Raw genomic sequence first — 140,026 nt, forward strand, 5'->3', positions numbered from 1 at the left:
AAAAGATACCACAAACACCGGCTACTAAGGCAGCAATCCTGTCGTAGAAACTGTACTGCCGCTTGATTGCTCTGGCCTCTTCTAGTTTTCTGGGCTTCCCTTGTGGCTCAGCTGGTAAAGAATCTGCCTGCAATGTGGGAGACCTGGGTTCGATCCCTGGTTTGTGAAGATCCCCTGGAGAAGGGAAAGGCTACCCACTTCAGTATTCTGGCCTGGAGAATCCCATGGACTGTACAGTCCATGGGGTCGCAAAGAGTTGGACACAACTGAGGGATTTTCAGCTTCACTTTCACATAGGTTGACACTAGTGGTGAAGAACCTGCCTGCCAATCCAAGACATGAGGCACGGGTTCGAGCCCTGGGTCAAGAAGATCCCCTGGAGAAGGACATGGCAATCCACTCCAGTATTCTTGCCTGGAGAATCCCATGGACAGAAGAGCCTGATGTGTTATAGTCCACAGAGTTACAAAGAGTTGGACCTGCAGTTTTCTGCCAATATAACTAAAGCTCACGATGGACTTAAATTGTGGCTACATGATCCAAGAGTGGTTCCTTCCTCTCTTCCATCTTTACAATAAAGATAATAAACTAAGATGAAAAGTGAACGTCAAATAAAATCATGGATCGGACAATTTTTTGAAAATTGCCTGGTTGCAGCCTTCTTCATAGTATTTCCAAACAGTTCCACAAACTCTGCCTCTCTGATCATGCTTCCAGGATTCAGCAAAGGATGGTTTTCATCTCTATAAAATTTTAAATGACATAAACAACAATACAAAAAGACACACGAGGGAAGAAGTCATTCATGGTTATCTGTTTTTATGTAGGGCTGTGGGTAGAATTTATGTTAAAAATGGATTCTCTCTACTGCTAAGAAAGTTACAAAGTTCCCCTGCTTTTGACAGAAGTAAAAATAGGCCTGGACAGGAGAGAGGTACCTTACTATTTTACTTGAAATAGGATTCTTCATAACCTAAACCACGTGGAAACTTAGTGCTCCACTGTTAGTTTTTGCTCTCAGTATATTCATTAAAGAAAAAAAAAAACTTCAAGTTAAAAATCGTCTTGAAACAATAAGTTATCACAACTAGGCTCCATTCTCGTCTTCAAACATCACAGCTTTTAAAAAATGAAGGTGTCACTGTAAGAGTGAACACACCCTCTGCATCACTACAGGAATTAGTAACAGATTATGCAAATTAACGCTGCCTGGGGGTAAACGCCTCAAAGACCGTACAGAGGAAATCCTTCCTCTCCATAGGCTCAGGCCTGGAGTGAGTGAGGGGAGTAGCGGCGAGCCAGATCTCCGCACAGGCCTCGCCCGGGGCACATATTGCCTAAAACTCAGGAAGCACCTGCGGGATGGACGAAAAAACCGGCCGCATCACCCGCAGGCGCGCTGGGCAGTCATCGGCTCCAGCATCGCCTCGGGTACCAAGCGCCGCAGGGAAATCAGCCCAGTAGCCCTGCAGCATCTCGCGAGATCTCGCCTTCGGCGCCCCGTACTGCGAGCTCAGAACTTAAAAAAAAAAAAAAAAAAAAGGCGAGCGGGCGACAGCCCCCGGAGCCGCCGCCGTGGTGGCAGCTGGCGCCTGAGCAGCAGCGATCGGCGTGCGCCGAGGCAGGGCCCGCGCGCCCCTTCTCCAGGCGGCTCGGGCTGGGCGCCGTCCGCAGCTGGTCCGCCGTGACCTGGGTGCCGGCCCACTGACGCGCGGCCCCAGGGGCGGGGAGAAAGGGAGGAGGCCGGGGGCCAGCTCCTCTCCACCGCAGAGTGGGGCGGGGGAAGGAGGTGGAGGGGTGGGAGGAGGGCGACGGAAGAGGAGGTAGCCGCGCAGAGATCTTCCCGGCGACGACGGCGGGCGGCCGCTCCCCGATCGCGCTGCTCGTGCTGCTGGGGGCCCGGCTCGGACTGGCCGGACGCGATTCCTGCGTGGAGCCGCGCAGAAGCCGGGACCCGCCGGGAACCGAGGGAGCCTCCGCCGCGCGCCGCTGCCGGTCCGCGGGTGGGCGGGCTGAGGGGCGGAGGAGCCGGGGGCCCCGCCTCCCGCGTGCTGCAGCCGGAGCCGCCACCGCCGCTGCCCCGCCGAGGCTTTAAACAGCGGGGCCCGCCCCGCGCCCGCCACACTCGCGCGCAGACTCGGCCGCCGGAGGCATTCGTGCCGGCTCGGGCTAGCGGCGGCGAGCGCGCGGCTGGGAGTGCGACTCCCCCACCTGGCGTTGCGGCCGCTACCGCCGCCGGCCGGGGGCGCGGAGGGCGTGCAGCCCGCGAAGTCCGCCAGGTTCTCCGGGTCCGCCGGGGGTCGGGCGGCGATGGAACCGGGGCCCACGGCGCCCTCCTCCGGCGCCCCGAGGCTGGCCGGGGTTGGGGAGACGCCTCCAGCCGCCCCGCTGGCCGGGATAGACCTGCCCGGCACAGCCGTGCCCTCAGTGCCGGAGGATGCTGCGGCTGTGAGCCGTGGCGGCGGTGGGGTCCGCGGGGAGGGCGCCGCGGCGGCTGGCGACGGGCTGGGCAGACCCCTGGGGCCCACCCCGAGTCAGAGCCGCTTCCAGGTGGATCTGGTTTCCGAGAATGCCGGGCGGGCGGCGGCGGCGGCGGCTAGCGCTGGAGCGGGAGGCAAGGAGACCCCGGCGGATGCGAAAGCCAGCGTCGAAGGCGGGCAGGCTAAGGCCAGCGAGGAAGCCAAGGGCCGCTTCCGCGTGAACTTCGTGGACCCGGCTGCCTCTTCGTCGGCGGACGAGAGCGTGTCGGATGCGGCAGGGATCGGAGGCGACGGGCCCAACGTGAGCTTCCAGAACGGCGGGGACACGGTGCTGAGCGAGGGGAGCAGCCTGCACTCGGGCGGCGGCGGCGGCGGCAGTGGGCACCACCAGCACTACTACTATGACACCCACACCAACACCTACTACCTGCGCACCTTCGGCCACAACACTATGGACGCCGTGCCCAGGATCGACCACTATCGGCACACGGCAGCGCAGCTAGGCGAGAAGCTGCTCCGGCCCAGCCTGGCGGAGCTACACGATGAGTTGGAAAAGGTGAGCTCTCCTGGCCCTCTCCCTGCAGCCCTCCCCTCCTCCCCAGCCTCTGGTTCGCGCTGACCGCGGGACACAGCCGCCGGCTCTCCACGGGTAAGGCGGCGGGAATGGACATGCAGGACTCGCTGGCATCTCTGGATTCAGCTGTCAAGGGTGGAATTGCATAGGAATGTAACTTAATATCTTGAAAGTTTGCAACGGGTTAGGCTAGTTACGTGATACAGGAGAGGCTGCTTTTAACAATCTTCCCCATCCAGTTGTATATCTAGTTATGCTTTTTTTTTTTTCCTTACCCACGCTTAACAATTACCATCCCTCTGAATGACAGTTGTGCTTTTAGGTCCGGACAAGGGAATGTGAGGGAGGTTTAGTTGAGGACATTTCTCAGGAGAGAGTGGAGAGAACCTGCCATCCGTGTCTTTTTTTAAAGGTTGTATTGTATGGCTTCTGTATACCCATTAGGGCTCCCAAGAGTGGGAACGTTAGTGTTAGAAGGGAAAGCCTTAGCAGCGTGTGTTTGTGGTCTATGAATTATTAAAGCTCTGTTCCTGCAATCTTGAATGTGCAAAGATCATAGAAATCTTAAATCTTGGGACAAGCTGTTCTTGATAATAGCATAAATCCACCTTTTATAATGTAAACCTTTTGGAAGAGGGGTCACATCAAAAGGGGGGTGGAGTGGGCAGAGTCTAAAAGAGGGAGAGGGAGAGAAAAACAGGAGACTTGTGGAGGATGTCTATCTAGAAAAGACCTTTTGGGGTCTTGCGTAAGTAGTTATACTTCGTGAACAGAAAGCCATCCCTATAAAACTATTGATTTTTGTAGTTCTGTTTTTTATGACCGCATAAGACTTTTTATTTCTTCAGGGTACAAAATCGTTCTTTTGAGATAACACTGATGCTTTTGAGATTTGATTAATAATTAACTTTTTTTAATAACTTGGATTACTTGAAGTCTGCCTTTACAAGTGTACAATGACTACATTGATGGAATTTGTGAATGCTGAGTTAGTAGTACCATGTAGATTGATGTGATCATAGTGTCGAAAAGTTGAAATAGAAATACATAAAGTATGTAATTTCTTTTGGATATGATTATTTGATGTCATACAGTCATTTTATACACACCTGTCCCAGTGTTTGAAAATGTGACATATTCATTGAGATAATTACTGAGGTCCCAACCCTTATAGTGTATCGATTGTTTAAAAGCCTGGCATCATTTAACTTTGGGTAATACTATTCCTTTCCTTCCGTTATGGTATTTTGTCATTTCAGAAGAAAACATTTTTTAAAAAACATTTTATTCGTATTTCTGTTGTTTCTCTTAAATCTATTCTTTTTTTCAAAATTCCTTATATAGTCCTTATAAAATAGATTATGTAGCTGGTTTATGTAGCTGGTAATTCCCCTTTTGTTAGAGCATTTTTATTATTGAAAATACTATATAGATATTTTCAGATTTATTTCATCAAAGCCCTTAGTTGAGTAGTAAAACAGTCTATATTTATGCATAAGTCTTAAAGGCTTTTTTTATTGAAGGATATTATTATATACCTTGATCTTGTATGCTTCCTGGGAAAGTGTTTGTTATTTTAAATTAAATTCTCTAAATAGCAAATCACTTCTAGTTCTCCCAAAATTTCAGGGTTTTGTTTGGTGTTTCTGGTCGGCTTACAATGTATGAGCAAGAACACCTGCGTTGTTTAGAGGTGCAGTAGTTAAAGAAGTCACCTAGGCTATTAACCTCAGCTTCCTCATCTTTCAGAGTTATTTCGCAGATTAGAGGAAAAAATGTACACAAAGGCCCTTGTTCAGTACCAGCAAAATAATGGCCAGTATGGTATATAGTCTTATATTGGCCCTTCATAAAGTAAATAGTTAGGAACTTCCTTGGTGGTCCAGTGATTAGGACTCTGGACTTCCAATGCAGGGGGCAGGACTTCAATCCCTGGTCAGGGACCTAAGATCTCGTATGTTGTGTGCTGCAGCCAAAAAAAATAAATAAATAAATAAATTGAAAGTACATAGTTAAGCTTTAGGACTTCACTTTTAAGATTCTTTTAATCTCTACAATTTTCAATGAATTGTAGTAACTAAGATGTTACCTTCAGAGTTTCATTTGTGCAGCATGTGGTGTAATAAGTTCTTTGTAGTTTTTTACCTTTTACTATTCAGGTCCTTTATGGGCAGTGAAAAGGTTTATTAGGTTAAGTACAGAACCTCATCTTGAAGATAATTTTGTTTAGAAATTAGCAAACAGATTAAAGAGACGTGTCGTGTTAAGGAGTACCAATCTGGCCATAGATAAACCGCTATTGAAGGAGGGCAGGGTGAGGCTGATAGTACAGGTTGGCAAGATTCCCAAATGTTGTTCATCACTTTTTAGATTGACTTTTACTCATTAAAATCTTTTCTACTGCTTGTAGCCTTAGATGAAATCATAGTGCTCAGAATTCTATAGCATTTAATCCTAGCTCTTGATTGACTGTCATGGAGTCTAGTCAGGTCACTGAGTTCTTCATTATCTACCATGGATCTAAGTCTGTGCTGGGAACTATGGAAGAATAAAAAAAGTAAAAGAAAAGCACTCCAGGAACTTGTTGGTGGAAAGGACTACACTGTCTTCTGATACTTGAGTTCCTTTCTTTGCCTAGCACTGTGACTTTTTAAGCATTTTGCCTAAAAATCCAGCTGAAGAGGAATAGTTAAATAATCAAGGTGCATCTTGCTGTATTACACAGCCATTCCAGGGCCAGGACTCATGAGTCCCCCATTTACCAGATATTTATTAGGGAGAAGAGTTTCTGAGGTGTAGGTCACGTGACTGTGGCACTAGGGAACGATGCAGTGATTAGCAAAATAGATACTGACTAAATGGCACCCCACTCTGGTACTCTTGCCTGGAACATCCCAAGGACGGAGGAGCCCAGTAGGCTATATAGTCCATGGGGTTGCAAAGAGTCGGACACGACTGAACAACTTCACTTCACTTCACTTCTGTCACACTCTAGTAGGCATACATTAATCAAACAAATAATGTAATTAAATCCAACCCCCTTTGGTGCTGTGAAAGAGGAGTATAGAATGTTGATGAAGATATAATTTTAGTTAGGTTTGGGGAGGCCTTTTTCACAAAGTGTGACACTGAAGCTGAAACTTAAAGGCTAAGCTGATGATAGAGCAGAACAACGTGCTGGGTCAAAGGAACAAAATCTGTGAAGATAGTGAGAGTGGTGTGTTCAAAGAACTATAAGGAGGCCAATATAAGATTTATTTATAAAGGTAGTGAAAAGTGATTGATTTTGTGCGACACAGAAGCAGCTTTTGCTGTGGTCTCATTATACATGATAAGGGTTGGGGGCAGAATGAGTGGGATGTACGTGGATTGGATATGGGCATGAAAGAGAAGCTGACTCCTAGATTTTGGGCCTGAGCAGCTGAGTACGTAGTACTTTGCTTAAGATGGAAAAGACTGGAGAAGAAACATTGATTTGGGGAGGAAAGAGAGAATGCTTTTTGAGTAGCTTGTAAGACATCTTAGTCTAAGAGTCATTTTGAAGGAGAAGGAGCAGAATACATATGTATATGAAATACATGTGTGTATGTGTATATACTTATGTATGTGTATATGTATTGATGGTCTAAAGTCATGCGTGAAGTTACTTGGGAAAGTGGGTAGATAAGAGAACGAAACATGGTCTGGGCTTCGACTTGGGGAATGCCTAGAGGTCTACTGGAGATTGTGGAGACACTGGCAAAGGAAATAAAGAAGGAGCTCTTAGGCTGGTGAGAAATAGCCAGGAGGGCAGTGTCAGGGAAGCTGAGAGAAAATAATTTTAAAGAGGACAGAAAGTCTTCAAAGCTGATGCCAGTAATTGACTTTTTTTTTTAAAAGAATAAAACTGACGTAGTGATTTCTGCCCCTACAAAAAGCAATTAAAAAGCAGATGATAAATAAATAAGTATTTGATAGACAGTTTCAACGTGTATGATAGAAAATATCAGATGTGGAAAAATGTCTCATGTTTCACTAAGCATGTTGGTTTTTTCATTTAATTCCTAAGAAATAAGTCTTAGACACATTTTACTTATGATAAAATGGGCTCATAGAACCTGAAGAAATTCCTTAATACCACTGTCATAGAAAGTGGTACAGATGAAATTCACACCCAGGTTTTTTGTTTTTTTTTTTACTGTTGCCAGGACATAGCTCCTCTTTCTTATTGTTTCTTCGTCCTCTGTATTCCCTGGGCCTGCTCTGAGATGGCAGGGATGTTGAGGGGGACATGTTGGGGATTGCCAACATCACTCTTCTATCTTGCCCTGAGAGTGGAATGGTTACATAACTGAAAGAAGAGAGAAGGAATTATTGACTAACGTGATTGTCTCTTTCACTAGGATTTGAGCTGGTATCTCATTCATCTCTGGACAGAGAATAGGTAGTTAATAAAGATTTGTTTGTTGAGTATATCAGAGTGATCAGTTCCTCCCACTTAACAAGGACTTTAAACAAGTGTAGCTACTGCTCTAAGTGGGTTGTGTTGTCTTGGACAAGAAATTCCACACACTGCTAATCATATCAGTACAGAGCTTGAGTTTTGGAAGATCACCCAGGAAGAAGAATGGGTCAAATCCCTGGGGATAGGGAGTAGAGTAGGTCCAGGTTGAGTAGAGGTGGGACTTTGATCAGAAATATTTGTGTGTGGCACAAACTTGGACTGTTTCACGATTTTGCCGGGGGCCCCACCCTCTAAGGGCTTCCCTTGTGGCTCAGCTGGTAAAGAATCCGCCTGCAGTGTGGGAGACCGGGGTTAGATCCCTGGGTTGGGAAGATCCCCTGAAGAAGGAAAAGTCTACCCACTCCAGTATTCTGGCCTAGAGAATTCAACTGAGCGACTTTTCAGTTCAGTTCAGTTCAGTTGCTCAGTCGTGTCCAACTCTTTGCAACCCCATGAATTGCAGCACGCCAGGCCTCCCTGTCCATCACCAACTCCCAGAGTTTACCCAAACTCATGTCCATCAAGTCGGTGATGCCATCCAGCCATCTCATCCTCTGTTGTCCCCTTCTCCTGCCCCCAATCCCTCCCAGCATCAGGGTCTTTTCCAATGAGTCAACTCTTTGCATAAGGTGGCCAAAGTATTGGAATTTCAGCTTCTGCATCAATCATTCCAATGAACACCCAGGGCTGATCTCCTTTAGCATGGACTTTTACCACCCTCTAAACCAGAGCCATCAGAGCTGAAGTCTGGTTTGCCCATAAGACTGTACATATTCTCCAAGTATACACCAACTGACTACCTGGAAAGAAGGAAAGATAAATTTGAGGTTTAAAATGTGGCAAAAAATCTGTGTACTGCTTTTGTAGTCAGTGTCTTCATGTGTTTGTGTTCACACTTACATTCCCAATCTTGTTAGACCAGAGTTTAAAGGACCAAAAGATAGTTTCTTGGTTCTTAGGTATTGAGTGTGTTCAGTTTCACTAATTTTTTTTATTACATGTTTCATATGTGTTTGTAAAGTCTGTGATACTAATCAGATTGGCTCCATGCTGAAGTGAAATGAATATGAATTTTTTAGTTATTCAAAAAGTCTTGATTGAGCACCAGTAATAGCCCTGTTCTGAGTGCTGAGGATACAGCAGCGAGCACAAAAGAATTGTAGAGCTTTTATCTCAGTGGTAGGAGAAGTAAGCCAGTAAGTCTGATATAACTGCTGTGAAGAAAATGAAAGGTAGGTAGATGCTAATGGCTGGGGTGGTGCTGTTTTAGGCGAGTTAGAGAAGCCTGCTCTGACTCAAGCAGTCACTGCTGCTGCTTGTAAGTCGCTTCAGTCGTGTCGGACTCTGTGCGACCCTATAGACGGCAGCCCACCAGGCTCCCCCGTCCCTGGGATTCTCCAGGGACACTGGAGTGGGTTGCCATTTCCTTCTCCAATGCATGAAAGTGAAAAGTGAAAGTAAAGTCGTTCAGTCGTGTCCGACTCTTAGTGACCCCATGGACTGCAGCCTACCAGGCTCCTCTGTCCATGGGATTTTCCAGGCAAGAGTACTGGAGTGGGTTGCCATTGCCTTCTCCACGAGCAGTCACTAGACAGGAGCTAAAGATCAGCCCCTACAAATACCTTGGGAGAAGAATCAGCAGAGGACTGCAAACACCAGGACCTTGAGATAGGAGTGTGCCTGGGGTGTGCTTGACGTGACTGAGAAACAAGGGGACCAACAAGACTGGGGTGACTAGTAGGAGTGTGATAGGGGAGACTGGAACAGTAGTGAAGAGCAACAGTGTGAAACCTGGTAGATCATGATGAAGACTTAGGATTTTACCCTGAGTGATGTAGGGAGTCATGGGAAGCTCTGAGCGCAGACTTGACATGATCTGACTTACAGTTGTAAAACATCACTCTCATTGCTGTGTGGGGAGTATCCCATCAGCACTTAGAGTGGAAGCTGGGAAACCAGTTAGCGGTGTTTTAGTTATGATGATGATGACAATTATGAAGGTGATAGTGTTTGATATGATGACAGGTGTTTACATGCTGATTACATTTAAAAGGTGAAATTCTTGAGATTAGCAACTGTTTGAGTGAGGAGTTTTCCCTTGTTGAGAATAGAATCAATGTTTATGAAGAGGTGAGAGACTGGGAAGAGCAAGTTTGGTAAGTGGACTCAAGAGTTGGGTTTCATCCTACAAGTTAATTCTATAATGGGGCAAACAGTTATAAAATTGCAGCTACTCGTTTGTGAAGTAATAGAACCTAAGAAAATGGGTTTTAATTTCTAGCATAAAAATGTGTTTTTATGAGAACTGGTAGTTTTTCAAAGAGGATATGGGAGTGGGGAACTAGTGAGTTGACTCCACAAAGTGAAGGAGTGAGAATGGACAAGCAAATCTACTTAACTTCCGAAGTTAAAAACATATCAATGGTTTCCCATTAAATAGTAAATTTATCATCTGCCATTGGCTTTATTATTCTTCCATTTTTCACTAGAACCTGTAATAGTGCTTTCCTAAAGCTATTAAGAAAGATCCGTATAGTCAAAGCTATGGTTTTTCCAGTAGACATGTATGGATGTGAGAGTTGGACCATAAAGAAGGGTGAACCCAAAGAATTGATTCTTTTTGACCCTTGGTGTTGGAGAAGGCTCTTGAGAGTCCCTTGAACTGCAAGGAGATCAAACCAGTCAATCCTAAAGGAAATCAGTCTTGAATATTCATTGGAAGGACTGATGCTGAAGCTCCAGTACTTTGGCCACCTGATGCAAAGAGCTGACTCATTAGAAAAGACGCTGATGCTGGGAAAGATTGAAGGCAGGAGGAGAAGAGGATAACCGACAGAGGATGAAATGGTTGGATGGCATCACTGACTCAATGGACCTGAGTTTGAGCAAGCTTCAGGAGATGGTGAAGGACAGTGAAGCCTGGGGTACTGCTGTCCATGAGGTGGCAAAGAGTCAGACACAACTGAGCAACTGAACAACAACAACAAAGCTATTATGGTAAAGAACCTGCCTGCCAGGGCAGGAGACATGAAACATGGGTTCGATCCCTGGGTCAGGGAGATCCTCTGGAGAAGGGCATGGACAGAGGAAATGACAAAATCCCATGGACAGAGGAGCCTGGCGGGCTATAGTCCATACTATAGTACAGAGTCAGACATGATTGAAGCAACTTAGCACAAAGCTGTTATGAAAAACTTAAAGCCCACAGAGAGCTTGGGGACTTCTGATTAGAAGAAGAGGGAAGTCTGAAAAGCAAACATCGCTGGTGTAATCTCATCTCTGTACAAGCTGGTTGTGGCTGGTGTAGTCATAGTACCCTTGGACTCAGAAATTTCTCTGTCTGAAATTTTCGCTATGCAGTTCCTGAACACTGACAAACTAGGTATTTATCTAGAGTAAGCATACTAGAAACCTCTGGGTGGTTCTTTGTTGGGTCGGTGTGAATTGGTTCCTTCAGTGACATAGCTTCTAACAGTTTAGTGTGTGAGTCATTTCGGAGCTGTATTGCAGGTAGGTGGCTTGGAAGACAGGCTTGACTATGCTCCATTAGAGCGAGACTTAAAGGAACTATGAGGATCCTGGCCATCTGCTGTACCGTGACTTTTACCCCATCATTTCACCTAAATAGTTCTTGGAACACAGGTATACCTGTGGCGGATTCATTTCGATATTTGGCGAAACTAATACAATATTGTAAAGTTTAAAAATAAAATTAAAAAAAAAAAAAAGTCACCGGTGACCTCCTTCATCCTTATCATTAATTCCAGCAAACCCTTTTTCTCAGTAGCATTCAGCCTTCCAGCAGCATTTGATATTCTTTTGAAGTCTTCTTGACACTTCCTTGGGTTCTATAGCAGCACTCTCTTAATTTTCCTTCTCCCTCTCCGGCTTTTTCAACCCAGAGTTTTCTGCAGTCTCCTTTGTCTCTAAACTGGCCATCCTCTAGGCTTGCCTCTGGCTTTCTTTCTTCGTTTGTCATCTTCTCTCTGTATATCACCTTTCAGTATTACCTGAAAGCTAATTACTTCCCGGATTTTGTCTCTTACTGATTAATATGCACTTTCTGAGTCCTGGGCATCCAGTGCCTGCTAGACATTTTTGCTTCATGTCTAAAGACACCCCACACTCACAAACTTATTTCTCCCCCTCTGCCTCCCAAAACAAAACCACCCAGGCCCTCTTCCAATGTGTCCTGTGTTTCTGAATGGTACTACCATTCATCACATTGCACAAGTGAGAAGACTGAGTCATCCCTGACACTTTCCCTTCTCTCTCTGTATATCCAGGTCATCACCAAGTTCTTTGCATCATCTCTATTTTCTAAATATGATTTTCATCCTCGCTGCTGCCATCCTAGACAACTGCAGCATGTCTCTCTCCAGCAAGCTTTTATAGTTTCCTCTTATTCACTGTGCCGTATCATTACTGTGCCCAGACTGTTCCTTTTAAAACAAAATTGACCATGTTATTCCTTGGCTTAAAACTAGCCCTGCATTGTCTAGCTCTGGGCTACATCCTCTTAAATGTTTCTGTTCTTAACAGCACAGTATTTTCTTTGGCCATTGGGCCTTTGTAGTATGTAATACGATCCAGGAAATCTTCCTCCTTTCTCCCCCACGCCACACTGATAAAACTTTTCAGTCTTCAAGTTTCACTTCAGTCCTTATTTCCTGGGAGAGGAAGCCTTTAACCTCCAGTCTAGGACAAATCTCTTTTCTCTTGGAGCACTTACTTCAATTAGAGGGAGTGTGTGTGTGTGAAGATGGTTATTGGAGTCAACTTGAGTTGACTTCAAGCTCCATGAGAAGCAGACTATGTCTGTGGCTGTTTATCATTATGTCCCCACTACATAGCAGATCTCAGTCAATACATGTTGAATAATAGAACTGTTTTATTTATAAATTAATGTTGCAGAAGAATCTTAAACTTTTATGTTCCTTATATTGTCATGTAGAATTTCTAAAGGACATTTGACAGCCATGTGGCCCCAGTTGGCACATGAAAGAGCTAAGTGACCTACCTGTCCAAAATCATAAGACCCATAACTGGCAGAGACAAGGCTGGAACTTGCAACAACCATTTTAATTCCCCGTTAATTCCAGTGTCCCAGAGTTTAATCCTGTACAAGTTCTTGCTGTTTGGTGGATTGTTTCTTTTTAAAATACCCATGGCAGTTGTTTTTTAGTTCATTGAAAATAAAGTAGAAAAGGTTTGGACTCCTCAGTTTCACAGTGTGGATAGATCTTTTCCTGACAGAAAATTCTTTTCAAAAAATTCTAAGAAAGTTTCTTATAAAAGGACTCAGTAAGTTTTTGTTTTTTGTTTTTGTTTTTCTTCCCCATTTCTTCTGCCTTTCTTATCTGTATCTCCCAAAAGTGGGATGTAATTTTTATGATCTGGGCTTTCACATTTCAATACTATAACCACTAGTCACATATGGCTGTTAAACTGAGTTTAAACTAAAGTTAAAAATACATTTACTTGAGCCATATTTTGAGTGCTCAGTACCCACATGTTGGCTGGTGGCTACCATACTGGACAGTGAAGATATAGAGCGTTTTCCTCATCACAGAGAACCTATTAGCCTGTGCTTCCATTTAAATAGTCACCACTAGTTTAAAATTGTTAAAACAGTCACTTTCCCCCCCTAATTTTGCATGAGATCCTTCCTTAAATAAAGTTGTCTAAACATATCAGGCCCTCAGTGAAGTATTTGTTGAGTCAGTGGACTTTATCTCTTTCCTCATCTTTAATATTGGAAAGTCTGTGAAGAATCTGTTAATATTGTATAAAGTGTTAAATTTCCAAAGCACTCTTAACTCACATGTCTGCATTTGGTCTTCTAGTCTGTCTTTGGAGGAGGTGGGTTTTCAGAAGGTCATGGAGTAGCAGTTATATTTTGCAAGGTTGTGGTTTTCCTAAGCACTTAACTAACACTTGGTGAGGCTGCATCTCTTTGAAACTAGCTTTCCGTCTTCCTTTCCTTTTGTTTGGACCAATGATTCCCAAATTTTAAAAGACTTACCTGGAAAAAAAGTACTCCTCCCTCCCAAAGAATATGTCTTAGACAGATTTTGGTTATCATTATGACAGAAGTACATTGTTGTGGGGTTTTTTTTTCTTTATTGATATGCTGAGTGTCAATTTTGAAACATCCTAATATAGGAATCTAACTATCAAAGGTCTGGATTTAACTCTTAGGTATATTGTTGTTTTTCAGTTGCTTAGTTGTGTCCTTCTCTTTGCGACCCCATAGATTGCAGCACTCCAGGCTTCCCTGTCCTTCCCATCTCCTGGAACTTACTCAAAGTCATGTGCATTGAGTTGGTGATGCCATCCAACCATTTCATCCTCTGTTGCCCCTTTTCCTCCTGCCCTCAATCTTTTCTAGCATCAGGGTCTTTCCAGTGAGTCAGCCCTTTGCATCAGGTGGCCAAAGTACTGGAGCTTCAGCATCAGTCCTGCAATGAATATTCAGGATTGATTTCCTTTAGGATTGACTGGTTTGATATCCTTGCTGTCCAAGGGACTCTCAAGAATCTTTTCCAGCACCACAGTTCATAAGCATCAGTTCATCAGTGCTCAGCCTTCTTTATGGTCCCAACTCTCACATCCGTACATGACTACTGGAAAAACTGTAGCTTTGACTGTACGGACCTTTGTAGGCAAAGTGATGTCTCTGCTTTTTAATACGCTATCTAGGTTTGTCATGGCTTTTCTTCCAAGGAGCAAGCATCTTTTAATTCCATGGCTGCAGTCACCATCTGCAGTGACTTTGGAGTCCAAGGAAGTAAAGCTTGTCACTGTTTCCATTTTTCCCCCCATCTGTTTGCCATGAAATGATGGGACCGGATGCCATGATCTTAGTTTTTTGAATGTTGAGTTTTAAGCCAGCTTTTTCACTCTCCCCTTTCACCTTCATCAAGATGCTCTTTAGTTCCTCTTCTCTTTCTGTCATCTGATCTTGTTTTCAATTTCTCCTAGTTTTTTTTTTTTTTTCATACGTAGTTAGTTGACTGTCAATCAGGGGTTTAAATCTTGCCCTTTCCACTTAATACTTGGATGATCTTTAGAAAGAGTACTTGCCACCCCAGATCCTCAATTTTCTTCTGTAGAAAATGGGAAAGACGTTAATTCATAGTGAGAAATAGCATATATTCATGTAAGAAATATGTGAACTACTAAGCGCATCAGTTCAGTTCAGTTCAGTCGCTCAGTTGTGTCCGACTCTTTGCGACACCATGAATCGCAGCACGCCAGGCCTCCCTGTCCATCACCAATACTGTGTCCCAAATGAAGTTTTTGTTATCACGTGTTTCTCCATATTTATTGCTTTTCTAATACTACATATTTAGGATGCCACTAAGTCGCATGTTTATATCCTTGACAACTTCTGGTTCTTCTTATTTTAAAAATAAAACAATTTGAAATGTAAATGATACAGTTATATCTTCCAGTATCACTTAATAAGTTTTCTGGTACCTTGAATTAAAATGTTCTTTTAAGCTATAGTTTGTTGACATTAGCAGGTTGTATGGAATTTGAGATGATATATAAATTAAAGTATTCTTAATGCATTTTGTTGTAACTCAGTCTTGAACAAGATGGGCTAGGTAGAGGACTGAATTCTTTGACTGTAATCAGCAGTTCTGACTTGGTTCATTGTAAAGTCACATGGTCACAGCATCCACTTTTATCTGTGGCACTTGAGTTTTGAGCTCTGCATTAATGCCGCTGGATATTAATAGACCATTGTTAGCCAGAGCAGATTGGATTCCTATAAAACAATACTTTGTTTTGAGAGCATAGTCTGTATGGGGGGCATTACACTGAATACACCAATCACCGACAGCACGGATAGGAAATGCTGGTAGCTTTGGGATGATATAATTGGCTAGAGCTTGATGAAAAAACGGTTAGAATAAGCCCAGCCACTCTGACATCTATATTTGCATATGTATGCATTCATTTGTAGATACTGATTTGGCTTTGCTTCATGATATTAATTTTAACACTTTAGCTTACTTTAGTATTAAGTAGATGCTATTGAAGTATATGAGAAATTTTTATCTAAAGTATCTTTATGAATGCCTTAGTTCAAAAGTTTGTTTTTACAATTTAAATAGCATTCTTTTTGTGAATTTTAACTTTCTTGAAGTATAATTTTTTTTAATCAATAATAAGCTGCTTTTAAAGAAAGTAGTGAAGTCTCTTACACTAACCGTACCCTGAAATGAAGATTTCCCACTCCTCTTTCTGTCATTAACAATGATTTAATTTGCCTTAATAAAGCTGGGCCCAGAAGTTTTGTTTCAGTTCTCTTATTGTGCAGTGTAATATTAACCCTTGCTAGCCCTGCTCTAAAGTGCTTATCAGTTGCCACTAAAGCAAACAACACAGGGAGGAAGCGCTCATTTATTAAAGACATTTTAAACACCAGAGACAGTACACAGCATTTCTAGTAGAGGGATCACTTCAGAGCCAGGTTCTTCACGCTGAATCCTGTTGACGTGCTGATGGTAGAGGGTATAATCCTTCAGCACAATTCAGCATGGAGATGCCATATTTGTACATATAGGTCATGTTTTTGTTTATTCTTCCAAAGGTAATCTTAAACTGTCAATATTATAAGAAGCAATGTAGTGGAGTCTAGATTAATAATGTTTTGCAGTATTTATTTTTATGTATTTGTTCAACATCTAGTTACTTGAACTCACCCATGGGCAGTTGCAATAATACAGCACTTGTTTGTTGTCCATAATAATAGCCAAAATTCATCAACCACTTACTTTTAATGTCAGACAGTGTACCAAGTAATTAATACATTTTCTTTTTTAACCTTTTAAAGGTCTTTTTAAAATTGTGAAATATAGCAAAGAAAAAACACAAAGCCTGTGTGTAATTTAATCAAAGAACAGACCATTGCTAGCACCCCAGAAACCCTCTGTGTACCCCTCTCTAATCTTCCTGTGCCAAAAGTAACCACTGTCCTAACTTAATGGTGATTATTTCTTTGGGTCTGGGTCTTGGTCTTTTTTTTTTTTTTAATGTCTTTGGTCACCTTTATGTATTCCTGAAGACCATTAGTCTAGCTTTGCCTGCTTTAAAACTCTACATGGAATCCTATGGTTCTTTTTTATCTGTCATCTTTTGCTCTCTGTGTGTATTTATGATTCATTCATTTGTATTCCTGATTCTCCTCCATTATATGAAATGCTACTGTTCTGTAGTTGTGGATGTTTGAGATTGTTTCTGGTCCTTGGCACTTGTTACAGTGCTGACATGAACATTTTAATATGTGTCCTGCTTCATTTAAGTGTTGTTTATCTATAGGGATATTTCTAGGAGTAGATTTGCTGGATGAAAAGGTGTGCATTTTTTTCAGCTCACAAAGATAATGCCCAAACTGTTTTTCCAAAGTTGTGTGCCACTTTATATTCCCACTAGCAGTATGGGAGAGGTTTTTTGTGTTCTGTACAGTCATGTTTTCTCACTTTATCTTCTTAAACATTGTGGGATCGGTAATACAATCTCCATTTTACACATGTGGAAACTGAGAGCCAGAGGTGTTAACTTACCGGAGTTTCACATAGCTAGTGAATAGCAGAGCTGGGTTTTGAACCTGGATCTGACTCAGGACATAAAATTTTACTTGTTACTATTTCAGGACGTTATTTGGAAAACAGGGATTGCTCATAAAGGCCCATAGAGGCTCAATATTCATTCTCTGTGTCTTTGATTAAAAATGTCAGGAAAGGCCATTTTAATTTATTTTGAAGGAGTAGAGGTAGATGCTTAGATAACAAGAGCTGAATAAATCAATTACCGAGTGTGATATATGTTATGAAGACAGTAAAAGGGGCACTGCTGAGAAGAAACTATATGTTAGGTGATCTGGGAAGGAGGCTACATTTGAGCGAAGACCTAAAGGTTGAGAAGGAGCCAGCCATTTTCAAAGTGTGTTAAAAACAGAGGGAATAGCAAGCAAAAAATTCCCCAGGAGGAAATACTTTAAAACCAACATTTCAGCAACAAAGCAGTGTTATATTAAATTAAATATTTTAGTTAGAAGTCTTTCAGTAACTTCCTAACTTTAAAGGATAGGATTTTGAGGATATACAAAAAACTTAAAGAAAAATTATTAGGAATAGTAAAGTCTATAATTGTAAAAATACAGAAACTTTACTTCTATTTTTTTAATAAATTTATTTATTTTAATTGGAGGCTAATTACTTTAAAATATTGTATTGGTTTTGCCATACGTGAACATGAATACGCCATGGGTGTACACGTGTTCCCCATCCTGAACCCCCCTCCCACCTCCCTCCCCAGAAACTTTACTTCTAAAACAGACTAATATTTACTTTTTATTCAATTATGTCAAATCTTGCTATGTGTGGACACAAACCACTAATGATAAACTTCAAGAATTCTGTGTGGGTAATTTTATTTTTCAAGCCTTCCAAAAAGGGCATGGATGTGTAGGTGGATTCCCAGGGGTCAAGAGGTTACAATGATAAATCATATATGGGAGGAAAGAACCTAGAATGCCCTTAGTTCAGTTCAGTCGCTCAGTCATGTCTGATTCTTTGCGACCCCATGGACTTCAGCACACCAGGCTTCCCTGTCCATCACCAACTCCCCGGGCCTACTCAAACTCATGTCCATCATGTCGGTGATGCCATCCAACCATCTCATCCTCTGTCGTTCCCTTCTCCTCCCGGCTTCAGTCTTTCCCAGCATCAGGGTCTTTACCAGTGAGTCAGTTCTTTGCATCTTGTGGCCAAATAATTGGAGTTTCAGCTTTAGCATCAGTCCTTCCAGTGAATATTCAGGACTGATTTCCTCTGGGACTGACAGGTTGGATCTCCTTGCAGTCCAAGGGACTCTCAAGAGTCTTCTCCAACACCACGGTTCAAAAGCATCAGTTCTTTGGCACTCAGCTTTCTTTATAGTCCAACTCTCACATCCATACATGAGCACTGGAAAAACCATAGCTTTGACTAGAGGGACCTTTGTTGGTAAAGTAATGTCTCTGCTTTTTAATATGTTGTCTAGGTTGGTCATAACTTTTCTTCCAAGGAGTAAGCGTCTTTCAATTTCATAGCTGCAGTCACCATCTGCAGTGATTTTGGAGCCCCCAAAAATGAAGTCTGTCACCGTTTCCATTGCTTCCCCATCTATTTGCCATGAAGTGATGGGACCAGATGCCATAATCTTAGTTTTCTAAATGTTGAGTTTTAAGCCAACTTTTTCACTCTCCTCTTTCACATTCATAAAGAGGCTCTTCAGTTCTTCTTTGCTTTCTGCCATGAGGGTGGTGTCATCTGCATATCTGAAGTTATTGATATTTCTCCTGGCAATCTCGATTCCAGTTTGTGCTTCATCCAGCCTGGCATTTTGCATGATGAACTCTGCATAGAAGTTAAATAAGCAGGGTGACAGTATACGGCCTTGACGAACTCCTTTCCCGATTTGGAACCAGTGTGTTGTTCCATGTTGAGTTCTAACTGTTGCTTCCTGACCTGCATGCAGATTTCTCAGGAGGCACGTCAGGTGATCTGGTATTCCCATCTCTTGAAGAATTTTTCACAGTTTGTTGTGATCCACACAGTCAAAGGTTTTGGCATAGTCAATAAAGCAAAAGTAGATGTTTTTCTGGAACTCTCTTGCTTTTTCGGTGATCCAGTGGATGTTGGCAGTTTGATCTCTGGTTCCTCTGCCTTTTCTAAATAGCATTTAAAAAAATATTTTGTAATTTTATTTATTTATTTTTGGCTGCTTTGGGTCTTTATTGCTGTGTGCAGGGTTTTCTGTAGTTGCGGTGAGTGGGGCTACTCTCTGTACTAGTAGTGCTCGAGCTACTCACTGCAGTGGCTTCTGTAGTTGTGGAGAACGGGCTCTAGGGTAAGTGGGCTTCAGTAGTTGTGGCTCCCAAGCTCTAGAGCACAGGCTTAACAGTTGTGGTGCACAGGCTTAGCTGTTCAGAGGCAAGTAGGATCTTCCTGGATCAGGGGTTGAACCCATGTCTTCTGCATTGGCGGGTGGATTCTTTATCACTGAGCCTCCAGGGAAGCCCTGACCTAGAGCATTTGATCAAAAGAGATTGCTAACTTGAGCAGCTAACATGGTTTGTAATTGGAAAAAGAATATCCTAGGTAACATAGAAACCAAATGATTGATTGGTCTGTCTTAACTACCCTACCACCACAGCATCCAGAAAAGCTTCCAAAGTTAAATAACTAATGTAACTGTCTTGGACAATTTCATATTTAAACATTTTACATGCCTTTCAGGTGGGTTCTGTCTGTACACTAGCAATTCTTTCTCATAGGTGGTCTCATGCAGCTGTCTGTAGCAGTCTCATCTACACTGTAGACCCTGGGGGAATTTCTGCAAAGCGCAAAGAGATTTTTAAAAAATCCCTTCCGCTGTCATGGCGTGCAGAACTACTTCTGTCATTTTTTATGAGGATTATAACAGAGACCCTTAGCTTCTCTAGATTGGGAAGCAGAGGAAGGAAGGATGAAGCAAGGTAAGAGTGAAAATAGCTGAGGAATTGGGAAGTATAAGCAGGACAGTTTCTTAAGTTGGGCAATTTGTCTATTGTCCTCCTACCCAAAATAGACAGCTTAAAATAATTCACTTTGGCTCACTCACTGTAATATGTGGAATTCTCCCATTTAGAAGATTCTCTGCATTGCCACATTAACAGCTGCATGGCTTGGGTAAGTTAACCTATCAAAAGACTGTTTCCACCTTTGTTAGGTGGAGATTATATCTATTTCTCAGAGATGTTCCAGTTCAGGGAAAGAGGATGTGTACACATTTAGGGAAGTGTCTGGCACACAGTAGGCTTTCAGTAAATGCTGGCTGTTATGAAAGGAAGCCAGACAGATAATAGGAGTCCAAATATACAAAACCAAATTATTGCCTAACCTACAAATCAATTCATATCTAGAGTCAAACTCTTTAAAAGTCATGGGGGGAAAAAATCATCCTTTTCTCTGTGATATTTTCCATGTGTGTATGTAGTTATAGGAAATAATAAGAGAATTGCTCAAAAACAGATGAAAATACAGTGTATTTAACAACTCAGGCAGACTGTTGCACTGTTAAATAGGCTTTTCCTACTTGTTTTTCATTTAGTACAAATATTAATTTGGAAGAATTTGAAACTTCTGGAATGGATTAATGTTTCAGTTCTACTTATATGTGATCACCCTTCATGCTGGACTTCTGAGCTTTTTGGTGGTTGTAGTTAACAGAAATTTTTAGCATTGTTTGCCACAACCACTGGAGAAGGCAATGGCACCCCACTCCAGTACTCTTGCCTGGTAAATCCCAGGGATGGAGGAGCCTGGTAGGCTGCAGTCCATGGGGTCGCTAAGAGTTGGACACGACTGAGCGACTTCACTTTCACTTTTCACTTTCATGCACTGGAGAAGGAAATGGCAATCCACTCCAGTGTTCTTGCCTGGAGAATTCCAGGGACAGGGGAGCCTGGTGGGCTGCCGTCTATGGAGTCGCACAGAGTCGGACACGACTGAAACGACATAGCAGCAGCAGCAGCAGCCACAGCCACATCAATGAATAGATAACTTGATAACCTGAATAAGGACAAGCATTTTTGTATATTTAAAAATTTCTCTGTTCTTTGGTAGAGAGCAGCTACCACCCTATGCATAGCATCTTCTAAATAGTGTTAGTCGCTCAGTCGTGTCCGACTCTTTGTGACAGCCATGGACTGTGGCTCGCCAGGCTTCTCTGTCCATGGAATTCTCCAGATAAGAATATTGGAGTGGGTTACCATTTCCTTCTTCAGTCTTCTAAATAAGTAGTTGTTAAATGCATTTGAACTTTTATAGCTTTTTATCTGCCCCCAACATTGTATTCCTGTTCATGTTTTTTTTTTCCCCCTGTGGCTTAAGATGATTTGGTAAGGTTGATTTACTGTCTAAAAAGTCACATCAGTTGTGTTTAGAATCCAAATGTTACTTCATAGTTCAAAATGCTGTAATGCAGTATAGTTCCCTAGTCTTTATTTGGCAGGGTAAATGATTCATTAGCCTATATTTTGTGGCAGCCAGAAAGCAATTAGCCAGTACATATAATTTTGTCATGTTGAAAAACTAAAGCTATCTAATATTATTTCCTATTTTTCTTCTTTTTGCAATTTTCATCTTCAATAATTTTAACTTTGTGTTTCTATGTAAAAGAATACTCTATCTTATACAACCCTCACATTAACTCTGTAAGTTGGTGTATTCGTTTAATAACTACTTTCTAGTTGTTGAGGTAACACTAATAGAAAATTCTTTTCCTCTAAATAAGTGGACCTTTACACAGAAAGGTAAATGCATGCACTGAAGCGTGCATTCAGTTCAGTTCAGTCGCTCAGTCGTGTCTGACTCTTTGTGACCCCATAAACCGCAGCACGCCAGGCCTCCCTGTCCATCACCAGCTCCCAGAGTCCACCCAAACCCATGTCCATTGAGTTGGTGATGCCATCCAACCATCTTGTCCTCTGTCGTCCCTTTGCATTCATGAGACCATAAAGCATGATTGAGGTTTAATGCCACATATATATCAGAGATACAGTGTGGGGACAGAAGGAGAAGGATCCCTAATTGTAAGAGGAGTTAAGGAATGCTCACTGGCATGCGCTTTGGTCCTCCACGTAACATGGTGGGTTTGAGCTTCCCAGCAGGTGCCATGAGAGCAGCATTGTGTGGGCGCTGAGACGTGCAGCCCCAGGGAAACTGCTGCCTTTACTCTGATGGAGTTAACTGAGTGTGTAATCTTGTCCTTGTTGAGAAGTGGCCAGGCATTGAAAAGCCAGGCCACCTAGGAATAAGTTTTCTGCTAATCCTTTTGAAATGTATTAACTGTGAGTCACACTCTCACATTTCTCACATGGCACTCAGAGTTAAATTGCTGGACTACAGTCAAGTCATATCAGCTGACTTGATAGTCAAGCTCTAAGAAGGCCCAATTGCTATATGTGGCTGTAACACATTGATCTTTATTTATAGTTTTGAGACTCCAAGGAGATGGTACATGTAGGCAGGGATTATTATCCCATTTTACAGATTAGGAAACAAACTTTGATAAAGAGGCTGTGACTTGAAAAGAAGCACCCAACCGTTTCTTTGACTGCTTGAGACTTATTGGTATAGCAGAAAATGCCCTGGGTAAAAGATAGAAAACCTACCTTTCATTTTTAGTCTCTACTATAAAAATATGAATTCTAGGAGGGCTGAAAAGTCCCTAGCATGGTTCTTAATAAAATCAATTAGTAAATATTTGTTTAATGAATGAATGGAAGGATGTGGGTGTAGTTTAAGTCCAGAAACTGCTTTTTGCAACTGTAGAATCTTCAAATAAAAGAATATCAGGAGTTATTTTAAGGGATTGGAACATTTCCCTCTTCAAAGGGTGTCCATATTTCAGCAGCCTTAAGTCTGTCTGGAAACAATATTTTAGTAGCCATAGATCTCAAGAGAGAGTTCAGCAGCCTTAAGTCTGTCTGGAAACTATTTTAGTAGCCATAGATCTCAAGAGAGAGTTTGATACAGCTTTGCTCAGTTCTTTAAAACATCAGTAAAGGAATAAAAACCTGAACATTTTCCCCTCCTCCCAAATTTAAAAAAAAGTGTGTAGCTTACTGTCTTTTGCCTACTATGATCTAAAATTGCTGAGCTGAGATACTTTTTACCAAGCCTTTACCAGTTTAATTGTAAAAACAGAATGAATTTGTATAAAAATGAATAGATAGGGAATAGGCTTTGCCCAAATGTGTTATTAGTATTTTTTAACTGTATTCAGAAGTTATACTGTCTAGACAGTCTTGATTTTCCTTTACACAATAATAAGCCCCTTTATTTAACTTTGGAGAAAGCATGTGATCATAAATCATTCTGATCCCTGCACGATCATCTTTCGTGGGTATTCACATCCTTGTCTAGTGATATCACAAACACCATCTATACTACTTTGTACACTTGAGATGAAAATTTTGTGGACTTAAATAACTGGCATGTCCAAAGAAAGAGAACAACTGTGACATTTTAATGTAATAATATACTTAAAGCATCTGTCAATGCAAAGTGCATTGTCGTGCCCATGGTGAGGATGTATACAGATTACTGCACTCTAGGTTACAGAGCCAGTGAGACGTTTTTAACTGTAATTAAAAAATCCTTGGAGAAGTATTTTTTCCTAAAGCTTTGTTTTTGTCCATTATTGTAAAAAGAAATCTGGCTTCATCCTAGGTTGTCCCTAAAATACTCAGGAAAATTCTTATGTTAGGGAAGGAACAACAGGTCAATTTGGCAAGAAATTTTTTTTTTTTACTGAGGAATCATCATTAAACCAACCCCTCGTATTGAAGTAGTATTTTCTCTTAGGTCACACAGAATATGAACTATGACTTGTGATATGTAAAAGATAATTTAAACAAGTGAATTAAAAGACAAGTTAACTTTTGGATATTAGAAACTGAAAAACTGTAAATTCTTAAAGACATGCATTACAGAATAAATCTAAATTAATTTATATTATAAACAATGTTAATTATTAAGAACTTACTGTCTTTCTGATCAAATACCTTTTTTGATATTTAAGTGTTCACTGAAACCTTTAAGAATTAAAAACTAATCCAAAACAGAGAAACTACTTCCCTCTCCTTTTCATTTAGAAAAAAGTTATTGTTTGTGATACATTGACAATTTCTTTTTTTCTTATATGGTAAGAGCTAGAGTAGTAAACTTTCCACTTTCATGCATTGGAGAAGGAAATGGCAACCCACTCCAGTATTCTTGCCTGGAGAATCCCAGGGATGGGGGAGCCTGATGGGCTGCCGTCTATGGGGTCGCACAGAGTTGGACACGACTGAAGTGACTTAGCAGCAGCAGCAGCAGGGTAGTAAACATAATGAACTGTTCAAGTGACAGCATCAGTGTTTACATAGCGGGCTGAAATTCAGAGGGGAGATCTGATCTGGAAATATATGGGAGCCATCACTTACTACTCGTCCATATAGATGGTGGTTAAAGCTACAGGTCTGGTGAGATGACCATAGGGAAGAAATAGGGTGAAAAAAAAAGATGGGTCTAAGACCAAGTGTTGAACTGACTCCTGCCATTTAAATGCTGGGGGAAAGAGGCTGAGAGAGTATGGTATTTCAAAAAATGTTTGAAGAAAGAGGGGTTTGTCAACAGTATCATGAGCTACTTCAAAAGACCTTTGAGAGAGAGACTAAAAAATGTACATTAGACATTATATTTGGCAGCAGAGAAGACTTTGAATGTCTTGAAACATTTCAGTGTTATAGCACGGTGAAGCCAGATCAGTGAGCATTGATAAATAGACTGTATAGTATTTCAGCAAGTTTGGCTGGGCATTTGGAGGTGGGATGTGCAGTGTATAGCAAAAAGATAACCATGATTAGAGGAGAAAGAATGATCAAGTTGAGGTAGAAATTTGAATATACAAGGGAGAGTATCCATAGTGTAAAAATTCTACTTTTATCTACTCCCTGCAAAGAAATGATGACCATGGAAATCAGTTCCTTTTCATTCTTATATTTTTTGTAGTCTCAGAAAAATGGTCAATTACTCAGGTTTTCTCTCCCGAAGTTTCTCTTTTCATTTTTTTCCCATACCTTCTCCCACTAGCTCTTTATCCCTGGCCCGTCTCCTAAGTTCCAGTCATGAATTTTTTAATAGCCTGATAGAACTCTTTGTTTCATGGCTCCTCAAATTCAGTATGTCCAATTGAATTAATCATTTTCTTTTCAGACTGACATAATTGATCAGTATCTCTCTCTGTTCCATTGAGAAATCCTTCCAGTCACTGAGGGCCTACCTCTCTGGGTCTTCCATTGTTTCCCTTGCCTCTTCCTCTCTTCCCCACCCCGTTCTTGCTCCCAGTCTCAATCCCTGCTTTGTAGGTTCAGGTTCACAGTGCTACACTTTGAAAGATTATTTCCCCAAATATATTTGAATTAATTTGGTCCATCTCATTCAATATGGTATTATCCAAAAAATCATTTCTTTTTGACATTGTATTCATTATATGAAAAACAGTAAAAAAAAAAAAATTGTCTAAAAATGGTAGATAAAAGATTTTATTTATGTACCTTCTGTCAGTATAATATATAGTCCATAATTGTACATGTGAAATTCTTCTGGTAATAAGATTTGTATATAATAGTGTGTGTGTGTGTGTGTGTGTGTAGATAAAATGCCATACTCAACAGTTTCCATATTTCTCTGAAACTAATGTATTAATAGAAACAAAATGTGTATTCTACGTTGGTTTCCTATTATTTTGGAAATTAATATAATTATAAACCCAATTTCATTAACTTAAATTTATTGATTTAAATATAAATGACATAACTGATTTTAACTTTTGAATTGTATTTTAAAGATTAATAACACTTTTTAAAATAGAGCTATTGTAACATGATAAGGAAGTTAAAAGTTTATTTGGACTCATCTTTGTTTTAAAATACATTATTCATGCAGAAAAACCTTATTTTGTGTTTTAAATATAGTTCATAGTATAGTGGAAAGTAGTATAATTATTGCTAGATCTTCAACTTTGAGGTGGAATTCTAATAAACACCCACAGCAAAAATTTTGAGATGCCATCTTGCTTCTGAATTACTAAAGACACCCACATTAGTACTTAGCCTTAGAGAAAGTAGCCTGTTAGGTACACACATCTTTAGTTTTCTTTTAATAGAAATGGGAATAGAAAGTCTCTCTTTATTATTATAGGTATTGAATTTTCTTGTAATACTTGTAGGTTATATAATAATTTAAACTGTTATTTTATAACTATGCTATGCTATGCTAAGTCACTTCAGTCATGTCCGACTCTGTGTGACCCCATAGACGGTAGCCCACCAGGCTCCCCTGTCCCTGGGATTCTCCAGGCAAGAACACTGGAGTGGGTTGTGATTTCCTTCTCCAATGCATGAAAGTGAAAAGTGAAAGTGAAGTCGCTCAGTCATATTTGACTCTTAGCAACCCCATGGACTGCAGCCTACCAGGCTCCTCCGTCCATAGCATTTTCCAGGCAAGAGTACTGGAGTGGGGTGCCATTGCCTTCTCTGTATTTTATAACTGAAGAGCATTAAGTATCCTAGAGTGAAATCTAAGGAACTTCTGGCTATTTTAAAGGTAATTGAGTTAAAAGGCAGACATTTTTGTTCTTGTTTTATTTGGATAATGGAACAGTTGAGTCATCAGTTCTCTTTTGGGGGCAAGGCTTGGGGAACTCATCAGTGATGTCCTACTGTCTAGAATATAAACGGCAGTGGAGGTAAAGCCAAAGTAGGGTGCTGAGCTACCAGGCCCCTGATTACATTTTTCCTGTTTGTACATGTTTCTAACATGTTTAGCTGTTACTGGTTTATGTCAAATTCTGCGTGAGAAAGAGGGCTAAAAATAGGCAGATACATTGACTGAAATGAGGAGTAACAGTCTGCAGTCTGATAGAGAAGAAGAGGTGAGAAAGATGAAAAGATGTAGTCATTGCAACAAGTACTGCATGGTCTAGCAATTCTATATGTATACCCAGGATAAATGAAAAACACATGTAGCTCAGTAGTTAAGAATCTGCCTGCCAATGTAAGAGACTCAGGTTCAATCCCTGGGTTGGGAAGATCCCCTGGAGAAGGAAATGGCAACCCACTCCAGTATCTTTGCCTGGGAAATCCCATGCACAGAGAAGCCTGGCAGGCTGTAGTCCATGGGGTCGCAAAAGAGTTGGACAGAACTTAGCGACTAAACAACAGCAGAACTTAGCGACTAAACAACAGCAGGTCTTGGTTGACAGCACTTTGAAAAACCATCAGCAACAATGCATTTGAATCTACTTGGCTAGCAGAAGTCAAAGAAAAAAAGGAAGTTTGTATTATTACATACATTTCACTCTGTTGTAACACAAAACTTGCTTCAGCTCATTTTTGTGAGAAAAATTATATTCAGAATTCAGTAGAGTGTGTAACCACTGAAAATGATTCTTTAAAAGGAACTATGGACAGGGAAAGAGAATGTAAAGAACAGAAACTAAGAATTATAGAATCAGACGTGAAACATAAAAGCCTTAGAGGGAAACACTTGTGAAAATGCACTGTGTCAACCAGTTCATGTCTGAATCTGAGAAAAGTTAGGCAAGAGTGAAGAGCACTGAATGAAGTACTGAGTAAAGACAGCAGTTAGGAGTGAACCTTGGGGTCAACAGAGTCCCACTATCAGCAACTGTACAGAGAAAACTGTTCATTGGTTCCAAAGAGGAGTTTGACAGTGTTAACACTGAAACGTCAGATATGGGTTGGATGCATCCAGGCAATATGAAGTTGTGGCTAGAGAGACAAGGTCTGAATTGACCCACCTGGCTAGCCTATACTTAGCAAATAGTATTCTTTGTGTTCTCTAGATACCACCAAAATGTAATTAAAATTTGAAATTATTAAAATGGATTTGATGTCACAATAAGATTTACAGATTTAAAACTCAATGATTAAGGTTTTCTTCCACTTTATTGATTTACATTTTTGATCCCTGGATTGGGAAGATCCCCTGGAGAAGGGAAAGGCTACCCACTCCAGTATTTTGGCCTGGAGAATTCATGGACCGTATAGTCCATGGGGTCGCAAAGAGTCGGACACAACTGAGTGACTTTCACTTTCAGGTAAAATATTTAGAAACTCTTAGTTCTTGGAATTCTGTACTGTGCCCTCCTTAAACATGGTTAAGTGTGTTTAGTGATGATTGTTTTATCAAGTGGTTTTAAATGTTAAATAATTCTTAAGCATAATTCACATTTCCTCTTATGACCAGGAACCTTTTGAGGATGGCTTTGCAAATGGAGAAGAAAGCACGCCAACCAGAGAGGCTGTGGTCACATACACTGCGGAAAGTAAAGGAGTCGTGAAGTTTGGCTGGATTAAGGGTGTACTAGTATGTACCTATAGACTTAATTTTAGAGCCACATATTTCTGTTTATTAGAAAGTCTTCCTAATATTATCATTAATTCTCAAATAATGTTTCTCTTCCTAAAACCATTTTATCTGGTTTTTAAGGAGAACCAAATTAATAGCTTATACCTCCTTTTCTTCTGGGTATTAAATTGGGTAAAGGAAATACACTTATTCATTTAATTGAATTATACTTGGTTACCTCTGAATTATATTTTATAACCTCTTATGAATCTCACATATTGTCACTTCTCAGAAATTAAGTATGAAGCTGTTCCATTGATGGGAGCAGCAGGATCAAGGAAGCCGAGCAGGCAGCATAGCTGAAATGTGCCTGCTTCCTTTCCTGCTACCAGATTGTCTTTTGAAGAGAAATGTGTAGAAGTTAAGCAGCAGAATATAGGAGAAATATTTATGTTGAGATCACATCAGTAGACAGGTTTAGGTAACTAAGGTTCAGATTTACTTTTTTTCCCCCCTGTGTTTGAATAGGCTCTAAGGATCTAACTAGAGTAGACAGTCTGATAGACACTTTGGAAGTGCTAAATTAGAGTTGTATTGACATTTAGGGGAGTAGAGGGAAAGTTCCAGTTGTAGTCATAGTTTTATTGTCTAATTGGTAGAATGCATTTTATGCTCTGGGTTGTATTGTTTGCCTAGGTCTTAGATTTTAGCATTTCAGAAGACTATATACTATGTATGAACATAATAAATAAAAGTAAAAATAAGTTGGGGATACTGTCTTACGAAGAGTTTTGGTTTCTGAAACGTGTGAATAGTTAGCATTTGAGTTGACATATATTACAGAATATTTAAGGCTACTTAGAAATTATGAAATGAGGATGTTATTAAGGAGTAAGTTAAAAATTAAACTTACTTGGATTGAAAAGGGGGAACATACACCGCTCTTCTTTAGGGCTGAAGTCTTAAAATATTCCTTGTATCTTTCTTGTTCATTTGCTTCTGCTGCTTCAGATAATTTGTGTGTGTGTGTGTGTGTGTGTGTAAAATATATACACACTCATATATTACATCATACTTACACTTTAGTTAGCTCACATTGAAGCTCTCACTAAAGCTCTTTTTAAAAATATCTGTTAAAGAAAATCTTCGGATAAGAGATTTGAGATGACTTCCTGTAGTTTTGAAGTATGTTATCCAGCTATTGGCTAGTTGAGCATTTACTGTGTATTGTATTTAATTACTTTTCATCTGTGACTTGGCTCTTCCTCTTCTAGGTACGTTGTATGTTAAACATTTGGGGAGTGATGCTCTTTATTAGATTGTCATGGATTGTGGGTCAAGCTGGAATAGGTGAGTGAAATTACATACTGTTGATTCATTTGAGAATGAGTAGGGGAAGTAACTGAGTTCGTAAAATTCAATAAAGTTCATAAAATTCAACTGAGTTCATAAAATTCTAAAGTTCATAAAATTCAATCAGTTGGAATCATTCTAAGCTACATTCTCCTTTGTGTCAGACAGTTGTCTTAATGTCCCTTTTTCTAATTCTGGATTTGATCTAAAATGGGTTAAAAGTAAGATAATTTGTAAGTTATAATGTTAATTCAGTGTACTTAGACTCGTCAGTTCTAGAAGTGGCAGATTTAAATGAGACTGAAAGTATTCTCAAGTTCTCTTTTCTTTTTCCCTGAAGGCCTGTCAGTCCTTGTAATAGCAATGGCCACTGTCGTGACAACTATCACAGGATTGTCGACGTCAGCAATAGCTACTAATGGGTTTGTACGAGGAGGTAAATTCAGTCTTTTCACATCATCATCATTGGATTACTGACACTTAAACAGATTTAAAAATATTTCTATTTTTTACCTTACAAACAACATTTTGGGTTCTATATAGGCAAGAAAATTGCTGTTGAGCACTTCTGAAGTAGATTTTGAATATAAAATTTTAAATTGATCCATACACAAACATGTATGCTTCAAATTGTTCAGGTGTTCAGGTGTCTGATAGCAAGAATGGAGCTTCTAACTGGGTTTCTTCTGCACCGAGGCAGCCTCTGTTACCCCCTCCCAGGATTTCGCCCTTGGATTAGTGTTGTGCAGCCTGCATTTGGTCAGGGTTATACAGGTGTCACCTCGTTCCTCCCCACTGAAGGGAATACACGCAGAGTTATTTCCTCATGGTCTTAACAGCTTGTGTAAGTTAAACCTGAATCCATACCCTCAGCTCCAGCTCACTTCTGAGGGTACCCTGAGGCCTGTTGTATTGGAGCCCACAAGATCTGCCTTGTAAGGTTTTACTCTTGCCAGGAAGAATACCCAAGACAGCAGGAGAATGGTTTTGGGACCCTTGAGAACAAGAAGAAAAGAAATCCATTTTCCAAAGCAGAACTCATCATTCAGCTGGAAGGGAAGATGCTGAGAGAAAGAAGAGAAGATGTGTACCAGCTCCTATAAATTCATCATAGCAGATCAACTGAGGAGGGCATCTGCCTGTTCCATCTGCCTCAACTATTTTGCAGATCTGTATTTAACGTTACATGCATACAACCTCTGCTTTATCTGTATTAGTACTTGGAGAAAGAACCAGATCCAACTTTTCATTTTTCCCCAGTCTCTTCATATATCTTATGTACCAGAGGATTCAGATCACTGTGGCCCTAGCGGAAGCTGGTAGCTCATATCAGTACAGTTATGACTGTGTGTTGGCTGTTTTATGTGTACATGAAGTTGGGGTCTAAGATGTGGGTATGCCCGAGAGTTAATCAGGCAATGCTGAGAGGTTCTTGGTTGCTTGTGATTAGGTGCACCATGCTTCATTTCATTCTGCTACTATTAGGGAATGGAAGTAGGAGGAGAAATGGATGCAGTATTAGTTATTTGAGAGGATCAGCAAATCGTCGTCGACTTTCTCCTTGTCTTCAGCCCTTCAAATCTAGGTTGTGAGCCTCGAGGGGATTGGGGCATGGACCCACTGTCAGCACGAACCCCAGACTGTTCTCTCTGTGAGTTCAAACTTCTGCAAAGTATAGATTCTCCTGCATTGTGACTAAAAAACCACTTCATGCAGCACTACCAGTAGTTTTCATATATTTTGACAAATACTTCAGAGACTTGTATCTAATCTTCTGTCCTGGGACATGGACAAAGTATGAGAATGTGGAATGCATGAAGCTGTGTCCCAAAAAAGTACCATGTTGCAGTTTTGTCTGACTTCCCTCAAAATGATAAGTCAGTTTACAGAGTAAACTAAAACTATAGGGAAAAACACACACACACACACATATATAAATACATATATATATAAACATAATATATATATATATATAAAACATATATATATGGAATTATATAATTTGAAATTCTTATGTTACCACTTATTCTTAAATGACAAAGTAAATAAGTTTGCTGAGATAATGAAACCTATAGGAAAAGAGAAGCCATTAATTTAAAGAAATGACCAAATACTTTAAAGCTTTACTAGAAGGCATTCACTTTTCATTTAGATCAGTCAATGATGTTAGAAACCTAGCTGATCTTTTATTGAATATAAGTGAGCTGCATTATCTGCAGTTAAAGTTCCTGTAGATTCTTGCAATGAGTGTAAACTCCTGTCTCTATATATGCTTCATAGACTTTGAGATCCCTAACATAATTTATTTTGGTTTCTTGGTAAAACAGTATTACCACATGGGAAAAAGTAGATATAGGTATAAAACTGGTGAGATTACATTTTATTCTGTATTCATGATTGTAAATTAAAAATACCAGTATAAGTCATACAGTTTATCCCAAAAGAAGGTATTTCTTAGCTCTCACCACAAAAATCACCTGTCACAGATAGTCAGCCCAGTACCAGTGAGCACCCCTAGTGCCCACATTGTGTATTTTCATTCCAAGGAACCAGGGGACCTTGGAAAAATTACTTATTCCATATCCGGGTAGGAAATGTACTAGACAAGTCTAGACATCTTTTCTCATTCTTTTTTTTTTTTTTTTTTAATTTTATTTTATTTTTAAACTTTACATAATTGTATTAGTTTTGCCAAATATCAAAATCTTATCTCATCAGTAAGTAAAGAAGATAACAAAGGCTATTGTTTCATGTTAAAAGGACTGAGGAGTCAACTTGAAAAAGCTAATACTTTGGATAGTTTGAACAGGAGTCCTACTAATTATAACAGATTTAAATGAAAGCATAATATAAGATAAAATCCCTAGCTTCACAGACATCACACAAACATACAAAATCTCATTTTTACCTTTGTAGAATTCTAGAGAACTAATTTATTTTGAAAATTGATAAAGAATCTAGTGTGAATCAGGTTTTCTGAATGAAAATTTCCTTACCTCAACTCAGTATAAGAAAGAAATGAATAAGAGATTTATCCTTTAGGTAATTATTCTACAAAATAAGTGAAGAAGAAAAAGAAATTGGAGTATCCCAATTCTGTAAACGCTTTACTTAATAAGAGCACCTGTGGAGTACTGAATGTGATGTGCCTATAGCTCCAGGAAGCATAGAATAGGCAGGGAAAAGAGGACTTACAAATGAGACTATAGGATGACAGCAGCAAATGCCAGACTGGGAATCTCTCTGGAACAAGGAATCCTTGTTCAATAAAATTTTGCAGGGAGCAAAAAGATAGAGAGGGGGTTATGGTTTAAAACAAACTTTCAGACTTGGTTCATGTATAGATGGAGTTATCTTTCAGTATTGTGGGACCATTGGTGTCTACACTGAATGCCCTCTATCCCAGTCACTGAGGACTTAATTTTGACTTCTTCCTTGAAAGGGCTGCATAATGGGAGATCAGGGGAGCTGGAACTATCTAGAAGGTCAGGGTGCAAAGAGTTAGGTAGAGATGCAATGGGAATAGCAATATCTGCATTGGATGCCCTCTAGCCCAATCACTGAGGATTGAAAGTTGACTATTAAGGGAATTAACAAGAAAATATTTTACTCAAAATATTGCTGATTGAGGTTGCTCTGTTTAATAATTTCATTTTCAAGAGCCCTCTTTTAAACTTGAGCATGTAGTAATTAATATAAACTACTTTGAGGTAGTGTTTGACAGTTTAATTTGTTTTATCTTGGTTCTTAACTGAATTATAATATGTATTTTTCTATATTAATACTGAATAATATTTTATTCTCATTTTATAAGGTGTGTGCTTCCAACTCCATGGAAGTGTGTGAGATGTGTTTTGTTCTTTATGCCATAGGAGAGATTTAATGTTACTAAGTAAGATCATGGCATCTAGTCCCATCACTTCATGGCAAATAGACAGGGCAACAGTGGAAACAGTGTCAGACTTGATTTTTTGGGGGCTCCAAAATCACTGCAGATGGTGACTGCAACCATGAAATTAAAAGATGCTTACTCCTTGGAAGGAAAGTTATGACCAACCTAGACAGCATATTGAAAAGCAGAGACATTACTTTGTTAGCAAAGGTCCGTCTAGTCAAGGCTATGGTTTTTCCAGTGGTCATGTGTGGATGTGAGAGTTGGACGTGAAGAAAGCTGAGAGTGCCGAAGAATTGATGCTTTTGAACTGTGGTGTTGGAGAAGACTCTTGAGAGTCCCTTGGACTGCAAGGAGATCCAACCAGTCCATTCTGAAGGAGATCAGCCCTGGGATTTCTTTGGAACGAATGATGCTGAAGCTGAAACTCCAGTACTTTGGCCACCTCATGTGAAGAGTTGACTCATTGGAAAAGACTCTGATGCTGGGAGGGATTGGGGGCAGAAGGAGAAGGGGACGGCAGAGGTTGAGATGGCTGGATGGCATCACTGACTCGATGGATGGGAGTCTGAGTGAACTCCGGGAGTTGGTGATGGACAGGGAGGCCTGGCGCTCTGCAGTTCACAGGGTCGCAAAGAGTCAGACACAACTGAGTGACTGAACTGAACTGAAGTAGCCTTTACATTGACTTTAACAGTACCTTTTAGAGATTTAAACAGGTAGAATCTAGAGAAGTGTAGTTTTTAAAAAAATAGAAATTAACTGTCAACTTGTAAAGAAATGTGCTGTTCTGTACTTAGTCGCTCAGTCGTGTTCAACTCTTTGTGACCCCATGGACTGCAGATAGCCAGCCTCCTCTTGTCCATGGGAATTCTCCAGGCAAGAATACTGGAGTGGGTTGCCATGCCCTCCACCAGGGGATCTTCTCAACCCAGGGATCGAACCCAGGTCTCCTGCATTGCAGGCAGATTCTTTACCGAGTGAGCCACCAGGGAAGCCCAAGGATACTGGAGTGGGTAGCCTATCCCTTCTCTAGGGGATCGTCTCGATCCAGGAATTGAACTGGGGTCTCCTGCATTGCAGGTGGATTCTTTACCAGCTGAGCTACCGGGGAAGCCCTGTAAAGAAGTATAATGGTGTCCGATTATGAAGTCTAGGATAAAAATAATACGGAAACATTCAGGGGAAGAAAAAGAGTTAAAACTTAGAAAATGCAAGGTTTTTAGTTTCAGTCTTGATTGGATTATAGTAATAATGGGAGGAGGGTACTATTTGAAGCTATTAGTGGGAAGTTAGAGAACCATCTCCTCAGTCCTCTATTTCCACGGAGTAGAACTAGTACCGCCAGCTAGCTGATGGAGTCCCCTCTTTCCTTCTCCTCTGGCATACTCCCTGCCCTAGCCATATACACGTGCAGTCCAGAACTCTTTCCCATCCTGCAAATCCTGCTAGTGTTCTTGAAAGCTCCTGTTTTACAGAATTTGCAGGTTCTGCAACTCAGATGGTGCTGGCCAGCTTCTACTGTCACTCATATCTGCGTTTCCTAGATTTCACAGGCCAGAGTTTCTTCTGTCCACAGACAATCAATCTCTGAATATCAACTCATTATGAAATAGAGGACAGCCACAGGCAGCCTTTTATAATATGGAGATGTGAATTCTGGATTTTGATTTATAGTGTACTATATGAACTGAGCAATAGAATGGAATAGTTCTTCAACCACTGTATGGTTTGGAGCATTGAAAACAGAGGTCAGTACACTTTCAAATAAAAGCCCAGACTACATCAAATATCTGGGAGGTAGTTCTGAGAATCTAAAATCAGTAGAAACCTACCTTTGTGACTAAGATCAAATTTTTATATTCCTTGTATTTCAGTTCATCAACAGATAATTGTTGAGTATGGGTTTTAGATTTTTAACTATGAACAGGCTCACATTATGTGAGACAGAGATGATGTTTCTCCCCGCTGCTGTCCCTCCCCTCCACCCCCGCTTAGATAGCCACTTGTCTAGCACCATTTGTCAGCAAACTATCTACTCCATACTGAATTAGTTTTGGTGCTGTTGTTGAAAACCGAATTTTCTGTGTATTGTCTTTACTGTATCCTGTTCCATTGATTCGTTTATTCTTATACCAGTTATTCCAAGACTACCCTGTTTTGATTGCTTAGCTTTATAAGTTCTAAGTCTTAAAACTTTGTTCTTTTTCAAAATTGTTTTGACTCTTCTAGGTTCTTTGTATTGCCATATAAAATTTTTGAATTGGCAGTATCAATTTCTCTGAAGACAGAAAACCTTGCTGGGACTTTGAGATTTCACTCTTAAAATTTTTGCGGAGGAAGAATGATCATGTTAACAATATTGAATCTTCCAGTCTCTAAACATGGTGTATCTTTCTATTTTTTTAGATCTTTGTTTCTGTCAGCAGTGTTGTATATTTTTCAGTATAGAGATGTTGCATGTTTTGTTCAGTTTATCCCTCAGTCATGTTTTTCATCTGGTAAATGGTAATTGTAAATTTCATTTTCCAAATTTTTTAATGACTGTGTGTAGAAACGCAGTAGACTTATGTGTCTTGGTTCTGTGACTTTGCTAAACATAAAGTCGTCATCTGTGAACAGACATGGTTTATACTCTTTCTTTTCAATCTTTAGTGTTTTCTTCTCTCCCTCTCTTTTTCCCTCTCCTTCTATTTTGTCAGTCTGTTGAAATAGATAGGACCTTCAGTACCATGGTGAAGAAGCAGTGAGGATAAACATCCTTGTGGTGTTGCCAGTTTTAGGGGGACTGAGTTGAATATATCACTATTAAGATGTTAACTGTGGAGTTCTAGAAGATGTAATTTGTCAGATTGAGACAGTTCTATTTCTAGATTGCTGGTAGTATTTATCATGAGTGAATGTTGGATTTTGTTACAATTTTTCTACATCTGTTGAAATGGTTATGTGGTTTTTTTCTCTTATTCTGTTATTATCAAAATTATATGGTATTTTGAATCTCAGTAACCTAGCATTCGTGGCATAAACTCCACAAAGATCAAAGATATATTTGGTCAAAAGAATATTATGGTTTCTGCTACTTTTTACTAGCTAACATTTTGTTAACGACTTTTGAATCTATGATCATGAGAAATATTTGTCTAAAATTTTCTTTTTTTGTAATAATCTGTGTCAGGTTTTGGTATTAGGATTAAGTTCAACTCATAAGGGGTATTGGCTAGTATTGGTTCTTCCTCAATTTTCTGAAAGAGTTTTTGTAAAATTGATCTTATTTCTTGCTCACTGCTGAAGCTACCTGGGCCTGTGGTTCTGTGTATATGTGTGTGTGTGTGTGTGTGTGTGTGTGTGTGTGTGTGTGTGTATTACAAATTTAATTTCTTAGGAGTATTTTAATTTACTATTCTTGTCATAGTTCTGACAACTTTTTCAAAGAATTTGTCCATTTTCACCTTAATTGATTTTTCTTTATAGTTTTCTGCAACTGTGGTCTTAACTTTTTTTTTTCCTACATTGGGCTTTCCTTTTTTTCTATTTTCTTAAGGTAGAAGCTTAGATAATTGATTTCATATTATTTATTTACTTTTAATAGAAGTGTCTTTTTTTTTAATATTAGCACTTAAAGCTGTAATTCCTGCTTTAGGTTTATCCCACTAATTTTGATAGGTTCTCTTTTCATTATTGTTCAGTTCAAAATACTTTTTAATTTCCCTTGTGATTTGTTCTTTTACTAGTGGGTTACTTAAAAATATGTTGCATAATTTAAAACATATTCAGGGGAAGTCCATACATTTAATTCAGCACTATTATCAGTAATGCTATGTCATTTCAGTTCTTTGAAATATATAGTGACTTGTGTTATGGCCAGTAATCATATAGCTGTTGATTAACCTAGTCAGAGTTTTGGTTATTGATTTGAAATCTACTGAGAGCTGCAGGAACATGTATCCCCAAATCAATATGTAGTAATAATGGAACACAGCGTATAGTATTGTATTACTTAGCATCTCTGGTGTCTGCTTCATTGGTGTCTTCTACACTCAGAAGACAGGGCATTTTACGGCCAAATTTTGAGAGTTCATGAGGATATCTTTTCCATATCGACTTTTTGTGTTTGCTTGAACAACAGATTTTTTTTGTAAATAAAATAGTTATTTTTTCTATTGTTGCCTTTTAATTCATCATAATTTTTTTATACGCTTCAGCTTATTCAATGATAATAAAATGTCTTATTTAATTTTACATACTGTACTGAATAAGCACTCAGAGAGACTTGAGTTTAAGCCCATTTCTTCCCTTACTGTATGTGTGACTGTGGTCAAGTTATTTAACCTCTGTAAGCCTGAATTTTCACATATGTAAAATGGGAATGATAATCGTACAGTTGTCCCTTGAATAACACATAGGTTAGAGATGCCGATGACCCCTACACAGTTGAAAATCCTTGTATAACTTTTGAGTTCCCCAAAACTTAACTATAGATTACTGTTGACCAGAAGCCTTGTAGGTAACATAAACCATTTATTAACAGATATTTTGTGTATATGTATTATATACTGTATTCTTACAGTAAAGTAAGCCAGAGAGAATAAAATGTTATTAAGAAAATTCTAGTGAGGAAAAAGTACATTTACAGTACTATACTATACTGATGCCATATGTTTTACATCATCTTTTTACAAGATGAATCATTTGTTAATACGTGCATTAATATTGTCTTATATGATACAAAACACTATTTATGTTACATGTATTACTAACACTAGAGATAAAATGAAAAGATTCACTTTGCTGTACACCTGAAAGTAAGACATCATGCAAATCAACTATATTCCAACAGAAGTTTTTTTAAAATGTGAGAAATTAAACATTTAACAAATGAAAAGATAATGTGAAAAGTGGAATTTATATTTATTTACTGGTATACCAATTCACACATTGAAAACAAAGAGGCAGCAATATGATTGCTTTATTGTAGTCTAGTATAATGATTGTATCATGGTAGCCTAGCCTCTGCACTAAAGAGTGAATCCTTGTACAATTTTTATGGCATACAGTATTATAGTCATATTCATAGTATAGTATTATAAACACTGTTACATTTTTAAAAAACCACTTACTGCGATGATGCGCAGTTTCTCTAATTACCAGAGAGGGAGGGACAGAGCACAGCTTGTTTTGTATGTCAATTCTCTGAGCAGTGAATGTATTAGAAAGAAAATTAACATATTAATTTCATATTAGGTATCATTTACCTTAAACCTATGTAAAGATAGACTAGTGTCCACATACATTTTATGTATTAATGACATACCTAACTTGTTCTTAATTTTTTCTGTATTTCTATGCCATGTGATTCATCTGTGAGTTTTTTCAAATTGTCACAGATCTCCAAAAAAATTTTCAGTGTATTTATTGAAAAAAATCCACATATAAGTGGACCTGCGCATTTCACACCTGTGTTGTTCAAGAGTCAATTATACTCACTAGAATTAGGTAAAATGTGTAATTTTACTTAATTACAAAATAAACATTTTATTTTAAGGTGTTTATCACCCTGTGTTGATTAATAAAGAGACCAGCCTTTCAGAGCAGTAGATCTTTTACACTATTTTGTTGCTAAGGAAAAAAAGGGAGGGGGAGAAAGTTCTTAAAACGGGTCGCCTCAAGGACACAGGGATAAATGAGGATAGGGCAAGAACCGTTGCTTTTCATCAGGAATTTATAGGAAGATGAGCAGATGCTTTTAAAGTATTCTTCATGTGTAACTTTTTATTTTCATTAAAAAAAAAATATTTTAAAAAGTAATGAAACTAGGTCCTAGGTTTTAAGTTTAGGTATCCCAATTAGTAGAAGATTTTTAAATAGTTCTGAAATGTCAGAATTTGTTACTTATATTCATTATTTCCCTTCCAGTTATCTTTACCAATGTTAAATACATCTGAAGATACACATTTTTTCTTATTAGTAATAGACTTGAAATTTCAGAAAATCAAAACTTTAAACACAAAACAACTGAATTCTGTGTTTTTATAGGTTCTCTTGGTGTATTTCTCCGTCTAAAGAATATTATCAACTATTGAAATACATGAGTGGCTGACTGATTTCAGTTAACCTTTTATTGTGACTTAATTGTCCTATCAATTAAGTCAGGATAAATAATACTTGTCTTAATTCATTATTGATATTGAGATTAAATGACATGTTCATTAACTATAGGCTGTGATAATTATGATATTCTAGGGATTTTCTGTGTGATTAATTATGTGATTTAATATCTTTAACTTTAGCTCTTTGACGTAAAAATTGTCATTATATGTAAGTCCATTAGAATTTTTAGTGTTCAAAAGTATTTGGGGAAATTTTTTTTCATTTTATCTCATTTTAAAAAATGAGACTAATACTAAATGAATCTTCAGAATTTTAAAGAGGATAAAAATTATTAATTGGTAAAGTGAATTACTAAGAAAGTTTTTTTTAATTGGCCTATAGTTATTTTACAGTGTTGTTGTATCTGTGCCTGCTGTACTGTAATGAGGAAGTTTTTGTGGATAGGTTTAAAGTATAGAATATTTTGAGAAACTTGATCAAATTAACCCCAAAACCTATTACAGGTATTTTCAAAATAAAGTTTGCATATTTAGCAATTTATTAAATTGTAGAATCTGTTGTTGCATTTGTCTTCATTATATGGTTTTAAGACTTTCTTAAGGCAGAAAGTGAAGAGAAACTAAAGAGCCTCTTTATTGAAAGTGAGAGAGTGAAAAAGCTGACTTAAACTCAACATTCAGAAAACTAAGATCATGGCATCCGGTCCCATCACTTCATGGCAAATAGATGGGGAAACAATGGAAACAATGACAGACTTTATTTTCTTGGGTTCCAAAATCACTGCAGATGGTGACTGCAGCCATGAAATTAAAAGACGCTTGCTCCTTGGAAGAAAAGCTATGACAAAGCTAGACAGCATATTAAAGAGCAGAGACTTTACTTTGCCAACAAAGGTCCATCTAGTCAAAGCTGTGGTTTTTCCAGTAGTCATGTATGGATGTGAGAGTTGGACCATAAAGAAGGCTAAGCACCAAAGAATTGATGCTTTTGAACTGTGGCATTGGAGAAGACTCTTGAGAGTCCCTTGGAGAGCAAGGAGATCAAACCAGTCAATCCTAAAGGAAGTCGATCTTGAACATTCATTGGAAGGACTATGCTGAAGCTCCAGTACTTTGACCACCTGATGTGAAGAACTGACTCATTAGAAAAGACCCTAATGCTGGGAAAGGTTGAAGGCAGGAGGAGAAGGGGACAACAGAGAATGAGATGGGTGGATGGCCTCACCGACTCAGTGGACATGAGTTTGAGCAAGCTCCGGGAGATGATAAAGGACAGGGAAGCCTGATGTGCTGCAGTCCATGGGGTCGCAAAGAGTCAGACACAACTGAGCGACTGATCAATAAAAATAATAGAATGTTTCATCAGTGTCTAGAAAAATGTACATAACTTAATGTAACTTCAGTACTATCAAAACTAAGTTTTGATTATGACCTAGAAACCAAAAATAAATTAGAAATTTAGGGGAGCTTTTAGAGACTTTAGATAAGTATTACACTGACTCAGAATCAAAATACTGATTTAAGTTAGAAAAATACTTGCTTCATGATGATAGCTTGTTTAATGGCTTTGTCTACTCTGCCATTTAGGCAGGATTTATAATATAAATTAATATAAATATATAATATGAATTATATTAAATGTAATATGAATTTATTAATAAATTAATATAAATTGTTTTATTACAATAAAACTGGGCCTCCCTTGAGGCTCAGCTGGTACACAATCCACTTGCAATGTGGGAGACCTGGGTTCAATTCCTGGGTTGGGAAGATCCCTTGAAGAAGGGAAAGGCTACCCACTCCAGTATTCTGGCCTGGAGAATCCCATGGACTGTATAGTACATGGGGTTGCAAAGAGTCGGACACAACTGAGTGACTTTCACTCATTCACGTAATAAAACTTCATCTTCAGGATGTCAGTATGTGCTGTTCATTAAATTTCTTGTGATACCTTCATTTTTCTTTAGTATTCACATTCAGCAAATTACCACACTAAGTAACTGAAATCATGTCAATTATCATTTTAAATGTTATTTAAGATTAAAATATTACTTAGAAAATCATTGGGAAATGATGTCTCTGAATATGAGGAGGAGGCTGTTGCCATTTTAATCTAAGCTTTAGAAAAGAAAGTAGGGATTTAAATAGCAGGATGATTTTTATATTTAATGTGAGGAAAATTTTCTGGATGTTCGGAACTGTTATGAATGAAGTGGGTTGTAAAGAATTCTTTCTGGGTGTTTCTTCCTAAAAATATGCTCACCCACTTGCCTGTTACTTTAACTGCTATGTTCACTGGTGGCACGTGTTTGTGAACTCTTGTGTAATTGAAAGGATTCTTTGACATTTAAAATTCTAACATTAGTACTTGTGTTGGTTTCTTTTCTTTAGGAGGAGCGTATTATTTAATATCTAGAAGTCTAGGGCCAGAATTTGGTGGTGCAATTGGCCTGATCTTCGCTTTTGCCAATGCCGTCGCAGTTGCTATGTACGTGGTTGGATTTGCAGAAACTGTGGTGGAGTTGCTTAAGGTAATTCACCTTTTTCCAGTCCTTCGTTTCCTGGATCTTTACTGAGGATTTACGTGCCATTCACCATGTAAGATGCCAGGAAAGCAGCAAGGAACATAAAACTCGTCCTTCAGGAAGTTTAATGTGGGAGATAGACCAACAAATGTCAGAAATGGGTAACTGCAGGAGGTCTTGACAAACTAGGAGGATCACTTAATTTACCATCCAGGAGTAGGGTGGCAGAGAAGTGTCAAGACAGCATTTTCAAAGGAAGGGAGTCAAGACATTAGCACCCAGATAGGAGAGGTGAGATATGGTATGAGGGAAATAGGAAAGAAAAGAAAAGAAAGACCTAGAAGGGGTAGAGTATGGTGTGTTATTAAAAAAACAACAACACAAAACCGGAAATATTTCAGTATGGCTGAAGCACAAAGTGGCACGAGGTTTAAGATAAGAGGGAAGAAAGAAAGGATCAAGTCAGGAAGGGTCTTGTTTGCTGTTAAACCTGGATTGTATCTTAACTGGAGTTGAGATCCATGATGATCAGATTAGGTGCCTCAATACATGATTACAGTGTAGAGAATTGTGAGGGGTCACAATTGGACATGGAGACAATTTAAAAGTTTGTAGCTATCCTGGGAGAAGAGATGTTGGTGAATATTAAATCAGTGACGAGTGGAGCTGGAGAGATGTATTTGAGTGGTTTTTAATCAGTTGAGTAAGTAGACTTGATTGATGGGATGTGGGAAATTAGAGAACAAGAAAGGAGGACTGATCTGATCTGATCTGATCTGAATGCCATTTACCATGAGATAGAGAACACAGAACATTTCAGTTTGGGATGTCTGATTTGGTATATGTAAGTCCAGCTGGCCAGGAAGTGGTTGATGATACTACCCTGGAGTTGAGAAGAGAACTTAGTTGAAAAGAGTAATTAGTATGTGTGTAGTTAAAGCAGTAGATAGGATTCAGTTTTATTAACTGAGAAGAATCTTGAATGACGCCTGTAGTTGTTCATGTTAGGTTGTAGTGTATGGTATATTAGGAAGTGTAACATCTGAAAAGGACTGATACTTGCATTGGCATGGACCTTAGCTGCCTAGGCCAAAGGGACAGAGAAAAGGAAGTAAGCAAACAGTATAATCATTAAGAATTCATAGTCTTTCATTGTTTAATTTAGTATATGTTTTTAATGTCATTATTTTAGCCACAAATAATTTTGTTCTTAGAATGGAACAGTGTGACTTTGGACAGCTGCATGAAAGTGTGTTCATCTCTTTTCCTTATGCAATGGAAGAGACTGTTGAAAGCTGAATTCACTAACCACAATGAATACAAAATATATTTCTGCTTTGTAACTTAAAAAAAAATCCTATTAATACTACTTAGTCATATTATTATTATAGGACTTCCCTGTAGCTCAAACGGTAAAGAATCTGCCTGCCATGCAGGAAACCAGGGTTCGATTCCTGGGTTGGGAAGTTCCTCTGGAGAAGGGAATGGCAATCCACTCCAGTATTCTTGCCTGGAGAATTCCATGGACAAAGAAGCCTGGTGGACTACAGTCCGTGGGGTCGCAAAGAGTCGGACATAACTGAGCGACTAACATACATACACATAGTCATGTTATAATTTTTTTTGCTTGTTAGCAATCCATTTTTAAAATTTGAGTCTTTATAAATATAGCAGTATTAATATTGGATCATATTTTTGATGTCTTCAGATGTTTGCGTGACATCTTAATAGTAAACAGTAATTCATTCTTTTTTGCTAGATCTCCCTATTCATTCCTTAAATAGGAATTTATTCAACTTCTATCTGTGAAGAACTGTGGTATCTCTAAAATGTTTCAAAAAGAATGGAAGAATTTAGCTGAAGTAAATAATACTTTTCATTCTATTATTTTCTTTTTGTAGGAACATTCCATACTTATGATAGATGAAATCAATGATATCCGAATTATTGGAGCCATTACAGTGGTGATCCTTTTGGGTATCTCAGTAGCTGGAATGGAGTGGGAGGCAAAAGTAAGTAATGGTATCATTGGGACCTCTGTAAATGTTGAATGTACAAACTTTTAGAGCTTATGTTTTAGGTATGTTCTAAGGTATGGTAATACCTTTAGATTTTGAAGGTTCCTAAGTGGCCATTTTCAAAGACAAATAAGGTCATTTCTATTTGGCAAGGTGGGGAGTACTTGGAAATAATAGTCATTTAAAGAGGTAGTCAAAGAGTATGTAAGAAAAAATGAATTATGGGGTATGTCAGAGGGCGTTACTAAAAGTAATATCAGTACTATAATTTTTTTCTGTATTTTAACATTTGTGGTGTTAGTGCATCTAACATGCACATCTTTAACTCACTTTGGAAATAGTTGGCATGACCCTACTTTTGCTCTCCATTTTCCCCCAGTGTATTGAGTATTCTGAGATTGTTCCTTTAACAAAAATTTATTAAGCGCCTGCTTTGTGCTTAGCACTGTGTGAGGCTCTGGGACAACAAGACAGAAATCTTTTCCCTTAACGGGAGTTATATTCCAGTGGCACTGAATTGGTGTATCGACACAGTATGTTTGATTTTGATTTTTAACATTTAAAATTTCAGGCTCAGATTGTTCTTTTGGTGATTCTACTACTTGCTATAGCTGATTTCGTCATAGGAACATTTATCCCATTGGAGAGCAAGAAGCCCAAAGGTTTCTTTGGTTATAAGTGTAAGTAAGAAAGAATGTTTTTTGTTGTTGTTGTTGTTTTTTTAAGGTGCACATTATAGCATTCTAGTGTTAAATAAATTTAGTAAATTTTTCATATTTTGTAATGTAATTGAGTTTGGTGTAGTGACTAACACTAATTGACAGTCCAGTTTAGTTTGGTTTCTTTATGTTTATTGTATAATTGGAGTAAAAAAAAATCACTTTTATTTGTATCTTTCATTTTTCATCATTAGCAAAATGAAAGGTGATAAAACATAGAGAAATCAGTGCTACTGAGGAAAAGTGCTTTTGTTCTCATTTGGGGAATTTGTTACTGAAATTGTAGCTTCTGTTCTAATGTTGCTTTTCCATTCTTTCAGTTGTGTTTAAACACAATAGTCTAAAAGTGCCTGAGACTGTGAAAGCAACTAGAAATAGTTTCTTGATGTAATTCTACAGTTTACATTATTAATTGTGTGAGAATTTTCCAGTTTTCATCTTCCATAACCCTTTTCATTCTGCCTCTTAACTTTCACTACAGGTGTAATTTACGTGTCATTTATTATTTTATAAAGTGTCTTTCTGTATCTCCGCCCCACTCCCTCCACTGAGCTGCCGTTCTGAACCTGTCTCTTCAAGGCAGAATGAAAGCCAGAAAGAAGAGTTGCAATAGCATCAGAGTTGCTTTTCCCTTAGGGTAAAGGGTCCGCTTGTGTTAAATTGACAAAAACTCCTTGTTTTTTTAGTCTCCTGACTCTCAGCAACATTCTGTTTAGCTGTCCCATTCTCCTTTGATGTCAGACACTATTTTCTAGTGAGTTCTTTCCTACCTAATTCTCTGGTCGCTATGTCTTTTACTCCTGTTACCCCTTCTCTTCTTTCTTTCTCTAAATGTCGAGTCGTACAGTGTTGTCCTGGGCCTTCTAACTGTATTCTTTACTTTGGCAATATCTATTCTCATGGCTCAAAATGCTGTCAAGAGACTGACATGTTTCTATTCCTGGGTCTCTCCTTTAAACTCCAGATATAAGTGTATATTCAACTGCTTATTTGATGTCCCTCCTAACTAACCCTTCTTGGACTTCTCCATCCTGATACATGAAAGAAATCAGGATCTCAGCGTTCTCTACTTGCTGTCTTTCTAATCCTTCTCTCGTCAGTACATTATTCTCCTATCACTAGATTGAACCACTACAGTAACCTTCTAATTGGTTCCCTGCATTAGATGCTGATCCTTCAGTCCATTGTCTCTGCAGCATCCACATAAGCATTGATCATAGCATGTCATTTCCATGACTCTCTGCCCACCTTGGCTTTTCACTATATTGAGGACAAAATCTAAACTCTTATAAAATAAAATTTTGCATGATCTCACCCCTGCTGATATCTTCCATTTCATTTCATCTCCCCCGTACTGTGAGAGCTTTGCCTTCTTTCAGTTCTTCAAAAGAGCTAAACCTTCTTCCTGCTTCAGGGCCTTTCTATATGTTGCTGGTTATTCCTGGTGTACTCTTTCCCTGGAATATCACATGGCTGATTCCTGCTCTGTAAAGTCTCAACTTGTGTTAACTCCTTAGTTGCATCACTTTAGCTTTGTGTAATAAACACATTGAATTAGATTCTCTCTCTCTGATTATTTGTCCCAACACCCTGTTTCCATTGAGTACTTTTACTGCTGTTTGCAGTGGCCTTTTGTTTTTTTTTTTTACTTATTTGGTAGCTCCCTATTGATACTATGAGGGCTTCCCTTGTAGCTCAGTTGGTAAAGAATCTACCTGTGATGCAGGAGACTTGGGTTCGATTCCTGGGTGAGGAAGATCCCCTGGAGAAGGAAATGGCAACCCACTCCAGTATTCTTGCTTGGAGAATCCCATGGACAGATTCACGGCAGGCTATGGGGTCACAAGAGTTGGACACAACTTAGTGACTAAACTACAACTACTACTACTATTGATACTTTTAAGTTCCATGAAGGTAGCTTGTTGCTATTGGACTCCCTCAGTACCTTGAGATACCACATGGCTCCAGTATTGGCACGTGGTGTATACTCAGATACGGGATGGATGGATGAATGGATGGATGAATGAGTTTATTGTTTGTTTCAATTTGAGGACCTATTAGAATAGATGGAAATAGTAGAAACTAATTTACACTTTCATTATTATTGAAATGGAAAGGACCTTCACCCAGTTTGTCTTAGCTAAAAATTACCTAGATGCCTGGTGGATAGCCTCAAAATTCAAACAGTTCACCCCTAGGAAATAGAGAAGACAGTACAGATAAGTTGTATGTAAGGGAAAAAAACGGTTCCAGGTTAGTGTGATGTCCTTTTTGTTCTTCTACCTGCTTTCTTGTTTCTTTGATCTCTTGGCCTGTCTTAAGAAATTAGAGGTATTTCAAACATAATTAGTAAGGTATACAAAATAATAGTGCATGAACCAGATCAAACCACCATTTTGGCTGTAACTGTTTTCCTCATACAAGAACAGAGGAACACCAATACTTGAATTTGAAAATATTCAAGAATTTACCAGTTCCTGGAACTGAAGAAAAGTCAGGGATCATAGATCACCACTTACTCTTAACTTAAAATTTTATGGCCTAATCTGCTATCCATTAATTGCCAAAAATATTTTATTCTCTATAGCTGAAATATTTAGTGAGAACTTTGGGCCAGATTTTCGAGAAGAAGAGACCTTTTTTTCTGTATTTGCCATCTTTTTTCCTGCTGCAACTGGCATTCTGGCTGGAGCAAATATCTCAGGTGATCTTGCAGTAAGTATTATAAAGTACTTTACTGATTTCATATAAAAATGATACACATATATTTATTTTTAAAGGTAGACTTTAAAAACTATTTTTGTCTTCTAGGATCCTCAGTCAGCCATACCCAAAGGAACACTCTTAGCCATTTTAATCACTACGCTGGTTTACATAGGAATTGCAGTATCTGTAGGTAAGTAACCTTACATTTCTCTATGTGTCTCAGTCATTTAATGATGTATATACTATAAGTATTCATTTTCATGATATTATATTTCTAACTTTTAAATTAAGAACTATTTCAATAAAAAGACATGGAGTTTTGTATTTTACTTCAAAAGTACTTAAGTAAGCTAGTGGTGACTTAATACATGTTGTCTAAGCCACCAAATACTCTATTGTTTCTTGTCTGGGATTTTTATTTAATTATATAGTAAGTTAGAAAGTTATGTAAAGTCTCATCTGCAGATTCTTAAATTTCACTGAGACATATTTACAGAAAATATAATTCATGTGTAGAAGTAAATGAATTTTACTTTCTGATCTTCACAAATTTTAGCATATTTTTGTTTATGATGATTATTTTTTATATTTTTATATAATCTTACTCTATTAAGATTGTTTCAAGGCCATTATGCAGAACCTGACATTTTTTACCATAAAAATTGATTTCAATTAATAGGAGATACTACATTGAATGAAAAGTATTACTAAATTAATGAAAATGACTTTAAGCTATTTTAATACATTGATGGAATCATATTATAGTACTTGAAGAAAGGACTTAAGAGGTCAGTCAGTCTCTAAATCTTTTATGTGTGAGGAAGCCAGTTTTGCTGGCAAAAATAAGATAATGGCACTGCCTTTAAAAATTATTTTCATGACAAAGAGGGTTTTGGTGTTTTTATTTATAAGTAAGTAAGTAAATAATTTTGAAAGACTAATTTAAGATAGGTTCTTTAACTGAAACATTCTAGTCTAGAAAAAAATTTAATAACTACTGATTGCACATATAATTTGCAAACACTGACTATAGATGCTGTCTTGTCTTGAATTTATTGTACATTCATCAAATTAAATACTTTATCCAGAAATCATATTCCTAAAGTATAAGCACTGTGTTTAATGTCTAAATTCTAAAATTCAGGTTTTACAGTTAAAAATTTTAAGCATACTAGAAGAATAAATCATAGTCTAGTACTAATCAAAAGAATCACAAACTCCAAATTAATTAACTATAGAATATGTATTTTTCATAGTATTTGATTATTCAGTCTGCTGCAAATCTCAGATACTATATGTTTTCTTTTTTTAATTTTTTCATTTATTTTTTATCACAGTAGAGTTGATTTACAATGTCGTGTTAATTCCTACTTTATAGCAAAGTGACTCAGTTATATGTGGATATACATATACATATACATAGTCTTTTCCATTATAGTTCTACTAGGATATTGAATATAGTTCCCTGTGCTATCTAGTAGAGCTTTGTTTTTTATTCATTCTATGTGTAATAGCTTACATCTGCTTACCCCAGAGTCCCAGACTATCCCTCCCCGACTCCTCCCACCTTATATTTTCATATTATCAGGGTGGACTTACTTGATACAAAGGTTTAAATAGAATTATATAATTCATTCATGTTTAAATTACTTTTCCTCACAGAAGATTGATGTTACCTCAAGTCTGATCTTTGGCACATTTTAAATATAAAGTATTTAGAGTATGTGAAACTGTTTCTGCCATTTGGAACTCTTTCAACATAGTGTTTCTGTATTTGCTTTAGGACATTTTAATCAAGTAGTACAGGAAATGATTTTGCTAATATATCATTTTCACAGTGATGATTACAAGATTTTAAGTATATACATATACATACTTTATAAGGTTTCATTTCCCTGACTCAATACTGGGGACCATGATGCTTTCCAGATTCTGTTCCAGGTAAAGCTTCCTTAACTGTAATATACTGTATTCGATTACTATTATAAGCAAACATACCGTCAGTACCATAAATTTCTTTATAGGTGTATATAATTTTGAAATGAAGGTAAATGTTAGCTTGATGATTTGTTCTCATTGTCACTCGTGCTTCAGGTTCGTGTGTTGTTCGGGACGCTACTGGGAACGTTAATGACACCATTGTTACAGAGCTGACAAACTGCACTTCTGCAGCCTGCAAATTAAACTTTGATTTTTCATCTTGTGAAACCAATCCTTGTTCCTATGGCCTAATGAACAACTTCCAGGTGAGCATCAAATTTGTATTATACAAGCGTTCTGTGTTCTTCTAGAGGTCAAACTGCTGTCAATTCTACCATTCAGAGTATAGCAGAAAGTTTTTGCTATTGCTCTATACTCAGTGAAGATGGCATGCAGCTCGTAGTGCACGCTCAGTCGCTCAGGCATGTCCAACTCTACACAACCCCAGGGATTTCAGCCCGCCACACTCGCCTGTCCATGGCATTTTCCAGGCAAGAAATACTTGAGTGGGTTGCCATTTCCTCCTCCAGGACACCTTCCCCACCCAGGGATTGAACCACTGTCTGCTGCATTGATAGGTGGATTCTTTACTACTGTGCCATCTGGGAAGCCCCATGTAAATAATTGGGCAAACAGAAAAATATAAAAGAATGAAACCTGAGCCTGTTCAGGGGCAAAAGGGCCCCAGAGGGTAACACTTCTATAATAAGGTATAATAAATAGTAATTGTATATAGTATACTGTTTGAGAAAGTAAGAAAGCATCTCACACATAGTCATATGTGCTGGGCCCATTTCTGGCTTCTCTGTTGTGTCCCATTGATCTTTGTGTCTATCCTCCCAACAATGCCATTCTTTCTTGAGTACTGTAATTAGATTGTAAGTCTTAAAATCGGGTAGCTTGATTCCTCCCGCTTTATTCTTTTTTCAAAATTATTTTAGCTATTTTAGTTCTTTTGCTTTTTTAGATACATTTTAGAATAATCTATGTTTATCTACAAAAAAGTCTTGCTGGAATTTTGGTAGGAAATGCATTAAACTTGTACATCAATTTGGGGAGAACTGATAGCTTTACACTGTTCCAGTCCATGAACACATATATTCTGCCCTTTATTTAGATCTTCTTTGACTTCCTTCATCATTATTATGTAGTTTTCAGAATATCAGTCCTGTATATTTTTTTGTTAGATTTACACCTAAGTATTTTGTTTTTATTTTTGAGCAACTTAAATCCATACTAACTGAAATGAATTCAGCTTTCTGATTTGAGATTTCTCCCTAATTCCTCTATATATAAATGCCCTTTTAAGTATTGATCAGTATCAGCAGTCTTATTTAATTAAATATGGCTAATACAGTGATGCTGTGTTAAACCACCATTGAACCTCAGAATTAAATTATTAATGCTTTAAAGTTTGTGAACTAGTAAACATATGAACTCTGGAAAGAGTAGTAGTAGTAGTAGTTTAGTTGCTAAGTCATGTCCGACTCTTGTGACCCCATAGACTGTAGCCTGCTAGGCTTCTCTGTCCATGGGATTCTCCAGGCAAGAATACTGGAGTGGGGTAGCCATTTCCTTCTCCAGGGGATCTTGCTGACCCAGGAATCGAACCTGCGTTTCCTGCATTCAGGCAGATTCTTTACCAACTGATCTACAAAGGAAGCCCCGATAAAGATTAGTACTACTGCTCAAGTATTTGCAGACTATCAGTCCTGCTTTTTATTTATTCTATGTTTGTAAAATTTATGAGTTTTAGATAAGATTTATAAGATGAAAAGGAACTACTAAAATTTGGAGGATATTTTGAGAGTGGCTTCATAATTCTCAGGATGCTAGAAAGAAAAAACTCAAAGGTATAGATAGATTCAGGAGATTAAAACAAGATATTTTGTGGTAAAGTTGTAGAATAGATCTACAAATTCAAAGTGGAAAATAAAAATTCTGCTTCCTCATGTTTTTCTAGTAATACTTAAACCTAATAAACAGAATAGTTGTGGATTTAATGTATTTCAGAACATTATGTAGAAATGTTATGTAGACATTTTATGTAGAATCTGTGTGGTTTACATGAAAATTTTTAATGGCATTATGTATATTTTCTTTTGTATAGTTTCAAACAATGGGCTGCACTTTCAGTGGTTAAAAATATTGAATCAATTATGTAATGATGTTTGTTTTTTTCTAGTCACAAGACTAGGCAAAATCGTAGAATGAAAGAAAGTATTCATGTCCAGCTAATTATTCAGGCCAATTCTGACATTGATATTGTGTATGAAAGACACAAATGTTGGTCTCTGCCCAGTGACTGAAAACGCCAATCAGATTTCTGTGTTGTTGCCTTAAACTACAAAAGTAGTCTTTATTAAGTCTAAGTATGGAAAGTATGGACTTAATCAAAGTATAGGAGTTTGGTATATGTAAATCTGCTTTTCTAATTTAAGTAAATTTTTTAAAAGTACTTTGTGAAGTGATAAGAGAATGGAAAGAAAATTCTGTCAAATTATTAATTGCTTGTCACTTGGAGAATGAAGAATGGTGAATAGAACATTACTGAGGAGCATATAAATGGAGACTCCATCATGAAATCTATGCAAAGGCACACTATATAATGCTATTTTGCATATAATCGATAAATATATGTACATATAATTGGGTCACCTTATCTTAAATGTTCAATTTTATTTAGTTTTATGTTTCTTATTATATTTCTATATTTTAATGTCCTCAGAAACCTTTGACTCACCATTGTTTAATAAACAAAGTGTGATGATCGTTCACTACTAGTAACATTTATAATGGGTAGATCAAATTAACAGTACCTAAATCCATTAAACAGTTCTTGCAAATCGACTTTATATTTTGACAGATTTTAAAGGCACACAAGGAGCAGTGCTATGAAAACCTACCCTACCTACTTCTCTTCATTTGTATTTATTAGTTGTTTTTCTTTATAGGCATAGTATTTTTCTCAAACCAGTGAGAATAAATTATAGACATCACAACATGACAGGCAGATTGAAGTATTTAGAACATTCTTTACAAGTATGGTTGAATTATCCCACCCAAGTAATCCCAGTGTTGATGAAATACTGTTGTCTAAATATAGATTCCACATTCATAGTTCCTCACTTATTCCAGTAACGCCCCAGATCGTTTTTTCCTGATCCAGGATTCAGTCTTTTGTAACACGTGGTCTTTAGTTGTGTTATTTTAAAATGCTTTAACCTAGAGGAGTTCACCACTTGCTTGTTTTTAACCTTTCAAGATGCTGACATTTTGAAAGGTTCAGGCAAATTACTTGGCATTATGCTCCTCAGTTTGGGGTTTATTTTATTGCCTTCTCATCATCTAAGTTAGTGATCTATTTTTTCAAGTTTAACTTCCTTATAGGGAAATATTTGAACATGTTCAAAGAGAGAAAAAGCAATCTAATGTACCTGACATACCCATTTTCTAGCTTCATCAGTTACTAAAGCATGGCTAGTGGTGTTTTGTTTATGACCCCCAATTCACAGATTACTTAGAGGCAATTCCTAGACGTAAATCTTTTTGACTGGATATTTCAACTTTTAGCTTAAAAAAAATAAGGATTCTTTAAAAACAAACAAAAGACGTAACCATGATACCAATCTACTATCTTAACGTCAAAAAAAAAAAAAAAGAAAGAAACAACCTTCCTGACAGAAGTGTCTCATACCAGTTTGGAGTATTATTGTGCACCTTAGTCTGATTAACTGTCTACATCTGCCTACCAGTTGACTAGAAATAGAGGTGAGAGGAACAAATTAAACAAGGCAATGTGTCAGCAAAATCCAGAGATAGGGTTTCTCTAGGAGAAATAACATAAAAATAATAAAATTTAAAGAAAGGATGACTCTATGGATTGAAAAAGACTTAAGACAAAACCACCAAATATAAAGTGTAATCCTTTTGTGGATCCTTATTTGAACGTGGGAATTGTGGATGCGGTTGAGTATTTGATGCTGTTAAAGAATTAAGCAGTTTTTAAGATGTGACAGTGACTGTAGTTACATTTTTTTAAAGTTCTTACCCATTAGAGGTACGCACTGAAACATTTATGCATGAAATAACATCTGGAACATTTATGTGTGAAATGATTTATAATAACGCAAAGATTGGCCTGTTGAAACTGATGCCTATTTTATAGTTTGGCATGCTCTTCTCGTTGCCATTGTGTTTGCCTTGGATGTTGTACGAAATAAAAGGTTTTTTTCTGCATTAATTAAGGGATGGTGATACATCATTTTCAGAAGTTTGTAATGCATGTAAGAACCATTATTACTGTGGACTATTGCTTTTGTTATCATATTCTCCCCAGTATTACTATCAGTGTTCTTCATAGGAATAGTAAAGATGTATAGTGTTGTGGATTTTTTTGAATTGTATATGACTTACTTTTCCATTGTCACTTTTTAAGGTAATGAGCATGGTGTCAGGCTTTGCACCATTAATTTCTGCAGGTATCTTCTCAGCCACTCTTTCTTCTGCATTAGCATCTCTTGTGAGTGCACCCAAAATATTTCAGGTGAGTATTTCATATTGCAAATTTTATTATAGAGGTAGGCAAGATAATATATTTCAAATGGGATTTTTAATATTTTTAAATGATTTATTTACTTCTGTCAACCCTGTGTATTTATATGATACATGCCAACACATATATCAAGAGTGGCATATTTAATTTTAGGCACAGGAATGTGGATATGTATATTTATATAAACAGTTATGCATTTATCCACTGACAGGGTATAGTTTTTGAGTTGTCTTTCTGGAAGTGGTAATGAAATTTTGCTTTTTTGACATGTTCTGTTAGCATAAATTTTCATGTCTTACCAAGGATAAAAAGTACCATAAATCAAAAGAAGATACTTTATCTTGTTCCTGTTAGCATAATGCCAAAATAAGTGTTTTATTTTTATGAATATTTGAATGTCTAGTATGTGCCATACATTATGTTAGGTGCTCAGGATATAATAATAAATAAAACATTATCTCCCTTTAGTGAGCATCAAATAAATAAACAACTGATACTGCATAGAAAGTACTTTTTATTACTAAAACAAATGAAGTATTGATTCTGCAGCTTTGTTCTTAATTTCTTGTTATAATTAATACAGTAGAGGTGTAGAATATATCCTAAAACTATTTTCAGTATTGTTTTAAGAAAAGTGATTAAGTTTTATAATTAGGATTTTTATTTGCTTTAAGTCTTAGATTTTGACTTGGTTTTCTTAAAATAGGTCACACATCTATCATACTTCTCAAGCTTCCACACTTCTACATATATGCCTGCTTCTTTGACTCTTTATTCGTGTAAGACTGTCAACCTGGTGTGGGGTAAAATAGATAAACACTACAGTGTATTCTAAATCTCCTGCCTTTCTGATACTGGAAATGTTTAACTCTTCTTTACAATTTGTTGATAAAGCAGTATGAGAGGAAAAAAAAGAGGACCAAGAATTAGAAACTTGGGTTCGTTTCCTGATTAACCTGTTGTAACTGTAAGCAGATCTGTATGTCTTATTTTGATGTATTCCATTTTAATGTTTACATTTCTTTATTAGGCTCTATGTAAGGACAACATCTACCCAGCTTTCCAGATGTTTGCTAAAGGTTATGGGAAAAATAATGAACCTCTTCGTGGCTACATCTTAACATTCTTAATTGCACTTGGATTCATCTTAATTGGTTAGTCTATACATGTGTGCTGATGTAGATTTTGGTGCATTTATAGTATTAACTGTCAACATTGAGTCATTAAATCATAAAATGTTACTTTGCCTGCTATACTAAGTTTCTTTTTGATCAAAGGAAAAGAGTTTAGAAAATACTGCAGATAATAGCATTCATTAAATATTTGCTCAAACTCATACCCTCACTAACTCCCTATTAGGCTAAAGGGAGCTCCTAGGTTCTTACCCTAAAACAAGTATGATAGTAGCATAGGGTAAAGGATGACGGTGTCTTCCATGAAGGTAGAACCTCTGCTGATCTTTTTGGTTCCTTTGCTTCTGATTGGGTCTTAAAGAATGTTTGGACTTTTGATTATACCATGGAAACTAACTTTCTCATCTGATACTTAAAAATGTATCTGGTATAGCTACTTTTTGAGAACAGGTTGGTGATATTTAATAAAGTTTCCTATGATCCACCAGTTCTTAGAGCTTTGTACCCTGCAGAAACTTGCATATATAAGAATATTTTTAGTGTCATTAATTATAATAGTGAAAAATGGAAAAACCTGAGTGAAGCAGCAGAATAATATTCAGCAGTAAAAATGTGAATAAACTTGGTTTTCATATGTTAATATGGATGAATCTCAAAAATAATGAATGTAAAAAAATCAAATTACTGAATGATAATATTGTATGATGTAATTTATGTAACTTTTGAAACATCCAGAACAGTGCTCCATAATCCTTGTGAACCATATATGTATGTAGGAAAACAGTATAACGTCACTGGAAAGAATATTTCAGTTTTGAGAGAGAGAGTCATAAAGGAGGTTTCTACTGTGTACATAGGATATGATTTAAAGTATATGAAGTATGTATAGCAGAGTTCACTAAATCTGGGTTATGAATTTAGGAGTATTATGTATTATCTAAAGGTTTGAAATGATTCATAGTTTTGAAAAGTTAAATGTCTAATATGTCGTATTTCTTTTGCAGCTGAATTGAATGTTATTGCTCCAATTATCTCTAACTTCTTCCTTGCATCATATGCACTGATCAATTTTTCAGTATTTCATGCATCACTTGCAAAATCTCCAGGTGATTTTACATTTTATTTAAAAGTTTCATAAATGTGGCAATGTTTGATTTTAGAGAAAATAAAACTTCAATACATTTCAAAAGATGGCATGTGTGGAATTAGTTCACTAATGCTTCATTCTGCCTTTATAGTTGAGTCAAATTGAGTCTTCAGAGATCTGCTGTCATGCAGTTTATTGGTAAACAATGTCTGTTTCTTGCTTCAAATAATTTAAAATAGCATTAATCTCAAATTCTGGCTAACTGTGAAAGAATTATTTTGTTTTTTTCTGTATTTATCAGTTCTAAGAACATTGTTATGATATAGTACCCTATCCAGGAATATTTTTAACACAATGAGTTCTGTGGAATTCTAATATAAGGGGTCTTTATCAACTGAAAAATTACTCCATATACAGTTTTTATGGGTATTTTGTTATAAACCATGACAACAGTTGGGCATCAGAGAAGGAAATGAAGTAACAAAAACACTATTGCTTCTATGGGCCTAGAAGTTTCTCAGAACAAGAAAGATAAACATGGGAACTTAGGACACAAACATCTTAGCTTCAGTTTTTAAGAATATAAAGTTTAGAGATGGATGTGGGTGTAGCTCTAAAAGGGCAACACAAGGGATTCTTGTGTTGAATTTTTCTTTATCTTGACTATTTTAATACCAAAATTTTAGCTGTGATACTTTGGTATCTTTTGCAAGATGTTATCACTGGGAGAAATTAGGTAAAGCACCCCCAGAATCTCTATATTATTTCTTAAAATTTTGTGTGACTCTGCAGTTATCTCAAAATTAAAAGCTTAATTTTTAAAAAAGAATATAAATTTTATTGAGATGAAATACTTCCCCAAATGATGATAAGTTTTTCTAGCAAGTAGGTGAGGTTTTTTAACAGTTCCAAAGAACAATTTATTTGAATTGTTTTCTATATTCATTAACATATGGATGTGTCTTATGCTCAAAACCAGAAAATAAAATCTCACTATTAAGGACACAATTTGAAACCTAATTTTTTCATCTTCTCTTATTTTTAGCATTCACTGAGTTTAGGTTGATTTGTATTTTTTTAGTAAGGACTTTTTGAATAGGGAACTAGTAAGATACGATAATGTTGATATAAATAGATGTGCCCACTTCATGGCTCTCAAGAATCATGACATTATGATCAGTAATGGTCTATGACTTTACTGTTTAATTAGCTTTACAGTTCACATTTAAAGACTTCTCCGTGTAGCAGCCACAGAGAAATTTATTTTGTGCATGCATATGTACCACTGTCTAAAGCAGATGAGGTAGCTGAGTGACTTATTTATCTATATTATTTGTTTCTGTTAGGGTGGCGTCCTGCATTCAAATACTACAATATGTGGATATCACTTCTTGGAGCAATTCTCTGTTGCATAGTGATGTTTGTCATTAACTGGTGGGCTGCATTGCTAACATATGTGATAGTTCTTGGACTTTACATTTATGTTACCTACAAAAAACCAGGTTAGTAGTCTTCTCTCTTAATATTTAGTATTTCAAGCTAAAAAATGTTTAGATGTTCTTTGTACCTTTTCATATCTAAACATCCATCTTTTGTATTTTGGAAAGGCCTTTTGCATAAAACCTAAAATGCTTTATTTCTAAATATATGTAGTTTTAGTGAAAAAGTTACTGTAAGGCTTTTTATTCTGTGGAATTTCATTCTTACCCATGAGTTAAATTTAATTAATCCTATTTGTAGAAAAATAACAAATTCATGTAATAAACATTCTGTTTCACTCAATATGTTTTAAAATTAATCTTTGAAAGGATTTTATTATAGTACAGAAGTTTCTATTAGCCTGATAAGCATTATATGTATTACCTAATGTGGTTTAGTACCTACTATAATTTGTACTACAGAATCACAAAATATTAGAACACATAGTATCTTCCCACTAGCTTACTGTATAGCAAGGAAAATTAGACCGATATACTTAACTGGGAATAAAGAGGGAAATAGTTAAAGATTATCTAGAATGTGTAGCATTGATAACTGCTGCGTCTATCTCCACATAAGCAGATGCTGGGATAGGTTAGGATTAGTCCAGTTATTTAGTGTGATAACATGTAACAAGAAAATCTATTGAAAAAACTTGAAAAGTTGTGGCCCAATAGAGTAGATTAGAAAGAGACGACAAAGTAGTTGCAGTGTAGTTATTTTACACAGTGAAGAAACATTTTGTAATCCAAGTATGAGAGAATGAGGTTTTGGATTAGAACAGTGGCTTTAGAAATGAAATGGACAAAGAAGATATTGTTTTAAATATCTTAGAAACAATTATTTCTCTAATATGCCTGTTAAGTCTCTAAAGTAACAAATGTCTAAAATCATCATTTGTGTTTAGACTGTTTATTCAATAAGAAGTAAAATTTGCCTTGATGTTCAAATAACTTAAACAATGAAGTACTATAAATAGTACTTTATAACAATCATAGATCTGCCTTTTTCCTTTTTGACCTTTGGCTGTATAAGCAATAATTTTTAAATGTTTTTTTTTCTTTGTTTGCAAGACTCATTTTGAGTTGAATGCACAGCATGTCTGCAGCCCTTTCATCTCAGTCTTTTCCAAGTTGTACACTTTCTTTAAATGTTAATAATAGCTCAGATTAGCATTGCCTTGATTTCATACTGTAGATGTAAACTATTGAAATTCCTGATGAGTACAACAGTTTATTTTAGCAGCTGACTTTTTAAATGTGCAAGCATTGGTTATTGATGATTTGTGATCACCAGTATTATGGTGCATGAACACTGTCCTCTTACAGATGTGAACTGGGGATCCTCCACACAAGCTCTGACCTACCTGAATGCACTGCAGCATTCGATTCGTCTTTCTGGAGTGGAAGACCACGTGAAAAACTTCAGGTAAGTGATCAGGTAACACAGAAACATTTTGTCTTAGATGGCAATCAGGACTTCATTTATTGTTTAGTAATATTTTCACTTCGTGATATTTCATGAAAAATTATCTAAAAGCATAGAATATTGTTTCTTGTTTGGTTTGATTTGAGCAGTTTATTCAAAAACAAGGTTGAGGCTTCTTGTTCTCAAAAATTTACAAAGAGAAAAATTATCATCTACCTTATAAAAATGTTACAGAAGTTCTGGAGGTTTCTCTTTGAAGGCTTTTAGATAGGTATCGTTAAAGTAAACTTTCTTCCCCCCTCTGTGGCCATTCAAGTTTATAACTATTAAGGATGAAATTCATAAAAATACTTGTTTTATAATTTTACTCAGGCGGTAAATATTTTCATGTTAGTGGCTTTGTTCTCACTGTGGAACTGGCGATCAGTTTTTGTGATAAAGAATCAATGTCAGAGTAAAGAACATTTCTTACTATTTCCTTCCTTTTTATTTTATCTTAAAATAGTTTATCAGTCATCAATTTAAACGCTATTCCTTAATTTAACGTTTCTAATAGTCGATGAGATTCAGTTATTAAAGCACTGTTGGGAATCAAAAGTATTAATTTATTTATATAGATTCTTAGAAATTATAGATTATTGTTAAGTGTAGCTAAAAGTAGGCTTGTCATTTTTTTAAAAATAGACCATTAGACAGTCATTCTCATACTGTTCATGTAAGCCTGGCACTGAACAGGCAACTCTTCAGTCATGAGTAATTGCTTCTCATTGGCTTCTAAACAGTAATCACAGGAATAAATTCCTGTTTTCAGTAAAACAAAAGACAGAATCTTTTTAAAAGAAAATTTCAAGATGGATAAGTGCTCTACCAAATTTCTCTCAAGAAGAAACACCTTTGTATTAATATATTCTTTTTGTCACTCTTTGAATATCCTCCCTACCCCCCTGCACCAACCACCACTACCACCAATTTGTTTTGTCAAATGAAAGATTCCCATAGACCACAGATCTTCAGTTTTGGAGTAGAAAGAAATAGGGAAAAGAAGTGAGAGCCCTGGGAGGAAAACTTTAATTTCAGCACATTTTTAATGTTTTAATAGTTAATGCAAAGTATGGCAGAAAATAGAAATCCTTGCTTTGTGCAAAAAGCTGTGTCCCGGAACTGAGAGTATGATCAAGAATCAGAATTAACTTGCCGTCAATAAAAAACTGTTCTTTGGCTTATTAATAGAAATGGGAATTTTTTAAAACCTTTAAAAACTTAAAAAAAAAAAGCTTACTCTAACAAGTGTTTTAAAATTCTTATCAGAATTATACATGAACATATTTAAAAGAGGAAAAGCTTACATTTGTTGTGAAAATTAGTAGTTGTCCTACTTCTCAAATCCCTATTTCTTTTATGCCACTGGCAACCAATTTCAACTCTTAGCTGAATTGTGTAGTATTTACTTAATAGTCCCCAAAGGCATGTTTGTCTTATTGTATTGTTTGATTTTAAATTTTAGGCATTCTCTCCTGATTTCTTTCATCCATGCATGCCCATTACACACACACACACCCTTCTCTTTACCCTATCCTCCCAGTATATTTTTATGTCATTATTTTGATTAGGTTAGACTTGATGTTTATATTTTTATGACTTTTAAAGCATAATTCAGAGCTTAGCCTTGTAAATTATGATTGCTTTCTTTTCCTGTACAGGTTTTATGTTTTCTATGTAGCCAATAAATTGTTTTTCCTATTTCAGTTTCTATTTATCTCTATATCAGCCTTCACCAAATTTGCCAAAAGATTTTGTTTCCTTCACTTTATAGTTTCTGTTTCCTTGGAGTGTCTTTCTCATCATTTCCTGCCTCTTTAATTTGGGTTCACAGATTTAGCCTTGTCTGAAATGTCTGTGATCTGGGGCTAGGGAAGTTCTGCATGAGGGGTGGGGCTCTCAGTCAAGCCCTTAATGGAGATTAATGTGACCATGATAGTTCTTTGAGGTTTGTCATCTTAAAAGTTTTCTTTTTTAATTTGATTAGATTTTTCAGAAAATCTTTTAATCTTTGCTTACTGATAAAGTTCTGGCTGCCACAGTTCTGAGAGCTAAGTAAGAAGGCAGCTTGGAGATTTCAGTTTCCACCATATAGCAAATGTTCTCCTAACTCCCTGCTTAAAGTAGCTGCTTATGTCCTCAGCTATTGCTCCCAGACCACAGGCCTCTCTAGCAAATAAGCTCTAGCCTAATAGGGTTGGAGAAAGGCAAGGACAGTTGCCCATCATAGTGATGGAAATGACTTGGGTTCATCTAGATGCTTCTTATGCAAACTTTAACTTAGTTCTCCTTATTTTTGTTTTTTTAACACATTGCCCCTGCCACTTCCAGAGGCATCTACTGCCTGTCAGTCCTAGGCATTTTGATGATTCTTAGGTGTAAAATCCGGAGAAGACGATGGCACCCCACTCCAGTACTCTTGCCTGGAAAATCCCAGGGGCGGAGGAGCCTGGTAGGCTGCAGTCCATGGGGTTGCTAAGAGTCGGACACGACTGAGCGACTTCACTTTCACTTTTCACTTTCATGCATTGGAGAAGGAAATGGCAACCCACTCCAGTGTTCTTGCCTGGAGAATCCCAGAGACGGGGGAGCCTGGTGGGCTGCCATCTATGGGGTCGCACAGAGTCGGACACGACTGAAGCGACTTAGCAGTAGTAGCAGCAGGTGTAAAATCAGGTGGCTTCAGTGTTCTCTTAATGCTCATTTATAATTTAGCCTTTTCCTGATTTGTCAAATCCTTTATTGTTCTTGCATCTGCTTTCTGGCTTTCAAAATTTCAGTGCAATTGTGTCCTATCCTCTTCTCTATATTTTGGTGCCTTAAAAAAAATCCTATCATACTATGGAGATTTTAAAAGAGGGAGTAAAGATGAAGGCAGATATTCACACTCTCGTTACTAGAAGACATCCCTAATATATTTTGTTCTATACCTTTTTTTGGTATACTATTATACCCAAGTTATACCTTTGTGGTATGTTTACTAACATGTTTACTATTTAGTAAAGATGGGGACTACAGGTTCATTTCCCACAGTACTAGGTTATATTAGTAATAGGTTAAACTACCATAACAAAAAGCTGAAAAAACAAAGTGGCTAAACAAGATAGATATCAGCGTTCTGTGATAGTCCAAAGGTAGATGGACAGTTTATGGCTGCTACATAGATTGGCTGCACTTGGTCACTCAAGTCCCCCATTTCTTCCTTTTACCTCATCAGCCTGCCATTCCCTAGGATATGTTTTTATGTCCATGTGGCCAAAGACATCCCCAACTCCACAGTCTAGATTAAAGAAAAGGTAAAGAAAGTATGGAGGGTGACCCAGGTTCCTTTTAAAGGGTAGGATGAGGAATTAGGAACATCATATGGGCTGGAAATCAGTCTTAGGGCCACTTTGAGGAAGGCTAAGAAAGGCAGTGTTTAGCTGGGGAGCCATGTAACCTGCTAACACTCAGATGGAGAGACGGGACTACTAGCAGTCTCTGGGCTGCTAAAGATGACTTCATGTTTGGTTGCCTCAAATCTATTCCTCCAGACAGAACTGGATTTTCAGATGGCTTGCTAAAATTCTGAGTCAGTTTGTAGTCTTTATTCAGCTTTTCCTGCTTATTTTATGAGTACAGTTAGGAGCTACTAATTTAGTAGGTAAGTCAGAATTCTCATCCTGTTTGCTTTTTGTTAAAGTTTAACTATACACATTGTTGTTTTAATGAGTTTTTGTGAATCTGTTTGAATTTATGAAATGGATATGTGAATATTTTTTCCTCAAACAATATTGACTTTTATTTCTAGTCAGTGAAAATCAAGAGTTAAAAATACATGAAAAATCATGTGAGTGTCTTATTTTTTGAAAGGCAGTTGAATTAATTTTGGCTTTCATTTTAATGAATTAGAATTAAAACTTTTAGTTCAAATAGAAACCTTTTCTTCACCATAGGTGATTTTACTCATAGAGCAACATTCACTAAAATTAAGCTAGATTAGGGAAGACTGATATTACTAAGCAGAAATGAGTATGATTTGATGAGGCTAAGAAGGAAAGGGACCTGTTCTTTACATGAAGACATGGCCATGTTCTCATGAAGTTTTGTGAACTCTGTTGAAAGAATTGTAATGTTTATTACTTTTAGAAGAAGAAAAGTTGTTACATGTTTTTAATTGGTTATGGTCATTTCTTTCTGTAGTATCTCCCAGAATCTTGATGTATATTACCTATTAATTTAGGATATTTGTTATGATGTTTGCTCAAAGAAGATTTTGTTTCTGCATTTCTCATGTACCAAGGAACCCTGATTATGTCATCTTCTATGAGAATTGTGTAGCCTGTGTCTTGAGGACAGTTGTGTAAAGGAGAGTCTAGTGTAACAATGTAGTGTTAGAGAAGCAACTTGAAATCATGTCCATGTTATCAAAACCTTAAATTTCTCTAATTACATTTCTCCTTTTAATCTTAAATTAGGCCTCAGTGTCTTGTTATGACAGGTGCGCCAAACTCACGCCCAGCTTTACTTCATCTTGTTCACGATTTCACAAAAAATGTTGGCTTGATGATCTGTGGTCATGTGCATATGGTAAGTCCTAGTTTTGTCTTCCATATTAAAACATTTTACACTCTGTGTATATCATTTGTAATTTGTGAATCTTTCTAGATTTGAAATAATTTGAGTAGCTTTTAGGAAGCAATATTGCTTTAGCTAAGAAAAATAGCCTACTAAGGAGCTAAAAAAAACTAAGGAAGCTGAATGGAATTCGGTATGTGTTTTTTTCTTACTGATAAATCTAATAAAGTCCTGAGAACGCCAGGAACATTTACTTGTCAGATATGGTACTGATAAATATTTAGTATCTGGTATGTAAAGAGTAGGGTGAAAGCTGAATTCTTGCCCATTCATTTTAGTTTTATTCATGAGTAAGGAAATTACTAAAAATAGGGGTAAATGTTCATCTAAAAGTAGTTTTATTTTTGGCCTCTTGGCTAAAATCACTAGATGATGGATCTTTTCTGCACAAGAAATTGGAGTGTTTATTTACCAGATTAACTTACCTCCCAGGCTCTATTGCTTATTTTATTTTGGTGCTAGAAATGCATGTTATATGCCCTATGTCCCAGCTGCTGCTAGAGTTAATCTTCTACTTGTAGAGTAGTAAAATGTGTGTGTAGGGTGGTGGAAGAACACACTGAGACACTGACTCCACTTGGGACCTGCAGAGTTTCAGTTTGTCTCCAAGTAGATCAGTTCAGGTTGGAGTCTTGAGCATAAGAAATTGCACAGAGGCAATTTTTCTACTAATAATGGTAAGTTGTACCATTCCTTGTCTTGTTTAGTTGCTAAGTCATGTCTGACTCTATACGACCCCGTGGACTGTAGCCCACCAGGCTCCTCTGTCCATGGGATTTTCTAGGCAAAAATAGTGGAGTGGGTTGCCAGTTCCTTCTCCAGTTCCTTATTCATGTATAATTAAGGTGAACTTTTAATCTTATTTTTAGTTTTTTTTTTCTTAATACACTTTAGGTAAAACATATAATATATTTTATGTGTTGCTTACAAGGATCAAAATAGAATTGCAAGTTGAAAAAACTCATTTCCTTTCATATGTTATGTCATTGTTCAACAGAAGGACAAAGGAAAAAATGAATTTATATAGCTAACTTTGACTTTTAATGATATTTCTAGGTTTCTGAGAATTAATAACTCAGACATTTGAGACAAATGAAAAACAAGATGGGAAACTTTCCATAGAAAAACAGAAGGCTCTTATTTTTCTCTGTGTAAAATCGTCTCCATTTTCAGTAATTTATAATTTCTCTCATTTACTACTACCAATACTTATTTATTTTTCAAAGTCTGTTTCCTTTTCTCTTCTTTCTGTGCCTCTGTTCCATCAACACTGTCTTTTCATAGTCTTTATTGGATATAATTCACCGATTTGAGAGTAAAATGCTAGCATTATATTGTACTTCCCTTCTCCCCCCACTGCTATGTTCAGATGCCTTGTTTAAGCCAAGATAACTGGAAGCTTTTTTATGAAAATGGAATAGATTGCCTTTCAGTTAAAGACTTATTAATGTTTTTACCTTAAAGGGCCCTCGAAGACAAGCTATGAAAGAGATGTCCATTGATCAAGCCAAATATCAGCGGTGGCTTATTAAAAACAAAATGAAGGCTTTTTATGCTCCAGTACATGCAGATGATTTGAGAGAGGGTGCACAATATTTGATGCAGGTAAATTTCTTACCTCTTTTAAATGATAACATTTTAATTCTGTGTAAGTGTTCAAAATGTTTTTTATTCCAGGTTTCATTATTCACATTAATAAAAATTGTAAACTTTCAACATATGTTTATTACTGTATACCACTACAGTTTGTGTAATTTGGGAGTTAAAAGGACTATAGAAATACTGTGCTGTTAGCTGACAGCAAAGAACCTCTTTGTGAATTATCTTAGCCTATTTCTGTCCTTTTCCTAAGGTATTTCCCATTCACTCCCAGCTGCGAGTCACTGGGTTTTATGGAGAGAGTGTTAAGTAATGGCAGTCCTTATTTAATTTTTTAAGAAATTTTAATTCCTTATTTTTTTTCTATTATTGTACTAGTTCTAAACTTAGACTTATCGTGGGTTTTGTGTTTGGCATAGTAACCAGAATATGGGATTTGGAATCAATCCTAGGTTTAAATGCTAGCTAGCATTGCTACTAGCTTTGCTTCCTTATTATAGATTTTGGACCAAACAAAAAAATTATTTAACTTCTCTGAAACTCAGTTTCCTCAACTCTTATGGTTGTAGGAAGACAGTGTTGGCCAACTTATTTTTATAGGAACCTCTTTCTTCAAAAGAAAACTTCAGGCAAAAGCCCCTTGTTTTGCTTTGCTTTGTTTGAACTGCTTTGTAGAGTGGGAGATTGAGAGTACTGTCACTGGCCTTTTTCTATTTTGTGTCTTTTAAAACTTGACAAGCATATGGTTAAGAATACCCTAGGCAGTCCTCTGGAATAATAAGAGGTGGAAGTAGGATTGCTTTGACAGACATAAAGCCTTATCATAAAACTATAGTGATTAAGAAATCGTGGTGTTGAAGTAGGGACAGACATTTCAACTGAGTAGAAACTGAGTCTTTGATATAGGAAATTAAATGCATGACAGAGGTGACATTGAAAGGATGAACTGGGAAGACTGATTATGTGAAAAAAATAACAGGTCTTTTTAAAGATGAACAAAAAATATTTCCAGGTTGAGTTGAAAGATCTACACAAGAACAGAAAAATTTTTAAGCTTTTAAAAGAAAACAGAAAATAAATTTTTGATCTTGGACTAGGGAAGAAGTTTTTAAATGAGACACAAAAAGTTGAACTGTGAAGAAGAAACCAATTTTTTTTTAGTTAACATATAAAACTGCTTGTTAAAGAAAGCATGAAAATGAAGCCACAGACCTAAAGGAGAAAACATGTTATCAGCAAAAGAATATGGTCCACAATATATAAAGAAATACTATAAATCAATAAGAGATTTTTTTTTTTAAAGGAGTAAAAGACATGAAAAGAAGAGGAAACCTAAATGACAGAAGTTAAAACTAAAACCATAGTACAGTCTGTAGCGCCTTTTCTAGTGGCGGTAGATTTGAAACGCTTTAACGGACCAGACCCTGGGAAGAGGAAACTGGACTGGTGCAAAGAATTTAAGAAGGCCTGCACAAGTTATTTAGAAGATAAAAGATAATCAGGAGCAAAATGATTGGATTAGTTTGTCCTTGATTTTTCCCTATTTAAAGTGTGTTCACCTGAAACTGTATTTTACTCAGAGATCGAAGTATTGACACCATGGGAATAAAGGTTCAGCATCCTAGATGTTTCTTTGACATCGCCACTAATAATCAACCTGCTGGAAGAGTTGTCTTTGAATTATTTTCTGGTATGTTGCCCCAAAACATGCAAGAACTTTCGTTGTCTTTGTACAGGTGAAAAGGGGACTGGGAAATCAACTCAGAAGCCATTATATTATAAAAGTTGTCTCTTTCACTGAGTTGTCAAAGATTTTATGGTTCAAGGTGGTGACTTCAGTGAAGGAAGGAAATGGACAAGGAGGGGGTATCCATTTAAGGAGCATTTTTTGAAGATGAGTGTTTTGCTGTTAGACACAATAAAGAATTTCCCTTCAGAAAAAGAATTTGTATCCACGGGAAGGATACAAATGTCTCACAGTTCTTCATAACAACAAAATAAACTCCTCATTTAGATGGGTCTCATGTTGTTTTTAGGCAATTGATGGATGGTCAAAAAGTTGTGAGAGAGATAGAAAACCAGAGAACAGATGCAGCTAGCAAACTGTTTGCTGAAATGCAGATACATAGTTGTGGGAAGCTAGTTCCCAACTCTAAAGAAAACAGAAGGACTTCTAAAGAAATCTGACTGTCTGGGCCTATCTGTATGTGGTCGTGCTCAGTTCAGTTCAGTTGCTCAGTCGTGTCCAACTCTTTGCGACCCCATGGACTGCAGCACACCAGGCCTCCCTGTCCATCACCATCTCCCAGAGTTTACTCAAACTCATGTACATTGAGTTGGTGATGCCATCCAACCATCTCATCCTCTGTAATCACCTCCTCCCACCTTCAATCTTTTCCCACCATCAGGGTCTTTTCAAATGAGTCAGTTCTTCTCCTCAGGTGGCCAAAGTATTGGAGTTTCAGCTTCAGCATCAGTCCTTCCAGTGAATATTCAGGACTGTTTTCCTTTAGGATGGACTGGTTGGATCTCCTTGCAGTCCAAGGGACTCTCAAGAATCTTCTCCAACACCACAGTTCAAAAGCATCAATTCTTCTGTGTTCAGCTTTCTTCATAGTCCGACTATCACATCCATACATGACCACTGGAAAAACCATAGCCTTGACTAGAGAGATCTTTGTTGGCAAAGTAATGTCTCTGCTTTTTAATATGCTGTTTAGGTTGGTCATAACTTTTCTTCCAAAGAGTAAGCATCTTTTAATTTCATGGCTGCAGTCACCATCTGAAGTGATTTTGGGGCACAAGAAAATAAAGTCTGCCACTGTTTCCACTGTTTCCCCATCTGTTTGCCATGAAGTGATGGGACTGGCTGCCATGATCTTAGTTTTCTGATTACTGAGCTTTAAGCCAACTTGTTCACTATCCTCTGTCACTTTCATCAAGAGGCTCTTTAGTTCTTCTTTGCTTTCTGCCATAAGGGTGGTGTCATATATGTATCTGAGGTTATTGATATTTCTCCCAGCAATCTTGATTCCAGCTTGTGCTTCCTCCAGCCCAGCATTTCTCATGATGTACTCTGCATAGAAGTTAAATAAGCAGGGTGACAATATACAGCCTTGATGTACTCCTTTCGCAATTTGGAACCAGTCTGTTGTTCCATGTCCAGTTCTAACTGTTGCTTCTTGACCTGCCTACAGATTTCTTAAGACGCAGGTCAGGTGGTCTGGTATTCCCATCTCTTTCAGAATTTTCCACAAGGCTTTGGCATAGTCAATAAAGCAGAAGTAGATGTTTTTTCTGGAACTCTCTTATTCCGTGATCCATCAGATGTTGACAATTTTATCTCTGGTTCCTCTTCCTTTTTCAAATCCAGCTTGAACATCTGGAAGTTCATGGTTCACATACTGTTGAAGCCTGGCTTGGAGAATTTTGAGCATTACTTTACTAGCGTGTGAGATGAGTGCAATTGTACAGTAGTTTGAGCATTCTTTGGCATTGCCTTTCTTTGGGATTGGAATGAAAACTGACCTTTTCCAGTCCTGTGGCCACTGCTGAGTTTTCCAAATTTGCTGGCATATTGAGTGCAGCACTTTCACAGCATCATCTTTTAGTATTTAAAATAGCTCAACTGGAATCCAAAGAGTCAGCTCTTTGCATGAGGTGGCCAAAGTACTGGAGTTTCAGCTTTAGCATCATTCCTTCCAAAGAAATCCCAGGGCTGATCTTCAGAATGGACTGGTTGGATCTCCTTGCAGTCCAAGGGACTCTCAAGAGTCTTCTCCAACACCACAGTTCAAAAGCATCAATTCTTTGGCACTCAGCCTTCTTCACAGTCCAACTCTCACATCCATACATGACCACAGGAAAAACCATAGCCTTGACTAGATGGACCTTTGTTGGCAAAGTAATGTCTTTGCTTTTGAATAGGCTATCTAGGTTGGTCATAACTTTCTTCCAAGGAGTAAGCGTCTTTTAATTTCATGGCTGCAGTCACCATCTGAAGTGATTTTGGAGCCCCAAAAGATTAAGTCTGACACTGTTTCCACTGTTTCCCCATCTATTTCCCATGAAGTGATGGGACCAGATGCCATGATCTTCGTTTTCTGAATGTTGAGCTTTAAGCCAACTTTTTCACTCTCCTCTTTCATTTTCATCAATAGGCTTTTTAGTTACTCTTCACATTCTGCCATAAGGGTGGTGTCATCTGCATATCTGAGGTTATTGATATTTCTCCCGGCAAGCTTGATTCCACCTTGTGCTTCTTCCAGCCCAGCGTTTCTCATGATGTACTCTACATATAAGTTAAATAAGCAGGGTGACAATATACAGCCTTGACGTACTCCTTTTCCTATTTGGAACCAGTCTGTTGTTCCATGTCCAGTTCTAACTGTTGCTTCCTGACCTGCATATAGGTTTCTCAAGAGGCAGGTCAGGTGGTCTGGAATTCCCATCTCTTTCAGAATTTTCCACAGTTTATTGTGATCCACACAGTCAAAGGCTTTGGCATAGTCAATAAAGCAAAAATAGATGTTTTTCTGGAACTTTCTTACTTTTTCCATGAAAAGAAATGCAAAAAAGCAAAATGGCTGTCTGGGGACGCCTTATAAATAACTGTGAAAAGAAGAGAAGCGAAAAGCAAAGGAGAAAAGGAAAGATATAAGCATCTGAATGCAGAGTTCCAAAGAATAGCAAGAAGAGATAAGAAAGCCCTCCTCAGCGATCAGTGCAAAGAAATAGAGGAAAACAACAGAATGGGAAAGACTAGAGATCTCTTCAAGAAAATTAGATACCAAGGGAACATTTCATGCAAAGATGGGCTCGATAAAGGACAAAAATGGTATGGACCTAACAGAAGCAGAAGATACTAAGAAGAGGTGGCAAGAATACACAGAATAACTGTACAAAAAAGATCTTCACGACCAAGATAATCACAATGGTATGATCACTCACCTAGAGCCAGACGTCCTGGAATGTGAAGTCAAGTGGGCCTTAGAAAGCATCACTACGAACAAAGCTAGTGGAGGTGATGGAATTCCAGTTGAGCTATTCCAAATCCTGAAAGATGATGCTGTGAAAGTGCTGCACTCAATATGCCAGCAAATTTGGAAAACTCAGCAGTGGCCACAGGACTGGAAAAGGTCAGTTTTCATTCCGATCCCAAAGAAAGGCAATGCCAAAGAATGCTCAAACTACTGCACAATTGCACTGATCTCACACACTAGTAAAGTAATGCTCAAAATTCTCCAAGCCAGGCTTCAGCAATACGTGAACCATGAACTTCCAGATGTTCAAGCTAGTTTTAGAAAAGGCAGAGGACCCAGCGATCAAATTGCCAACATCCGCTGGATCATTTTAAGAGATAGTCTTGCCAATAGCTTGCTTATGGAGCCCTTTGGCAGTAAGACATTAACACTGCTAACTTCTTTATTTCCCACCCCCCCCCCACTTTTTTTTTAAAGGCAGGAGCCACTTGATTGTGAACTGAATTTTAAACAGTCATTTTAAATTAGTAGAAAATTCTTGTTTTTACTGAAAATTCATATTACATCATGATGATCCTTAAACCACATGGATCTCATCCAGTCTTAGTGTAGCTATAATTACCTTTTTTCCTGGGCAAAACTAGCCTAGAATTATCCTATAATATATACTGAGTGTTTCTGAAACCTTTTCTCTTCTTCATCAGCTACATTTTGAGGTAAGAAGCAATTTTTAAAAAAATTTTCTAAAATAAGGTCAAAATCACTTAATATTGCCAATAAGAATATTTAAAACTAAATTATACCCATGTCCTGTAGCTCCTTTCCATATATATAAAATGCCATAATATTAAATTAATTAAATAATAATTTAAAACCATCACTATTAATTAAACCTTTTAAAAACAAACCATCCAAAACATGAAGCCAAAACTATAATTTTTATCAGTGATTCTTAAAGTAATACAAATCTCACGATAGTATTTAACTGGATAACCATGATATTTGGAAATGTTTTCACTTAATAGCCAAAGACATACTATTGAAGAAACAGCTATTCTTTCTGCCACACTAAAAACAGTTACCAAAAAATAAATAAACAAATAAAAAGTTACAATGATACAAAGAAAATTATTATAAAAAACTAAATGCATTTCTTGTCAGCAAATTCTGGTGGAAGATATGCAAAAAACATTGCTAACAATTCAAAGAAATGACAGAGGGAAAATGTCTTGATTGAAACTAAAGATATTTGTAATAATCTTCAGATGATTGCACTTTGCTAAATCAGTTTCAGTTATGGAAGTTCACAAAGAACTTATTTTCTCTGAGCCAAAAGAAATATGTTCTAGAGAAGACATATTTTCAGTAATGGTATTTCTTTAAAATACTGCATATTTTATAGAAACATAAAATATTACTCCTAACTAAATAGCTACTTTGATTATAATTTACAAAGGATTTAGGATGACTGATGTGAAATTTCTTTACCCAGTCATTCAAGAGAAAGTTATTACGATAATGAAGTTGTAAGCAGAAGTGCACAGAATACCTCAGGATGTTTAATGTTATACAAATAAAACCTTTTAATTATAATAAGATTGTACAAAAGTTTGTGATGAGAAAAGGAATAACTCTGACAGTATTTTGTATTATGAAGAAGTTACCAGTCGTCTTGTAGCTTAGTTCTTTAAAAAAATATATATATATGTAAAACTTGAAGATATTTCTTGGTTTTCGCTTACCAGAAAAGGGAAACAAAATTATGCTCTGTAGTTAGTAGCCACCTTGCTACCTAACACTTAGTTTTAAAAAACAAAAATAGGTATTTTTTATCTGTTTCCTAAAGGTAAATGGTTGTTTATAATTCTGAGTTTAAAAAAATCTTTTTTGAAATTTGTGCATGAATAGAACATTTTGGAAATGACTGTGAACTTGACATGGGTAGGCTTATTGCTTTTGTTCCCAAGTTATCCAGTCTTTAGGACAGTGGCACATGGTCAGCTCTTGAAAAGTACTTGAATTAATCTTTAACCAAAAATGATTTAGGTATATCATGTATAAAAACTTAAGTGCGACCTCAGAGCACATAAAAACTTAATTCAAAATGGATCTAAGATCCACAGATAAGGGTAAAACCATAAAGCTCTCTGAAGAAAACATAGAGGTAAATCTTCATGATCTTGAATTTGACAACATATTCTTAGATATGGCACCAAACGCACAAGCAGCAAAACCAAAGAGTAGACAAGTTTGACCTCATCACAGCTAAAAACTTTTGTACATCCAAGGACATTATCAAGAAAGTAGAAAGACAACCTACAGGATGGAAGAAAACCTTTTCACATTATATATGTGATAGTCCTAATATCCAAAATGTATATGAAATTCCAAAGAAACAAAAAGACAACTCTATTTAAAAAGGGGCAAAGTACTTGAATAAACATTTCTCCAAAGAAGATATAAAGATAACTAATGAGCACATTAAAAAATGCTCAGTATCATTAGTCATTCAGTTCAGTTCAGTCACTTAGTTGTGTCCAACTCTTTGTGACCCCATGGACTGCAGCACACCAGGCCTCCCTGTCCATCACCAACTCCTAGAGTTTACCTAAACTCATGTTCATTGAGTTGGTGATGCCATCTGACCATCTCATCCTCTGTCATCCCCTTCTCCTCCTGCCCTCAATCTTTCCCAGCATCAGGATCTTTTCAAATCAGTCAGTTCTTCGCATCAGGTAGCCAAAATATTGAAGTTTCAGCTTCAACATCAGTCCTTCCAATGAACACTCAGGACTGATCTCCTTTAGGATGGACTGGTTGGATCTCCTTGCAGTCCAAGGGACTCTCAAGAGTCTTCTCCAACACCACAGTTCAAAAGCATCAATTTTTCAGCACTCAGTTTTCTTTATAGTCCAACTCTCACATCCATACATGATTACTGGAAAAACCATAACCTTGACTAGACAGAGCTTTGTTGGCAAAGTAATGTCTCTGCTTTTTAATATGCTGTCTAGGTTGGTCATAACTTTTCTTCCAAGGAGTAAGCGTCTTTTAATTTCATGGCTGCAGTCACCATCCGCAGTGATTTTGGAGCCCAGGAAAATAAAGTCTGCCACTGTTTCCATTGTTTCCCTATGTATTTGCCATGAAGTGATGGACTGGATGCCATGATCTTAGTTTTCTGAATGTTGAGCTTTAAGCCAACTTTTTCACTCTCCTCTTTCACTTTCATCAAGAGGCTCTTTAGTTCTTCTTCACTTGGGCAATGCAAAATCAAAGCTATAGTGTGAGATACCATTTTATACTACTAGCTTATATGTAATTAGGTAAACAAACAAAAAATAACAAGTGTTGCTGAGGATGTAGAGAAACTGGATCGTTTGCATTGCTGGTGAGAGTGTGAAATGATACAGCTGCTGTGGGAAACAGTTTGGTGGTTACTCAAAAGTTTAAACAAGGAATTACTGTATATCCAACAATTTATTACTCCTAGTCATATACCCAAAGAAATTAAAAGCCGGGAGTCAAAGAGATGTTTTTAGGCCAGTGTTTGTTTCAGCATTACAGTAGCCAAAAGGTAGAAACCACCTAATTATGTATCAACAGATGAATGGATAAACAAAATACTGTAAATACATAGAATGGAATATTATTCAGCCATAAAAAGGAGAGTAGTTCTAATAGATGCTGTAACGTGGATGAACCTAGAAGACAGTATGCTAAATGAAATAAGCCAGGGCCTGGAGGGAGGAAAGAATTAGTGTTTAGAGAATTTCTGTTTAGGGTGATGGTAAAGTGTTTTGGAAATAGATAGCAGGGTTGGTTGTACAACACTGTGAATGTGATTAATGCCATTGAATTGTGCATTTTAAAATGGCTAAAATGGCAAACTATTTTATCTTTTATGTGTACTCAGCCTTGAGAATAGGATTTTCAATGTGTTTTAAAAATATTATAAAAGAAATTAATTGGATTTGGGGGCATATTTGTTAAGCACATCGAATTGCAACTCTGCACAAAGTTGCGAGAACAGTTGATGGAATTCTAAACTGTAGCCAGCAATGCATGTCTTCAATTTGGACTTCTGATCAGGTTTAAATGGCTGTTATCAAAATACATATAATTGAGAGTATCACTGTATTGTTATGATTTTTATGAAGGGTTAAGTATATTCTATCATCTTTCTCTTACTAAAATAAAAAAATTTGATGTCATGAAAGTACAAAAATTTAGAACTTTTCATCTGTTTAATTTTATCTTCTATTTTTATATGTTTAACCGTAAGTAATATGATTTATATAGTATATGTAATTTATTATAAGTATGCACGTATTGCTCAAGAATTTTTACTGATAAGAGTACACAATTTTGAAATGTTTGGAGTCTGTCCATTAGGATCTTGTCATTTAAAAACCATTTTGTGAATAGCATATCTTTAAAGTTGTATTTTTTCTGTGTTTTAGGCTGCTGGTCTTGGGCGTATGAAACCAAATACACTTGTCCTTGGATTTAAGAAAGACTGGTTGCAAGCAGATATGAGGGATGTAGATATGTATATAAACTTATTTCAGTAAGTATCCTTTTAATTCAGTAATTTAGTTGATTGAGAAAGTACTGATTTTGAAAGCTTGCACTGGTTTTTGAAGTCTGTTCTTACATAGTCTTTTATAGTAAAAGGATAAGAATGAAAATAATCACTTGGAAATTATTTCCATTTCCTTTTTAAAATGCACTTAATATGTTTGCTTTTCCCCACCTTTGAGTTTACTGTTCACTTTTCTGTGGTATTGTCAATGAAGTTTATAAGATAGCTTAGTTTTGATTTATATCAATTTACAGGTTGTCTAATGAGTTCTTATCCTTTTGTTACTTTGTCTTTCTGATATTACTATATCCATGTTGTTATTAATTTTTGCATATGTATCTGTTTACTATATTACAAATATGTTTTGGAACTGAATTTTTTAATAAAAAATAAAATTTCTTTTTATTTTGTCAGATTTTGTTTTTAAGTTTGAAAAGTACTTTCTTTTTCTATTATAGTATTCCTGGTATTTATTTAGCAAATCTCTTTGTCTCGTCCACATGAACATAGGATTCCCTCTCCCTACATCATAGTTGATTGAAGAGTAGCTTCTTCTTGTCATAGCTGCTGATGAAATAGAACAGTTCACTCTTTATAAAGTAATTTCTTAATAAAAATTTTCATTTTAAAGCAAAATTTTTATCTAGCAAAATAACTCTTAAGACCAGATTCACATCCTATTTCTCTGTGAATTTTTGTCTGTTTATCCTTAACTAACTGGAGCTGCTTCCCTTCCTAGAGCTCCTATTGTGTCTATTGATAGAACCATATAATTATTTGCCTGTGTCACATATAATATTTTTGTTTTTGTAGCTGCCTTGAAACATTTTTGTGGAAGTACTCAGATTTTATACTTTATTTTTATAAATCTCCTTGTATTGATTAGTAAAACGTGCCGTAGATAAGATTTCCCAAGGAATTGTTAAGTGGTTTTAGTAAAATTCAAGCTCTGCTGGTTTGTCAGAGGTTGTGACTGCTCTTTGGGCTTGTTACTTGTTTATAAACAGCATTTCATTCTCCCTTTCTTATTCTGTGGTCTGTACTTTGTATACATGGGGATTAGGGAAAGAAGGACAGTATGAAAGAAAGAATCCATCATGTGGGCCTTGAACCAGGGAGTATGCTTTTTTCCTTTGCAGATGTAAGAGCAGTGAGATGGAATAGTTATCCTAGAAGACATAAAAAGGGACATTTTTGCAAATAATCATTCATTTTTTGCTGTGTCTGTAATAATGGGAGCACTGAAAGAAGGGAGTCTTATCTGACACTGATCTTGCAGGAACTGAAGTGAATGTTTGCTCTGAAAGTCCGGTATTATGTGTCAGGCAGCAGTTTAAAAATAGTCAAATATTGCTCTCTTGTTTCTTAAACTATAAGAGTTGGTGGCTGTTTGAAAGCAGTGATACTGCTTACTCTTTTAGCTTGTGACACTTATGTTTTGGCTGTGATTTGAAATACCTGGAACAGTTGAGGTATACTTTATTTACTATGTATGTATTAACAGTATTGAGGGTCTGAAACTGCAAATCAATTTCTATAGCTTAACGAAATTATATAGATGATAGGAATTTCTATATGTTATAGCAAAAACATTTAGCTTAGAGCTATATTCCCTGAATTTTCTTAAAGGAAATTGATTTTGGTTCAGTTACTTTATTAACTATTTAAAAAAATACTTGTAGTTATTTCTTTTCTAATAATTAATTAGACTTCTGACAGTAGAGCTGAGAATGCCTATTCATTTTTTGTCCAGTGAATCTCTTTTGACCATGTTTAAAATTCAACCAAGGAGAAATGAGGTTGAAATTGTCTCCCTGTGATTTAAAACAACGACAAGAGACCTTTTACAATGACATATTTATCAATAGGAGCAAAAGTTTGATCATTTTACTAGTTTTCTTTTTGTTATGTCTAGCTATAGGTTACCATATCATTTTTATATGCATATTATAAACATTGATTACTTGTGTAATTAAAGATAATAACTAGAGAAAAGCCTGCTGCCATTGGGCTTCCCTCATAGTTCAGTTGGTAAATCGACCCCGGTTCGATTCCTGGGTTGGGAAGATGACCTGGAGAATGGATAGGATACCCACTCCAGTATTCTGGCCTGGAGAATTCCATGGACTGTATAGTCCATGGGGTCGCAAAGAGTCGGACACGACTGAGTGACTTTCACTTTCACTCCAGGGAACAATAAGTTTTTTCAGTGCCTTTAACAGCATAGGTCTACATGATTTCTGATGTTAACAAAGTTTTCAGAATTTAAGTCTGGTTTTAGAGTTGTCTTTGAGGTTTTAATGTATTTTACCTATATATAAGATGCTCCTGTTTTTATTTTTAAAATAATTAAAAGGGCATCTCAATACATGTCTGCAAATGCATATATAATCTTAGGACCACTTTTTAAACCAGTTTTGTAAAATTACTTGAAAAATACCCTTCTCCTTTCATAAGTGATAAGGGATCCCTTCATACTATACAACCTGGTCTCATTCTCAGAACCTGTCTTCTTGGCCTTCACATATTTCTCTTGGCTTTAAATGTATAAGCCTAAATTATATATGATGGGATTACTGAAAGTTTTGTTTTTTCCTGTAATTTTAGTTTGTTTCTGATAGATAAAACTATAGTTACTGCTTTAAACCACTACTGTAGGTAAAATGTCAATACTATAAAGAACTATACTTAAGTAGATTTTAGAGGTATTACAGAAAAAGGGGATGGGAAATGGTATAGGTTTTGAAAGTAACATATGATATCACCATAATTTTCAAAGCATATTTGAAAAAATCAGATATTTAAACCTGAAAGTAATTTTAGAGATTGTCAACTATTGCCTTTATAGAGAAGGAGACTGAAATTTTTGTGATTTAAAAAATTGCTGTTTTTTTCATGTTACAGTGATGCTTTTGATATACAATATGGAGTAGTAGTTATCCGCCTACAAGAAGGTCTGGATATATCTCATCTTCAAGGACAAGGTAAATCTTGTTTGAGATAAGATATATGTATATCTTAATATATTCTTAAGTATATCTTAAGAATAGTAATTACTTTGTTAGAAAAATGTCCTTCAATACTTTTAATATTTACCATCTAATCTGTGTCACATACTTGTTGTATGTCATTTAAAGATCTGTTTGGCACCACCAGAGTTTGTATTTTCTGTTTGTACCAATCTGGATAAAAGCTACTAATTACTAATATAATACAATTCAAATTGCAAGTTTAAGAGAAACAAGTGTTAGCTATGATTGTACTTTGGCCAGATTTATAAAAATACATGACAAATAAAATAATCAGAGGAAAACATTTTAGACATTTTCATGTTTATGAAAAGTGTACTTTGTACATAGAGGCATATTATTAATGAAAGATTCTTTCTTCAGAGAAGACCCTATAAATATTTTTTAAATTTTATCATTTTGAAATAATTATAGATTCACAAAAATGTGTGTACCCTTCATCCACTTTCCCCTAATGGTAACATCTTCTATTCCATTTTATCTTCAGTTCAACATCAAAACCAGGATATTGACATTGGGACAATTTGCATACCTTACTCAGATTTCACCACTTTTATATACACGCGTGTGCACACAAGCACATGTGTAGTTCTGGTTTCACTTGTCACATTTGTTTCATGTAAGATACAGAGCTGTTCCATCACCACAAAGATCTCTCTTGTACAACTGTTTCATACCTTCTATCATATTCTTTCCCTAGTCTTTAACCCCTGACACCCTAATCTCCTCTCAAGCTGTATAATTTTTCAAGCATTAAAATTTTTTTTCCTTAAACTTAAAACCTGTTAAAGTATACTTAGCATTTTTACCAACTTTATAAAAACTATGGAAAATTCCATACCCTCTAATGCTTTCCTGGGTAGTTTAAAAAATACTATAAGCTTAAGAAAATTTGCATACCTAATATTTACCCTTATCAATTAATTAACAAGGTCATCAAAATTAGCTAAGCCTAAATAGCTGAGAGCCACGTAATGAACTTGTGTCATCTGTTTATGTATTTAAACTGTTTTAATCCTCCCATTCCCCCCACCATTTTAAGGGTATTGTGCAGTTCTGAAAGGAATGCTTTGAGGTCTTTATCCATGTAACACAAAAGTATGGCCTGCTGAAAATGCATTTTCTTACTCTGGAGTAGGCCTTGCAAAATACTATTTTCATTCTCTCTTGCTCTCACAGTAATTTTGGTTTAGGATACCTGTTAACTCTGCATAATTATTACTAGTGTTCCCTTTCACTCTCAAAAATATCAGTTTGGCTAATAAATTATATATTCAAGTGTTAATCATTATGAAGATTGTTTTGAAACTCTTGTTATTCATCATTAAGATCTGGAAACAGGAATTTGCTTTAGCACATGGCTTAAGAGCACAAGCTGTGGAGTCAGATATGCTTTAATAATTTCCAGTCTTTTCTCTTAGTAGTTTTGTAGCCAGGCCAAATTTGCTGCCTTCTGAGCCTCAGTTTTCTCATCTTTATTCAGAGGATTATTGTGAACATTTAATAGGGGATACTGACTGACACCGTCTTAGCACAGTGCTGGCACCTAGGCTTATATACTTCCTATTTTTATTTCTCCTAATGCACGCATCTCAGTGATGAGGACTATGGATAGAGCATCAATTTCATATCATGTTTTTCTTTATGATAAATACTTTTATCGTGGAAGCTAAATGTTTGCTAACCCCTTCCTACAAAGCAGAAAATGAAGAACGTACTTTAAAAATAAAGAGATAACACGTTTACCATGAGCTAAGGAAAAAACTCTATCCCTTAGTTTTAGTTCTACAGTCATGGGTATAATTTTTCACTGTTGTCTATCATCTTATATGTATATCAACATTTGTCACATTCTACATTTTTTTACATGTGTAAATGACTTTGAAATTAGAGTTGATTCACATTTTATACATCATTCTTTTGTCTACCATATTATGTTCTGTAAAACTCACTCATTACTGATTTCTCTCTCATCACCTAATTAAAATGTCTGACAGTTGTGGATGAATATAATTTAGTTGAATGGTCATTTCAAAATGGATTATCACATTCCTTTATATAAGAAAGTTTATTATGAACTATTATCTCATAATAAACTGTGCTTAAAATTGTCATTAAATTGATGTTACACCATGATGCCCTCTTTGATTGAGAGATTTAGAAAACATTTTGAATACTTTTATGTCTACAGAAGAATTACTGTCATCGCAAGAGAAATCTCCTGGTGTAAAGGATGTGGTACTAAGTGTGGAATATAGTAAAAAATCAGATTTAGATACTTCTAAACCATCCAGTGAGAAATCCATTACACATAAAGGTAATTTTTATTAAACAAGAAATTTTATTAATGGTTATAGAAGAAATGGTTTTTATTATATGGCATGTCTCACAAAGTAACTAGTTTTCAAATATGTACTCTTCATTTCTACTTGCTCAGGTGAAAGTTATGCCTTTCAAAAATGGCTCCAAATAATTAATTATTTTTAAGGTATTGAATAGCTCATAGAATAGAAACCATGCTAGTTAATTAAATACTAATATGCTCTTGTATGTTTTTGTTTATACTTAATTTTAATTTGAAGCATAGGTTAAAGCTGAGTTTGCAAAGAAACTTGGTAGTTTTGGAGTAATGTGTATATAGCATATGATAACACTGAAAGGAATGAGGCTTATAAGATTAGTTTATCTGATTTTTTTGGTTAATCAAGATATTTTAATACCAGAGGTTTTGTTTATGTACTGAAATACCCTGAATATTTATATATCTACTGTACCTAGTATTGTTCAGGTAGAACAGTGTAATACAAAATCAGTTTAATCTCCTCCCAAGAAACGAGCTCTTTATGTTTAGCTGCTGAACTCTTTGAGTCATAACTATAGACATAAATACCCCTGGTGGCTAAGTCAGGGTTTAAGCCACCAAAAAACCTTCCAAGTCTCCTGAGACTTCAGGATAATTTCATCCATAAATCTCTGTCATGTCTATGAGAAGGAAAAAGGAATGACTTCCAAATCTTACTCTCCCACCCTCACTCTCCTACCTCTGTTCAGTCTAGTATCTCCATCTGTCCTACTCCCAGCTGACATGCAACAAGAAAAATCTGCACTGTAAATCATCAAACCATATCATACTTTTGATTCCTATAAAATAATTACCATTCTTTTTCTGAAATTGATTACCATGGAAATTTGATAACCTAACTCTGAACTCTCTTCTAGATCGTTTAGAAGCATTAATGCTGCTTTTTCTTTCCTCCTTATTTGTTTGCTTAGAGTAGTGATAGTTGAAAGTTCAGTTGTGACCCATTTTCTGTATCAGTTCTTTGCTGGCCTTTTTTTTTTTTTTTTCTATTTCACCTCAAAATTCTATAAACTGATTCTGCTAACTCTTAAACGTTCCTGCATTTATTTTTAGTTTATGGTATACATTCTTTCATTTTATCTTACTTTTTTTGTTGTTGTTTCCCTTTTCTCTTGCCTCAAAACAGATCTTTTCTTTATGGGAATATGTTAGGAATTAATAGGTAAAGCTATGACAGGAGAAGTAATATTTATCAGTCATCTACTGTTCCTCTCACACTGTAGTAGATGTTATCCTTACATGAGCTTATTAATGTTTGTCACAATCTTATGAAGTCATTATTTTTAAAGAGTAGGGGACTAGGTCAGTACATTTCTGCTCATCTTTTTCTTTTAAAAATGTAAATGCCTTTAAAATTAGTTTAAATCACTTTTAAGTGTATTTTCTTCACATTTCTGAGCTCTTTGAAATGAAAACAGAATGTCCATAGTTATGTCTTTTATTACTGTTAAAGATAGATAATATCAAACATCTGCTTTATAAGAACAGTTTATTTAATACTATAAAATTAGATTTAATAATGGAAATGTTTCTTATTCCATAACATGCATAAAAATTAGCATTCAAAAATAGCATACATTTTATTTTGTTAGCTTTATATTTAGCTATTTTCAGAATTACATGGAAAATGTAGAAAAGTTTATATAAAAAGCCTGCAGAATTATAAATGTTCTGTTACTGTTTTTATATTTCGTATGTCTATCTTATTGAGGCCTGCAGTATGCAGAGGGACAAAAAGAGTACCCTTTGAATACATGTTTTATGATAGGCACTGAGCTCAGTGCATTAATGCTTGCAACATAAAAACCTTAAGAGGTAGGTATGGTTCAAACTTTTAACAAATGAGGAAAGTGAGGCCTTAAGTAATTAGCTCAAGGTCACACCACTAGGAAAAGATTTAGAGGTACTCTTGAAATGCTGGGAGTCTGACTCAAGAGCCCGTCACTGTAGTGTACTCTTTCCTGTCCAAGTTGGGAGTTTTATGTGCCTTAAACAAATAGTATAGCTTATTTTAAGAAAAAAAATTTAAGTTAAGAGAAATATTAATTCTGGGAAATATTTATAGATATATAAATATAAATGGACTGGTATATGCTACATATATGCATATACTCACACACACATACACATATATATATATGTATATACAAATTTATGTATTTGAAAAATCACTCCTGTATAACCTGGCATTTTATATAAACCATAAGACTCTTGTCTTTGATCAAATGCCTTAATATTTCAAGTGGTAATTAATTTTTACAAAAACCAAGTATCTGTGCTTCTAAAATTACTTGGCAGCCATTTGCAAATGATACAGTGGCATGTTTGACTGCAACATCAATTTTTTGATATCATGTTTCTACTCTGTAAGCCATAGCAACTGATTTCAAGTTTGCCAGTTTAAAAGTTTAAAAAAATTCTAGTTTTTGCCAGTTTTACAGGAATAAAGTTTAGGGGCGGGTGTTACTCAGTAGCCCTGTTGGAGGAATCTAACATGTTTGCTTTTTCAATCCTGAACACTCAGTCTAGAAAATATCTTCAGTCTTAATTATTTTTCACACTGTTTCTTCATACTATGTTTGCTTATAAATGTGTTCTAGTTACATTTTCATTATTTTATTAATAAAAAGGCAATTAACTTCTATTTTGTGTTTCTTAAACATAATCTAGATGAGGAAGAGGATGGCAAGACTCCAACTCAACCACTGTTGAAAAAAGGCAGGCATTTTTCATCATTTTATTTTAATCTCTTTTCTCATACTGTTAATTCTTTAACTCCAATTTTATTATTTTCTTTCTTTACCTTGGTTTTTATTTTCATGGTGAGGTGATGTTACAGTTATTTATTAAATGCAGATTAGAAAAATAATGACTGGTCCAAATAAAGCATTAAATCATCCCAGGAAAAGGTGATATATCAAAAACAAATTCTTTTAAATCATAGTAGCATTTCAGGAATATTCAAATCCTGAAAGTCAGTATTTTAATTTTATAATTTAAACTGCATGGTTTAGATGATAAGTAGAGACACTGAAATAGGTTTATTTACAGTGTCACTTGCATTCTTTACCATCAGTTGTACCCAGCCAAGTCCTTAATTTTGATACTAATATATTTCTCATTTCAAAAATTACAATATTTCTCACAGTCCTGCTGCGTTTGGGAGATACAGTCATGTCAACGTACATGAATTTTATGAGAAGGAGATAGAGGTGAGAGTTATGGAGCAGTGTGGTTTGGTAGCCATATTATTTCATCATGCAAAGTCATTCGTCATGTTTGCATACATCATGGCAGCATGAAACGTGAATGATAAGACATTCTTCAGAAGTGATCAGATTTCTTTCTGTGGATTTATGCTTTTAAAATTTGGTATAGGGATTTCATTATAGTCATTTGCTTGCTCACAGTCAGTGCTGATTTTTTTCTTCCTTTTTAATTCCTAGCGATGTAAATGAGAATTCCCATGACAAATTGTTCTTTAGACCTGCAGCAAATGGGTGCTCTTCCTGGGAGTTCCCACATTCTTTTTGTGGTTCACAGAAAGATTTGGTGCTTATATGGCTTTAGAATTGGGCCTCACGTATTGAGGGGACAGAGTTAGGTAAAGATGAGGGAGTTTTCCCTTCTTCAGTGAAAGAGTGAGAGGTTTTACTGTGATAACTGCATGATTGTATTGATATGTCTCCCACTTCCTTCTGTCTTTTATATTACAGATAAAAACATTTATTTTAAATATTTTTGAACTTTAAATTATTGAGAAACCAAATTACAAAAGAAATATCTTCATGGAACAGGCATAAACTTACTTTGCCCAGTCAGCCTAAAACAGCTTTTCAAAAGTCAAAATCTAGCAGTTATAATTTTATTTACTGGTTTTTGTGATTCTCTTTCATTCAGAATGCTTCAAAATATTAGAAATTAGGCAAGGTAGTTTGGATGAGTATAGATATATGTATCTATAACCATTTAAAAGTATGTTCAGATTACAAGCAATTGTGTTGTGAAGAATGCCATGTATATAATTGTCTTACATTATAAACATCTGAATATACACAAGTTAGGGAACTATAGGAATTTAGCAAGCTATAATTTAAGATTTACCTCTCTTATATCTTATTTTTCTGCTTAATCCTTCAGAATCCAAAGGCCCTGTTGTGCCTTTAAACGTAGCTGACCAAAAGCTTCTTGAAGCTAGTACACAATTTCAGAAAAAACAGGGAAAGAATACTATTGACGTCTGGTGGCTTTTTGATGATGGAGGTAAGGTTGCTAACCTATTTTTTTTTAACAAGTTTAAATTTTTTGAAGTTGTGGGGGTGGTATTAGGAAATAGCATGTACTCTTTACTCACTGACCCATTCCCATTAGGCCAACATTCCCCAAAGCATTAGGATAAGTTCCAGAATCAGGCATCACACTTAGTTGTCATCTCTCGTCAGTATCCTTTGGTTTGAAAGTTGCTCAGCCCTTCCTTGAGCTTCATGACTTTAAAATTTTTTAAAAAAAACATTAGACCATTTTGTAGATGTCACTTGATTTGAGGTGCTGTTTAATGATTCATAATAATTAGTTTCAAGTTATGTATTTTGGGTAGAAATATCACAAGAGTGATGCTATGCCTTCTGTCTGCATCTCATCAGGTGGCTCTTGATGTTGATTTGTCTCATCACTGGTGAAAGTAGCTTTGACCTTTGAGTAAGGTGGCTTTCACTATGTTTATATACTGAAAAGCTATTATTGCCACCTTTTATAATTACAGGTATTTGGGGCATGGGCAATTTCTTTGAGACCATGTAAATATTCTATTGTTGCTGTGATTTTTGCCACCATCTTGAGCATACATTGATATTTCCACCTGAATTTATTTTTGCTGTTATTGTTATGGTGTATATGTGGTTTCCAAATGATGATTTTTCCAATCCCATCATTTCTTCCTTATTTATTAGTTTTATCTGGTGTTTAACTGTAAAGAAGAGCTTTCTCTTCACTTCTATTTGTATGGACTTACCAGTCTCCAATTATATTCAATGGGTTAGCATTTTTCATTTTTATAATTCATTTTGATGTCCCAGATTTGACCAGCAGTATCCTCTTTCAGCTGACTTCTGTGTCCATTTGTCATGTCCCGATCATTCTTTATTTTATGATAAAATATGATGTTCCAGGCTCAATTTTGTACTTTACCTGCACCAGCACTTGAATGACCCTTTATCCAAAGAGCCTTGATTCCTTTCAGTGAAGAACGGTATTTAGAAACATCGGTCAGAGCATTAGATACGCCCGTTTCTACTAGGGTGTCACTGCTCCCATGCCCTCTCAGTGGACAGATGTAGGAAACACACACAGCACTTATTTGTATGTACATGTGTAGATTGAAACCACTTCCATTGCCAACACTGCAGGGTTTGCTCCAGCTTCTCCCTTTTCATGTTTTGAAACATGACTCCCATTAGCTTCAGTGAACATTCTTTTTCTCAGTCCTGATATAACAAATCTCCCTACCCTGCAAGGTCAGTACCTCATTTTTTGCCTTCATGACATGGGCCTTGTCTTCACTGGACCTCCCTCCTTATTCAGGTCTGCCAAGTGGATTTTTGACTGAATCATTACAGGCAGGACAGAAAGAAAATGTTTGTTATATATTGAGGTGTGGTAAAGAAGTTTTTAGCAGTTAACTTGGATTAAAAGTTTTTAATTGAGAAATCAATGTTAAATATAAATGATCTGTTATATTTTTATGACTTAGGTTTGACTTTATTGATACCTTATCTTCTGACTACCAAGAAAAAGTGGAAAGATTGTAAGATCAGAGTATTCATTGGTGGAAAAATAAATAGAATAGACCATGACCGAAGAGCGTAAGTCTGTTTTAAACTGATGAGCTTTTATCTAATAGTATTTCATTATCTCAATATTGGTTTGGTAGGGTAACAATTAGACAGTACAGAAAATGTCAGTAATGTTTCTCTGTTCTGTAGTGAAGCTGAAGAGTCTAAAATAAAACTTCATTCTCTTTAATTTAGTCTTAATGTTCAAGTTTAGTCTTAATGTTCAAGATTCTTGGTTTTACTCACATGTAATATTTTTAATCTGTTGACATTTTAGAACATCTTTAAATACTTGTAGCATAGAAGCATTAATCAGCCTTTTATGAAAAAAAATTAGCAGGGTAAGAAGTGCACAAAAGTTATATGTCCATATATGTATTATACTTTTCAGACTTCTAGACAACAGAAATGCATGATGGCCTTGTCCATTCTCTCATTTCTGTCTGTCCTGTCACACAATTCTAGTTCTGGTTTCAGTGCTTCTCTAAGTACCCTTTGTCTCATTTCTGACTATTTCATAATATATTGTACATATGCTCCTAATTTCATGTTTGGAAAGAAAAGCTTTGATCATGTGATGCCTCTGCCCCAAGGAATTTTAACTTCTTCTCTGTTACATACCATAGAAAGCCTGTGTGACAATCAGGGCCCTTTATAGTCTGTCTTGTTTCCTTTCTGTCTTTATCTCCTGTTTGCCCAAATATGCCTTATACTTCAGTTCACATTTCTGCACCCACCCTAAACATACATATGATTTCTGACTTTTACTTCTTTGCCTGCTCTCATCTCTCTACTACAAATAGTTCTTCACTAGCCTCCCTTCTGTGTTAAAATAACTCCATTCTTTAAAACCTAGTGCTTATTGACACCTTCCTCATAAACGTTCCCTGTTTCTTTCTATTTGTTACAAATATCTGTTTACCAGTTTTTATTGAAATTCATGTACTTACTAATACAAATTAACTAAAATTTAAAAACTAGGTGCCATTCAAATTTAATTATTGTCTTCCTCTGTCCATTGGATGCTAAGGAAAAATTCAGAGAATGTAAGAGAATACAATGCAAGTTTCTAGATAATTTAGACGTCTACTTTGTGAATGAGTAGTATAAATTAACTGGATGGATTTTGCTCAGAACCTGACATACTTTTCCTGTAAATCATTATTTCCTATAAATCATATGGAGTCAGCCCTAAATAGAATAAAAATATTTCTATATACAGCCTTCATGTATATCAGTGCCGTTCACTTTTGTTCTAGGATGGCTACTTTGCTTAGCAAGTTCCGGATAGACTTCTCTGATATCATGGTCTTAGGAGATATTAATACTAAACCAAAGAAAGAAAAGTAAGTTATTAGATAAATTATTTTGTATAAATTTCTGATTCTTTTATGGATGACCTGCTCAGACACTGTAATAGATCATTTAACTTAATTACCTGGGGGTTTTGCCTGCTTTTAGTTACATGTGAAGTCAACTTTTTCTTAAGCTAGCAGATAACTGACTGACATTGCAGATATTGAAGTAAGTCCAAAGGGCCCTTTATAGTCTGTCTTGTTTCCTTTCTGTCTTTATCTCCTGTTCCCCCAAATATGCCTTATACTTCAGTTTACATTTCTGCACCCATCCCAAACATACATATTAACTGTCTGTATTCTTTTTTTTTTTAAGTATTGTAGCTTTTGATGAAATGATTGAGCCATACAGACTTCATGAAGATGATAAAGAACAAGATATTGCAGATAAAATGAAAGAAGATGAACCATGGCGAATAACAGATAATGAGCTTGAACTTTATAAGACCAAGGTATTTTTTCTCTCCTGCTTCCTTTTCATTAATCTTCCTTGTGGTTTTTTTTAGAAAATACTTAAGAAATAAACATCAAGAACTACAGTTGGTTATGAAAAGAACTAGTTGTGTAAACTAAATCTACTTTTAAGTTGTACTTATATTTGGATAGTGCAAAGCACTGATTTTTTTTTTTTTAAGTTTGGGAACAGATATTTTTATTATACCAAAATTGATTTTGGTTTCTTTTTATCTATAGTTTTATGTACCAGGGAAAATTTCAGTTTTCAAAAGGACTAAGAATGACTGTTATGTTTCATTTCAGACATACCGGCAGATCAGGTTAAATGAATTATTAAAGGAACATTCAAACACAGCTAATATCATTGTCATGTAAGTAATACCTATACTAAGATTTCTTGGCTATTCATTTTATGATAATTCAATTAGGATTCATTTCTTCTACCCAAAATATATCTATAACCATAATAACTTAGTGGTTATGAGAGAAAAACAAACTTTTTAAATACATTATGCTTGAAGCATATGAAGAAATCATTTAAGATAGGAAAGATAAACAAAAATATTTACCTTAAGCTTGTATAAATCTAAATAATTCCTTATCATCGTAGCATATTCTGGGATTTTTTTCCTTTATGCTTTTTCCCACTTTTAAAAAATTCCTTAGCTTTGGAAATACCACAGCATAACCATCAACATTTGTCGGGTAATGGGGCTGCAAGTTGAAATTTGGTTCCTAGACAGATTCTTCATAGAAATAATTCCATCAAGTTAGGCTGAGGATTAAATTTAAAACATGGTTCATATCTGAATTCCCACTCCCAAGTTCCCACATACAAAATGTCATATAGACACAATGTCTTTGCATTGAATATAGATACTTGTGCTCACTCTGGCTTTTCTTTCACTAAATCAGGTTGCCTAGATCTTTCTTGAACCCAGATTTTCTAAGTCCTGGAGCCTGGTCCTTATATAGGTAAAAAAGGCTCAGATCTCTGGAAACATGTCAAATTATGAAACTAAGTAATACCAAAAGATTGCTATTTTGACTAACAACCAGGAAATTTGACTACACCAGGAAATTTCCAATTTTGCTGATGGTATCTGTAATGGAAGTCACTAAAACATAGAAATCTAGAGAAAAACACTCTATGGAGCAACTGGACATACGTCCACTACCTACAAATGAAAATGAAAGCTCAGAGATAGGTACAAGAAATTGAACATTAATATGTAGAATTAATTATATTTGAATATCATTCATCCGTATGTATTTACCACTATCAAAATTCAGATAGAAATATCCCTTTCTCCTAAAACAATTATAAGGAGAGATTTGAGGTTTAATTTTAGATACTAACTCATCAGTGGCCACAGGACTGGAAAAGGTCAGTTTTCATTCCAATCCCAAAGGCATTGCCAAAGAATGTTCAAACTACCACACAATTGCACTCATTTCACATGCTAGCAAAGTAATGCTCAAAATTCTCCAAGCTAGGCCTCAATAGTATGTGAACCAAGAACTTCCAGGTGTTCAAGCTGGGTTTAGAAAAGGCAGAGGAACCAGAGATCAAATTGCCAACATCCACTGGATCATAAAAAAAGCAAGAAAATTCCAGAGAAACATCTGCTTCATGGACTATGCTCAAGCATTTGACTGTGTGTATCACAACAAACTGTGGAAAATTCTTGAAGAGATGGGAATACCAGACCACCTTACCTATCTTCTGAGAAACCTGTATGCAGGTTGAGTATCAACAGTTAGAACCAGACATGGAACAACAGACTGGTTCCAAATTGGGAAAGGAGAGCATCAAGGCTGTATATTGTTACCTTGCTTTTTTAACTTATATGCAGAGTACATCATGCGAAATGCCAGGCTGGATGAAGCACAAGCTGGAATCAAGATTGCCAGGAGAAATATCAATAACCTCAGATATGCAGATGACACCACCCTTATGGCAGAAAGTGAAGAGGAACTAAGAGCCTCTTGAGGAAAGTGAAAGAGGAGAGTGAAAAAGTTGGCTTAAAGCTCAACATTCAGAAAACTAAGATCATGACATCCAGTCCCATCACTTCATGACAAATAGATGGGGAAACAATGGTAACCGTGACAGATTTAATTTTCTTGGGCTCCAAAACCACTGCAGATGGTGACTGCAGTCATGAAATTAAAATACACTTGTTCTTTGGAAGAAAAGCTATGACTAACCTACACAGCATATTAAAAAGCAGAGACATTACTTTGCCGACAAAGGTCTGTACAGTCAAAGCTATGGTTTTTCCAGTGTCATGTGTGGATGTGAGAGTTGGACCATAAAGAAGGCTGAGTACTGAAGAATTGATGCTTTTGAACTGTGGTGCTGGAGAAGACTCTTGAGAGTCCTTTGGACTGCAAGGAGATCAAATCAGTCCATCCTAAAGGAAATCAATCTGGAATATTCATTGGAAGGCCTGATGGTGAAGCTGAAACTGCAGTACTTTGGCCACCTGATGCAAAGAACTGACTCATTAGAAAAGACCCTGGTACTGGGAAAGATTGAAGGCAGGAGGAGAAGGGGATGACAGAGGATGAGACGGTTGGATGGCATCCCTGACTCAATGGATACAAGTTTGAGCAAGCTCTGGGAGTTGGTGAAGGACAAGGAAGCAGTATATGGGGTCACAAAGTGTCAGACACGACTGAGCGACTGAACAACAAAAATTTGCTATTCTTAAGATATTTTGTAAGAAATACTTTGTTCAAACTTGAAAAAAAATAGGAATATATGGTATAGTAGTTGTTACAGCATATACTGTAATTATAGTAATTTTTAGTTACTATTACTGTGACTTATAGTTTTTATTATTTTATTCTTAGCGTAAATACATTGTTTAATTTCCTGTTTTTTTTTGATACCAGGAGTCTCCCAGTTGCACGAAAAGGTGCTGTGTCTAGTGCTCTCTACATGGCATGGTTAGAAGCTCTATCCAAGGACCTGCCACCAATTCTTCTAGTCCGTGGGAATCATCAGAGTGTCCTTACCTTCTATTCTTAAGTGTTTTATCTGCACAGTGGACAGCCCTCCAGACGGTACTTCAGTGCCTAGTGAAGTAACTATCACTGAAATCTTCAACATCACAATGGTGAACTGTGACTTTTTTTCACTATTTCATTAATTTGAAAGCACACAGGGAAGTTGCTCCATTGATATATGTATGGAGACTTCAGTTTTAGTCAATTCCGTATTTCAGTCTTAGTGAATGATGATTCCTTGTTGGACTGAAGCTTGTGAGAGTAAAGTTTTTCCTTTGCTACTTGAATAGCAATAAAAGTGTGTTATTTTTTGATTGATGAAAGGAGTACAAAAAGCCTTTAGCCTTGAGGTGCCTTCTGAAATTAACCAAATTTCATCCATATATCCTCTTTTATAAATTTGTAGAATGTCAAACTTTGCCTTCAGCTGTTTTTATTTCTAATCTTTCCCACCTTAAAATGGACACCGCTTTTCTTTTTCCATTGACCAATTAGTGTTGAGTACTGTATGTTTTCTATTACTTTTGTAAATGTGTTTGTTAGGCGAGAATTAGGGCTAGTTAATGAAGAGGCAAGGGAAAAAATATATGAGAACCGAAAAGTGACCCCAAGGCTAGGTTTGCATTAGGATGTATAAATGTAGATCTAGGGAGAAAAAAGCCCAATAAACCTTTTTTTTAAAACCTCTAATTGGCTGTTATTTATATCTTTTTTGATTATTATTATTTGAATCCTTAGGGGAGGTTGAAGATTTATCCAGTACTTCTATATACCATCCTGAAAAATCACATATTGTCATTCTTTAAAGGAAATCTTTAAGATCATTTATATTTATTAGAAGAAAGATCTGTCCTAATTTAGAATTTTCCTCAAATCTGAGGGACTTTTACAAAATGCTAAAAGATTTTCCTGGTTAAAATTAGACAAAGCATTGTCATTTAATAGAATATTTCAATAAATATATGGAATATCACTATATCATCCTTTTTATAAATCATTAAAATATTTAATGTTTCATCAAATGGTTAAATGGACCACTGGTTTCTTAGTGAAATGTTTTTAGGCTTAATTCATTCAACTGTCAAGTACATAGTCTTAATTAATATACTCAGGTTTGAACAGATTATTCTGGACATTTAAATTTAATCCATTCTTAATACTTTAAAACTTTTGTGTTAAGAAAAACTGCCAGTTTGTGCTTTTGAAAAGTCTCTTTTGACATCATAGTCTACTAGTACAATTTGGACAGTGCATATGTACTGTTACTAAAAGCTTTATATGCAATTATTAATGTGAAGTTTTTTGTTTTTATTCAAGGAAGGATTTCCTAGAAACATTTCAAGGGATTGTATGTCTACATATCTGTATGTGTGTGTGTATATATGTATATGCATACACATATGCATATGTGTATTTATAATGACACAATGGTTGTTTGCATTTTAAAGTGTTAAGATTTATCATATTAAATTTTTTGTTTATGAGTTCACAGATTGAAAGACAGGTTTCATGGAGAACAAATGTGATCACTGGAAGGGCATGTATCTTCACACAGTTATCATTCGATTAGGAAATGGAGAATGTTTCATCTAAAGTACTCTTCAGTGTGTTCACTGGTATAAGTTTCACTGGTGAAGAATTTATGTAGGTGTTCATGAATCTCAAAAAAAATCTATAAAATTACTACTGTTGTTCAGTAGTGCAATATCTTTGCTGCATGAGTATGAACTAAGTTAATATCATAACAGAGATCTGATAGTAATTTTAAATTCAGAATGTTAAGAGAATGAGGTAATTGTTTTCCTAAAAACTTTTTCCTATGTTATAACTCACACCATTGTACCATTTTTTGGAGGTTTTGTAGTGTTTAAGAAGAAAGACAGTAAAAATGTCATATTCAGTAAACAATATCATGTCTCAACTTTTTAAATGGTTAATAGGGCATAACTGAGTGCTGCTATGTTGAAATGTGCACAGGTACACTTACTTTTTCTTTTTTTAAGTTTTTCCCATTCAGGAAAACCTCATTGTGATCTGTACTGCAGGAACCAAATGTCATGCATCATACATATGTGTATAAAGTACATAAAATATATCTAAATATACATAATGGGGGAGGGTAATATTGTCTGTGAAATAATGTAAGAAACTTTTCACTTAAAAAGAAATGCATTACTTTTACTTAACACTAGATACCAGGTCAAATTTTTCAAGGTTGTTTTTGTGCTCTGATAAATTTCAACAATTAATTCTTAGAAATGTTAGCTAGTGTTGAAGCTATTCTACTCTATTTTATTTATGCTGAATTTGATTGTTTTAATGCCAAAAATTTTAAGTTCTAATCATTGCTGATAACTTGGAAATAAACAGTTATGCAATGGCATATGACCGTTCATTATTTCTCTAGGTAAAAATTCAGTGGGTTTAAAGAATGGTGGTGTTAAGCTGATTATTAACAGTTAATTAAATCACATATTTATTTGTCACATTATTTCATTTGTATTTTAGGTTTCCTTTTACATTCTTTTTTTATGCTTTCTGACATTACATATTTTTAAAGACTATGGAAAAATAATTTAAAGATTTGAGCTCTGGTGAATGTTTACTAAGTTTGAAAATGTAATATTTTGATAATACTGTACTATAACTGTCACACAAATGCTTTTCTAATGTTTTAACGTTGAGTATTGCAGTTGCTGCTTTGTACAGAGGTTACTGCAATAAAGGAAGTGGATTCATTAAAACAATTTAATGTCTATTCATTTTATCCATTTTATAAATCTCTGTCAACTCTGTGATTTTTATCTCATTTATACAACTTATTTCATGGATGTCTTGTTTTTTAAAATGGCTTTTACCCTAATATTCATTGTTTGGAAAAGTTGTTTGAAGTTGTTCACTATCCTTAAACCTTTGGAGTAATCACTAATTTTCTTGACAGATTGAGCTATATCAGACACAGCTCATTTTGATATTTTGTAAATCATTTAACTTTTCTAATTCTGCTTTATTTGTCTTTTGGTTAAATCATGTGTTTATGAGTGAAGAAAGTAGAATATTAAAATGGATTCACAGTCCCTGAGTATAATCTGATTCATTTCTTGCTAAGATTATTGGCAAAGCTAATTTACAGTTTTACAAAGCATTTTCACTTTACCATTTGAACATTACAGTAGGTGTATTATATGTGCAGGACAGCTGTTTCTCTCTCTTCTACTCTTGAGAAAGTAGCTTGGAGAATTGTAGCGAGTTTCCCAAGAACATGTGATAAATCAACAAAGGATACTGGTCTAGAGCACAGATCTTTCATCTTCACGCATATCACCATTATGCAGTCACTGCTGCCTGATCCATAACTTAATTACTGGTTTAGAATGGTCATTTCCAAACTACTCATACTTACCTGCCCAGGAAGTTTGTGCTCAGGTAATACAAATTACAGTTACAAGTGTATACTGGGCACAGGCTATCTAATAGATCTGAAACAAATATAAGTGTCCATTGTATGATCTTTGCTTTTTGCTTATTCTTCAAAAAGCTGCTATTCAGGTTTACTCACTTCTTTGTGGAATAGGAGGGAGGGTTAAGAGAGCATTCAAAGGCAGCTATGATTGTGACATTTACTATCAGAGCATCCAGTGGTTTTCAAAACAGGAATGTAATTAAGTCTTTGAGCCAGCAGAGTTTTTTGTTTTGTTTTTATTTGGGTAATAAAAGATAAATGCTTTGATATGCGTCAACAGGATGCATATGTATGTATCAACAGGATGTTTATAGGATTAGAGGAAATAGATGATAGTTTGATGTTTAACTATTTGGGTAAACAAGTAGTTAAAACATCAAAATAATGGTTAAAACAGCACAAGTCTTAGGATACACTCATCAGAAAGTACTGTTTAGCTAGTTCAGATAGTAGGTACATAAAAGGTGTTGGTGGATTAACCAATCAGACATACTTTTTTGGAGGGGACTACTAAAATACCTGAAGAGCTCAGTCTCATTGCTTTTTATAGAATCTGGAAGCAATGGTCATAGACCTATTTTACCTGTGGCATAGGAGTTGAAGGTAGGCTGTTAAATGGCAGCATTACAGCCCATTTTTTCCCTGTTGAAACTACCACTGAATTTTGTGTTGGACAAGGTTACTACTATTTCAGAGGAAAATGTGAATATGTCTGAATTTTTTGTCTCCTGCAGCCTTACTTGTGGCTGTGATCCTCAGATCAGGAGCTCATTCCCCCAAATAATAGTTTACACATATTCTTTGTTCCTGTTTTCTATCATATGAATGCCAGTTAGCAATATATTCCATCCAAAACTACAAATGAAAAAGAAATTAACTTTTCTGATCCATGTGAAATGTAAAAACAGACACTTCAGACTCAGTATCTGTCAGAATTTCATTAGAATACTGCTAAATAAGCTTTGAAGGTAAAGAACTGTGGAGGTTTTATTCTAGAAACGTTAATTGAGTTTCTAGATAATTTCATATCCAGTTCCTATCTAATAACAAACTTTAAAAGTAAGCAGGCAGCATGTTTTGATTTATATATAGTACACATAAGGCATATAACAACTACTGCTATAAGGTATGATTGTATTTGCTCTTTTACATTCTAAATAAAATTAAGTCCCAAGTAAGCCATTTTAAAAGGAGGTCATCACAATTTGAAAAGGAGCAAGTTTTAGGAGTTTATATGACCAATATAACACAGGTTACTTTTATTTCAAGCACACATTTTTGCTTAAGCCATGAAAACTCCTTTGAGTTTCCTAGGAGTGTTACTAGTCAAGACGTTTAAAAGATGGCAACGACTATTTGGGAATTGGGGTGGAGAGTGGTAGAATGGAAAGTTACACTCCAAGAAAGGTTCATAGATTGTGAAAGACTGCTTTTATGGCTGAAAGTCTTGCATTCACTCTTCCTTCTGGGAAACAATGAATTGTGAAGAATGAAAGTTAGGTTTGTTTTGTTTTTTGTTTTTTTTTTTTCTGAATTTTAAAATCTGTTGATTTTAATAAGCATCTCCTATTAGTTACATGGTACTAAATTCAGAACTATGACCTATCTCTTTCAGGAAGTCTTTTTCTATGGCTGTTCCATCAATAAAGATAATCCTTTGTTTACTGTCTATGCACCTGTGAGTTTAACACTGTTGACGTAAATGTCCCACTTGATGTTTTTCAGAGATTTGACAGTAGGGAATAACAGGTGTATTATGTACTAAAACAGGTATATTACTGTATTGAGAACAGTGGTTCTCAAACTTCAGTGTGTATTGGAATCACCTTGAGGGTTTGTTAAAATATAATTGTTCCTGCCAGTCTCTGTTCTGAGTGAAATTCCTCCCCTTCACAAACACAGCTTTTCAGTATAACCCTCCCTTCTTTATGGTTCCCTTTATCCTTTACCCATGCCTATCGAGTCTCTTAAAGAGTACACTTATTTCCATCTCCTCTCAGCTGTGAATTCAGATAATGACCATTCTTCCGCATTGCTGAGTGTTTTCTATCTGTATTAGATCATCTTTAGTGGTAGGAATAGAACCCAAAACATACTAACAGAAAAAGCAGTCCAGGAAGACAACTGAGATGAGTCCCTGGACTCAAGTTTGTGTAATCAGGGACTCAGAACAGTGTCATCAGAGTTCTGTCTCTACCTTTTCTTCTCTCTGGTTTGCTTCTCTAGGCTTGACTTGATTCTTCAGGTAAGACTGTCAGGGCATATTGTGCTCTATGGCTTCTGGGCAGTTGAGGGGAGAGGCGGGGGAGATCAATCTCAGTAGTTCAATGACTGTAGTTAAAAAAAAAAAAAAAGGCAGTGGGCTGCTGTGTTGGCAGCTAGTGCCCTTAATTTCTTGTGTTTATGTAGTCGCTCAGAAAATTAAGGAAGGGCTGCTTCAGCTCTTTGATCTCACTGATGACTGGCTACTTCAGGTGCTGGTTTGCCCCAGTTCCAGAGGTTGATTCAAAGGTGAACAGCTCTGTAGGCCAAACCCAAGCCACTGACACCTTGACTAGGCCCTCAGGCTTTGCACTCAGATGCTCAATATCCACTCCATTCCTTGCTTTCCACCCTGCTCCCCACCTTCCACTCCCACCCCTACCTTCCATCCCCATCCCTGAGCCATCCACTCCCCACCTTCTACCCTAGCCCAGCAGTCCCACAGCCATCCCAGCCTCAAACTTTCTGTTCACAGGGTATTTGGCAGAGGATTCTTTTTTCCCTAGTTTGCAACAACTCCCATTTGCACACCCCTGTTGTCCTTACTCCTTAGGCTAGTATCTCCAGAACTCCCACCCCAGTCCCTGCCCACTCCAGGGGGCAAAATCCCCCAACCCAGAACAAGAACAAGTCTTTCTTTCCCTTCCCCTTTCCCTGACAATGGATCCTCATGGCTTGTGGAAAAATGCAGAAAATCTGTTCTTAGTAGGGTCCACATCACAGAAGAGTATGCTTTTCCTACAATATCAAGAAATATAATAGCCATTTAGAAATGCATTTAGAATGGCAACAGAATCTTCCCTCACCAAAACAGAGTACTATATTTTTTCTAATTGAAAGCAGTTTGGTTGATTTTTTCCAAATATGTTGCACTAAATTCTCAGCAGATCACTGTTACCCTTGAACGATGCCCATACAATGGTAAGCCCCCCAAAGTTTTAAGAAGTGTAATGCAGAATTAACTTCTCTAGAAGACATCCATTACCTTCGGGCTACAGTAGGGGAGCCAGTGGGCACTGGTGGTATCCGTATCAGATGGAAGGTAGTTAAAATAGTTCTAAAGAGAAATGTCAGGGATGAAGGGGGATTGAATCAAGTTGAGTAGCAGGAAGAATTAAAAAGAGTTTAGATTCAGAAACCATATCAAGAAAGAATTAAAGGCAATAGGATTGTAATGAGGTTAGGTGGAGAGACTAGGGGATGAGATGATGAAGACATCCAAGTTTCTGGCTTGGGCCATGGGTGGATCTGATATTGAAACAGGAAGCTGAGCAAGTTTGGGGAAAGGTATGCATGTGGCAGGAGAATAAAGGGGTGGTTTAGAACATGAGTTAAAGATAAGATTCAGGCTCTGGAACCCAACATGACAATTAGCTATTTATCCACTGAAATAATTTACCAAAAAAATCACTGAGACTAGAACCTTCTTTAGAAGCAACACGTAAATTATGTTGGTTTTGATTCACCGTTAACAGTTTGCTTAGGTTTTCTATTTCTTGCTGTGTCAATTTTAATAATCCTTCATTAAATGTTAATTCCTATGTATTGAAATTTATTAGCAATTGGAGCATGACTTTATAATTTCAAACTCTAATCACTTCATATATTCCTTTCCTTTTTGTATTTTTTCTCATTTGTTGATTGGATTTGTTTCTGATCCTTAGAAGAAACGCACTTGGACTTATCACCTTCATTAATTTTCACAGGTGTCTTGGCTGAAGAAACAAAGAAACAATGCTCTCTACATTTAATTCTCCCCTTCCTAAATCACATGGAATATGAGGTCTTTTTTTCTCTTAATCCCAGAAAAGTACACTCTAAGATATAAATCTATGGAAATATTCATTAGTTTCCAAAAGGTATCACTATCTTGCAAATAGCAATATGGAGATAAAGGAAAAGTCACACTCCTATCTCCAACATGCTTAACTATTTCAAAACATCAAAGACACTCTTCTGTTTCTAAAATCATGGCACAGAACTAGCTCCTTGGCAGAAAGCTGCAAATTATCTCAGGCTACACAGAGAGAGAGCTGACATGTTCTGTTGGATGAACTTGTTATACTGGAATAGCTGATAAACAAGAGCTATCTCTTGAACTTAAAAAATAAATAAATAAAGTCACCAGTATAGTACAGTGAAAGGAATATTATTTTCTGGTCACTACAGGAGGCATATTTTTTTCAGGGAAGTTGAGTATAGATATACTGGAAGGTTGTCTTGTGAGAAGAAATCAAAATGTAGATGTGGCTTTCCAGAGAAACTGACCCTGACCCCTGTTCCTGTCCTGACTCTGTTATTTACTGTGATCACAGCCCTTATAAAGTCTTGCTCTTTAACTCTTCTATGAGGATAATACTGTCCACTTCAGAGAGGGGTTATGAAATTTAAATAAATTATGTAAACAGGTGGCATATGGACAGTGTTCAGTTGATGTAAGCTCTTTCTCCCCCATTTCTCCTAAATTAGAAATAAAATGATACTCAGTTAATCACAGCACCATGAGTGACTATTTTCTTGCTCATCCCTTAGCACAATCCATCACCTCATCTTATTGATGTTTTCCTTCTAAACAACTCAAATCTCTATCTTTGTTCAACCAATAGATTTGCTATGACTTCAGTTCTGATTTCCAACACTGGGAGCTGGACAATGTTAAGCCTGCTCTAACTCTAACATGATGAGAAGAAACTAGTTGGAATTATAAAGCCAGGGCAGAGGAGTAATTCCCACACCTGGTGGAGGTGTACTTCCTTGGATGTTGATGTGGGCCAACTTTTGGGGCTCCTCTCTACTAAAGGCTCTCTTCCTCCATATCCTCTGAACATGCTGGATACATTCCTGAGGAACTAAGGGGCCACCTTAGAGCTGCATTCATTGACTCTGTGTCTTTTGAACTGTTTTCTATGCTAATTCCTCAGCAAACCCAAGCAAAGCCCACTTAAAACTAAGTCCAAACCTTTATTCTCTTCTAGCCCTCTAACTTAGACCCAAACTTTGTGGACTGACCAAAAAGATCATATAAAAAGATCATATAGTTCTCACTTGTCTCTTTGCCTCCCATATTAATTACATCATTCTGAAAATGAACCTCTCTTTAGGTTCATTTTCAGCTCCCACTATCCAGTGGCAGCTATCTACTCCTACCAGACTAACCATCTGCCCAGAGCTTTTGCTTCCTTGCAGTTGGAACATTCCAGTTTAACTGCCTGGTCTGTCCTTGACCTTATGCAACATGAAGCTCAGAATCATCTGCTATGGTAAGTTTTCTGATTCCATAAGGCTGCATTAGAGGTCCCTCTTCTGCTCTGCCCCTCTATGCTAATCCACTTGCCCCTGCCATAGCCTCATTGCCTGCACTGGAGTTGCTTTCTTTGCTCTATGTTTTTCACACCAGTGTGGAAGTGCCCTGACCGCAGTGACCTTATGCAGGGCTTACAATTTAATGGGCACTTAAGGTCCATCTAGTCAAGGCTATGGTTTTTCCAGTGGTCACGTATGCATGTGAGAGTTGGACTGTGAAGAAAGCTGAGCGCCGAAGGATTGATGCTTTTGAACTGTGGTGTTGGAGAAGACTCTTGAGAGTCCCTTGGACTGCAAGGAGATCCAACCAGTCCATTCTAAAGGAGATCAGTCCTGGGTGTTCATTGGAGGGACTGATGCTGAAGCTGAAACTCCAATACTTTGGCCACCTCATGTGAAGAGTTGACTCATTGGAAAAGACTGTGATGCTGGGAGGGATTGGGGGCAGGAGGAGAAGGGGATGACAGAGGATGAGATGGCCGGATGGCATCGCCGACTCGATGGACATGAGTTTGAGTGAACTCTGGGAGTTGGTGATGGACAGGGAGGCCTGGCGTGCTGTGAATCATGGGGTCGCAAAGAGTCGGACACGACTGAGCAACTGAACTGAACTGAAGGTTGCTGAATGTCTGATTAAATGAAGTGAATGATGAGCGAAAGAACTGATTTGTTTTTTATCTTATGAACCCTATGGACCATGTAATTTGTTTTCCATTTAACCTTGACTGATAGGTGAAGTACTATCAGGAATATATGGTGGGTATTCTAAGCTTCAGCAATATGTGAACTGTGAAACTTCCTGATGTTCAAGCTGGTTTTAGAAAAGGCAGAGGACCCAGAGATCAAATTGCCAACATCCGCTGGATCATGGAAAAAGCAAGAGAGTTCCAGAAAAACATCTATTTCTGCTTTATTGACTATGCCAAAGCCTTGGACTGTGTGGATCACAATACACTGTGGAAAATTCTGAAAGAGATGGGAATACCAGACCACCTGATCTTCCTCTTGAGAAATTTGTATGCAGGTCAGGAGGCAACAGTTAGAACTGGACATGGAACAACAGACTGGTTCCAAATAGGAAAAGGAGTACGACAGGGCTGTATATTGTCACCCTGTTTAACTTCTATGCAGAGTACATCATGAGAAACGCTGGACTGGAAGAAACACAAGCTGGAATCAAGATTGCTGGGAGCAATATCAATAACCTCAGATATGCAGATGACACCACCCTTACGGAAGAAAGTGAAGAGGAACTCAAAAGCCTCTTGATGAAAGTGAAAGTGGAGAGTGAAAAAGTGGGCTTAAAGCTCAACATTCAGAAAACAAAGATCATGGCATCCGGTCCCATCACTTCATGGGAAATAGATGGGGAAACAGTGGAAACAGTGTCAGACTTTATTTTTCTGGGCTCCAAAATCACTACAGATGGTGACTGCAGCCATGAAATTAAAAGACGCTTACTCCTTGGAAGGAAAGTTATGACCAACCTAGATAGCATATTCAAAAGCAGAGACATTACTTTGCCAACAAAGGTTCGTCTAGTCAAGGCTATGGTTTTTCCTGTGGTCATGTATGGATGTGAGAGTTGGACTGTGAAGAAGGCTGAGCGCCAAAGAATTGATGCTTTTGAACTGTGGTGTTGGAGAAGACTCTTGAGAGTCCCTTGGACTGCAAGGAGATCCAACCAGTCCATTCTGAAGGAGCTCAGCCCTAGGATTTCTTTGGAAGGAATGATGCTAAAGCTGAAACTCCAGTACTTTGGCCACCTCATGCGAAGTGCTGACTCACTGGAAAAGACTCTGATGCTAGGAGGGATTGAGGGCAGGAGGAGAAGGGGATGACAGAGGATGAGATAGCTGGATGGCATCACTGACTCGATGGACGTGAGTCTGGGTGAACTCCGGGAGTTGGTGATGGACAGGGAGGCCTGGCGTGCTGCAATTCATGGGGTCGCAAAGAGTCGGACACGACTGAGCGACTGATCTGATCTGATTCTAAGTTTTAGGGATTTTCACATCCTTTCTCTCTCCCACTTTACTCCATTCTGACTTCTTCACAGATACTATGGTATCAGTACATTTTGGAACTAAATGAGAGTGCAGAAATATTTTAAAAATTAACAAATTTGTTTATCATTGTGAAAAAGCATCTGCCATTAATGCCTTATCTTGTCAAGTATCTAAAGACCAAGTATCTCCCAAACCCATGCTCTTATACAAACTTTATGAATGAGAAAATGTTATGTAAACATTACAGATGATTCTTCCCAACTGGAAAAATTTTGCTCTTTATAACACAGCTTAAAAGACAGCTTCTTTGTGAAACTCCTCTCACATCCCATTGCCAAACCACTGCAGCCATTCCATCTTTTTTCTTGGCCCAGAGCATTGTTATATATTTGATTTCCCAATTAGATTGAGTAACTGATGTAATCAGTTTGTTATCTCCAGTGGCTTATCTTAGTTGTGAGCAGATAGAAGGTTTAAATACAGGATTTTTGAATGAAATAATTAATGAAAAAATTATATAAAGGGGAAGTCTGCTGACGACAGGAGAATGGATGAAGTTATAAGCATGGAACTTTGTTAGGACCGGAGCTTTCTGAAATGGGTGATTTTGTTTAGTAGTAACAACTACAACTACCAGTTAACAACTACAACTACCAGTAACAACTACAACTACATAGTAATGATATGCATGTTTCTTTTTTTTATTTTTTAACTTTACACTATTGTATTGGTTTTGCCATATATCAACATGAATCCGCCACAGGTATACATGTGTTCCCCATCCTGAACCCTCCTCCCTCCTCCCTCTCCGAACCATCCCTCTGGGTCGTCCCAGTGCACCAGCCCCAAGCATCCAGTATGGTGCATCGAACCTGGACTGGCGACTCGTTTCATATATGATATTATACATATTTCAATGCCATTCTCTCAAATCATCCCACCCTCTCCCTCTCCCACAGAGTCCAAAAGACTGTTCTATACATCAGTGTCTCTTTTGCTGTCTCGTATACAGGGTTATTGTTACCATCTTTCTAAATTCCATATATATGCATTAGTATACTGTATTGGTGTTTTTCTTTCTGGCTTACTTCACTCTGTATAATAGGCTCCAGTTTCATCCACCTCATTAGAACTGATTCAAATGTATTCTTTTTAATGGCTGAGTAATACTCCATTGTGTATATGTACCACAGCTTTCTTATCCATTCATCTGCTGATGGACATCTAGGTTGCTTCCATGTCCTGGCTAGTATAAACAGTGCTGCGATGAACATTGGGGTACACGTGTCTGTTTCAATTCTGGTTTCCTCAGTGTGTATGCCCAGCAGTGGGATTGCTGGGTCATAGGGCAGTTCTAGTTCCAGTTTTTCTTATATGTTTAAATTCTTGAGGCCAAACCTACAATAACTACTCTTTCATGTCAGTAACTTGGTCTCCTTCATGCCAATCACTAGGATATAATTATTTGAAGAAAGGGTCATTTAATATGTGGTTATTAGTTATTATATCTGTAATACTTTGGCTTCCCTGATGGCTCGGCAGTAAAGAATCCACCTGCAATGCAGCAGACATAGGTTCCATCCCTGGGTCAGGAACATACCTTGGAGAAGGAAATGGGAACCCACTCCAGTATTCTTACCTGGGAAATCCCAAGGACAGATAAGCCTGGAGGGCTACAGTCCATGGTGCGCAAAAGAGTTGGACACGACTTAGCAACTAAACAACAACAAATATAAATAAGAACTCATGAACAAGGGGAGGAAGCAGAGGAGAACAGTAAGGGAGGATGCTTGTGGCTGGGGAGCTGGACAAAGGCACCCTCCTTAAAAGTATTTTTAAAATGTCAATCCCAGGCGATATAACTCCCAAACTGTGTGAGAAGCCAGTTTGGGGGTCAGCATGGTAGGGGCAGCCCTGAGCTCCAGCCCACCCTGATTGAGGGTGATAGGGTTGGGGTGAAAAGCTCAAGTCGACAAGCAAAAGGTGCCAGTGTTTAGTTAGGTGCCAATGTTTAGTTAGGTGCCAAAGTATTTGCTTAAGAAATTAGTCACCTCCTTGGCCAAGCCCAGGCTGTTATCTTAACTGCCCTTTAACCGCTTCCCGGTGGCTTTTGTTTTGAGGATTATTGAACACTTCGGTCCCACAGGTGCCCGCTGTTTTGAGAAAACTGTGTCGAAAAATACACATATGGAAGCAGATCCTCATTTGTTGTTAAACCTGCAGTCTTAATCCCAGGATCCTAAACGAAGGGGATTTTCCTGCTTAACCTGGGTCACACCAAACTCAAGTGCAGACCAACTGAAGAAACCTTGAGTCTGCCCGCCTGCCTTCCTCTCCTTGTTCCCTGCTTCCTCTCTTCTGGTCCCCTCTCGTCCAGGCAATACAACTGTCACTGTGACTTAGGTCTTACCTTTGGTGGGGAGTGTCTTGGGAAAAAAATAATGTAACTTGAACGTATTTGCTATTAAAAGTTTTAAAAAGATTTTACGTCCTTATTTTGACTTCAGTGTTATCAAACTCCAATTAGAGCCAACTGGAGACTGACTGGCTAGGATCTCGCCAGCTTTCTGGTGTTCAGGGGCGAAGCAAAGTGTATCACCGCTGGCAACGAAGCAACCCCCTCCCACCAGGCAACGCGCGCCTCTCCCTCACGTGGAGACCCCGCCCCAGAAGGCAACGCGCGCCTCTCCCTCACGTGGAGACCCAGCCCCAGAAGGCAACGCGCGCCTCTCCCTCACGTGGAGACCCAGCCCCAGAAGGCAACGCGCGCCTCGCTCTCACGTGGAGACCCCGCCCCACTGGGCAGTTGGTGCCTATCTCACCTCACGTGGAGACCCTGTCTCACAAGGCAGCGAGCACCTCTCCCCCACGCGGAAGCTATATTTGAGCGTTGCGTGCCTTGCCCGCTAGAGGGTGTGTGAAACTGCAGAATGTGTGTTTTCTCTGACAGAGGCTCCCTCGTGTGGCTCCTGCCGACAACGACGTCTGTGACTTGAATGTTACTTCATTCCCTTTTGAGAAGGGAAGAAGTCTTGGATCTTGCCCGCAGGAGCGGAGATGGATACTCCTTGTTTTTCCTTAGCACATTTTGTCTCCCTCAGAATAGAAAACTTTGTTTTTCTTAGACTAACGTGGACTCTGGCTGAGTAATTGAACTGCCTGGGAAACAATTTGGGGTAGAGTTATTGCAGGATACTCCAACGCTGCTCTTGTCACATAGATAAGAGAAAGGAGTCGCGGAGACTTCTGAATGAATACCCACTAGATTTAAGGCATTTTATGTCATTATTTAATCTTGGAGTATCTCAGGTAGGAATTGCCATTCCCACTTTTATAATTGAAGTATAGTTGATTTACAATTTTAGTTTCAGGTGTACAGCATTGTGATTAAGTATTTTTGCAGATTATACTCCCATTAAAAGTTATTCCAAGATAATAGTTACAAGTCCCTGTGCTGTACAATATATCCTTGTTGCTTATCTATTTTCCAAATAGAAGAATGTGTTTTCCTGACATCCTTGCACAGGGGCCATGCTAATCTCTGTATTGGTCCAGTTTTAGTATATGTGCTACCAAAGTGAGCACTGCCATCCCCTTTTTATAGAAGAGGAAACTGAAGTTCTCAGAGGTCCAGGGTCTCAAACTGGTGTAAGGGGAGGGGGGGGGGGGTCCAAGAACTTTGTCCAGAGCTAAGTCCAGAGCTTTGCAGTAATGAGACTACCTACAAAAAGGTAAAATTTTATACTCAATTTCCTCTCCCTAGAGATGTTACATTCCACAGAAATTTCCTTATCTTTCAAATCCAATAACCTTATATCTGAGTATGTCACTTTTGGCTTTTGTAAAGTGTGCTACATTTGCACATTTAGTCTCAAGAATAGTAATGAAATTTTTTAAAATTTGTTTTACTGATGTATAATTGACAACTAAAATTGCAAGATATTTCAAATGTACTAGATTGTGATGATGTAATAAACATTGTGAAGGAATTCTCCCTAACTAGTTAATTGTGCTGTGCTGTTCTGTGCTTACTCGCTGAGTCGTGTCCCACTCTTTGCAACCTCGTGGACTGTAGCCCACCAGGCTCCTCTGTCCATGAGGAGTCTCCAGCCAAGAATACTGGAGTGAGTTGCCGTGCCCTCCTCTAGGGCATATTCTCAACTCAGGGATCAAACCCAGGTCTCCTGCTTGCAGGCGTATTCTTTATCATCTAAGCCAACAAGGAAGCCCATAGTTAACTAATACATCTGTTATTAGTAGTATTAGTTATTAGTAGTATTAGTATTATTGAGAGTTAACTTATAAAGTGAGACCAAGGAAGGTGAAGTGGTATGCTTAAAGTTATTATGATTAGCAAATAAATTTTTTTCTCAAGTCTAGTGATGTGAAAGCCATTTTGATTCTCATAGCAGGCTGTCTTACGTCTTCTTTTAGAGTAGATCTTTTTTTTTTAGTTTGTCAAATAAGAGGATCACCAAGTTCCCTCCTAGCCCTCCAGTTCTGAGGATTCTGATTGTTAAGAACTTTCACGTCTTGTCTCCCCTTGTCTTCAGTGCTCTGGTCTGGTGATGTTAAGGCCATAGAGGGGTTTAATGATTTACCCTTGCTCACACAAGTGGTCTCTGCACCACCCAAGCCTGGCATGCAGGCTCTCTGGGTTGTAGCCTTGCACTGTGGAGTAGGCATTAGCGTTTGGCCTCACTCTGCCCCTTTTCTTTGATGAGAGTTTATAATTTCCTTATTATCTTGTTTTGATGGGACTACCCACCTGAGGCTTTTGGATTGGACACCTGACTCTGGCCTACCAAGTCAAAGTGTTAGTTACAAAAACAAGCTTATGGTCGAAATTGGGTCAAGGATAGACAGCCATAGGGTTTGCTAACCCCTTAGGAAAAAAGTGTGCTTTTCACCTGGGCTTGAAAAAGGAGTTTTTATGGACTGGATGCCTATGCCTCACCCAAAATTCATATGATGAAGTGCTAACTTCTAATGTATTTGGAGAATGGGCCTTTTGGAACGTAACTAAGGTTAAATGAGATGGACCTCAAATCTTGTAGGATTAGAGTCCTTATGAGAAGAGGAAGAGACATCAGAATGTGTTCTTCTCCAAACCCCCAACATATGCACACACCAAGGAAAGGCCATGGGAGGACACAGAAAGGACGTGACCATCTGTAAGTTAGGGAGAGAGTCCTTACTTGGAACTGAATCCTGCCTGTTGAAGCTTTTCTGTTTGACTTCCCAACTTCTAGAACCATGAGAAATAAATTTTTGTGTTTAAGCCACCCAGCCCATGGTGTTTTGTTATGGCAGCCTGAGCTGAGAAAGGAAGTGGTAAAAGCCCAGCGGGGAGCCACTAGTCATCATCTCTGCTGCCAAGAAAGGAAGCCGACAGATGGAGAAAGGGCTGTGAATGGGTGACAGTGGGTCTGGACCCAAGACTGATCAGTACATGAGCTACTATTTTGTTTAAACAGCTATCAGTTCAGTTCAGTTCAGTCGCTCAGTCGTGTCCAACTCTTTGCGACCCAATGAATCACAGCACGCCAGGCCTGCCTGTCCATCACCAATTCCCGGAGTTCACTCAGACTCACATCCATCAAGTCAGTGATGCCATCCAGCCATCTCATCCTCTGTCGTTCCCTTCTCCTCCTGCCCCCAATCCCTCCCAGCATCAGAGTCTTTTCCAATGAGTCAACACTTCGCATGAGGTGGCCAAAGTACTGGAGTTTCGAAAAGCTTTAGCATCATTCCTTCCAAAGAAATCCCAGGGCTGAGCTCCTTTAGAATGGACTGGTTGGATCTCCTTGCAGTCCAAGGGACTCTCAAGAGTCTTCTCCAACACCACAGTTCAAAAGCATCAATTCTTCAGCACTCAGCCTTCTTCACAGTCCAACTCTCACATCCATACATGACCACAGGAAAAACCATAGCCTTGACTAGACGAACCTTTGTTGGCAAAGTAATGTCTCTGCTTTTGAATATGCTATCTAGGTTGGACATAACTTTCCTTCCAAGGAGTAAGCGTCTTTTAATTTCATGGCTGCAGTCACCATCTGCAGTGATTTTGGAGCCCAGAAAAATAAAGTCTGACACTGTTTCCACTGTTCCCCCATCTATTTCCCATGAAGTGATGGGACCGGATGCCATGATCTTCATTTTCTGAATGTTGAGCTTTAAGCCAACTTTTTCACTCTCCTCTTTCACTTTCATCAAGAGGCTTTTTAGTTCCTCTTCACTTTCTGCCATAAGGGTGGTGTCATCTGCATATCTGAGGTTATTGATATTTCTCCCAGCAATCTTGATTCCAGCTGTGTTTGTTCCAGTCCAGCGTTTCTCATGATGTACTCTGCATATAAGTTAAATAAGCAAGGTGACAATATACAGCCTTGACGTACTCCTTTTCCTATTTGGAACCAGTCTGTTGTTCCATGTCCAGTTCTAACTGTCGCTTCCTGACCTGCATACAGATTTCTCAAGAGGCAGGTCAGGTGGTCTGGTATTTCCATCTCTTTCAGAATTTCCCACAGTCGGGGCGGTGGCCCGTGGGGTGTGCCGTGCCCCTTGCCCACCTCCCCCTTTCTAGGTATCTAGCACGTCCCGGTGCGGAGGTTTAAAGACCCCTGGGGGGGTGTCGCCTGTCTGCCTTGGGGTCAGGGCGGTAGGGCCCGCGGGGAGTAGTCAGTCATTTTTTTTAAACAGCTATAATGAGGCATAATTCAGATATCATACAATTCACCCATTTAGAGTGTATAATTCAGTGTACACTGAGAGATATGTACCACCATCACCAGAGTCAATTTTAAGATATTTTCATCACCTCAAAAAGAAACCCTATCCCCTTTAGCTATCACTCCCCTTTCTCCCCTTCTCTCCAGTCCTAAGCAACCATACTTAGCAACCATCTTTCTGTCTCTACAGAACTGCCTATTCTGGTTATTTCATATACATGGAATCATATAATTAATATATGGTGTTCTGTGTCTTCTCACTCAGCCTAATGTTTTCAAGGTTAATTCATATTATGGCATGTATAATTTATTTTTATGGTGAAATAATATTTCATTGTACACAAAAACCACGTTTTGTTAACCCACTCGTCAACTGATAGACATTTGAGTTGTTCTTACTTTTGCTTATTATTAATTATACTTCTATAAAATTCATGTATATGTTTGGGGTAGATTTATGCTTTTATTTATTTTGTATATATATATATATATATATATATATATATCACGGGGTGGAACTTCTGGATCATATGATAACTCTGTTTAATTGAATAACTGCCAAACTGTTTCCAAAGTGGCCACACTGTTTTACATTCTCACCAGCAGCAAGTGTTCACATTTGTTTGCCAATGCTTACTATTATTTGACATTTAAATTCTAGCCATACTAGTGGGTGTGAAGTAATATCTTATTGTGGTTTTGATTTGCATTTCTCTGGTGAATAATGATGTCAAGCATCTTTCCTTGTGTTTATTGGCCACTTTCTTAGAGAAATATCTACTTAGATCCTTTGCCCATTTTTAAATTGAGATATTTGTCTTTTTATTATTGAGTTGTATGAGTGTTTATAGCATCACCAACTCAATGGACATGAATTTGAGCAAACTCTGGGAGACAGTGGACAGAGGAGTCTGACATGCTGTAGTCCATGGGGTCAGAGTCAGGCACAACTTAGTGACTGAACAACAAAAAGGAGTGTTTATATATCTCAGATACAAGTCCTTTATCCGATATAATAATAATGAAAAGTTTGAAATATTCCAAGTTACCAAATTGTAGCACAGAGTCCCAAAGTGAGCAAATGCTGTTAGAAAAATGGCACCAATAAACTTGCTCAATTCAGTGTTGCCACAGACCTTCAATTTGTAAAAAGTCCAGAATCTGCGAAGTGCAATGAGGTGAAGCACAGTAAGACAAAGTATGCCTATATTTGAAATTCAGTTCATTTTTGCCTATTGAGCCAATATATTTTTGTTAATCTTAATCCTGCTTATACTTTTAAGTACTTGGAACTGAAAGAGCGCTAACCAATATTTTTCTCTAGACTACACCATAACTGGCTTCCCCAAAGATTGATATTTAGAAATATATGTTAGTGTTTACAAAGCTTTCACATGGTCTTATTTGATCCTTGCTCACCTTGGAAGGTGTGAAATTGGGTATTTTCGTCTATATCTTAAAGGTGAAGAAACTTGAAGCTTGAGAGGCTACATGACCCAGGCTTTGACTTCGTAAGAGGCATATCTGGAACAGAACCCAGGTCTTCTGATCCCTAGTTCAAAGCGCTTCATATAGTGTTGTCTTGAGAAGCTCACTGGGCTTCACAGATGTACAGTCCTGATGTGCCTGCGAGAAGCATGTGCAGGACAAAGAAATATTGCCACAAACAATGACATAGAAGCAGGGTCTCAGAGAATGGGTCATGGCTAAGTTAAAAACCAAGAGACTAAATTCTAGTGCCCACTCTAAGGGAAAACCACAGAAACTTTTTTTAAGTCATAATTCTAAACAAGTAAAACCTCATACTCCTGCCCCCCACCAAATGGTTTGGGATATTTGTGGTAGATAATTTACACTATCTTAGGAACTACACAAACTCTTTAAACTGCAAGGCCAACATCTAAGGAGGCCAATTTGGCATTGATTTTTAAAATAAACATAATTATAATGAGAGTTGAAGCAAAGGAAATTAAGTAGAGTGAGTGCTGTACTTGGCATGTATCTAAACGCTCAGTTAGGGCCAGTGAGGAAGGTCCATTACTTGGCATGAGTGCTGAAAAATTTTTTTGTAATTGCTCTCCGCTGTAGGTCACTATGTTTTTATTTAAAAACTGTTTCAACCACATTTTCACATTTCAGTAGGGCGCTGACAAACATAATTGTGCGCATTAATAGTGTCAACTTAAAAGGAAGGATGGTTTTCTCCATCTTTCTGCAAACTGAGTCAAATTCAAATAGCTCCACTTAAAAGATAAATGCATTTCTTTTTCATTCTTATTCATCTATGCATGATAGTGATGGAGAGTGAATAGTCAGTGCCAGCAGTACTCTGTTTTGGTCATCAAATCGCCTGTTAAGGGCACGGTTCACAACTGGAATGCAAGTTTCCTTGTGACTTAACTGCAGGAGAAGTGGTAGTGATGGAGGTGGAGGGCTGTAATCTGCTTTATAGTAGTTTGTAGTAGGGAGGGGTTAGGAAATTTCTCATTCATTAAAGTCCTCCCCTCTTACAACTAAAAGCATTTTCTAATGACTCCATGTCTATTTGAGAACCAAAAATCCTATTTAGATCATGAATTATTGCATATGAAGATTATAAAAAGGAAAGCTTTTTGTATTATTTAGAAATATGTGCACATACATATTAATCTATGAACTGTTTATGATGACAGCAGAGATAAAAATTTTAAACCCAAGTTGAAAGCCAAGCTGTTGTTCAGAGGGGCTATCTGCTAAGTGAAGAGGTCCAGAGATCAAAGCAGAAAGTTGAGGAAGGAAAAATAGCCCACGCTTAGTCCACGAGCTGGCAAGTACGGTAAATACTCCTTACCATCACCAATCTGTGTCACACAGACACTCAGCCAAGTGGGTAGAAAGCTTCCAGGAAGGCCCCCACACTGAAGTGCTTTCTCACAGCTTGCTGTCACCTGAAAGTTCTGTGGAGGCCAGCTCTACTGCTGGGTGTAGGTCAGAACAGCTCAGACCCAAGGTACCAGCACTGGGAAATTCCATTCTTCACTGGTTGTTAGGAGAGGCAGCCAGCCCCCCTCTCCCCTCTCCTCCAGAGCAATAGTTGGTCTCCCTTTCCATTTCTATCGTCCTTCTGTCTTATGGGGCTGGGCAAAGAACCAGAAAGCAGTGTCTGTCTTTATTTTCCTTAGGCCATCCTCCTTTTTCTCCAGCCATACACTGAAGACTAAGCTCCTTATCTCCTCCTTGCCTCAGAGCAGACAGTTCTTGCTCAAAATTGATTCCACTGGATTTTGTTAAATTGAATTAAACCTGCAATCTGTTTTATTTCATTTGTGGCTCTATTTACTTTGCCTCAACAGTAATGACAATGCAGGGTGGTTTTGTACTAGTTCTTTCTACTGAAGTGTCCACCTCTGTTTTTTGCTTTTGAAGATCAAGAAGTTATTTCTTGCCTCTTCTAGCTGAGGCCTTAAGTGTCTATTTGGCCATTGAGAAATATTCAGTTCAAGTAGAAGTGGCTGTTTTCTAGAAAGATCACAAAAGGCTGAGTCAATATAAAGATCTCTCAAGAAATTTTAAATATCTGTTTATAACAAGAAAGGAAATGCAAATATTTATACAGGAAAAATGTTCCTTCCAGTGTAAATTCCCAGTGCAAATTCAAAGAAATACAAATTAAAGCAAATTTGAAGTGCCATTTACAACTACTTAAATTAGGAAATATCTGAACATGATAATCAAATATGCTAATGTGTTTGTAGTGAGTCAGATTTATTTTTACAACTGTTTTGGAAAGCTATATGACAATATTAGTCAATGTCTACCAATAGGATCTTAGCACAACTCTACAATGGAAATGGTGGCCCTGAACATAAAAATGTTTATCTTGTAAACTTTGCTCCTGGGTTTTTTTTTTCTTTTTTTCTCTGAAAGCATAATAGAAAAGAAATTAAAAACTGTATATGAAGATGCTGAGAACTTCTATTGCTAGTAGTATTACAGATTTGGTTACCTGAAAATCTTCTCACTATAGACATCTTGAAATAATAGGTAAAATATAATAAATCTAAGTTAAAATAAATTAATTAGAGTTACATGTATCAACATGACTAAATTTCAAAACCATAATATTAACAGAAAAGCTCACATACAGTATGATGATATTTAGGAAAAAAATTTAAAAGCTAAATAATATTGCATACTGCTTTTTGATGCATACATCTATTTTTAAAAGTGTACATTCAACTAGGAATCATATTAAATTCACATTACTGATCATCTTTTGGAGGGATCTGGGAGTTTTTTTTTAATCAAGAATGGGGCTATTACCACATCTTTAACTTTTCTTTTTCTTAAAAGCAAAAGATCTGAAACAATGTCAAAAACTTTAGATTTGACAGAGGAACATTCATGCTAGAAATGTTTTATAATAAAAAAATAGATGTTCACTCCAATATTTTACCAACAATTACAAACATTCTAAATGTTCAATAAATTTTGGAAATCCCATGGATGGAAGAGCCTGGTAGGCTGCAGTCCATGGGGTCATTAGAGTCGGACACGACTGAGCGGTTTCACTTTGACTTTTCACTTTCATACATTGGAGAAGGAAATGGCAACCCACTCCAGTATTCTTGCCTCGAGAATACCAGGGATGGGGGAGCCTGGTGGGCTGCCATCTATGGGGTCGCACAGAGTCAGACACGACTGAAGCGACTTAGCAGCAGCAGCAGCAGCATGCCATTTGAATTTTATACATTATTTTGTCATTAAAAATGAACACTTGTCAGGCACATGACATAATCAGATTAAACCCAGGTAGTTTTGTAAAACAGATTCCATGGAGAGAGTCATTTGAAGGAATATCACTCTGAAACCTAATAAATTTTTAGAGAATCAATCTAATTCTCTTCTAAGAGCTCTCAAGACTTTATTAGGAGTTCCCTCATTCCAAAAGCACAGTAAAAACTTTTAAGATTATCTTTCTGTATATCTTATTTTTACTATCTCAGAGACTAGTTAGCTACCTGGGAAGACTTTATTCCCCCTTTCTCCATATGTTTAACTTGACTCCAAGACCAATTCTACAGACTATATTTTCATCCCTTCTTTCTCAGATTCTGAATTTTTTTCTATTGCCAGTAACTCTGAGCCCTTTCCAATATAAACCACTCAAACATGTTTCAAAGCCTTTCATTCTTCCTTATTCATTGCCTCAATTTTGCAAATTTAAAGGTCCTAGAACTGAATTGGCAAAGAAGAAATTTTTAGCCAGCGGAGGAAAGGGAGTGGCTTTACATTGCATTAATAATTTATTTTTCCTGCTAGTTAAAGCAAGTAAAACATTTGTATCTATTGTTAAGCAAAGAAACTTATCCTATAAAATTCATATTTGCTATAACAACTATTGATTCAAACTGAAGTGGTCCCTATTTCAACACATAAAGTGGGCTAGGTATTTAAATCCACCTTCCCAGTGGGAAAAAAGTAAAGATACACGATAAAATATTAAAAAGTGTTTATTAAAGCAGCAAGATGCTGAATAATAAGGAATTATTGGGCCAATATCTAAAAGAAGGTGGAGAACAAAAAAGTTGAAACCACAGTGCCCAGAAGGCATTTTTCATATCTTTTTTTTTTAATTTTATTTAACTTTACAATATTGCATTGGTTTTGTCATATATCAAAATGAATCTGCCACAGGTATACATGTGTTCCCCATCCTGAATCCTCCTCCCTCCTCCCTCCCCGTACCATCCCTCTGGGTCGTCCCAGTGCACCAGCCCCAAGCATCCAGTATGGTGCATCAAACCTGGACTGGTGACTTGTTTCATATATGATATTATACATATTTCAATGCCATTCTCCCAAATCATCCCACTCTCTTCCTCTCCCACAGAGTCCAAAAGACTGTTCTATACATCAGTGTCTCTTTTGCTGTCTCGTATACAGGGTTATTGTTACCATCTTTTTAAATTCCATATATGTTTGTTACCATCTTTTTAAATTCCATATATGTGCGTTAATATACTGTATTGGTGTTTTTCTTTCTGGCTTACTTCACTCTGTATAATAGGCTCCAGTTTCATCCACCTCATTAGAACTGATTCAAATGTATTCTTTTTAATGGATGAGTAATACTCCATTGTGTATATGTACCACTGCTTTCTTATCCATTCATCTGCTGATGGACATCTAGGTTGCTTCCATGGCCTGGCTATTATAAACAGTGCTGCGATGAACATTGGGGTACACGTGTCTCTTTCCATTCTGGTTTCCTCAGTGTGTATGCCCAGCAGTGGGATTGCTGGATCATAGGGCAGTTCTAGTTCCAGTTTTTTAAAGAATCTTCACACTGTTCTCCATAGTGACTGTACTAGTTTGCATTCCCACCAACAGTGTAAGAGGGTTCCCTTTTCTCCACACCCTCTCCAGCATTTATTGCTTGTAGATTTTTGGATCACAGCCATTCTGACTGGCGTGAAATGGTACCTCATAGTGGTTTTGATTTGCATTTCTCTATCTTTTTAATATGCATTTCAGTTGTACGACCTCAAAAGTCACATGGGACAGCAGGCAAAGTTCATGGCACACTCAAGGTAACAGTCTAAGCAGAAACTCTTAGAAAATGCTGACAATCTTAGAGAGATTCCCACTATGAAATGAAGATCTGGAAGTTGATCTGTCCAAACTCCTGACTCCAGGTGAATATACTGACATAATGAGTAAAGGAAAACAAACAAAAACAACCTATAACCAGAATTTGCAACTGGAATTCTTACGGAGTCTAAAAAACTCTATCTATGAGCCTAATTTATTATAATTGTCCCAGGGTAGTAATACATAGAGTCTAAAGAAAACAAACCAAAACAAGACAACCCCCCACCCCCCACCCCAAAAAAAACAAGCTCATAGATACAGAGAACAGATCATTTATTAGTGGTTGCTCAAGGTGGAAGGTGGGCTAAGTGTGTTAGTCACTCCGTTGTGTCCGTCTCTTTGCCATCCCATGGACTGTAGCCTGTCAGGCTCCTCTGTCCATGAAATTCTCCAGGCAAGAATACTGGAGTGGGTTGCCATTTCCTTCTCCAGGAGGGTGGGGTAAGGAGTGGGATAAATGAGATAAGGGAATCAAAACAGAAGAAAAAAAAACAACTAAGTTGTGTTTTTAATTACATTTGAACCAGAATCAGAAGCGCTGAGGTGAGGCTTCTGTGGCTTCGCGTGTCGAGGGACTATAGAAGTTGAGGTTACTTAGGCTGTTCCTAAACATCTATGAGTAACTATGAGCAGCAGGGGAGGAGCTGGGGGAGAAGTGCACATCAGGTGTTAACAGCATTTGTTCTGAATGCTCTCCCTCTTGCTTTTCCCAGTAACTTTAGTTTTGGAAAACACCTTGCCTACTCTAAAGTAAACCAAGCCACATCCCCCAGGGGTGTACCCTGGCCAGGCCATGAGTTGTGTCTACTTTGATCTCAATTCCAGGAGGGAAACGACCCCTAAAAGAACTGGAATCTGAGGGCTGGAATCCAGGCTAGTGGTGAAGATGAACATACTTCCAAAGATGAGAAAAACCTCACTTGTTCTAAATCATCTTGCTTTCTGCCCAACAGGCAAACTGGGGTCCTTGTTTTTTGTGAGGGTGTGCAGTTTATCCTGGTAGGAGGTAAAGGGACTTTATGTTTTATTGTTTGTGGAAAATTAACTGTCTCTTCCCACATTGTTACACAGGAATCTTGCAGTCTTGGTGTCTGAGGAACACACCCAGGGGCAGAAACAGTTCACCAGAAATTGAACTAACACCAAAGTGTGGAAGAGAGCCATTCCAAGATGAAAGATGTTTCCCAGGGCCAAGTGAGGTGATGGAAAAATAAAATGCTAGACAAGTACATACATAAATGTAGAAAGGGTACCTCTCCTCCAGCTTCGTGCAGTACTTAGGGCTTGATTTTGCAAAGTGCCTTTCATACAAACTGTTTCCAAAACCACTTTACAGTTAATAAAAAGCTCTGTATTAGCCATTTGTTGGTATGCAGTAATAAATCATGCTAGAAGCACAGGAGAAAATTATATTCAGGAGATGACAGGGCTGTCAGCTGTCTATGAGGTGGGACAGGTTGAGGATCTGGGATTGGGGTACCACAGAGCTGATCTACATAACTGACTCTACTTTTCCTAGGTCTTAGGTAGCTCTGTCAAGCAAGGGTAACTATTTTTTGAGCAGTAACCACAAGATTGGATTCTCAAAATTTCTCAGGCTTCTCCCACCTCCCAGTTCAATTTTCAAGGCAGAGGTACCAAACCACACATGATTTGCCCCTTATTAGTCAGTTTTAAGTATAACTAAATTGAGAGTGAAGGCAGATACACGTGGTACAAAATTCAGGAGAAGAAATTTAACTAAATTTTTAGCCAAGATCTACTCTCAATATCGAGCCACCGTCAGGCCCCAACAAAAGATTTTCAAACAGTGAATCTCCCTAAAATGGAGTTTATTCTGGAAATTGAAATAGAAGCTGTTTTATTAGTTTTATAAGGTAGAGAAGTTTTCCCAGCTTTACATTGTTGAGAGCAAGCAATTTCTTTTCAGTGATTGTGAAATGGAAACAGTAGATGGCGATGTTGCCCTTATTTGGGGGGAAAATAGGGCATTATGGACTCAATGGACAGGAGTTTGAGCAAACTCTGGGAGACAGAGAAGGACAGGGAAGCCTGGTGTGCTCCAGTCCATGGGGTCGCAAAGAGTTGGGGCATGACTGAGCGACTGAATGACAGCAACAAAGAGGGGCTTGTTAGAAGCTGGTGAAATGTGAGGTGCTGCGAGCTAAAGCAATCCTGTCATTCTCTTTGTGGCCCCATAGACTGGAGCCCACCAGGCTCCTCTGTCCATGGGATTCTCCAGGCAAGAACACTGGAGTGGGTTTCCATTTCCTTCCCTAGGGGATCTTCGCAACCCAGGGATTGAACCCAGGGCTCCTGCACCTCCTGCATTGCAGGCAGATTCTTTACTGCTGAGCCACTAGGGAAAACATTCAAAATCTGGAGTTAAAATGTTTCAGTTGTATTAGAAATGCACTCATTGTCCCACTAGAAGTTGAGAGTTTCTCTCAACATCATATGAGCCTTTTATAGCTCTCTGTTGTTTTGAGGGTGTGCGTTTATATTCTAAGGTGTAGCCAAAAGAATAGGTATAGGGAAGGAACTTATACTAACCCTGGGCCCTTTGCTCTGACCTCATCAAAGGAAGCAGTCAGGAGCTGACAAAAATCTACCAAATTACCAGTTTTGAAATAAAGTACTCAAGATACTTGTTTGGAGGAAACTGGTAGACAAATTGTAGAACTGATATACTTCTACAATAGTGAATTTCAGGAACTAATAAAAAAAAGCAATGGTAATAATTATATTACAAATACATCCATCATTTATTGAGTGTTTGCTGAGTCAGGTAGTAGGTCAGGTATTTTATGTATCTGCTGTTATGTAGTTCTCAGAATAATCTATAAGGTAGTAATAATCATTAGTCCCATTTTACAGATGAGGCTTTCAGCAAATTGAAGGGTTTTCCCTGAGGCTTTATAGTCAGTCACTGGATTGGTCAGAATTCTGGTTTAAGCTTGTCTGACATTTTACCAGTTTCTCTGAACTATAAGATGAATATGTCTCACTGTGTCTAAAGCTGGTCAAGATTAAGGCAAGTTTACCGTTTTCAGGTCTATGGGGTCGCAGAGTCGGACACAACTGAAGCGACAGAAGCAGCAGCAGCACTGTTTTCAGGATGAACCTTCAAAGCATATATATGATATATATAAATATGTACATTTCAAGAATGGGAAATAAAGAAGCCCGTGGGGTTGGAGGAAATAGTTTTTTAATTGTTAGATTTTTGAGTATCCTACCCAAAATATTCAGGTCAAATTTGTGCATGGGTATAGGTGTGAATGAGTACTTTATATATATGACATTTAAGGAGAAGGAAATAGCAACCTACTCCAGTATTCTTGCCTGGGAAATCCCATGGACAGAGGAGCCTGGTGGGCTACAGTCCATAGGATTGCATAGAGTTGGACACGACTGAAGCAACTTAGCATGCACGTGGACTGAAAATTCAGCCTGCTTATTTTTTAATGGTACTGCTGCCAACTTAAAAAAGCTATGTGGTGCAAAGTTTTTACAAACTTCCATCTCATAAATCAACAAAAATATTTCTTAACCATACTACTCAAGTATAAATTCATGTCAAGGAAACACTTTTCCCACAGTGACACCAGGCAGCAACCTTTTCATATTATCAAACTGCTCTTTATCGTGAGTCCATCATGATGACTTAGCATTAGAGCTTAGCAAGTTCCACTTCCAGTAGGGGGTTAAAGGCAACAGTGGATAAGCTCATAATCAGTACAGGGAAGCTCATTCAGAGTCTTCATAGTATAGACTATATGTACCTCCTTTGTGAAGTCAAGAAACTCATCAGAACCAATCAAATCTTTCTAAAATACCAGCATGATAGTAAATAATTCCTCAAGCGCGCCCTTGTGAAGTTAGTAGCACTTCAGATGAGCACAGTGAGCAAAATATTAAAAAGCCCTTTAAAAGCTGCCTTTGGAATATCTTGACTTTGAGGGCTCAGATTGGAAGAATTGAAGAGGAAGGAAAAAAAATGTGCCAATCTAATTCCAAGTTGGGGTTTGCTCATGCCTCTTACTATGTCTGTGGCTCAGATGGTAAAGGGTCTGCCTACAATGCGGGAGACCTGGGTTCAATCCCTGGGTGGGGAAGTTCCCCTGGAGAAGGAAATGGCAACCCACTCCAGTCTTCTTGCCTGGAAAATCCCATGGACAGAGGAGCCTACAGTCCACGGGGCCGCAAAGAGTCGGACACAACTGAGCAACTTCACTTTCACTTACTATGTCATCAAGGCCAACCTAACTGCTCCACATAGCCTTTCATTTACTTCAAGGCAGTTGATGAGTCTTTATAGGAAAGGAGACAAATCTGAGTGAATACAAACCCCACACATGATACTAGAGTCCAGACCCACCCCCTCATATTTACAAAGTTGGGGGCAGGAGTACAAATAGATTTGTTCCATATTATCTCATTTTAGTTTTATACATCCGAGCTAAAAGCTGTTGAATAAAATATGTTCTATCATCCTAAGTTGACAAGTATACCTTCCTAATGTCCTGGAAGTAGTCTGGATTCTCATAGGCCCTGAGATCCTGCCCTAGAACACAAATACACAGGGAGAGCCGACTCCTGGCTGCTTAAGAGACCCTGTGTGCAAGTGTGTGAACCCCTCAGTCCACATGTCCATATTCTGTCCATTCTTCTCACAAACACCTTCCCCTTGCCCTCTACCCCCAGGGCTTTATGAATTTTGGAGGAAAGACCCAGGGAAGAAGCTAGTGTGGGTTCCAGAAGCTGTCTGGAGCTAGTGGAGTGGGAAATCTGGGGACCATGTTTGCGGTTGGTGGTTTGAGGGCTCTGGGTCATCATGCTCACTTGACCCAGCAGACTTTCCACTGCATGGAGAGGAGCACAGCCGAGGATGGTCAGGGCAGGACACAGAAAGCACAGTGTCCCATGGCAGCTGGCTGGGGCTCTCTGCTGTGGAGCAAAATGCACCAAGTGTTAAGATACTCCATAATTAAGTATGTGTAAAGGTGGGCATCCCAGGTGGTTCAGTGGGTAAAGAACCTGCCTGCAGTGCAGGGAACACCAGAGATAAGGGTTGGATTCCTGAGTCAGGAAGATCCCCTGGAGGAGGGCACGCAACCCACTCTAGTATTCTTGCCTGGAGAATCCCATGGACAGAGGAGCCTGGTGAACTGTAGTCCATTGGTTGCAAAGAGTCAGACACGATTGAGGCAACTGAGCACACACAGCACATATGTAAAGGTGGGCTTCCCAGGTGGCGCTAGTGGTGAAGAACCCTCCTGCCAATGCAGGAGATGAATGAGACGCAGGTTTGATCCCTATGTCGGGAAGATCCCCTGGAGAAGGAAATGGCAACCTGTTGCACTATTCTGGCCTGGAAAATCCTATGGACAAAGGAGCCTGGCAGGCTAAGGTCCATAGGGTCACAAAGAGTCAGACACAACTGAAGTGACTTAGCATGCATATGTAAAGGTAAGCTTCCTCTCTAGAAGAAAAGGTCTTGAGAGAAGATAAAAGACAAAGAGTAGGAACAAAGGCAGGAAGCAGAGGCAGGAGATGGGTAAGGTAATGAGTTTGCATGCTCGAGCAGAGGAGAGCAGCGATGAGCCAAGAGAAGTGGTTTGTGGAATAGTATCGACCACTGAACCGTGGAACCAGCATTTTAGAACTTGTCCCCGTGGTCTCCTTTGGGGTGTACATTTCTGTGACTTGATTTCACACCCTGGCTGCAGTTTTGCCCCACGGAGGTGAACACTGAGCATTCACTGATGCTGCTGTAGCACTATTCCCATGCAGGAACAGCCTGCTCTGCTTTCATAACCCCCTTGGAGCGAGGCGTCACCTCCCTGTCCTCTTTCCTCTAAGAACTCAGTTGTTTGCCAGACCTCAGGAGGTCATTTTCAAAATCCACATCTCAGGAAAAACAGTCCTTTGGTGACCACAGTGTTGAGGGAGCCTGGCAGAGGCTTTGCCAGGAGGCAGGCTGTTGATCCTGGCAGGGTTTCTGCCCTGATGTGGACAGGCACGGGAGACCAGCCTCCCCTTACTCTTGCTCTCCCTTCCTGCTCCCCTGCTGTGCAGTAGGCTTGGGTTTTCGAGACTCCCAGTGGGAGCCAAACAGCTTGTCTCAGGCCCGGGGTTTGTGGCCTGTGCCCATGGCCTTAATGTGCTCATATGAACTTGACCACAGACCCACAGCTGGAAGATGACTCAGGACCAGCTGCCATGGGACACTGAGCCATTCGGGTCTTAATGAGAACAGGAATATTGCAGATCACACCTAAGGTGTACGTCACGTAAAATGAATGTGGTAAGAGGACGTGAAGTATTAACTGGGGTTTCCCACCTCTTTCCACCCTGATGCTCTTGCCAGCTGGCCTGAAAATTATATCAGACCAGAGCCTGGCATTGTCCCTCAGATCCAGGAGGAACATCAGGAGGGATCTGGAGAACAAACACTGCAAAGTCTCAGCTCTTAATTTCAAAAGCCTTGGGTTCAGTTCTTTAAGGAGCTTGAGAAAACCAACCACAGCTAGTACCAACTCATCTCCCACCCCCACTAGACAGAGGTGCCCTCGCCTGGGGCAAGGAGTTGTTGATGAGAGAAAGGAAAGAAGAGTTTGAATTGACTGTGCTTGAGAGGACTCTGAACCCAAGCCTATCCTTCTATTTTCTGGGTCAGACCTGGAGAGGAAATACCATTATCTCCAGTGGGTTTGGTGATCCCAGAGAAAAGAGACCCTGTGAGTTGATTCCCAGAGTTCAGACTTGGAAAGAACCTCCCTGTCCAGGGTGTGCTCTGTTGAGGCCAATAGACCTGGGGGAATTCATGGAGCCTCGGGCAGGCCCAGTCTCATCCCTCAAAATACTATGAGAGAGCACCCCAAAGTTTCAGTGGCTCTCTGATCAGGGTGTGGAAGAGAGTGGACAGACAGCCTACAACCCCTGGGTACCATGGCTGTCAGGTTAGACAGCCACAGAGTAACTCCCATGGACCTGACAGACGGAGGCCAGGGGTCCCTGGAGATGTCCATGGGGCCATGTGGAGTACTGGTGGTCACCAGGGCAATGAGAGGAGGACTGTAGGTATCAGTGGGACAGCAAATCAGGTGGACTGTTTTCCTCTCTGCATGCCATGGCCTTAGGTACCCTCCCCAGCTCTTCCCTTTCTTAGTGCCAGGGTTTTAGCGGTGAGTTTGTGTGGGTAATCTTGTATTTATATGTGGGTAATCTTGTAGTTCGTTTGCTTTATAACTTTTTGAAAATTATACTTTAGTATCCCTCTCCCAGACCTAATAACTCACTTGGCATAAACAAATAGGCAAACTTGTCTGCATCTGTCTAGCCTCTCTTATTAGACTGTGTGTATGTGGGGGGAGGGGGGGTACTTGTTGCCCTCTGTCCTTGGTTGCAGTTCCAAGAGAAAAACATCCCATTTTAATATCCTGTTTCAAGTAGGTGTTATTACTGCCATAATACACACGAAGAAAGTGAGATTCAGAGAAGTAAGTTACCTTGCCCAAGGCCACTCAACCCCTGGTAGTAGAGGTGGGATTCATACTTCATGCTTTCATGTTTCCCATCTTTGCTTTTCCATCACACCAAGCAAAGTTCTCTACTGCTAGCCTGACTCAAACATCGATTTTTATATAAAGAAATAGTCCAACATAAACATTCACTGTACCCATGTATTTATGCTTGCTCACACACACACACACATACACACATACACAAAGAAAAGAGAATAGAAAGAAAAATCTCCACCCAATCCAAACCAAAATAAAACAAACTCAAACCTCGTAAAATAATAACTGCTTCTTTCCATGCTTTTATCCAAAGGCATAATCCACATTGAGCTCTTGTCCTTTCTTCCACCCCTGTCTACTCTTCCTCTTGTGTTTTTGAACTTGGTTTGTGCCAACACCACCACACAAACAAAAGCCCCCTTAAGTTAGAAACCAGGCCATCATTTTATTTTTTACTTCTTTCTTTCTAACTCTTCTCTCTGCTAGTGTCAAACTGTGACCCTTCAGAGTTGGAGTATTCCTCGGTAAAACCTTCCCTCTCTTTATTTCTTCTGCTGGTACTTAAGAGAGGTCTTCAGACATTTTTTTCCTTCTTCAATATTCCCTAAAATAATTTTGGAAAATTATGTAACCCCCACTTATTATCACTCTTCCCTCTAAAATGTTTTTCATGATCTCAAATATTTGTGAAGAATCTAATCCAACATATTATGAATACTGACACTTGAAAAGAAAAGCATTTAATTCTTCATTATTACTCTTTAAATGTATCCAATAAAATCTAATATTAATGATTTATACTCATCATCATTCATATTAAATAATATATATTTCAACAAATGGTGTTGCTACACTTGAATGTACATATTAAAAAATCTGAAACTCAACCCATACCTCCTCATGTTTACATAAGAATTAACTCAAAATTATCATAGGCCTAAATTTAAAACCTAAGACCACAAAACTTTTAGGAGAAAATATAGGACCATTGTAAACATTGTAAACCTGCGTTAGTAAAGTGATTTCAGATGTAACAACAAAAGCATAGTCCATACAAGAAAAAAATTGATAAAGTAGACCTTACCAAATTGAAATTTTTTGCTCTGTGAAAGACACTCCAAAGAGGATGAAAAGACAAGTCACTGACTGGGAAAAAATATTTGAAAATCACATGTCTGGCAAAGGACTTGTAGGTCTTCAAATAATAATAAAACAACCAATCCAATAAAATGATGACAAACTATTTCAGTTCAGTTCAGGTCAGTCACTCAATCATGTCCGACTGTTTGCGACCCCATGAATCTCAGCACGCCAGGCCTCCCCGTCCATCACCATCTCCCGGAGTTCACCCAAACTCATGTCCATCGAGTCGGTGATGCCATCCAGGCGTCTCATCCTCTGTCATCCCCTTCTCCTCCTGCCCCCAATCCCTCCCAGCATAAGGGTCTTTTCCAATGAGTTAACTCTTCACAATAGGTGGCCAAAGTATTGGAGTTTCAGCTTCAGCATCAGTCCCTCCAATGAACACTCAGGACTGATCTCCTTTAGGATGGAGTGGTTGGATCTCCTTGTAGTCCAAGGGACTCTCAAGAGTCTTCTCCAACACCACAGTTCAAAAGCATCAATTCTTTGGCACTCAGCTTTCTTCACAGTCCAACTCTCACATCCATACATGACCACTGGAAAAACCAAAGCCTTGACTAGACGGACCTTTGTTGGCAAAGTAATGTCTCTGCTTTTGAATATGCTATCTAGGTTGGTCGTAACTTTCCTTCCAAGGAGTAAGCGTCTTTTAATTTCATGGCTGCAGTCACCATCTGCAGTGATTTTGGAGCGCCCCAAAATAAAGTCTGACACTGTTTCCACTGTTTCCCCATCTATTTCCCATAAAGTGATGGGACCGGATGCCATGATCTTAGTTTTCTGAATGTTGAGCTACCCCACGCCCAAGGTCAGGGGCAGCGACTGAGAGCGCCAGGCTGCGATGGTGCAGGGGCGGCTGGGAGGAGCTACCCCACGTCCAAGGAGCGGCGGCTGCACAGGCACAGGAGAGCTGAGAGGAGCTACTCCATGTTCAAGGTCAGGAGGGGCAACAAACTATTTGGATACCATTAAAAAAAAAAATATATATATATATATATATGGATGACAAGTACATGAAAAAATGCTCAATATCTTTAAAAATGCAAACTAAAACTCTAATGTGATATCACTGAACACCTATTAAAATGGCTGAAACTAAAAAACAAAACCCAGAAAACAATACCAAGCACTAGTGAGGATGCATTGTTGGTAGGAATAGAAAATGGTACATTTTTGCATTGTGTTGGCTGGCCACAGTGGGAAATGGACAGCCAAAAGTGTGACAGTTTCTTTAAAGTTAATTACATACTTGCCGCTTGATCCAGCAACCCACTTCTAAGTATTTACCCAAGTGAGATGAAAATCTATGCTCACACACATGTTTATAGCACCTTTATTCTAATGACCAGAAACTGGAAAAAACTCAAATGTCTTTCAACTGGTGATGTATAAGCTATGACATATCCACATGATGGAATACTACCGAGCAATGAAAAGGAATGAACTCTTGGTGAGCATAGTAAAATGGTAAAATGGTTGAAGTCAGACCTCCAAAGGTTGCATTATTCCATTTATATGATATTTGGAAAAGATTATAATACTGTGTCAACAACTATTGATCAGGAGTTACTGATGCTTGAAACTGGGGGAAGGATAGAGTGTAAAGGGTCAGTGTATGAGAATTTGGAGGCAGGGGCAGCTGTTCTGCATTTTGGTTGTGATACTGAACATATTTGCCAAAAATCGGTACAAAAGTAAACTCCAGAGAGGAAATTTTATTGTATGTCAATTTATATATACATATATATGTATGCAGAGAAGGCGATGGCACCCCACTCCAGTACTCTTGCCTGGCAAATCCCATGGATAGAGGAGCCTGGTGGGCTGCAGTCCATGGGGTCGCCAAAGTCGGACACGACTGAGCAACTTCCCTTTCACTTTTCACTTTCATGCATTGGAGAAGGAAATGGCAACCCACTCCAGTGTTCTTGCCTGGAGAATCCCAGGGATGAGGGAACCTGGTGGGCTGCCATTTATGGGGTCACACAGAGTTGGACATGACTGAAGCGACTTAGTAGTAGTAGTAGTATATACGTATGAACTACATCTTCTTTAATAATTACAGATTTCTACACCATTTCTTTTTCTTTTTAAATTTTCATTTCCATGTTATCTCCCCAAGAATTTTATCCTAATGCAATATATCTTTATAGTTGAAAGTCTGTTATTGATAACCCCATTATATTTCTCCTCTATGAAGTATATATAAGTTGAAAACTAAGACATCAAAAGATTCCTTTTGATCATAAGTCTACAAGAAATTCTAAAATGCTGGTTAGATAGAGTTATTTCTGTCATCTATAGTAGTTCAAAATGTACCAAAACAACAGATTTCTGATATATTTATATCTTAAATTTTAGTAATTAATATATATAAATTTATATTAAATGGCTTACATAAAAAGTAAAATTTAGGGGGAAATGTATTTGTTAATTAGATGTATGTTTGCAGTTTGAATTGTCCCTTTGTTTTCAACTTCTCTGTCCCCACCCCAGGTCTTTTTACTCTGGGACATTACACCATAGTAAGATTCCTGGTGGTGAGAGAGGCCTTTCTTTCATTAGCAAGAGAAGGGTGTGTTCTGGAAGAAGAAGCAGCCCAGACTCTGCAGGCCTGTTTTCAGAACGACCAGTTTGAAGAAAGAAAATCTATGAAGGTGGAAGTTCTCTCTGGGTAGAACTTAGACTTGGAAACCTGCTGCCTTTGAGCTCAGACTTCCCCATCTCTGCCTTGGCCATTTCAGTAGCTTTAATCCCCTATCTCCCTTCTGTTCTGTTCCCCATTCAGTCATCAAGCTTATCTCTCAGAAGGACAAACTTGACCAGTTTCCTCCTCAGATTACAAAGTTCACTGCCCATATCTTCCTTCTCCCCTCCCACCCTCCAGAAACAGTACCCTCTTTATCTACCATATCTAAACTCTTGAGCTGCTCCCTTCATGATCTGGGTCACAAACACCTTGTATCCTTGTCTGGCCCCACCTTCTCTTATCCCCCTCTTTCCTTTCCAGTCTGAGTGTTTTCAGAGTATGTTCCCTGCATCTCTCAGCTCTGAGTTCCTGAGCCTTGCAGAGAGCCTGATATGTAACAGGCTCTGCAGGAATAGCAGAACATTGAAATTCAGAGAAAGGGAAAGAAGCATACTGGTATTTCTTTCCAAATCACCATAAGATGTTTCAGTGTGGAATAGAAAGAGACAGAGAGAGCTTACACCTATCAGACATTAAGGTTTATAGGCCCATTTAAAAATGATTTGTTCATGCCTGTGTGGCATTTTAATATTTCTGTGAAAAGGACATGCCAGATGTGAGCCTTGCCTTTTTAGGCTGTAATATCTGATTGGGAAGGGCCACGTGTGTGTTCTCCCCATTTCTTCACACAGGGTGGGCTCTAAATATATATTAAATGACAATGAATTGCCAGAGGGTTAGGCTGGTTTGTTAATCTTGGCACTGGGGTTAACCATGGTGATGTTAATAATGAAATTCCTGTTTTTGAACCCAGCCTCTTTTTATCCACAATATGACATAATGTGGCTTTGAAGTCATTTTATGAAGAGGAGAACGAAAAGAATGTTAGTGTTATAAAATCCCAGTACTGTGTTTCTCCTGAATCCATCTTTTAGCTGCACTTCCATTAAAAATTGCTTGGTTTTGCAGCAGATGGGGGCCTCTTCTTTTCTTCCAAGAAGGAAACTTGGAAGTGGAGGGGGAAATTGAGTAGAAGGGGAAACTTACAGAGTGGAGATTCTACAGCAGATTAAGCCTGCATGGAAAGACTGGACTCTGAATGAAATTTGTGCCACCAGAAAGGGCCAGATGAGTCTTGGAGGTAAGACAATGTCATAGAGTCAAGTGACAGCATCAGTCACTACCCTTCGCAGTGGGACCAAGGTCCAACCACAGAATGCCTGTGGGCTCCCATGAGAGGCTGACTGACATCCTTACAGTACTTCAATTCTACTTATTGTAAAAATCTGTAAGTCTTTATTCAATTTGGCATCTCCATGGCCTTTCCAGATATGTATAGTGGGCACATTTGAGCCCTTTGGAAGCCCTAGGGCTTCCTGGCAAGGTGAGTAAAGAAAGCCATTAGCAGTAGCAGTGATAGGTCTGTGAGTTACTTACCATCCATTGTCAGCCTACTTTTCCCTATGGTTCCAGGCCAATAATTGCTCTATGATGCACAGCTTTGTCAGTCTTCCCAATTACTAAGATTCCCAATAGCCTTACAGAGCTCAATGAATAAAAGTATAAATTCTGTTGATGGAAAGGCTCTGAAAATTCAACACCCCCCATTTGTGTGACTTCATCAAGACTCATTACCTGAATGAGCAGATGCAATCCATCAAAGAATTGGGTGATCTCAACCATTTTGTGCAAGATGGTAGCCCCCGACAAACACACCAGGGAGATGGTGATAATCAAGAGCTAAGTCTGAGGTTGGCTTCCATAGCCATGGGGGTGAGTTCCCTGGTTACCAGAGCACGTATGTTGGGGTTAACTTTACCTTTTCTAAGTTGTATCAAAGCATCTACTTAGATACTTTCTTTTGTACTATTCCTTCAAATAATGTAATTTGGTCACCCTCCTAACCCCTCCGAAGTAGATCAGCATGCTGAATTTTTAACTGAAAGAAGACAGTGCTATACACAGATGGGTAGAACCAGGGGAGATGGTAGGAGGGTCACAAAGAAATAGATGTGGTCAGCAATAGAAAAAAAATGGCCACTTCCTTCTTTCCTGTAGCCAACTGGATATGGTGCAATCCTTAATAATTAAATGCCCTGAGAAGAAAGCAAAGGAAACATGGAGACTTCCTAGTGTCCTCCTTTGACCTGGTGGCAGCTGGGAAGAAAGAGGTGGGTTTAAAGAATGGGGGGTGGGGTGAGGAAAGTGGGAAGGAATTCCCAAGGGTGGAGTTGCTGGTGTTTTAGCCATTTGGGGCCCGGGTTCCTGGAAGTAGGGAGGACACTGCTTTTCTGGGAGAGGAAGTGTGCCAAAAAGGACAGACAGGCCTAAATGTAGGCCCAGTGGCCCCTTGCCATGGAGAGGAGCGTGTGGAGTGTTTATTCTGAGGAGCTGGGACAGGAAGAGAACTGTGGCCCAGATCATATCTGTGTCTTCTCTACAATTTCTGTCTCTGACCACCAGGGTTTCCTTGAGTAAGAATTGTGGCCCCTTGAAGAACCACAGCACCCTATGTATTGTATGTATTTCTTTAAGCTTCTTCCCTTATTCATTCTGAATATCATAGTAAGAGCTGGCGGGGTGAAGGGAGCTCCAAGAAGTTGTAAGCTTCTGAGTTAAAGAGTAGAAGACAAAACATGAATTGGGATAAGAAATAAACTCAGGTCAAATTGGGAGGGACCGCAGGAATGATCTGGATCCAACACTTTCACTGTAAGGAAAACAAAGCAACAGCAAAAAAGTTTCTTGCCTGGGTCACACAGCTAAAGTAGTAGGAAAATCAGAACAAGAATCCATGCTTAGCAATTGCTAGTTCAGTGCAATTTCTCCTCCACCAGGCTGTTTTAGCAGTGGGTCCATACTAACCTCTGTGTATGTGTGTGTGTTTGTGTGTGTGTGTGTGATAGAGAGAGAGAAGGAAAGAGAGGTAGAGATCAGTACCCATGGGCCCACAGCATACTAACACATATTTTATGCTGATCTATACTAATCCTCAGCAATGACACACTTGGCCATCGGTGGGTTCTCTGATCTCATAGCATATACATACCACTTTCCTGGCTCTGGTGATGGACAAATACAGCAATGCCTGCTCTTTTGGCTTCTTTGGTGAGGCTGACTCACTGACTTCACAAGTTGATGGGACTCGTAATACATTTTATGGCCCCTGGACTGTTTATAGGAGAGACCCTCCCCAATCTGTGGCTAGGTGTTACATAGTCTTAAGGATGGGCAGCAATGCAAATTCCCACTCTGAATAGGAGTGCATCTTTCTGAAGCCCTGTTAATCATCTTACTGCTCTGGCCCTACCAAATTTGTTGCAGCAATAGATCTCATTTAGCACCATTTTTAGGGTCTCATTGTCCTCCATAGACAGACACCATAAATAAAGGTGTGAAATTAGCTTATTAAACACCAATTACCTATTTTAAAAGATAATTTTAAAAATCTCCTATGAGCAGTTATTAGAGATATTAATGCCAAACCAGGTACAATTAACATGTGCAGGATCTCACCACATTACATCTTCATTTGTGCCAAGGAACTGAGTTTGATTCTTTCTAAACTCTGTTGGCTGACCTTGCTGGGATTAGGTCATTAAACACCAGTAATTCTTACCCAGATTCTCTGCAGATGCTACACATTAGACCAATCATTTGTTTTACTGTCCCTCTTTGCTAAAGCATCTGTTGTAGGTGGCGTTGTTCCAATCCCACTAATCAACAAATTAAGCTTTCCCAGGAATAAAGAGTAGTCCTTAAAATTTCTTAAACTTCCTTGGCTTCCTCTGGGTGCACTATACTGGGAAACGTAGCCTGGTAAAATCTGAAGGGTGTCTGATGCTACCAAAAAATGGGTGTGCTGAATCTTGCATGGTGGTCTCCCTGGTTTGCACCAAGGGCAGCATCCCACATACCACAAAGAATGTGATATACAGATGGGGACGCAAGCATGTCATGAGGAGGGCCAATTTGTGGGTACAGTTTGATAATGCAAAAAATGCTAGGAAAGCATAACTATTTAAACCTCACATTGTCCCACTGTTAATTGCTGGAATCCCATAGCAAGAACTTCTACTCCCTGCCAAAAAATCATTGTAGTTTCAATATTAACGAGTTAGCCATGATGTCTTTATAAAATATGCTTTTAAAATTAATCTCCCTTAGGCAATTTCTCTCCCTACACTTTTTTTTTTTTTTTTTAACCTAGAGTGTTTTCTGACTCCAGTTCATTAATAATGTTAATATGACTGGCTTCATTCTATGACACCTCACTTTCCAAGCCGATTATACTGCTCAGGTATTGTATAATACTTGGGCTTTTTATTGCATGTGCCTATTTTCCCCCACTGTATTAAGAATGACAGGAAGAAAAATAACTCACAATTCCGAAAAGTTACCCAAAATGAACTTGTGGAGAAGAAAGCCCAGACCATTCCTGGATCAGGGTAAAGCCCACAGGCTCCCAAGACTTATACTTTGCTTTCCTTTGATCAAGGTATACTTTGGGTGTGTTCCTAAGAACTTTACTTTTTCTAGAAGGTTTATGGAAGGAGGGGCTGGTATGGCTAGAAAAAAGAGCTGACATTTCTGGGTTGGCAGGGATTAAGTGCTCTTTGGCAGCTATCTGATGACTGAGGTGTACAAAAAAATCAGCCAAATCACTGAATAAATTAATTTTGACAGTAACACTACAGATAGTTGGAGGTCACACTGAAAGAATTTGTTCCACCTCTTCTAACCTAGACTTTCTCCATATGGAAAGAAGAGGAGAGACAAGCAGTCATTTGAGGTGGAGTGTTCATGGGAGAGTGTTACCTGCCGGAAAACCAGCACCAAGCAGGGAATGGAGCTAGACAGATGCTAAGCACCTCCTCTGTGCCTGACTCTGTGCTCAGAGTTCTAAACGTCTCACTTCCTTTAAGCCCTGTGGCAGTTTTGGGTAGGTCAAGAGTAATCCCTACTCAGTCACTGAAGTGAGGCGATTTGCAGAGTCATGGAGACAGCACACATCAGAGCAGGACCTCAAACTCTAGTCTCTTTCAAACTCCCATCATCTTTGTTCTTATGCTGCCTGGGGAGAGCTCAGATAGGAAACAAGAAAGGTCTTTTTATGTTAGTTGATAGCAGCTTTTTACTCACGGATGAAGAACATTTGAAACTCATTTTTTCTCCCCTAGAATGTCCAGAATTTACTCACATGAAAACCACAAATCCAAATCAGTCCCCCTCTCCATGAAACTGAAATAAACACTCGAAACAATCTCAAAAGCGGTTTTTATACTTAGAAATGATAAAATATTTCCTCAAGGGCACTACTGTAGATTGACTTTTTGTGTCTACCATATCCCTCTATCTGATGGCATTTGGAAGTGGGGCCTTTGGGAGATGAGTAATCTTATTAAAAAAGACCTCAGTGAGTTCCCTTGCCTCTCTGACCATGTGAGGACAGAGCAACAAAACAGCCTTCGATAAACCGGAAAGTGGATCCTCTGCTTATGCCTTGAACTTGACCTTCTCAGCCTTCAGAATTGTGAGGAATAAATTTCTGCTGTTGATAAGCCACCCAGTCTGTGGTCTTTTTCGTTTGTTGGTTTTGTGTTGTTGTTGTTGTGGGGGTTTTGGGTTTTTAAGTTTGTACTGGAGGATTGCTGATTTACAATGTTGTGTTAGTTTCATGTGTACAGCACAGGGTCGCACGGAGTCGCACACGACCGATGTGACTTAGCACACGCATGTACAGCAAAGTGAATCAGTTACACATGCACATATATCTACTCTTTTTTAGATTCTATTCCCATGTAGCTCATTACAGAGTACTGAATAGGGTTCCCCGTGCTATATAATAGGTCCTTATTAGTTATCTATGTTAGATATAGTTGTGCATACATGTCAATCCCAGTCTTCCAATTTATCCCTACCACCCCCCACCCTTACCTCTGGTAACTATTAAGTTTGTTTCCTACATATGGAACTCTATTTCTGTTTTGTAGATAAGTTCATTCATATACTTTTTAAGGATTCTACATATAAGCGGTATCATATGCTATTTGTCTTTCTCTGTCTGACTGACTTCACTCACTATGACAATCCATGTTGAGGGTATTTTTGTTGTAGCTACTCCAGCAAACTAAGACAGGCCACATCAAATGAATTTTACCTTCCTCTGACAATCAGGAGATAACATTCTTTTAGACCTCGTGATGGCTAAAGGGGAGCTATTCATATATCTTATTTCAGTCTCACAGTGACTTCTCCCTAGAGTTGCTAGGGAATTGTGCATCATTTTAAAACTGTTAACTCTGGAGGAAGAAAGAAAACCAAAAGCCATCTAGGAGTCTTATGGCAGGTGTTCCACAACCTTACTTAGGGATTACAATTTGCAAAGCTCATCTCTAACCAAGCCTTGACAGAAGGTCTTCCCTCTGACTGTCCCCCAAAGTGTCTTCCCATGACTTTGAGGGAATCCTTCATCGATGAGTTTAGCATGCAGTCAAATTGCTATATCAGTACATCAATCAATTGTTTCTCTCAGAGTTTGATGGATGTTTTCTACTGTTTTACACAGATAGAATGCACAAAGAAGTGTTCAGAGCCCCATGTAAAATTCTTTCAGAACACAAAAACTCAAATCTTAAAAAAAAAAAGGCAATGCTACAACAGAAAATAACATTCTCGTCTATTTCTTGTTATTTTCTTATCTGTGTCTCATCCTTCATTTTGATAGGTGCAGTTTTATTTTTAAACTCTTGTCTGTTGACTCAAGCACTTCTGCTGTGCTTTTCCATCCCTTTCCACCACCGTTCCCATCAGTAAGCTTTTAGTGGGGGATTGTTTGGACTATTCACAGGGCTGCTCAGGTTTAAGTGCAGCTGGCATTCACAGTGCTGGGTCTGTGCTTAAAGTACATGTGTGGAGAGTGCTGGATTTGTAAGCAGAGTTTGGGGATTTGGTTGTTTCACTTAGCATTTCCCACGGGGAATGTTATTTGAATATTGTTAGTTTTTGAACCATCCTTGTGGCAGGTCTGATTCATGACTATCAGAACCGGATTGAATTTTTCAACACCTCTTTTTGGAAGAGGTGCCTTTTTATTTGGGAGGAGGTTGGAGGAGGGGTTCATTGTGCTGCTGGTTTCAGACCAGGATTGGAGAAGAGACACAGATGCTGTTAGGATGTCTATTTATTGCTTACCAATGCATGTCTTCTTTCTCCTGAAGTTACCAGTACCGTTTCCCATAACTCATTCTGAATATTGTCAGGTCTTTGTATTGGTTCTTTTCCTTTTCTTTTGTGAAAAGAAAGCCACATGGCGGTGATGTTTTACTGATCCAGATGTTTTGAATGTCTTTTTTCTTTTTCTCCTTGTACATATTTATAGGAGGGTATGGGGAACCAGATGAGTTGTGGCACTGTTTCCAAGAGCCTGGTTCATGCTCTGCACGTGGAATGGATGTGTAGAGCAGAGGAGGACTCAGAAAACAAAGATTCAGAAAAATCCTGTGTTTGGGTTACCTTTTCTTTGCTTGACAAAGACCACGTGACTTCTAAATATTATGCATTTTCAATGGAGATGGAAATTAGGAGGAAATATATTTTTTTGGTCACTTTTTCAGATAATGTTGATGCCAAAGTAAGCCATTCTCTGGGGCAACACTTTCCGAAGGGCAAATACATCCTAATGGGAGGACTTATATCAACCCGAGGAAAAGACAATGTAAACCTCTAGCTTGGAAGAAACACATGGTGGTTTAAAGAAATTCATTCCAACAAACTCTATCTTTTATGGCGCTCCTACCAGAGCAATTAAAAAGGGATACACTGCAATTGTCCGGTATTTTCATGATGTCATTGGTTACATGACAGCAAAGGCTATTCAACACCATGGAACCAGCCTGTCCCGGCACAGTCTTTGTTAGGCTCAGTCATCATTCAGGGATGTTCCTATTTCAACATGATCATTAACTCCTATATTTTCCCTTTAATTCCATACCTATCTTGTCAATAAACTGTGTGGGCTGAACCTCAGACATACCGAGAAGCACCTCCTTCCTACTACCTCCACCACATCTTCCCTGGATTACTGCTGTGACCTACGTCCTCCAGAAGTTGTCCATCGTAACTTGTATTTTCCAAATATTCTATAGTGAATGTTAAAAATAATTGTTTATTTATAAATTTTAAAATGCTATTTAAAAAATAAAAGATTCTCGGACTGAGCTTAAAAAATGAGCCATAAAAACCTCTTCACAGCACTGTTTATGATAGCCAGGACATGTAAGCAACCTAGATGTCCATCAGCAGATGAATGGATAAGCAAGCTGTGGCACATATACACAATGGAGTATTACTCAGCCATTAAAAAAGAATACATTTGAATCAGTTCTAATGAGGTGGATGAAACTGGAGCCTATTATATAGAGTGAAGTCAGTTAGAAAGAAAAACACCAATACAGTATACTAATGCATATATATGGAATTTAGAAAGATGGTAAAGATAACCCTGTATGCGAGACAGCAAAAGAGACACAGATGTATAGAACAGTCTTTTGGACTCTGTGGGAAAGGGAGAGGGTGGGATGATTTGGCATTGAAACATGTATATTATCACATGTGAAACGAATCGCCAGTCCAGGTTCGATGCATGATACAGGGTGCTCGGGGCTGGTGCACTGGGATGACCCTGGGGATGGGATGGGGAGGGAGATGGGAGGGGGGTTCAGGATGGGGAACACATGTACACCCATGGCGGATTCATGTCAATGTATGGCAAAACCAATACAATATTGTAAAGTAGTTAGCCTCCAATTAAAATAAATAAATTTATATTAAATTTAAAAAATTAAAAATAAAAACATAAAAAAATAAAAATAAAAAGCTCTTCCCATGAAACATGTAATATTAATAAGCACCAACCATGAAGTTACTGTTTCTTTGTTGACTGATTAATATATATGAACATTAATTTTAATTACAGCATTTTGGTTTACTTATTCATGCACAGAAATGTTAAGTTTATGATAGATAGTTACTATATTTGGCCAGGCATGTATTGCAAGATGTTGTTTACTCATACTAATTTTATAAATTTTCTTTATGTGGTGTGCATCCAATAACTTCATTATAAGTAAAATACAGGCTTGGAGAAATTATATTATCTTGAAATGACTTCAATCAATGATAACTTTTGTTTTTATAAAGGTCATCTAATAAAGCTGTAGTTTTTTAAGGAAAATAAATTTAACAGATTAATTATTCCTACAGTATGATATCATAAATGGAAGTTTCTCACCATCTTTTAAAGATGCTTTTTAAGAACCATTACAAAGGCAATATAATGAGTGATTTCTCTGTGAAGATCATGAATACACATCTATAGGATGGATGGAAATAATCAGTGGTCCTAAGACCATGCAAATGAACACTTTTTGCTTGGGAAAAAATTTGCAGTACAGTCTCACTTGAAAAGTGTCATATCCCAAAACAGTTTATGTGACCTATATGAGGAAAGAATCTAAAAAAGAATGATTACATGTATATGTATAACTGAATCACCTTGCTGTACACGTGGAACTAACACAACATTATAAATCAGCTATATGCCAATAAAATTAAAATAAAGAAAACAAAGCAAAAACAGTTTAGGTGACATTGGAGATAGCATGTTTTGGAAATTTGTGTTGAATGATTTAAAAAGTGCAGAACATACACAGGTCAAAAATGCATGAAAGGAATGTAAATAAAAATGGTTTATAAAATGTGAATGTAGAGAAATAAAATGGACTAAATATACTTAAATATGATATAATTTATAAATAGAATGACTAAATTGGAAAAATAGAAGTAAACATTATTGTTTTATACAGTTCCTAACATTTATAAATTCAACTTGGCCCCACATTCACTCTCTCCTTTTAGTAGTCTCAGTTCAGAAAATGGGAGCCCACACTTGGGGTTGCCTCACATTTAGGCTTACAGGTCACACAGGAGACAGGATTTGTTTGAGGATTTGTCAGGTGACAGCTATTGGATAGAGTCAGGGCCAGGGCTTGGAAACACAGCTCCTCATCCCAGCTTTATCTGATTCCAACACAATTTGTTTCCTTTTTTGCAAAAGATCAAGTAACCGGGAAACTAGATTCCTTGAAGCAGAATTGGCTGCTGGTATTAGGAGCACCCTGGAGAGACACTTACATGTCACTGGCTTTCCCTTCATTCATTAGCCCTCAAAAGAGACTTGAAGAAGTGAGGAAAGTGGATGTTTATAGTTTATGGACAAAATCTATGCTATAAAACAGAATTGCTTTTATGATTAACAGGAAAAGGGAACTTGCAGATATATAAACCTTTGGGGACATGGTTGATATCTTTCCTCTATTTAGTTTCTGCTGTAAAACAAATACAAGGACAAAGTTAGAAACATAAAGTAGATCAAAACAAATTTAGAACAGACATCGGAAAGCTTTTTTTTTTTTTTCCTATTCTGAAAACCATTTGCATGTAGGATGGCCAAGCAGACCAGGGTGAAGAATTAAATTGCTAGGTTGCTGGAGGAATAGTTAGTTGACATAACTGGTATTTGGAGAAGATGGTTTTTTAAGATGTGAATTAGTTTTGTTAGGCCAAGTGCATTTACTCCTTCAAAAATATCTTGTGTAATTATTTATGCGACACAAAGCTTCACGTGCATGTACTCGATCAGCCCATGAAACAGTTTAGCAGGATATTACAGGAAAAGCAAAGGATGACAGCATGGAAAGAAACAATTAGAGTAGCTGACATAAAACTATGGCACTTGATTTATCTCTTTTACTTAGCTGGGCTATTTCCACCCTTCTTGGGGCTGTTGGACATAATCCTTGGGGATCGTTCATGGTTCTTATTGCAGTTTTCCTTGGTCCTTTCTGAAATGTAAAAATCTACCTCCTGGGCAGAGGAGACCCCACCTTTCTCCAACATATGCTTCAGAAACAAAGAGGCCTGGCTGTGGTTTACCTCACCTGGGACACAGTCCAGTGCACCCAACCCAACTCCACCCTGACCAAACTAAAGGGATGGAGAAGATGCAAGAAATAATGAATAAAAGTGGCAGAGCTCTGGTGAATGGCAGACCCGAGTTGGCTTAGATATTCATGATCAGAGAGGGCACCAGGGGTGAGACTGAAAGGGTTCCTTCTTCTTGACATCACTGAAGCAGTTGTTGGTATACTGTATGCCCTACATTCTAGGTCCTGTGCTTGGAAGGTCCCACAGTTTATTCTAATCCTTATAATAACCCCACAGTGAAAGTTGCTCGATTGCGTCTGACTTTTTGTGACCCTATGACTATACAGTCCATGGAATTCTCCAGGCCAGAATACTGGAGTGGATAGCCTTTCCCTTCTCCAGGGGATCTTCCCAACCCAGGGATTGAACCTGGGTCTTCTGCATTGCAGGCAGATTCTTTACCAGCTGAGCCACCAGGAAAGCCCAGGAATACTAGAGTGGGTAGCCTTTCCCTTCTCCAGCAGATTTTCCTGACCCAGGAATTGAACCAGGGTCCTCCTGCATTGCAGGTGGATTCTTTACCTGCTGAGCTACTGGGGAAGCTCATAATAATCCTAACAGTAGGGTAAATATTAGCATTCTTGAGGTGCAAGCAACAACATACTCTGACAATTAAAGTAACTGATTAAAAGGAGAACTTTGGGAAAACTGAAGAATTTGGCTTAGAAAGAAGATAGAAAGTAATAGCTCCCAGGATTTAGATTGCAGGTCTTTTCCAAGGAGTCAGTTCTTCACATCAGGTGGCCAAAGTATTGGAGTTTCAGCTTCAACATCAGTCCTTCCAATGAACACGCAGGGTGGACTGGTTGGATCTCCTTGCAGGCCAAGGGACTCTCAAGAGTCTTCTCCAACACCACAGTTCAAAAGCATCAATTCTTTGGTGCTCAGCTTTCTTTATAGTCCAACTCTCAAATCCATACATGACTACTGGAAAAACCATAGCCTTGACTAGATGGACCTTTGTTAGCAAAGTAATGTCTCTGCTTTTTAATATGCTGTCTAGGTTGGTCTGGAGAAGGAAATGGCAACCCACTCCAGTAATCTTGCCTGGAGAATTCCATGAACAGAGTAGCCTGGCAGGCTACAATCCATGGGGTTGCAAAGAGTCAGGCATGACTGAGCAACTATCACTCACTAGGTTGGTCATAACTTTCCTTCCAAAGAGTAAGCATCTTTTAATTTTGTGGCTGCAGTCACCATCTGCAGTGATTTTGGAGCCCAAAAAATAAAGTCTGCCACTGTTTTCACTGTTTCCTCATCTATTTCACTTCATTACCATGACGTGGTGGGACTGGATGCTATGATCTTAGTTTTCTAAATGTTGAGCTTTAAGCCAACTTTTTCACTCTCCTCTTTCACTTTCATCAAGTGGCTCTTTAATTCTTCTTTGCTCTGCCATAAGGGTGGTGTCATCTGCATATCTGAGGTTATTGATATTTCTCCTGGCAATCTTGATTCCAACTTGTGCTTCATCCAGCCCAGCGTTTCTCATGATGTACTCTGCATATAAGTTAAATAAGCAGGGTGACAATATACAGCCTTGACAGACTCCTTTTCCTATTTGGAACTAGTCTGTTGTTCCGTGTCCTGTTCTACCTGTTGCTTCCTGACCTGCATACAGATTTCTCAAGAGGCAGGTCAGGTGGTCTGGTATTTCCATCTGTTTCAGAATTTTCCATAGTTTGTTGTGATCCACACAGTCAAAGGCTTTGGCGTAGTCAATAAAGCAGAAATAAATGTTTTTCTGGAACTCTCTTGCTTTTTCAATGATCCAGCGGATGTTGGCAATTTGATCTCTGGTTCCTCTGCCTTTTCTAAAACCAGCTTGAACATCTGGAAGTTCACGGTTCACATATTGTTGAAGCCTGGCTT

General features: G+C 37.8%; 1 protein-coding gene and 1 pseudogene across 2 annotated transcripts; one reads left to right on the forward strand and one right to left on the reverse strand.

Moving 5' to 3' along the window:
• The first annotated feature begins 2,174 nt into the window (after positions 1 to 2,174).
• On the forward strand, positions 2,175 to 94,096 carry SLC12A2 (solute carrier family 12 member 2). Of its 2 annotated transcripts, XM_025293037.3 has the most exons (27): positions 2,175 to 3,036; positions 28,396 to 28,515; positions 29,772 to 29,847; positions 30,191 to 30,286; positions 42,241 to 42,380; positions 44,276 to 44,386; positions 44,964 to 45,072; positions 47,699 to 47,826; positions 47,923 to 48,007; positions 49,912 to 50,063; positions 54,236 to 54,343; positions 55,383 to 55,506; positions 56,490 to 56,591; positions 57,919 to 58,074; positions 59,380 to 59,479; positions 63,976 to 64,087; positions 65,600 to 65,740; positions 75,180 to 75,286; positions 78,206 to 78,285; positions 80,522 to 80,647; positions 83,363 to 83,410; positions 84,833 to 84,955; positions 86,442 to 86,553; positions 87,783 to 87,869; positions 88,195 to 88,330; positions 88,638 to 88,705; positions 91,236 to 94,096. In XM_025293037.3, the coding sequence occupies exons 1-27, from the start codon at positions 2,311 to 2,313 to the stop codon at positions 91,369 to 91,371; spliced, it is 3,609 nt and encodes a 1,202-aa protein (XP_025148822.3). In that variant the 5' UTR covers positions 2,175 to 2,310; the 3' UTR covers positions 91,372 to 94,096. The 2 variants fall into 2 exon arrangements, with proteins under 2 accessions (XP_025148822.3, XP_025148823.3); XM_025293038.3 differs by lacking the exon at positions 83,363 to 83,410.
• Positions 94,097 to 105,875: 11,779 nt separating this feature from the next.
• On the reverse strand, positions 105,876 to 105,971 carry LOC112587148 (annotated as a pseudogene).
• Between the last annotated feature and the right edge of the window lie 34,055 nt (positions 105,972 to 140,026).

The sequence above is a fragment of the Bubalus bubalis genome, chromosome 9, assembly GCF_019923935.1.
Source record: "Bubalus bubalis isolate 160015118507 breed Murrah chromosome 9, NDDB_SH_1, whole genome shotgun sequence".
Classification (NCBI taxonomy): Eukaryota; Metazoa; Chordata; class Mammalia; order Artiodactyla; family Bovidae; genus Bubalus; species Bubalus bubalis.

Bases quoted from the DNA above. Each gene is read 5' to 3' on its own strand.
- SLC12A2 (XM_025293037.3), top strand. From the start codon at position 2,311: ATGGAACCGGGGCCCACGGCGCCCTCCTCCGGCGCCCCGAGGCTGGCC. The intron at 59,480-63,975 runs GTAAGTGATCAG...ATCTTAAATTAG, and splicing joins GACCACGTGAAAAACTTCAG to GCCTCAGTGTCTTGTTATGA. The intron at 64,088-65,599 runs GTAAGTCCTAGT...TTTACCTTAAAG, and splicing joins TCTGTGGTCATGTGCATATG to GGCCCTCGAAGACAAGCTAT.